Source organism: Ascaphus truei, chromosome 3, assembly GCF_040206685.1.
Source record: "Ascaphus truei isolate aAscTru1 chromosome 3, aAscTru1.hap1, whole genome shotgun sequence".
NCBI lineage: Eukaryota > Metazoa > Chordata > Amphibia > Anura > Ascaphidae > Ascaphus > Ascaphus truei.
Window position 1 is genome coordinate 316,640,335 of NC_134485.1, and position 144,179 is coordinate 316,784,513.

Below are 144,179 nucleotides of genomic sequence, written 5' to 3' on the forward strand. Positions count from 1 at the left end.
CAGGGGGCACCCCACTGGGACCCCATTGTAACTGCCAGACCTTGTGGGGCCTGCTCAGCGGGTGAAATATGAATTAGTTGGGGAAAGATGCTGGTCGTTGGCGCGTTTCCCATTGGCTAATTCAAATTCCTACCCCTCCAACCCCCCCTGGTTTTCCAAGCCGGCTTGACATGCCCCCTCCTCTGACATCAGCAGCCAGATGAGCCCCCATTCTGATTGGCTGGTGGGGAAAATTCCCATGCTCTAATTGGCCGCTAGTCCCCGTTCCATGTTAGACATAGGACACCTAGGTCTATGTAAGGGACTGCCCAATCAGAGAGCTCTCTCAGTCTCGCAGGCTTACAAGCAATCTTGGGACTTGGTCCAGTGAAGCGCCGGCAGCCTTTCCAAGGTGCTTTGCTCTCAATAGCAAAGCACTAGGCATTGAGATGCCAGGGAAGCCTAGCTGAGGACAAGTTCTGAGGAACAATGTTACTTGCTCCAGGCTTAGTCCAGTGACGTGGAGTGGAAAGGGTAAGCCTTCCTGAAGCAGGCGCCCTGCACCTGTTTGAGGCTAGTTTTCACCCCTTGTCCCCCAGTAAGTGTGTATTTCAACTGTATTTTGTATTTCTTTTGCGTGTACAGGGTTTACCCGAATAAACCACATTTTATTCCACAATCTTGTTTTGCCTAGTGATTGATCCAGAAAGGTATAAATGTGTTAAATGTGCTGGCGTCCCATGACAAAACCTGCTAAAATTATACATGGAATGTATGCAACAACAAAGCTTACAGTACATCTCCCATCCCTAATGTCTACATTTAATCTGTGTTTACAGTTTTTTTAGCCACAGCCTACCACTTTGACCAGATACTACAGTACCTCACAGAAGACTTACAACAATAATTGTATGTCCCTAGTTCTCTGATTTGAATGTTGGTAACCCTGTGTCTCATGTATTACAAATTTGGTTGCAATCTATATAGCTTAGTTCAGGAACTTCTATCTCAAAAACAAATTCTCATTTTAAATTACTATTATTAAAATGTGCGTTTAAATGATTCAATTTGTACTATGGAACTAAATGCTAAGTAATGTATAACAGACATTAAAAGTGAGTCCAGGAATATTTTTGACCTGCCAGACTTGTTTGTGCTAAGTGCATTCTAAGTCATTTCCTCGGATATAGTGGGCGAGGGAGCGCATGGCGTCGTGCGCACCCGTCGGCCGAGCGATCTGTGGCTTGAGATCCACAGTGACTGGGGAGGCGTGGCGGAGGTGTGGCCGTGACGTGATGAGGCAGTTTCACCCTCATTGGCTGAACTGCTCACATGACACGGCCGTTGCACGACAAAAACAAATTCTGTTGTCTGCTGGAAACACTGCCGCGTGGTCACGCTTCATTGCGCGCCCTATGAAGTGCCTCATCTGTCTCATTGAAGTGCGCAGTATGGACACCGCCTTAGGCCGAGGCCCCGCTGCCTCAGTCAGCGCCCGCACTGCATGCAGGCGGCACGTTGAGAGGCCATTGACCGCTACCTGCGGTCTGTAGGGAGCGGGAGCTGGAGCGGGGTGGGAGGCGTGGTTTGAGCGGAGGGCTGCAGCGGGGGTCTCCCGGGCTGCAAGAGGATGCAGCGAGCCCCCCACACATGCCCTCTGCTGCTCGCTCTCCGTGCTGTCCCCCCCTGGTCCGTCCCCTCGCCGTGCCCCCGTCAATCCCCGTCCCCCCGGTCCGTTCCCCCCCCCCCCACACACAGCACACAACACATATACACATATACACATGTAGCCATGCATAACAATGTCTACAGTCATCTCTCCTGCTGGCAGCAAAACCTGGTAAGTTACAGGAGTGCCAGCAGTAATTATGGAGGTTTGCCCTCACACCCTGGTGAGGTGCCCTAAGAATGGATGGGAGTGGCTACATGCTCTGAGTCCCTAGTTAGTGACATCAGAGATGTGCCTGCTCCCTGAGGTATATAAGGCACTGCACTGCCTAAGGTTAGTGTGGTTGCTGCGGGTTGATGTTACAAGGTAAAGGTGAAGCAGCAAGTTCAAAGGTGCCCACTAGTGCAGTAACTAGTGGTACCATTCTATATCCAGCCAGAGAAGGCCAACTGTGTCCAGGGACCTGGCACAGGGGTGATCTCCCTGCAAGGGAGAGGGGATCCCACTCCATTGGGAGGGTGTACCTTTTAAAGGGGAGCGCGGAGCAATGTGCGGCTGAAGCAATGACTGTGAGGGGCTGCTGGCCCTTTTCACCACGCACAATAAAGATGGCTTGTTCAACGAGAACCCCATGGTGTGAGTCTGCAATTACTCACCAGGGGCCCTCACCACCAAGAAGGAATTCCTCATCAGGACCATGTACACTGGCGACACACTTTATTCGAGCATGGCTAGTCCCACGAATTCGGGTATACCCGGGTGTATTGAGGTTTGTGACTGTTTTCTGCCCGAGTGTATTGAGGTATTTTCCAGGCAGGGATTTAAGCATTTTATTCCCGCTGGCTGCAATACTGCACAGTATATATATATATACTGCATTACAATTCATGAATTTATGCCATCTGGTAGACACGCGAAGCATGCAGCCTATTAAATCCTAATCATTATCATTTAACAGATCAGCCACCCGTCAGCCAGGCATGAACCCAGGCTGGGAAGGCAAACGCAACGGGGCTTGTCAGAGGTGAGGAGCGGCGCATTCCAGGTATCTGCCAGGTACATACTGGGTATTTGCTCGAATAAAGTGTGTCGGTGCAGTACCTGCGGACGCATAGATCCTGATGAGGTGGAGGCGCTGCACATGATATAGGTAGGACTTGCACACACTACCTCAGCTGCCTGTCTGGCTTGACATCCCCGAATACCATCATGCAGGAGACTCAGGAGTCCTGTTGCCTACAGGTGCACCACCAGACACGAACATGTATTGAGGGCTGGATAGACCACAGGGGCCAATGTGAGATTGGGTGGGTCAGACAGCGGGAACAACCGTTACAGTTGGAGGCGCTGCTGAGATACCTGTCAACAGGACAGGCTTTTGCTAGGCCCACTGGGAAACAGGGAGAGTGTCTGCTGCCACTTTGTGCTACGTGGAAGGGACCCAGGGGTAGTCAGGGGAGCTGCTGGAGACGCGGACCACACGGACGCCCTGGGATCCTGCAAGGAGTTAGCTGGGTCTGGAGCCGGGCTATAGCTGTCATCGAAACCTTGAGGTAGTGCTAGTGTTATGACGCCTAAAGGGATAAACTGGTAACTTAGAGCAGGAATCCTGGAGAGGGTCTGCGCTAGACTGAGGAAGTGCAAACACGAGTCAGATCTACATTAGGTACACAAGGTGGTGCACAAGGCATTTTTATTGTATCGGTGTGGCAGCTGCCCCACAGAGTGGAGCTCCATGTACAATAATTCAAGATACAGTAGCCGAATGGCGCCCGCCAGAATAGAGAATCCGCGCGGTGCGGAAGCTCAAATATGGCTGACGGAGGCCGAAGGAGAGAATGAATATGTTATGATGTGTGAGGAAGAGGAGCCAGCTACAGAGGAGACTTTTGTGAGCCTGTTGTGGAATGGCGTGAATACAGTGGTTGTGCCGTGTATGGCCTGCTTAGGACCTTGGGGTACTGACCCTGAGGATAGCGAAGGGGATATTATTGTGAGATGGGAGGAACGTAATGGACTTGCTTGTCATTCAACGTACAAACAATCGAACGCTACCTCAACGATGAATCCGATTGACAGTGCAATCCAAGATGGCGGTTCCCGCGTCCCTGGGAAACCGCGTGGGCCAGTTGCAGAGAATATTGCAAATGCTCAATTTGCAGAAAGTTGGCCAGGAGTGGCGCCAATGGAGAGACCCCGCCCTGTTGGGGGGTAGGGCGCGAAAGCTGGAGCTGCGCCCACATGGACTGTGACTAGTTCTGCCCCTGTGCTGGGCCAGCCTACAAGTCTACGGGACATCCCCCAAGATTCAACCAGGTGGAGTGGTTTCCTGTCTTGGCGGATGCGGATGGAGAAAGCTGGAGGAAGGGTTGGCGACCCAGCCCATGCCCTTCAGTTGCGAGGAACCAGCAAGCAGTACAGACCATTAGTGCGAACACCTCCATTAGTGACTATGGCTTGCAAACAAGAAGAAGGGCTTCTGATAACCACTCATCCCTACTCGGCTCCAGGAGGCTTTCTTATCCTCCGAGTAGAGGGCGTAGAGACGGTGGCATGCCTATGCCTGCAGTGCCGACTGCCAGGCGGGGCGGTGAGCTCTACTGCACGATGCGCTCAGTGTGGCCTACAATACTTATGGCCCATGCCAACATTCGTGCTGATTCAGGCGGTAGAGGCTGCGGAAGATGTCGCTATGCTAGCGGTGGAACTTCCCGGTGCGCTCTGGAGGGAGACTACGGGTCCCGGTGAACAGGGACCAGCTCCAGTCATCAAAACAGAGCCGGCCGAGAAAACCGGTCACCGACGCGGTGATAAGAGGGGGCCGCGCCGCAAATCACCAAGCGGAATGCCCCGGCCTAATGCAAAATTGTAGTCCTCGGACGAGGAGTCTCTCAGCATTATTGCAGTTACAACCCGACCGCCGGCGTACCACAGTAGTAGTACTATTAAAAGAGTGCCAATTACCTGTGTCGGCGAAGAACGGAGCCGAGTGTCGCCCATACCGCGCCGCAGTCCCACGGCCGTGGTGACCAGCGGATCCGATGGCGGCAGGTCCACTCCAACGCCCTGGAGTGGTAAGCAGAGTCCATGCTTGTCCCAGGCTCCCAAGGTGGCGGTGGCAAGGAAGGACAGAGCCAGGCCCAGGCGGCGCCACGACGGAAAAAGGCGTTGCCGGATATCGTGGTGGAGGAAGAGGTCCCTATTGGGGACCCAACCCAAGATGGTGGTGGGACACGTGCGTGTCCAGACATCGCTTCCGGTGGACCGAGCGGAGCAGAGTGGGGGGTGATCGCGCCCCTTCGCTCGAGCAGTGGAGGTCGGACGCCCAAGTCCAAGAGGAGCGGGCGATCGACGCAGCGTTCGAGGAGTCGTGAGACCGGAGAGACGGATACCGACTGTGCGGCCCTATCCCCAAACCCCAGTCCTAGCTAGACCCCAGGCCCTAGTTAAAGTCCCAGCCCCATTCACTTTCACTTTTGGGTCATCCTCCAGTTTAGGGATGTCAGGGGATTCACGGGTCACTTCCTATGAACGGACTGGGAGCCTGGACTATGGGACATCTGATGATGGGTCAGTGGGAGGAGGGAGGATTACACGGCAGGTGTCGGTATCCAGTGACTGTCCCAGTAATGTTAGTGTTACCATTGGGAGTCAGAAAAGGGGTTCGGACAATCAGGCATCGTCCGAGTGTACGTTGGGCATATCTTCCGGGGGTGTACCAGAAGAGGGAGAGTTAGAGGAGGTATCGCCAGAGGAGGTCAGGGAAACCCGATGGTGGGCCCCCTTGTTTGAGGGATATGTGCCCTGGATTGATAGGACCCGGTTCATCATAGATCGGGATGGGGTGGTAGATCATTGGTGGGCTAAAGGGGAGTTTACGGAGGAGGATCACCTAAGAGAAATCCAGGATAGGTGGTATAGAATTGGGCGAGGGTTAATAGAACTCCTGGGTCCGGATGGTTTGGATGATCCGGTGGATTCCGATGAACCCCTGTCATGGGTGTTGCCGGGGAGAGCGGGCAGTGCTAAACTGTCAAGGGCCTGCCGAGCAGAACGGGCCATTGTAGCCTAATATAAACATTCCCATGGCCTGGAATACCCATATGTTCCCGAACCCCTCATGCAGGAGATAGAGGACCGCCGGGATGGGTGGCTCAGGGAGGATATCGAGTACTATATGGTTACCAAGGGAGGTGCCATTAAGGGCCCCCAAGCAGAGGAACGAATATCCCAGTTAATGCGAGTCTGGAGTATTGGGTGCAGCATCTACTGTATATGCATAAGGTGGTGTATAGACATGAGCGTGGCTTGCCCCGGGAGTATAGCGTAACAGTGACCGACATGGCGGGCAGAAAAGTGAAGAAGCCAGATCCTCGTCACTATTATTAGGGAGGCAGCAAATGAGGTCTGTGAAAAGAAATCTTGAGCGCCCATGCTGGTCAGTGAGCGCTGTTATATAACTAATTATGAAAAGCATTGTTATGACTTTTGATGTGTTCTTTTTGCAGAGTTTCCTGAAGAAAGGTACACCAAATTTAGGTCCCAGCCGGGACGGTGGGGATTCACCAGGGGGAGTATGTAGCCATGCATAACAATGTCTACAGTCATCTCTCCTGCTGGCAGCAAAACCTGGAAAGTTACAGGAATGCCAGCAGTAATTATGGAGGTTTGCCCTCACACCCTGGTGAGGTGCCCTATGTATGGATGGGAGTGGCTACATGCTCTGAGTCCCTAGTTAGTGACATCAGAGATGTGCCTGCTCCCTGAGGTATATAAGGCTCTGCACTGCCTAAAGTTAGTGTGGTTGCTGCGGGTTGATGTTACAAGGTGAAGGTGAAGCAGCAAGTTCAAAGGTGCCCACTAGTGCAGTAACTAGTGGCACCATTCTATATCCAGCCAGAGAAGGCCAACTGTGTCCAGGGACCTGGCACAGGGGTGATCTCCCTGCGAGGGAGAGGGGATCCCACTCCATTGGGAGGGTGTACCTTTTAAAGGGGAGCGCAGAGCAATGTGCGGCTGAAGCAATGACTGTGAGGGGCAGCTGGCCCTTATCACCACGCACAATAAAAATGGCTTGTTCAACGAGAACCCCATGGTGTGAGTCTGCAATTACTCACCAGGGGCCCTCACCACCAAGAAGGAGTTCCTCATCAGGACCATCTACCTGCGGACGCATAGCTCCTGATGAGGTGGAGGCGCTGCACATGATATAGGTAGGACTCGCACACATTACCTCAGCTGCCTGTCTGGCTTGACATCCCCGAATACCATCATGCGGGAGACTTAGGAGTCCTGTTGCCTACAGGTGCACCACCAGACACGAACATGTAATGAGGGCTGGATAGACCAGGCCAATGTGAGATTGGGTGGGTTAGACCAGCGGGAACAACCGTTACACACATATACACACACTTCCCCCCACACACAACACACACACACATACACACATACATACAAACACACACTTCACCCCCCCCCCTACCTTTTGGAGGTGGGGGAAGCTCTGATACTCCAGCCCCCGCCGCTGATAGGCTCACCAGCGCACCACGTGACGCGTCACCGCTCGGGATCGCAATTCTCTTGCATCCCCTGGCGGCTGACGCGTCACAGCGTGTAGTGAGCCGTGCAGGGAGGAGGCAGCAGGAACAGACAGGCAGAAGGTAAGGGGCAGGTGGCACGCGGCCGCGCGCCCGGCCATTCGCAGCGGGTCCTCAGCCATAGTGACCAGTTCTCGCATCCAGCTAATTTAGTGACTATGGAAGTGTAATATTAAGGCTCAGTAAGTAAAGACACTGACTCTGAAAACAATGACACTGAGTGTGCAGCAGGAGAGCCTGGTTTATATCCCCGTGTCAGCTCCTTGTGACCTTGAGCAAGTCACTTTATCTCCCTGTGTCTCAAACACCAAGATTAGGTTGTAAGCTCCACGGGGCAGAGACCCATTGAGACGTCAAAATTCTTTGTACCGCACTGCGTACACTGTCAGCACCTTATAACAAAAATACATTGGGAGAAGGAGTGGCTCAGTGAGTAAAGACACTGACTGACACAGATTGTTGCAGGGTTCGGCTCCTTGTGACCTTGGGCAAGTCACTTTATCTCCCTGTGCCTCAGGCACCAAAAACATAGATTGTAAGCTCCACGGGGCAGGGACCTGTGCCTGCAAAATGTCTCTGTAATGCGCTATGTAAAACTAGCAGCGCTATACAAGAACATGCTATTATTATTATTGTTATTCATTTATTTGAAAGAAAACCGTACGTGTGGACTGTGCCGCCACGGCTTGCATTATTCGCCCCATATTTGCTCAATGTTTTCTCAATGTTATTGCCTGCAAGAGGTACTAGACACGTGGCAAAGCATGTTTCTGGTTCCTGTAATAGTGACGGGGTTAAAAAAAGGCGACTGACAGGGTTGTGAAGGATTGTGCATTTGGAGTAAAATGATTAAAGATTATATTCTTGGGCGCTACGTTGCCAGTAGATGGCGCATCCGAGTCATGTGAGAAGTGAAGTGGTGAAGATTGTTTGTATCAGCTTGATCTCTATAATGAAGAATGTAAAGCTATTGGCAAATGCAGTGGGAATGATTTATAGGTGATAATTAGGCTAAATGTGATTCCAAATGCCCAAAAATGTAAGTAGATAACAAATCTAAACACAAAGAAGGACACGGCATGTATACACGGATGTAGGAAGACCTTTAAAATAAACTATGAAGTGCTGTAACAGAGAATTGACAACTTAGGCCGCGCTTATAGTGCTGACGAGGGCGACAGCGACGTCACCCGCGAAAGTTGTCATTTGTTTTTTAGCGATGGTCGCCAGTGACGTCACTAAAGGGGGCGGGCCGCGCAATTTGATTGGTTTAGAGACAGTCACATGTGGTGACTGTCTCTAAGAAAATCAAATAGACCCGGCTACCAATTTTCCAGACGCTCCGTCGCGCTTACTATAATTGACAGAGTCAATTGTTTTGTTTTCGAGCAACGTCGCGTCGTCAGCACTATAAGCGCAGCCTAACAATGAAGATTGCTTTTATGATGATCTTCCATTAATGCAATAGGACTTTACACTTATTTACTTGTGGAAGTATCTTTTTTTTTTCTAGCAAAAAGTTCCATTGCCTTTCTTATTTTCCTCTGCTAGAAGCTCTGCCTCCTGCTAATTAGAGTATCTGCAGGATTGGACTGACTTTGAAGACACAATGAATGTGTACACCTGCTTCTAGTGCAACCAGCCTGAAAGTGTTCCATCTCATTAATAGCTCAGGAAACAATATCGAGATACTGCTACGTAATCAGTATATTGTACCGTGTAGCCGTCTTCAAATGAATGGAGCTGAAACTCTTCTCCAACACAAGAAGGACGGCTTCACAGCATATTGAATAGGGTGGGGGGGCGGCAATGTTTCAGGTACTTTAATCACCTGTCATTGCAAGAATATCAGTGTTGGGTTTCCATACGAAAAAGGGAAGCACAGCACGTGTTACAGTGCCATTGTACTATACAAAGGAGGAGATTTAACTAAACATAGTAATGAATGGAAACTGTTCAGCCTCATGCACTATTATCTTACTCTATTCTTCTTACATCTCTGAACAACGAGAGTTACCACCTTTTAAAAGTGTTGGACCCGATGCTACTTCCACTGCTAGGGGGACCACCCAAGGTGTTATTGATGTAGCCATGCCACCTTTGGCTACTAACCTGCCCTACTCTTCGCAGTAAGTCCTTGTACAACCACGCTGCCAGTAGTCAATATGGGGTTTCCCCACTCACTGGAGCTGCACTTGAGTGACAGTGGGAGGCGGTGACATCCAGCCTGAGCATGTCCAATCATGGAACAAACCTGTGCCCTCCTCCTAGCTGTACTTAAGGGCAGTGCCACCTTAAATTTAGCAGTGCTTCTACCTACTTGAGAGAGGCAGGTCACACAGCCAAGAGCCTGACTATTGGGCCTTCTCTGGTCCTCTTCCCCTCGGGGGAGAGTGTGTACCATACTTCTGCCCCTGCTAGAGGGGCAGGGAAGAGCTAAGACTGCTGCGGGTGCCCTTGTCCTGTAGTGAAGGTCCAGGGACCATCCTTCAGTGAGTAGCTGACAGTTGCTACATTGGGAAGAACCCTGCCATGTACTGTGCTGCACAGAGTGAGAGAATAAACCGTTCCTGTTGTTATACTCCCGCCTAGTGTGTGATCTTACTGGGGGGAGAGGTGATAGTTCTACTGTAGGAGATTATCTTCACCTACCTGGAGCCTACAGCAGATGGAGGCGCTGCACTGCTAGAGAACCATGTGGGTAATATACCCCAGACACTTGATCCTGTGTCCCCACTACCATCGGCGGACAGGTCAGCCCTCCTGTTTCCAGCAAGTATCATGCACCACACGACCAGTAATGACAGAATCTCCCAAAGGGTGGGGGAAACACCGTTACATTAACATGGCACTAAGCGAAGGTACAGAAGCCCATAATATTGACGCACTCTGGCAGGTAATAGTTTATTCATGTGCTACTAATATAATAGGGCAGGTAGCAGTATATAGTGATGCTACTGGCATTATATGGAGGGTAGCAGTATATAGGAATGCTACTGCGCAGGTAGCAATGTACATACTGTACAGTTTATAGATTACAGTATATAGTGTTCTCACCGATATTAGAGGGTTGGTAGCAGTATACAGAGAGATGACAGATACAATACACAGGATATAGATTCAAGTAGCAGTATACAGCATATAAATGTAGCAGTATATACAGATACAACAGCATTTACAGATTACATAGTATAAAGATTCATCAGCATATAAATGTATCATTACATATACAGATGTATCCGTATAACGATTTAGGTCACAGTATATAGATGTATCAGTACTGTATTTACAGATGCACGTAGCAGCACAGAGGGGTGACGCTGCTACAGTATACCACTGCAGGATACCGTATATACAATATAACTGTATTAATCAGAGTATACAGATGCCTGTTGCAGTACACAGGGCGACAGAGCGGTATACCCAAGGACGTTCGGGAATCGCACTCGAGCAGGTAGGTAGAGGAGAAGTAGCTCCACTTGTGCACAGTCTAGGACGGCACTCTGCTCTCCGCTGCCATCTGCTCAGCGCAAATACAGAGGGAGGGGGAGAACACACACCGGTGGCAAGAGGGGCACATTACACAACCTGACACACCACACACACCATAGGGGTCCACTGATCAACACACCAACATGTTTCATCCAACCTTGATAAATTCCTGTTGGATGAAACATGTTGGTGTGTTTCCTACACCTTCATTGCTAAAAAAAGAAAGTGATCTGCGCTCATAAATTGTAAACATTGTGCTCAATTGGTGCAAAAATAAGATAGTGCAAATAACAATTGAATAAACCTGTTATATTAAAAGAGGTGGTGCTGCTGTGCTCGTGGGATGGTTCCACAAACCGAAACTAGTACAAAAACAAAAAGAGAAACAGCGCAAAAAACCTCATGGTGTAGTATAATAAAATAATATTGTATTGGTGAAACAGGTGAGTATTGCACGTACATCAATTAACTGGTAAATTAGCATGACATGTTATGGACATGTTACCACTCTGCAACTGTGGATAAGATGGTATCAGTCACCGGATCAATCCCCCTCCTGTACTCCCATATGGCAGTCTTTATGTGTCCTCCGCTCGAATGAGACCTCTTGCCGCAAGATGTACAGTAGATACAGATCTGGAACCACCTCGCTGCTACTGCGGGGAAAGGAGCTCTTCTTGCCGGTTCCTCAGCATCAGAACAGCAAACACACGCCAGTGACGTCATCAGATGGCGTCGACGGAGCGTCTCAAGTCGCGCTTCTTGCAGGTCACCAACAGGGGCGGACGGAGAATGTCTCGTACAGAGTAATGTATTGGCAAAAATCAAAACCTCAATAGGTAATAGTAGGAAATCGCCCTCTTCTATCCAACGCCTTTCGTATATAATATACTTCGTCAGGGACAAGGCAATCACCCTGCACTCGTGCTTGAAATCAGGTAAGCTATGGACAATTTTTTTTTCTTTGGGGTGGGGGGTTGGGGCATGGGGACCATCTTGGGGAGATACATATGATATGGGGGGGGGGATAAGATGGGGCATGGGGGCCATCCTGGGGAGATACACATGATATGGGGGGGGGGGATAAGATGGGGCATGGGGGCCATCCTGGGGAGATACACATGATATGGGGGGGGGATAAGATGGGGCATGGGGGCCATCCTGGGGAGATACACATGATATGGGGGGGGGATAAGATGGGGCATGGGGGCCATACACATGATATGGGGGGGGAGGGAATAAGATGGGGCATGGGGGCCATCCTGGGGAGATACACATGATATGAGGGGGAATGCGATGGTGTGTGTGTGTGTGTGTGTGTGTGTGTGTGTGTGTGTGTGTGTGTGTGTGTGTGTGTGTGTGTGTGTGTGTGTGTGTGTGTGTGTGTGTGTGTGTGTGTGTGTGTGTGTCAATGATTGCACAAATAAAATAAAAAATATTTATTGATCCTTTTTTTCTCTTTAAAAAATCTTATTTAGGGCTTTCTTCACACACAAGCCATGCACATATATATATATATATGTGTGTGTATATATATATATATATATATATATATATATATATATATATATATACAGTGTTCGACAATCCTATACATTTACACGCCCGGGGCGGGTGGATTTAACCCCCGGGCGAGTAAATATTGGCCCAAGCAGAACACATGCTTGTTTTTTTTAATTTCCCTGCTCGCGCTGAAAAAAAAAAAACTCCACCTACCTGATTGCTGATTGGCGCGCGCTCCCAGGCTTTGTGGGCGCGCGGCCAGGCTCTATATGAGCCCGCCCCATCAAGCGGCCATTCTTTCTGGCCGGAGATCTATTGGAGGGTAAGTACTCTCCAATCTCTGCATGCTGTGGCCCCTCTGCTCCTTCCCTGCAAGCCCCCTTACTCCCCGCTTCCCACGCAGGGCAGGAGATGGTAGCGGGGTCCCCCCCCTTCTGTCCCTGTTCCCGGCTTCCCACCGATCCCTGCGCGGGGCAGGAGATGGTAGCGGGGTGTCCCCCCTTCTGTCCCTGTACCCAGCTTCCCGCCGATCCCCGCGCGGGGCAGGAGATGGTAGTGGGGTGTCCCCCCTTCTGTCCCCGCTTACCCCGGCTTCCCGCCGATCCCCGCACGGGGCAGGAGATGGTGGCGGGGTGTCCCCCCTTCTGTCCCTGTCCCCGGCTTCCCGCCGATCCCCGCGCGGGGCAGGAGATGGTAGCGGGGTGTCCCCCCTTCTGTCCCTGTCCCCACTTACCCCGATTTCCCTCCGATCCCCGCGCGGGGCAGGATTTGGTAGCGGGGTGTCCCCCCTTCTGTCCCTGTCCCCGCTCACCCCTGACTTCCCTCCGATCCCCGCGTGGGGCAGGAGATGGTAGCGGGGTGTCCCCCCTTCTGTCCCTGTCCCCGCTTACCCCGACTTCCCGCCGATCCCCGCGCGGGGTTGGAGATGGTCACGGGGGGGGGAGGGCGAGCGAGGCAGTGGTGGTGGTGCTCGGTCTGCCCGCCCGACCACCAGCTTCATGCCGTTGAGGGGAGCAGGGCAGTGGCAGCCACGGTGGGGCTGACTATCCCCTGGGGTGCCCGCTGGGGGACACCTCGCCACGTAAGCCACCTCCCCAAAGCTTCCACTACACCCGCGTGAGGTATGGGGGGGGGGGGCGTCGGCAGTCGCTGTGATAAAAAGCAAATACCGGGTGAAAATCAACGTGGAACAGGAAATGAGGGTGGCTGTATCCAGTTTGATTCCGAGATTTGAAAAGATGTGTAGTGAAAAACAGGCTCATCCGTCTCACTAATAATTTCCATCAATAAATAGTTTTTGTGGTTTTTACATTCGTGTTTAATTTGTATCACTGTGTATCAGTGGCTGTGTGTCTGAGAGTGGCTGTGTGTCTGAGAGTGGCTGTGTGTCTGAGAGTGGCTGTGTGCCTGAGAGTGAGAGAGAGTGTGTCTGAGAGTGAGAGAGAGAGAGAGTGTGTCTGAGAGTGAGAGAGAGTGTGTCAGAGAGTGAAAGAGAGAGAGAGTGTGTGTGTCAGAGAGTGAGAGAGAGTGTGTCAGAGAGAGTGTGAGAGAGAGAGAGAGTGTGAGAGAGAGAGAGTGTGAGAGAGAGAGTGAGAGAGAGAGTGAGAGAGAGTGTGAGAGAGAGAGTGTGAGAGAGAGAGTGTGAGAGAGCGAGAGTGTGTGAGAGAGAGAGAGTGTGTGAGAGAGAGAGAGAGTGTGAGAGAGAGAGTGTGAGAGAGAGAGAGTATGAGAGAGAGAGAGTGTGTGAGAGAGTGTGTGAGAGAGAGTGTGAGAAAGAGAGAGTGAGAGAGAGAGAGTGTGTGTGAGAGAGAGAGTGTGTGTGAGAGAGAGACACAGTGTGAGAGAGAGACAGAGTGTGAGAGAGAGACAGAATGGGAGAGAGAGACAGAGTGTGAGAGAGAGACAGAGTGTGAGAGTGCGCGAGTGCGCTCTGCAACTGTTAGGTATGTATATACAACTTTGTTTTTACTTTGGGGCGCCGCGGAAAAATCCTGATCGCCTTGGGGAGCCTTGAGCCGAAAAAGTTTGGGAACCACTCTACACCATGAGGTTTTTTGCGCTGTTTCTCTTTTTGTTTTTGTACTACCTTCATTGCTAAGCTGATTGTGCAATAAACACAATGTTACTACATCTGGAGTTGCCCTATCAGCTTAGCAATGAAGGTGTAGGAAACACGGTGCGTATCCTATACCTTCATTGCTAAGCTGATTGTGCAATAAACACAATGTTACTACATCTGGAGTTTCCCTATCTATTTTTGATCCACTGATGGGGATGCTGTGCTCCTTTCCTCCTACATATCCTGATCTCTAACATTGAGGATTGCCCGCTGCAGAGTTTTTCCTGTCTGGATTTCACTGTCAGGTAAAGGGCAAAGGCCCTCTGTATTTACCTTTTCAGTGCCTGCTGTTTTATTGATCTAAACCCTATGGGTATGTAATCACTTACCAGGTGACCAATCTCTGTGGTAGCCAGGTGGGCACCACTAGGTCCCTTAATCTCCCTTGGGTGATCTCTGTTATTATACAGTTATTATGGACATTGGGACTATACTCTGAATATATTGTTCTTATACAATAGAGCACTTACTGGTGAAGCACCATCTACCAAATCACCAATACTCCTAAATATCAGCCAGTTTGGTTCAATACCCCCTGTCGGTGGCTCTGCCCAGAGAAATCATAATGAAACCCGAAGCCTGGAGAAGGCATTCTTAAACAGAGAGACTTCGGGTCAAACCCAAAGAGGTGGTAACTCTAAAACTGCTCTGACTTTCAGCCGCTTGAGAGACCACTCATGCAAGTATGATAAAATCAATGAAAAAGTAGAGGGTGTAATAATGGAAGGCATGGAACACTGGTCCCCAGAAACACTGGCACCCAGAAACACGGGCACCCAGAAACACAGGTATCTAGAAACACAGGTACCCAGAAACATGGGCACCCAGGAACACAGGAACACGGGTAGCCAGAAACACGGGTAGCCAGAAACACGGGTAGCCAGAAACACGGGCACAAAGAAACACAGGTATCTAGAAACACAGGTACCCAGAAACATGGGCACCCCGGAACACAGGAACACGGGTAGCCAGAAACACGGGTAGCCAGAAACACGGGTAGCCAGAAACACGGGTAGCCAGAAACGCGGGTAGCCAGAAACACGGGTAGCCAGAAACACGGGTAGCCAGGAACACGGGTAGCCAGGAACACAGGCACCCAGGAACACGTACCCAGGAACATGGGCATGCAGGAACACGGGCACCCAGGAACACAGGAACATGGGTAGTCAAAGACACGGGTAGCCAGGAACACAGGTACCCAGGAACACAGGCACCCAGGAAAACAGGCACCCAGGAAAACAGGCAACCAGAAACAGACACCCAGGAACATGGGCACCCGGAACACAGACACCCAGGAACACGGGCACCCGGAACACAGACACCCAGGAACACAGGTACCCAAAAACACAGGTACCCAGGAACATGGGCACCCAGAAACACAGGCACCCGGAACACAGGCACCCAGAAACACAGACACCCAGGAACACGGACACCCGGAACACAGGCACCCAGAAACACAGACACCCAGGAACACGGGCAGCCGGAACACAGGCACCCAGAAACACAGGCACACAGGAACACGGGCACCCGGAACACAGTCACCCAGAAACCCAGGCAACCAGAAACACAGACACCCAGGAACACAGGCACCCGGAACACAGGCACCCGGAACACAGGCACCCGGAACACAGGCAACCAGAAACACAGACACCCAGGAACACAGACACCCGGAACACAGGCAACCAGAAACACAGACACCCAGGAACACGGGCAGCCGGAACACAGGCACCCAGAAACACAGGCACACAGGAACACAGACACCCAGGAACACAGGCACCCGGAACACAGGCACCCGGAACACAGGCACCCGGAAACCCAGGCAACCAGAAACACAGACACCCAGGAACACAGGCACCCGGAACACAGGCACCCAGAAACCCAGGCAACCAGAAACACAGACACCCAGGAACACAGGCACCCGGAACACAGGCACCCGGAACACAGGCAACCAGAAACCCAGGCAACCAGAAACACAGACACCCAGGAACACAGGCACCCGGAACACAGGCACCCAGAAACCCAGGCAACCAGAAACACAGACACCCAGGAACACAGGCACCCGGAACACAGGCACCCGGAACACAGGCAACCAGAAACACAGACACCCAGGAACACAGACACCCGGAACACAGGCACCCGGAACACCGACACCCAGGAACACAGGCACCCAGGAACACAAGCACCGAAAGACTCAATCACTGCTATGAATACACTGCGACGTAAATAAAAAAAAAAACAATATTGTTGAACGTGTACTTGGGGTAATAGTAGTTAATTCATGAATGTCTACTACACTTCTCACTTCTCTTTACACACATAGAGAAAATTGTTTAATGTAGAAGTAAAGAGAACCCGTTGGTTTTTATCATCATTGCAAATATAGTATATCTAATGCAACTACATGGTGTTGTTTGCATAAATAATTATACATTATATTATTAACGGGAAGGATTTTTGTTAGATGAGATGATACGAGGGACAGTAAATACAAGTATCTGCACTTGCATGTTTAGTATCTTACTTTCAAGCATTTATATCATCTTTTTGGTTCACTTTTACAGGATATTCACAGTGCTGTTGCTGAAGATAAGTATCAGTATCAGTATCAAAGTTGTTATAGGCCCATCTTCTACTTTATGTCACAGTTGTTTTTTTAAACCTAAAGGATGAAAGGCCAGTGATAAAAATAAAACACGGCGCCGCCTTTTTCTTGAACCACAGGAAACCCACTGCTGCAAAAAACATTTATAACCAAGCAATGTTCATACAGTGACTATCCTCCTACCCACTTGGGTAATATGCCCTCCCCACACCCATCCCTGGTTCATGCTACTTGTGAAAAAGCGTTGTTATGATGCGAAACGATCGTCGGTCGCGTGCTGACATCACGCGTCTTAGGTGTGCATACCGGGAATGAATACGGATTGCACTCATAGCGCCGGTTGGTGCCGCGGCCAGTGAATGTGCCTACTCTACCTCAGTATAATAATAATAATAGCATGTTCTTGTATAGCGCTGCCAGTTTTAGTTTTTCAGACAGTTTTTTTACAGAGACATTTTGCAGGCACAATTCCCTGCCCCGTGGAGCTTACAATCTATGTTTTTGGTGCCTGAGGCACAGGGAGATAAAGTGACTTGCCCAAGGTTGCAAGGAGCTGACACCGGGAATTGAACCAGGCTCCAAACTCTCAGTGCCAATCAGTGTCTTTACTCACTGAGCTGCTCCTTCTCATTAGATCAGTCAAGCAGGGACCTCTATTCCCCCTCCCATGATTTTATCCGGGCTTATTAATTACAGACGTATTACCATCTGAGGCTGTATTCTAAACAGTGTCCTAAAGGCTGCATTTTTAATACTCGTGGCAATATTTGCTTCAGTTTAAGTATAAATGTGACTACATTGTCCCAAATACTATTTGAAACAATTCTGAAGACTACTATTCAGCCACTATTTGCCACATTGAGTAGTCTGTTCAGACAACATTGCCGTCTATAATCGATCCCTCTCACACTGGCACAATAGGGAGATCCTCTCCCTCTCACTAGTTCCTATTATCTGACCTGGACTCTGTGCTGTTGTATAAAGTGCCTGATTAGATTTGTCACAACCTTTCTTATCCCAAACTATTATAACAGCTGGCTATATTCCATCTTAGGCCTGGGACCCACTGCGCCCGGTGGCGCGGGCGGCTGCACAAGCGTTCCCCACCAGCAGGGGAATCCTCCCGAGCCGGTCCCGGTCCCCCCTCACGGCACAGCTCACTACACGCTGTGACGCGTCAGCCGCTAGGGGATTCAAGAGAATTGTAATTAATAGTGTCGACGCGTCACGTGGTGTGGCTGTGAGCCAATGAGGATGGGAGGCTTCGGGGGGAGGAGAGGCTTCGGGGAGCGGGGAGGGAAAGCAGTGTGAGTGCCTGTCTGTGCCTGTGTGTGTGTGAGTGCATGAGTGTCAGCGTGTGAGTTAGGCTAAGGCCCCGCTCCCTCCGTCAGCGCTCCCGCACTGCAGACAGGCGGGGCGCTGACATACACAGACCGCGATATGTGGTCTGTAGGGAGCGGGAGCCGGAGCGGGAGGTGGGCGGGAGTGGGAGGCTTGAGCGGGAGGGGGGGCATGGCTTGAGCGGAGGGACCCGCTACTCTCCCCCCCCCCCCCTCCCTCCACGGCTCGGGCTGGAGCTGCTGATTGAAGTAATCACAAGCAACACACACACACACTCATACACACACGCACGCACTCTCTCACACACACACACACACAGGCACTCTCTCACTCACACACACACACATGCAGGCACTCTCTCACTCACACACACACACACACACACACACACACACACGCACACACGCACGCAGGCAGGCACTCATACACATACACACACACTCATACACACACGCAGGCACTCTCTCTCACACACACACACACACACACAGAGACAGAGGCAGGCACTTCACACTCCTCCCCGCTCCCCGAAGCCTCTCCTCCTCCCGAAGCCTCCCCTCCTCATTGGCTCACAGCCACACCACGTGACGCGTCGAAGCTAGGGATTACAATTCTCTTGTATCCCCTAGCGGCTGACGCGTCACAGCGTGTAGTGAGCTGTGCAGCCAGGGGGGACCGGGAACGGCTCGGGAGGATTCCCCTGCTAGTGGGGAAAGCACGTGCAGCCGCCCGCGCCGCCGGGCGCAGCGGGTCCCAGCCCTAAGTCTCCTGCTGCAGCCGGATACAGTGTCCCTCTCCCAGTGCTGTCTGTACAAGCCCAGCCGATCACACACCTAGGGCAGCCCGCAGCAGCTCCCTGCTGCAGCCCGAGCCCGTGGAGGGGGGGGGGTAGCGGGTCCCTCCGCTTAAACCACGCCCCCTGCTTAAACCACGCCCCCCTCCCTCCCACTCCAGCCCCGGCTCCCGCTCCCTACAGACCGCATATCGCGGTCTGTGTCTGTCAGCACCCCGCCTGTCTGCAGTGCGGGCGCGCTGACGGAGGGAGCGGGGCCTTAGCCTTAGCCTGCATTACATTGCAGCAGCAAACTGACACTAGTAATCAATACCAATTGGCTCATTCACTAGGGATAGGATTATTTCGTCCCCCATAGCTAAAGTTCCAGTTTCTGTCACACTTTTTTTTTATCCTTGCACTTATATTTAATTATTCTTTGAAAGATGTGTTAAATAAACACTTATTGGACATATATTTTCACCTTGGCATTTATTTTATACTTAAATATTAAAAGTCATTTTTTTATACCGCCTCCATTTAACCTACTATTGACTGAATGCAGTATACAGTGCTTTTTGCTTTCTTTGGTTGCTTACCACACACATAACCATGAATCACACTACTTCCTCCTACACAGTCACACATCCCTGGGCACGCTGCAATTCCCCCACATACAGTATCCACAGTGTAAGCTGCAGCCTCAAACACATCCACAGTGCACAGTGAAGCCCCCCTAACTACACGTTCATGGCTCCACGCTGCTGCCGTCCCGATTGTAGTGATTACATAACTCCAACGTGCCTCCTGAAAGCAGGAATACAGATGTGTGAACTTGCCGAGATTCCCTTCAGTGCTGTTTTGGTTGAACTTTAAAAAAAAAAAAAAAAAGGTACACTCAGACCCGGAAATAGGGCTCTCACTTGTCAAAAAAAAAAAAGCATATTTTCAGACTAATTAATTTCATTTGTCTTCTTCTACTGGGAAAACCGCTTGTGAACGCTTAAATCCAAGCTAATTTTTATTTGGTGAAAAAAGGTCACATTTCACGTGGTTTCCAAACTTGGAAAGAGGTTACTGGGTACAGAGAAAAGTAGCCACCTGTCGACATAATAAAGATAATTGAAGGGTCTCGTGGAACTCTAAATAGATATCTGAATATTAAAGAATGTATTTTACATCATCAAAAGATCTATGTTTCATCCTCAAAGTGTATTCATCAGGATGGGGATACTAATGGTATCCTGATGAGACCCTTTACATAGTTAAATAGTTACATAGTATATGAGGTTGAAAAAAGACATACATCCATCAAGTTCATCCTATGCTAAATTTAGACGACAAGATACTTTATCCTATATTTGTATTTACAGTATATTGATCCAAAGGAAGGCAAACAAAAACCTCAGTGACATATCATCCTATTATATCTCATAAGGGGAAAATACATTCCTTCCTGACTCCAAATATTGGCATTCACATTACTCCCTGGAAAACCAGTATACCTTTCCTTTCTTAAAGATGAACAACCTTTTTTTGAAGATATCTATTGTATCTGCCATCACAGTCTCCATGGGTAATTAATTCCACATTTTAACTGCCGTTACTATAAAGAACCCTTTCCATTGTTGCTGGTGAAATCTCCTTTCCTCCAACCTTAAGGCTAAGGTCCCGCTGGAGGCTGCTGCACACATGCCTGGCATTCTGGCGGCACATGCACAGCTGAAAACCGCGGTCTGCGTCTGTTAACAACGATTGGAGGCGCGGCCACTACACTTCTTGGGATTGTGTGAGCTGTCAGTTCTACTTTGCACAAATGCTTTGATGTAAAAAAAAAAAAAGTGGGGGGGGGGGGGGAGGAAGTGCTCTGTTCAGTGTTTGAGTTTGTGCTCTCTTTTGGTTCCTCTCTGCATTGTGATGACATCACTAATGTGTCAGTGGTCGCACACGAAGTTAAAAGCCTGCCTGATGACATATGAAGTATACAACAGTAGGGATTATGGGAGGTGTTTTGCAATTGGATAGAGAGACTTTAATACATAAGAAAGTAGAATCTGGACATATGAATAACAGGAGAGATAAATATATAAAAAATAATACAAATAAAAATTGCCTTTCTTATAAGAGCATTTTTTCTCACTTGTTAAACCAAAAAGCCCTCATTGAAATGTCCTTAGCATGATGGCTTTAGTGCCAGCATTCGCTCGCCTCTGGCTGATAGGATCCAATAGAAGCACACAGACCTTGTTATTCAAGCATTTGGAAGGGATTTGGCTCTGGCGATCTCCCCTCTTGATTGGCTCACAGTGCAACATGTGATGCATCGCCACACGGTAACACAATCTTGTTGTATCCCCTGCTGGATGATGCGCCACAGCGCGAAGAGGGACAACAAGCAAGGAGACACCGGGGCCTGCTAGAAAGGAGGTGAGGGACTGGTGAGAGGCGCGCACGCCTCTGCGCGTGCCGCCATCAGCATCAGAGACGTAGCCTAAGGGGTGACCTTGTGTCCTTAGTACTGCCCTTGGGATGAATAGTTCTTTTCAAAGCTCCTTATTGTAACCGAATATATTTGCATATCGTTATCATAGCCCCTCTTAGACGCCTCTTTTCTAATGAAAACAAATCTTGTTTAGCTAGCCTCTCCTCAAAAATCCGACTAGGCCAAAACGTTGGTCTATTCATTAAGTAAAATAAACGACTTAATATTCGGATTTCTATTTGGAGTGCCGGGAGATTCTTCAATTCTTTTTTAAACAAAGACACAGCAGTCATGTTCAAATGTTAAAAACTGGCACCGATCAAAAATAAATCCAACAAATTGCTGGAGACCTTGCTGCCGTTATCCCAGCGCCATTTTCTCCTAATTATTGAGACCAGATTTTGTGCTCTGTGTCAGAAACTTTTTAATTACACTCGAATAAATGGTAGTGAGGGAGTTCGAGCACATTTAGCGATCCTCCCTAACACAACAGTGAAGAGTTTACACTTTTTGCCACCAGATATTTGGGTGTCTGAAGCAGCACAAATGTCTCCAGTTTCTTCATTCACGAGCAGGACAGTGATTCCAATCTTCCTAAAAACCAGGGCAATCGTGAAAGAAAGTTTATTAAAACAAAAATGGGCATACTCCTTTGAAGGAGCAATCCAAGCAAGTAGTTTCATGTTTATATGATTAAATGAACACATTAATTAATTTTGCTTTAATATTGTCATTTCCTGGTAGACCTCATGAACCCAAAGCAATATCTTAGATGTGGTTTTTTTTAAAAAAAAATTTTTTTAATAAATCAGTTCTGTAGTATTAGATAATACTTACTACATTTTTAATTTTAAAATTCAACTCTTAATGCCATTTTAATGAGTTGTCATATAATGAGCATCCTATGATTTCTAAAGCTGGCTTTAGCCCACTTCCCAAGCAGTGCAAGATATTTGTAACACTTTCCTGTTTGTGATAATTTGTTGCCAATATTCCCAGCAGTTTTAGCTGCAAACTGTAACAATAGATACTGTTACCTTAGTAATATAAGGATACATTATCCTCAGCCCTAATTTCTCGCTATACACCATCCCGACTCTTGCGTTCTGCTCAAGGATGTCTTCTCTCTACCCCCCTTGTATCTAAAGCCCTCTCCCGCCTTAAACCTTTCTCACTGACTGCCCCACACCTCTGGAATTCCCTTCCCCTCAATACCGAACTAGCACCCTCTCTATCCACCTTTAAGACCCACTTTAAAACACACCTGCTTAACGAAGCATATGAGTAGCTCCGTGGCTAATACTATTCACCTTAGGCTGAGTCCATAGATGGACAGGCCGTGCTGAGCCGTGCGGACGCTCCGCGCTGAGCCCCTGCATTCTCAATGAGGATGCCTTGAGAGGGGGCTCACGCGAGCGTCCGCAGGCGTGCTGACGAGATGGAGTTTTCAGCCGAGCGCCAAGCTGTTTTACAGCGCGCTGTCGGCTGAAAACATCCAATCAGCGCAAAGCTGCGTCAACATCACGGCGCCATGACGTCGGCGCCGTGACGTTGACGTCAGTGCGTTGCAGGCGATTGGCCCAGCGACGTCACTGCCCCACCTCCCACCACCTCCCCCCGCATCCCTATCGCGCCCGCTGGCTCGCCTGTATGTGCATGGAATCGCACAGCTTCAGCAGGCAAGCCTCAGCGTCAGCGCTGTTCAGCACGGCTCCACCCCTCTATGGCCCGGGCCTTAGGCCTAGGACATAGTGGAATCAGCGTCGCTGAGGCGGGCTGAGCCACGCTGAACAGATGCACAAAGCCCCTGCATCTGTAATCAGCACGGCTATAGTTTCTCCCTCCGCATGCGTGCTGATGCGTGCAGAGGCTGGGAAAATCAGAAGAGACAGGCAAGTTTGAAATTTTGCCGCTTGGGGGAGCGGATGAGCGGTTACGTGACCGCTCCCATCCAATGGGGCTGCAGTCGGCATTTTACCTACTGTGTCGGTGAGATAGCAGAGCCACCAGACCAGACAGAGTAGAGGCAGCACAGAGGTGTGTGTGTGTCACTGTGTGTGTGTGTGTGTGTCACTGTGTGTGTGTGTGTCACTGTGTGTGTGTGTGTGTGTCACTGTGTGTGTGTGTCACTGTGTGTGTGTGTCACTGTTTGTGTGTGTGTCACTGTGTGTGTGTGTGTGTGTGTGTGTGTGTCACTGTGTGTGTGTGTGTGTGTGTGTGTGTGTGTGTGTGTGTGTGTGTGTGTGTGTGTGTGTGTGTGTGTCACGTGTGTGTGTGTGTGTGTCACTGTGTGTGTGTGTGTGTGTGTGTGTGTGTCACTGTGTGTGTGTGTGTGTGTGTGTGTGTGTCACGTGTGTGTGTGTGTGTGTGTGTGTGTGTGTGTGTGTGTGTGTCACTGTGTGTGTGTGTGTGTGTGTGTGTGTGTGTGTCACTGTGTGTGTGTGTGTGTGTGTGTGTGTGTGTGTGTGTGTGTGTGTGTGTGTGTGTGTGTGTGTGTGTGTGTGTGTGTGTGTGTGTGTGTGTGTGTGTGTGTCACTGTGTGTGTGTCACTGTGTGTGTGATTTGTGTGTGTGTGTGTGTCACTGTGTGTGTGTGTGTGTGTGTGTGTGTGTGTGTGTGTGTGTGTGTGTGTGTGTGTGTGTGTGTGTGTGTGTGTGTGTGTGTGTGTGTGTGTGTGTGTGTGTGTGTGTGTGTGTGTGTGTGTGTGTGTGAATATATTTATCAAAGTTGCACAATGTTAATAAATAATTTATTCTCACAACATGTCTTTTTTTATATTTTTAAAATATTATATAATATACACACACACACACACACACATATACACACACACAGGTTCCCCAGTGACACACAAACACACAGACCACTTCAAAGTGACACACACAGTTACCCAATGACACACACACACTGACAGCTACCAAGTGACACACACACACAGTGATACCCGCCTCTCAAGTGCGCTTGCTGTCTCCTCTGCCAGGACAGCAAAAAGCTCCTGGTAGAGCGAGCGGCAGCAAGCGAGAGCGAGCAGCAGCACCAAATTCTTTAATGTGTCCCAGGCCTAATACATAAAGTTTGGGCCCTTGCAGATGCAGTTAACAGAATGCCCTCCTACTGTCTCTGTACGTTCTTCCTACCAACCAATTAGATTGTAAGTTCTTCGGAGCAGGGACTCCTCTTCCTAAATGTTACTTATGTCTGAAACTCTTATCCCCATGATCTGTTATTTGTATTATTTGTTATTTATATGATTGTCTCGTGTATTACTACTGTGTAGCGCTATGTAGATTAATGGCGCTATATAAGTAAAGACATACTGTACATACATACTGTATATTGTAGCTACTGAGTTACACTGACAAAAGTATTGATTCAAAACTGAAAGACAGCCATTCACTGAATCCTGGGAAGCAGGATCTTTGCTGATCGATCACGAGAGAACCAATTAATCGGCAGCTTAGGTAATTACTTTTCAACAAATGTAACCAAAGACTGTGTATATATATATATACAGTGGTCGACAAATCACCAAAAAAATCTACTCGCCACCTAGTACCACACGTGTGCTGCTTGGGCCAATAGGAGCTCGCCACGATGTTAAATCCACTCGCCCGGGGCGTGCAAATGTATAGGTCTGTCGAACACTGTATATATATACATATTCACACAGATACACACACACATTTACATCACTTACTTTCAGGAACCATTTAACACCTCTAGCCATAAATCTCATCCACACAGGGGTAAGGACAAGCACAGATAACATTCCAAGAGACACTGTTTTTAAGTATACCCTTTGCTTGCTTCATTCATTGTAACATCGCCGGAAGAAGAGATCAGTGTATCTCGAAAGCTCGCACAAATAAAAGCATTTCTTTAGCCACAGAACGGTATCATCTATTTATTTTTTGAATATATATATATATATATATATATATACATATATATATATATATATATATATATATATATATATATATATATATATATAACATACACATAGATGAATACCGCATCAAACAACCAAAAAATAAATGCACTGTCTAAACCAAAACAGAAAATAACTGAAAATAACTGAAATAATATCTGCTAGGCGGTGCTAGAGGAATAAAAAAAATATGTAAACACAGAAAAAGAAAAAGAAATCTCTCAAAAAGCACTCAGACTAATATTGCAAAGAATAATAATAATACATTTATTGAATCAAAATGTAAAGGAAAACAAAAAACAGCTGACTGAAACCCTAACTACTGGACTCAAAAAATTATCACGGGACAGAAAAAATAAATAAACCAAAAGGACTAACTCACATAAGAAAAAAATATAATGAACAAAACCTCAATAAATGAAACCACTATGGGATGCCATACAGGAGCTGAGTATACCTTTTTCATATACTATCGTTATCATGCAGTAATCATACTGGTTTGAAGTATATGAGTCTCTCTCCTGTATATGTCCCTATTTTGGGTTTGTGCTTGGGTCACTGAAGTACCTTTATGTTTTCTGTTATGTGCTATATTTATAGTTCCATGTTATTAGGTCATTACATCACAGTGCCCCACACACTAGCATAGTATGCTTGGTATATTTATCCATGTTATGTTTATACTTTTCCTGGTGGTCTAAAACCACAATTATTATTTTTTCTTTAGAGTTTTCTGTCTCTAATGGGTTTTATTGTTCACTATCTCCTCTCTATGACCGGCCGGTTGTGGATCACTGTGGGTACTTGGTCCCCATAGTGGTTTCATTTATTGAGGTTTTGTTCATAATATTTTTTTCTTATATGAGTTAGTCCTTTTGGTTTATTTATTTTTTCTGTCCCGTGATAATTTTTTGAGTCCAGTAGTTAGGGTTTCAGTCAGCTGTTTTTTGTTTTCCTTTATATTTTGATTCAATAAATGTATTATTATTATTCTTTGCAATATTAGTCTGAGTGCTTTTTGAGAGATTTCTTTTTCTGTGTTTATATATATATATATAAATATTTTTTTTTTTTAAGCGGCTTGGATTGCCTCTTTAACTATAACGTTAGTACATGACTTCCGATCGAATCTCGCATCCCACACTCCATTCTTCTCCTCACTTTTAAAGCTTTACACTCTCCTGCCCCTCCTTACATCTCAGCCCTAATTTCTCGTTATGCACCATCCAAACTCTTGCGTTCTTCTCAAGGATGTCTTCTTTCTACCCCCTTTTTATCTAAAGCCCTCTCCCGCCTTAAACCTTTTTCACTGACTGCCCCGCACCTCTGGAATGCCCTTCCCCTCAGTACCCGACTGGCACCCTCTCTATCCACCTTTAAGACCCACCTTAAGACACACTTGCTTAAAGAAGCATACGAATAGCACTGTGGATATTCTGAACACATGATACATATAGCTTGGTCCCCTGCAGACGCACTTACCAGAACTCCCTCCTACTGTCTCTGTACGTTCTCCCTACCTACCAATTAGACTGTAAGCTCCTCGGGGCAGGGACTCCTCTTCCTTAATGTTACTTTTATGTCTAAAGCACTTATTCCCATGATCTGTTATTTATATTATCTGTTATTTATTTGATTACCACATGTATTACTACTGTGAAGCGCTATGTACATTAATGGCGCTATATAAATAAAGACATACAATACAATACAATGACCCCACAGGCTTTCTTATAGAATTGTAGCTGTATCTTTTCACTTCAACGTGACCATGAACACAATTACATCTCAAGGTAACAGGATCTGAGAGCATGGCCTGCTGTTCATAAATAGAGCTGTGGGTAATTTATGATCTACCAGACACAACAGCATATGACAAACTTCTTTGAAAAGAAACATGCCTTTCTCTCTTCCTCCCTGCCATTTTTTACAATCAAGCGCAGTAGTCAGTCGGCATAAAATGTATGTAGTGGGAAGTGTACTACAGGGCTATTGAGAGCTTGCATTTGATGATGACCAGCAAACATATATGACGGATTACTGTGTTGTTACTGTAGTGCTCGTTCAGTCTGTGTTCTAGAACGTAGTGTAATTGCTCCGTGATCTTAAAAGGGGCAGTCCCACTTAGCCAATGAATATTAATATAAACTGTTTTTATTGACAATTTTGCACATGTAAGAAGGGGAAGAGAGGTAAAGGGTACCGTATGTTATTAGCTTAGACAGCACACCCCAAAGCACTCGCGGTTACAGCATCACTGTTATCTTGGAAATAAAGTATACATCAAAATACAAAATGTCAGGCCCAGAAATGGCCTTTCACTAGGTAAGTTTACGTTGTGATGTATTGCCTTGTGGCAGGCAAATTAAACGTTAAATCGTCATGGCAAGAACACTTCCCTGGGAGAACAATATGGCCGCCGAGCTTTCTATTGGTGACCCCGGTGGACATGTTTTTTGAGGTTTTTTTTTATCAGAACCTGACAAAACTGTAAAGTTACATTTACTGGCAAAGGGGGATTCCAGAGCTAAGAGAAATTCAGTTCAGCATTGCAGGATCCCCTAACCCACACCCCCCTTGTTCTACGAAGATAAAAAAAAAAAAAGGGGGGGGTAATGGGAAATAATATAGTTTAAGCCATGAATCGCTTGTAACAAGTGAAAATTTGCTGAATGCTAATAATTGACAAGTTAGAACCGGATGTGATTTTTTTTTTTTAACTGTGTTGACTGTTCAGGTACAGGCCTAAGCAGTATTAATGTGTGGGGTCTGATACAAGTACAATGGTAGGAATGTGGTGTATAAGATGTATTACTGAATAAAAATGTCCAAAATATATTTGCAAAATTATAATTGTTTTTCCCACTCAAAATTAAATTCCTCGAGTGACATTTCGCCAAGTCTCATAGGGCTAATATAGTAATGAAATTAGTCTTAGATTTTGAGACCGATGGGGAGAGAGAGTCCCTCTCCTGATGCGCACTCTACACAATCCCAAAGAATTAACGAGTCTCTATGAAAATTTACTTTAATTACGTTCTTCTAAACCCAGAGAGAAGTAACCTAATTTGACAAAAAAATATTGGAAAGGGTGTGTGCTACCTATAATAAAACACCTCTATTATCTTATCCCCTTTCGCGGTGCAACATTTTCTAGTTATAATAATGAATACAGTAGATGGCGGGTTATCATTTGATCCGCTATCCGACGGCAGTTTGAGGGACGGATTTTTGTGGATAACCGTGGGCCGCCTGTACACAACTGTCCTACTCCCACGCAGCAGTGTTCTGCAATGCAGCAAACCTCTTACAGTTGCTGCCTAAAGCTAATACAGAAAATAACCACTCAAATCTATGCTGTGATGTTTTTTTAATCATGCTATCTGCAGTTTGAGTAATTGATTTTTCTTGGATTGTACCAAAGCCATGTATGCTCCCTGGTAATGTTTGATGCTATAAATCATGTCTTAAGACATCATTTGCTTCTTGCTTGTTAGTACAAAAAAGAGATACTTTGCAGGTTTAGTTTTTATGATGAAACAATACTAATGGTTCCAAATTCACTCTTTTTTTTTTCCCTTTTCAAAGCCTTAAATAGAATAATAAGACACCAATCGCTTCAAAAGCCATTTTGCTCTAATGAAGCTTATGACATCTTGTTTTCTTCAATTCTCTTTAAAGCAGCAAATCCCCCAGCCCCCAACAAAAATACATTTGTTTAAAGCGGGATATCCTTGAGCTGATTTGGGGACTCCCAGACCCAAATTTGTCTGTTAGCTCAAAAAATAAATACAAGAAAGATTGCAAGCAGCGCAGACTGCTGCTTTAAGAATCACATACTACACTTTTATTCCCAAGCTTCACATCTGTTACTTGTCAAGAAGTCATTTTCGGAATCTTAAAAAGTATTAGTATATAATATAGATGATTAAGAGTCGTCTAAGATTCCCTTAGGAAAGATTGATAACATATAAATATTTGAATTTGTGAGTCTCCTGGTTAAGGACTTATCTGGGGAAGAAATTAAATTTTTTAGGAATTTTTTCCAAGTAGTTTGACTAAAATGTGACTGATGATCAGGAAGAGGTAGGTAGCTGGGTATTAGGCTAAGGCCCCGCTCCCAGAGTCAGCGCACCTGCGCTGCTGACAGGCGGTGCGCTGAGATACACAGACCGCGATCTGCGGTCTGTAGGGAGCGGGAGCCGGAGCGGGAGGTGGGCGGGAGGTGGGAGGTTTGATCGGGAGGTGGGCGGGAGGTGGGAGGTTTGATCGGGAGGTGGGCGGGAGGTGGGAGGTTTGATCGGGAGGTGGGCGGTTTGACAGGGAGGGGGGGGCGTGGCTTGAGCGGAGGGACCCGCTACTCTCCCCCCCCTCCCTCCACGGACTCGGGCTGGAGCTGGAAAGTAAGTATTAAACACACACACGCAGGCACTCATTCATACACACACACACACACACACGTGCACACACACAGGCAGGCACTCACGCACTCATACACACACACACGCGCGCACACACAGGCAGGCACTCACGCACTCATACACACACACACGCGCGCACACACAGGCAGGCACTCATACACACACACACACACAGACAGAGGCAGGCACTCACGCACTCGGGCACACACATACACACACAGATAGGCATGCACGCACTCAGACACACACACAGAGAAAGGCACTCACCTGCTGTCCCTCCACACTCCTCCCCGCTCCCCGAAGCCTCTCCTCCTCCCGAAGCCTCCCCTCCCCATTGGCTCACAGCCACACACGTCACGCGTCAACGCTAGGAAACACCATTCTCTGGTGTCTCCAGCGGCTGACGCGCTACAGCGTGTAGTCAGCTGTGCAGCCAGGGGGGACCGGGACCGGCTCGCGAGGATTCCCCTGCTGGTGGGGAACTCGCGACCCGCCGCCCGCGCCAACGAGCGCAGCGGGACCGAGGCCTTAGTTTGCAGGGGAAACAGGGGGAAGAGGCAAGCTAGTTCTTAGCTGACCCATCCCATTAGATTTGCCAGAATGAATGAAGATTGAGTGATATTGGGGGTGTCAAGGCTGGAGGAGACTGATTCCTCTAGCAGCCAGAGGAATAGTCCCTACAGTACAGAGGGCACTCAGGATGCTCAGAGAATAAGAAAGTTTGTTGTGGGACTCTATTATTAGGGGGGTAGAGAAGGCAACCTGTTGCGGTGACAGCATGAACTGAGCAATTTGTTGTCTTCCAGGTACTTGGGTTTGACACATTGCAGATCGGGTAGATATTGTTGGGAGAAGCTCTAAAAAACATATTTCAGGGATCTAGGCAGCAAGCTTAAGGCAAGAACCTCCAGGAACAGCTGAAAAAAAGATACAGCACTACTTCCATCCAGGATAAGGAAAGATCAAAATGACAGCGTTCCCATAGTGAAAAAAATAAATTATTTATTTATTGGATCATAAAAAGTATACACGGACAGGAGGCCCACACCTACGCGTTTCAAGCCTAAGCTCTTTATCAAGGTAAAAAATAAGTGTATATATGTATACTGTGAGCGCCATCATCTCCAATGCCCTCTCCTTCCCGGGAGCGTCAAAATGACGCGGGAACTGTGACGTTAGCACGTCGCAGCAACAATGAAAACTTTATTTACACACGTTCAACAACAAGACCATCACTCCGGTAGCAAACTTAAAAGGGTTAAAAACAGTACCGAATTGTTCAGCATGATGAATGAAATAATATCCATAATGCATATTTTTTAAAAAGGAACAATAAACATTCAAAACAAACCTACCCTAATAATATACTGTTGAAATGATAGTATCTTGTTAAGATAATGCTGGTTAATCATATCGGACATTTCAGTCTTGTGTTAACAGAGACGATATAGATATAGACAAGTCCATATATAGGTGTAAGTAAAATAACTAACACAAAAAGAACCAAGGCTTGATGCAACTAGTTCTAAAGAGAAATTACAAAAATGTGTGCAAGTGTGAATGGACACTGAGTTTAGGGTATTATGTATATAGGAACAATTCAAAATATATTCTAATATTCTCAAGTACCAAGCTCAATAGCAATAAAAGTATCTAAACACACAGCCCCACATATCTTCGGACCACAAATCATTGCAAAAATGGACTCAGCTCCTAGTCCGAGTTCAAACCTAAGGGGATTCTTGTTCTTAACGTAAAAATCCAAAAAAGTTCACGTTTGTCTAGGATTTTAATTCTGTTACCGCCGCTATTTGGCATGGGAATATGCTCAATCCCCATATAAGAAAAAGTTTCTGTATTGCCCAAACTACAATTAGTGAAATGCTGTGACACTGGGTGGGTTATATCCTTTTTACAATAAGGCGCATATGTGTCAAGACGTGCTCACCACAAACGAGACGGGACCGCGTTGCTGAGGTGGGATAGGATATAACGCCACCCACAGCCACGAGGGCACGTCTTGAGAGTAGAGTGGTCTGGGAGTCCAGGTCGGGGCAGGAGAGGTACGGATGGTAGAGGGTGCTGTTTGCCAAGTCCGGGGTTAGAGAGAAGGACGTAATCGTTTACCGTTTGCCGGGTTCAGGATGCCAGAGGTGCGGGTAGTCGTAGAGGAAGCCGGTTCGGTACACGAGGAAGACTGCAAAACAAGACAGGACAAGACAGGACTAGGGAGGCAGAGAGTGATGAGAACAACTGGTTCTATGCTCAGCCGATGAGTTAATGAAGCTGTAGGGTATATATAGGCACGAGGGTCCAATGGCAGAGTAGCAAGTTGGGGGTGTGTGAATGGGCCAGGCTGAGGCAGGGATAGGTCCAGAGAAACCCCTGGAGGAGGGACTAGACGAACGAGTACATTTGATTAAGGCATTGTAAAGAGGAGATATGCCTTTAAGAGGCTGGTGCTCCTCCATGTGGACGCGCCCCCGTGTGGCCGTACTTGCGGGCGCGTGACCGAGTACACGCCCAGGCCCGACACTAGAAGGGGAGCGCTGACGTGCGTGCGCGCGCCTAGGCAATATGGCGATTGGCTTTCTGGAGGGAGGATCGCTACGAGACGCGGGAGAGCCCGGCAGCACCACGGGTAAGTGAGGAGCACGCCGAGGACAGCGTGACTCCCAGGACCTTACAATATGCTCCATAATACGGATTTTAAGGGCTCTGGTGGTTCGTCCCACATATTGTTTCCCAGATCCGCAATTTAATAAATAAATTACAAATGTGGTATTACAGTTGATAAAGGATTTAATGTCATATTGACAACCCGTAGAAACAGAACTACATTGTGATCTAGAGATCATATGCGTGCATGATTTGCAATTTAAACATTTGAAACTTCCTTTAGGTAACTTCCTATCCATTGGTTTATATGTTTGGAATAAACTTTTAGAAACATGATTACCTATGGTTTTAGCCTTCTTAAAGACATAGCGCGGACCATCCATATAGACCTTTTTTTTAGGGCTGGGTCTGCTGATAAGACGCCCCAATGTTTTCTAAAAATATTCTTAATTTGCTAGATTTGTAAATTATACTGTGTACTAAATATTGGCGTTTCTGAAAAGGAATTCCTATTTGGCTTCTTTTGTAATAGTGAAACCCTGTCCAGATTATTCACCTCCTCAAAGGATCTCTTGAGGTCAGTAGGTGAATAACCCCTTGCCTCAAACCTGGTTAGCAATTCTTTAGACTGAATAATAAAGTCATCATTACTAGAACAAATCCTTTTAAATCTAATCAGTGTCCCTTAGGAATTTCTCTCAAAAGGGGCTTGGGATGGCAGCTGTCTGCCCGCAAAAACGTGTTGTTTTAATTGATTTTACGGAAAACATCTGTGCTAATATTCATATTCATATCTATGAAGTGGAACAAATCTAAGTAATGTATATGATGAAAATCAGAATTGTGAGTGAAGATTAAGATTATTATTATTGAGATAATCTATAACAGTGTGTTCACATCACGTTCCCAAATAATAATCAGATCATCTATATACCTCTTGTAAAATGTGACAAATTGTCTGAAGGGGTTCCCATCTCCAAACACATGGACCGACTCCCACCAACCTAAGAATAGGTTGGCATAGGAGGGGGCAAAACTTGTGACAATAGCAGTTCTACGTGTTTGGAGATAGAAAACCGCAAACAAAAAATAATTGTGAGTTAACAAAAAGTGAATAGCATCTAAAATATAAGCGCTGTGTGCCCGTGATAAATTAGAGTGTTCCAAATAAAACCTGACAGCTGCCATCCCTTGATGGTCTATGATTGTATAGAGAGAGGTTACGTTGAGTGAAACCCAAACGTAACTTCTTTTCCACTGAACACATTCCAATTGTGCCAAGAGGTCACCACTATCTTTGATGTAAGAGGGCAGTGACTGGACAGAGGTTTGTAAATAATGATGCACATATCTCGACACACCATCTCCCAAAGATTCGATACTAGAGACTGTTGGCCTCCCAGGAGGGGGTACCAATGTCTTATGGATCTTTGGGAGATGGTGGAAGATCTGGATAATGGGATAGGCCTCAAAGAGGAACTCAAATTCCTTGTCATCCAATACTCCCAAAATAGATCCCTCTTCCAAAAGGGCTCTCAGTTCGTTAAGAAAGGGGGAGGTGGGGTCACCTTGTAATACCAAATATGAGGAGACATCATTAAGCAATAAAAATCAAGAGATAATGGACTAGACCGAATAGATAAGAATGGGGAATTATCAATGGGTCATGGGAGGTGGGGGGAAAAGAGGAGTTTAGCCAACTGGGAGACACCCATATTAAACACAGATAATACTAGTAAATGTAAAAAAAAAAAAACTAAAACCAAAAGGAGGGAGAAAGGCAGGAACAGATAAGCTACCAATAACACAGAAGGGTAGCAGCCTTAAGTGCATGCTTGCTAATGCAAGAAGCCTGACAAATAAAATGGGGTAGCTTGAAATAATAGCCAAAAATGAACAATATATCATAAGCATTACTAAGACATAGTGGGATGAAACTCATGACTGGGCAGTTCATTTAGAGGGTTATTCCCCTTTTCTAAGGGTTCAAGCAAATAGCACAGGTGGTGGAATATGTTAAACCAGATTTAAAACCTATTACATGGGAAGATGTTTATGAAGCAATTGATTAAAGAGAGACTATGTGGATAGAAATTTGCAGCGGAGGCAAACGTACAAAGAACATTTTGAAGGAATATGCCATAAAGCACCAAATATCTGTGAGCTTAGAGGCAAACAAAATACGTTTGCAAATGGAGAAGTTGTCAAAACTAGGTCATGTTTGCATAATGGGTATTTTCATTATCCTGGCACAGACTTGAGCAATAAAATTAGTATTACAACTAAAGGAAACAGGTTTTTGGTTGTACTGAAAGACCATTACATGTCCCAAGTTATTGAGGAACTAACCATGAGACACGGCAATACTGGGTTTGGTAATATCAAGTAGAGAAAGTGTGGGGAGCGCAGAGTCAGATAAAAGTAGATATAATAGGTGGAAATAAAAGGAGGGTATAAATATACACACTATCAACCAGTCTTTTCCAGTGTGTAATATTATCCACAAATATAGGTGGGGTAGAGCTGGTGGCAAAATACAATTGAGTTACTTAGGCCCATAATATAGTGGGCACGGGCCTGTGTGAACACTCGTGCACGTGATGCACACTTTTTGAGTGTACAGTCCGTGTGGCTGTGAGCGACAGGCTTGGAAGGGTACTGTGTGTGTGTCGCTGGGTAGCTGTCTCTGTGTGTGTGTGTGTGTGTGTGTGTGTGTGTGTGTGTCACTTGGAAGCTGTCTCTGTGTGTGTGTTTGTCACTGGGAAGCAGTCACTGTGTGTGTGTCACTTGGAAGCTGTCAGTGTGTGTGTCACTGGGTAACTGTGTGTGTCACTTTGAAGTAGTCTGTGTGTCACTGGGGAAGGTGTGTGTGTATTATATGATATTTTACAAATTTAAAAAAAAAACAATCGTGAGAGTAAATGATTTATTAACATTGTGTAACTTTGATAAATATATACACACACACACACACACACACACACTAGTCTCAGCAGTAGTGGCGCGAAAATATTGTTTTCACAATCTTCCCCCCGATCGTCCGGCTCCACGCTCACTGCTGTGCGCGCGGCCCTAGTATTTGACGGCTGGCTATCCACAGCCAACTATATCTGCCGCACGCACGGCGGACCAAGCGCACCCACTACATTACGGGCCTAACACGGCCATGTGTGAGCATGAAACTCTTTAGGTGCTGTCTCAGGGTTTCCCCTCTGGAAATCTTCACCTTTAACCGTCAGTGCGTAATTATGTAAGTTCTCCCAAGCTCGAAATGGATTCCCCAGTGTAGAGTGAAGTACACAGAGAGAATGTGTGTTTAAAAACAAGATAAATGCATTTAATGATATATAGTAACAGTGAACTCACATATAAAAAAAAACAACATCTTTCTCCGGTGGCGACAGTACGATCCCAGCTTGCTGTGGTGCAGATGGGTCCCTTGGTAATATCAAACAATAATAATATTCAATTATTATTATTAGCAGTGTTCGACAAACCTATACATTTGCTCGCCCCGGGCGAGTGGATTTAACCCCCGGGCGAGTATATATTGGCCCAAGCAGCACACGTTTGGTACTAGGTGGCGAGTAGATTTTTTTGTGTGGCGAGTAGATTTTTTGGTGATTTGTCAACCACTGATTATTAGCAATAACAAATATTCAAGTCAGGGAACATTTGGAAAACAGTGATTACAACATGGTCACATTTGAAATAAACAATCAAAAACCATATTATATAGGATCAACAGAGACTCAATTTTAGAAAGGCAGATTTTAGTAAAACACACAAGGAATACTTTGGAATTAAGTTCTTACAGGAGAAAAACGGAAGAAAAATGGGCGATCTTTAAAATATTGTTATGTGTACTTCTCTATCAGTGTATATCCTTGAGTAATACATATAAAAGAAACAAGTCTAAACCAATGTTGCTAAATAACAGGTAGGGGAGGAAATGGAAAGAGAGATCCAGGCATTTAGATTCTTAAAGTCTGTAGGGATGGAGGCATCGTATCAGAGTTATAAGGAATGCAACAAACGATGTAAAAACCAAATCGGATTAGCAAAAATTGAAAATGAAAAACAGAATTGCAATAGAAAGTAAGATCAACCCTAAAAAGTTGTTTAACTCCCTTAATAACAAAAAGATTAGAAAAGAGAATATGGGGCCCTTTTAATGCGAGATGGGCAGGCAAATTATTTGAGATAAGAAGGCAGAGGCATTAAATACATTAATGCCTCTATTTACGAAGGAAAAGTCAATCGCAAAAAAAATTCCAACAAAAAGAAATGATGTGCCCGTGGAGTGGCCAGCTGAGGTTTTCACCTGGGGCTGCGGCACCCTTGGCAGAGGGCCGTGGCACGCTATGGATCCGTGGGTGAGAAACACTGACCTAATGGATAACCAAATTATTAGTAATAGTCAGCATGGATTAATGAAGGATAGATCATGCCAAACTAGCCTTATTCGTTTGTTTGAGGCGACAAGAATTTAGACCAGGGTAACGCAGTCTGCTTAGATTTTGAAGAGGCTTTTGATATTTTGATATGGTGCCACACAAGGGGTTAGTGTACAAAATTAAGCATATTGGAGGGGGGGGGGTAGGATAACAGCAACCAATCAATAAGGGGGACAAACAATATCACGCTAATTGGCTCGGGTGCATTTTAGTCAAACATCTTGAAAAAGATTCCTAAAAAAATGTAAATTTCTTCCCCAGATAACTATTCTAGTCATCCACCAGGAGATCCACTAACTACTTCAAATATTTATATTTTATCAAACTTTCCCTAGGGAATCTTAAGACGACTGTCAACTTTATTATATACTAATATTTTTTAAGATTCTGAAAATGACTTCTTGACAAGTAACAGATGTGAAGCTTGGGAATAAAAGTGTAGGATGTGATTCTAAAAGCAGCAGTCTGCGCTGCTTGCAATCGTTCGTGTGTTTATTTTTTGAGCTTACTGAGCCAAATTTGGGTCTGGGGGTCCGCAAATCAGCTCAAGGATATCCCGCTTTAAGCAAATTAATTTTTATAAGGGGCTGGGGGAATTGCCGCTTTAAAGAGAATTGAAGAAAACAAGAAGTCATAAGCTTCATTAGCACAAAATGGCCTTTGAAGCGATTGGTGCCTTATTATTCTATTTAAGGCTTTGAAAAGGAAAAAAAAAAAAAGAGTGAATTTGGAACCATTAGAATTCTTTAATCATAAAAACTAAACCTGCAAAGTATCTATTTTTGTACTAAGAAGCAAGAAGCAAATGATGTCTTAAGACATGATTTATAGCATCAAACATTACCAGGGAGCATACAAGGCTTTGTTACAATCAAAGAAAAATCAATGCAATTACTCAAATAAACTGCAGATAGCATGATAAAAAAAAACCAACAACATAGATTTGAGTGCTTATTTTCTGTATTAGCTTTAGGGCTGTTATATACTGTGTGAGGCCGTGCGCGTGCCTGTGCGACGGTGCGTGCACGTGTCGCACACGTTTGTGTGTATACTGTGCGCGAGTGAAGTACTGTATGTGTGTGTGTTTAAATACGTCTTCAAATAAATAAATGAATCCTTTAATAATTTTTTAATAACATTGTGTACACACACATTTCAGCGGCAGTAGCGGCGCAAATTCTTTTTCTCCAATTTCCCTTGTCGGCCGGTTCCACTCTGCCTGCCGTGCGCACGGCACCATTATAGAATGGCTGACTAACCCCAGCCAATTAAAATTGCCGCGCGCGCAGTATAGAACCGGCCTTAGGCAGCAAATGTAAGCGGTTTGTTGCATTGCAGAACACTGCTGCGTTGGAGGACAAGTTTACAGGCGGTCCACAGCTATACACGAAAATCCGTCCCTCAAACTGCCGTCGAATAGCGGATCAAATGTTAACCTGTCGCGGTGAGCGTTGGATAATCCGTTTGACGGATAACGAAACGTCGGATAGCGAGGACCGCCTGTATTAACATCAAAATCTATTAGTTGGGAAACCTCTATGAAACCTTTAGGACATTAAACAGAATATAAATGAATAAAAAGTGACCAGACACAATGAGGATATACCGGATAAAGCACAAAATACAGTACTTTAAAAAAAAAAAATTTTATGATGTTCACATACATTACAATTTACATTTCTTAATGCTGCACAAATGTGTCCAAGAACAGGCATTGAAATAAAACACCCATAATCATTATGCTGTGAAATCACTTCCCTGTGCAGAGAGGATTTTAGTTATGTTCACTTAAATATATAGAGCCGAAATACTCTCTAGCATAATCAGCTTCACAATATATTCAAACTGTTTACTGATAACAAATGCTGAATGTCCAATTATATGGGGTTTTAACTAGAAATGGAAGGACAAAATTCACTGGAACCATTCATAGAAGACAAGAAACAAGAGAAACACAAGAGCGCACCAAGATAAGAGATATAAAGTGTATAACCAACAAGATAAGATAGCAACCACTTACATGAATAAAAACTTTAATATTCCCCGATCTCGACGATAACTTCTATGGTGTGGCATCACATGAGGTGTGCAGGGGCAGTATCAGTCCTCAGAAATCAGTCCGCCGCGCTGGGGCTGTCTCCGTAGCGTGGTCAGACCACCACGAATGTAAGCGTGGCTGAAAGTGTAGCGGGCATGCACAGGAAAAGAAGCCCTCTGCAGCTGTCCTTGGGATGCCTGTCCGTTTAAGTTATAGTAATCGTGATCGGAATCGATACACTTGTGTATATACTGGCTGTCACAAAGATATGGGCCAGCAACACAAGTCGCGACGCGTTTCGTATACCAAAGTATACTTCATCAGGTTGTATCTGGGGCACCTGTTTAGGGTCCTTTATAGGTCTATCCAGATTCGTCATTGGTTAATCCAAATGACTGTACAGCCAATCAGGCTGATAACTGAAAGGGGTGGACTACATTTAGAATACTCCCCTCTCATATATGTCCACAATATTATTTATAGGCTTGAGAGACATATAATAGTAGTCTAATGGCACTTATAAGTTCGTGAGTATACTCAATCTCAAAAGAAGAAATGTCACAAACTGAAAAAAGGGGGACATATAAAGTGACAAAAACAGGTGGCCCATATGGTCAAGTGTAATAAAAAAAATACACATATAATAATATGTATTATATATGTATTTTTTTATTACACTTGACCATATGGGATTAACCAATGACGAATCTGGATAGACCTATAAAGGACCCTAAACAGGTGCCCCAGATATCACCTGATGAAGTATACTTTGGTATACGAAACGCGTCGCGACTTGTGTTGCTGGCCCATATCTTTGTGACAGCCAGTATACACACGTGTATCGATTCCGATCACGATTACTATAACCTAAACAGACAGGCATCCCAAGGACAGCTGCAGAGGGCTTCTTTTCCTGCGCATGCACGCTGCGCTTTTAGCCACGCTTGCACTCGTGGAGGTCTGACAGCGCTAGGGAGACAGCCCCAGCGCGGCGGACTGATTTCTGAGGACTGATACTGCCCCTGCACACCTCATGTGATGCCACACCATAGAAGTTATCATTGAGATCGGGGAATATTAAAGTTTTTAGTCATGTAAGTGGTTGCTATCTTATCTTGTTGGTAATACACTTTATATCTCTTATCTTGGTGCGCTCGTGTTTCTCTTTTTTCTTGGTCATTTGGTATCACCGTTGGAGTTCTCCGTTGGGATCCACTTTGGAGGTGGGGGAAGACGCCTCGAATCGCAGGAGCAGCAAAAGAACAGAGAGGAATCAACATTCCACACCCTTAAAGAGCCAGAGCGCGGACTGAACTGTTTCATTCATAGAAGACAATTGACTTCCTCTAGGATTCATCAGTATGGTTTGATTCGTATCTAAGCACGGTGGTGCTCATAATACAGTAAACTGGATGTAACGGCACATTTCAAAATGGCCAATCATGAGTCAAAACGTCACAGCTCTGGCAGTACATGTGCACCCCTCAACAATGGCTCTTAAGATTGACATAGTAAAGACTGGAGAGAAATTAAGAACTACACTAAGCATTGCCGATAAAATTGAACTAGTTAAGAAATTAGAAAAAAGGTGTAAGCAGGAATTTTGGTTGCGTGAGTACAGTGTGGGTTCATCAAAATTGTACGATATTAAACATTCATAAACTTCACTTCTGCTTCTGAGACAGATCCATTAATCAATGTAAAAACACACACAAGCCTAAAGTTGGCCAACTTGATAAAGTATTGTACGAGTGGTTTTCATTAAAATGATCAGAAGGAATTGCTATTTCAGGACCTATGGTTATCGCCAAAGCAAAGGATTTTAAGGAGCAAATGAACATGACTGAAGAGTGTGCTTTTTCTGATGGGTGGCTGACTGCTTTTAAGCTTCGACATGGAATTAGGAAATTAGATATTTCTGGTGAGAAACAATCTGCTGACACAGAAGCGGATAATAAATACAAGGACGAGTTTGAGCAGCTGATTAGGGACAACAACCTTACTGACGATCACATTTACAATGCAGTAACCAATTGTTGACCAATTTAGACTTTGGCTGGTGCAAGTGAGGAAGCAGAAAGTAGTTTTAAGCGGAATAAGGACAGATTAACTGTGCTTACGTGTGCTAATGGTTCAGGCGAACATAAAGTTCAGCTTTTCGTCATTGGCAAATATGCTCGCCCTTGAGCATTCAAAGGAGTTGCAAATTTGCCTGTTGTGTATAAAGCATAGAAAAGGGCATGGATGGATCAAGACATTTTTATTGATTGGTTCACTACAGTTTTCATTCCATCAGTTAAAGAAAACCTTCAAGATTGGCAAGTCTTAAGACTGTTCTACTTTTAGACAATTGTAGAGCCCACCCGCATGAATCAAAATTAGGTCTCAGATTAGGGGGAATATCTTTTGTTATGTGCTCGCAAATGTCACTTCTCAGACACAGCTGATGAATCGGGCATCATACAAAATCGTAAGAGCCACAACAAAAACAATTTCATGGGAAAATTGATTAATTGTGAAGCCTCATTGGAAATCAAAAATAGAGCAGTCGGCATTAAAGATGCTGTTTTTTCTGCCACGCTTACACGGAATACAGTGAAGCCTCTCTCTATGAAGAGAGCTTGGAGAAAATTATGGCGAAGTGTGATGTTTGCTGAATCATCTCCTGGCGACAAAGAATTTGAAGGTTTTAATGTAAGCCGAAGGCAACAAGATGTTCAACAAATGATTCAAAAAGTGCAAGCAGCACCTAAAAATAACCCAGTTAACCTAAATTCAGCAGACATTGAAGAACAGATCGCCGTTGATGAAGAACCTGAAGTTTCACAATCCTTTGCAGAGCAACAAAATCATTGATAGGGCTGTTAATCCAGAGAAGTCAAAAGAAGTTAGCGGTGATTCTTAAGATGTACAAAAAGAAAGAAATATCTTGGAATGCTGTGGAACAAGTGTGCAAACTGTTCTGTCATTTGTAGAGCAAAATACAAAACTTTAGTGTACAAGACGTTGCATGTGCTTATATTTTGCATAACACTGATCACAAAAAAAAATCAAGCATGGTTTAAACAGGGTGACACAGGGACATTTTTCAAGAAAGCACTTATGAGATCACAAGAAAGTGTTCCATCAACTTCCTCACTCGATACAACATCCAACACCAGAAGAGCAGCCGCTAACAGAAGAGACGTAAACAGTGTTGTGAATATGTTTTATGAAGTGCAGTTTTACATTACAGGTAATTACATTTTATTTATGTTTCACATGCAAGTTGTTGATTTTTTTTTTTCCAATATTTTTTTTTTATTAACCTGGCAGCACTGACTTGTCCATTTTTTATTTATATCCCCTTATAAAATGAACTTTATATGAAAACAGAATATTTGATCTAACGGCATCCACAATTCCCGAGGGTGCCATTATATCCTGTGCTTACTGTAGATGGCAATGTGAGCAAAACCATCCACAGTAAAGGCCTCAGGTCAAATCATAAACAGGCATCTGTACACAGGACAACTTGCTGCAGGAATTGGAACCACCTGGGAAACGTCTCACACCCCCTAGCCTAGAAGCACCTTGCCGTATTATGGGGAGACTTACAGTGCGATAGCCAAAATCATGCGATAACTGCTATCTATGTCTTTGGCAGGTAACGCTCAATCGTACATTAAAGCTGCAGTTCAGTCTTTTTTTTATTTTATTTATTTTTTTACTTCAATTGTTTCATGTGTGCAATCTCTAATTACCTAAAGAATTGTATAGCTGCAGGTCAATTCGTTCTCCATGTATTGATCGGCGAAATTTGGTGACATAATTAGTGAAGGGATCTGTTTTTCTTCTGCTTCTGTCTCTCAGTGGAAGCTCATGAATATTTATGAGCACTCCTGCACTGACATGTGCTAGAGGGAGGGCTGGGCTGACAAAGGGGTGTGCCAGGGCTTGTGACAGGACATGAAGGGGCTGTGCCTTAGTAAATGGTTGTTAAAATAGAATACAAGAAAATTGGTCTTTCAAAGTAGTTTTTTTAAAAACAGAAAATGCTAAAAGTATTTTTTCTTACTACAGAACTGATTTATTAAAAAAAAACACACATGCAGGATATTGCCTGAACTGCAGCTTTAATGAATCTCCCCTAGGAGTGTAATCCATAACAAAAATCCAGTGATAAAAAGATTTATTCAAAAATGACTAATTGCATAGATTTTGTTTACCAATAACCTCAGAATTGTTTTTAATGGGGATGGTAATAATGCCATTTCTTCCACAGGAAATAATGGTTTGACAAATAGTTCAATACGTAGAATACTACTTATTTTGAGAAATCAATAGGCAACAGACAGCACTGGGTGTTTTATGATAACGATATTGTTCTGTCTTTTCCCCCGCAAAACAAGTGTATTATAACTGTTATGATTTATTGAAAAACATATTTTTGATGTTTTAAGCATAATGGAAAATCATTTAGCAAGTACCTTTATATATTGGTCGTAGAGCAGCAATGCTCACCCCCGCTAGCCCAGGTGCTGGATGAAGGGGATTTAATGAAGTTCCTTATACTAGCACAAAGTATTCAGATGCGACAGTCACAAAATACAATAGAATATGTGGAATCCAACAGTCCTATAGAAAAATAAATTGCCCAAGTATAACAGAGGGAGAGAGAACAAATGAGAACAGATGAGCGAGAACACTAAAATACATAATCTTTTGTTGATGAAGCATTTCAAACGCCCTTTTAATTATTTTCAGTGTATTCTTCCGTTATTTGCTGCATTCATCCAAATACCGGCTTCTAAACTCATACATTTTGGCCACTTTTAAAATGGCTGCTATTTTTGTCTTGTACGAATAAGGATTAAAGGCTGTGATTTATTTTCCAGTTTCTTAGAAGCGAGACAATATATATTCTTACATAGCTTGGCAAAGTTTTACATATTGCTCTGGCTCACCTCACTTACTAGATTGTGTAACGTCAAGCGAGATTGTTGGTAAACAATGACTCCTTTAAAAAACAGGGGAGACCAGATTCAAATAATATAAATATTGACTGCATTATTTTCAACTATGCTTGGATAAAACCATCTCGCACTGAAACCGGAGCTCCCCATTGAGAACTATGCGTTTCATGTTCCTTTTCCCCTTGACAAAATGGAGAAAGCAAGTAACTAAACATTTAATATAAACCTTTAATAAAGAACAGGTTCATATAATACGAACAAAACTTGCATTCTCTGAAACAGTCAAAATATCAGGATTAAGATTGTTTCTTTGGGTTGAAAAAACAAATAATAATAGCACTTTTACTGATGCAAGGCACGTTGGCAGTGAAATAGTTAAATAGCCAGCATACAAAAGACGCTGATTCAATATTCTGTATCCCACACACTGGAACATACATACATACATAATCCTTTAATATGCTTTGAAAATGAAATGGAAAATTATTAAACACTGGAGGTTTCTTCAATGTTAGCCGAGGTCTCCCAAATCTCATCATCTACCAGGTCCAATTGCTGTGAGGCCTGAACAGCTGCCGCCTCTTCTCCAAGTAATCTATCATTCCGCTCCCTCTCCGGCGCAGGCGGCAGGTAAGGTTCACCTTCCGTATTAGAACCTCCACTTTTCTCCGGCAAACCATCAGTTGTAACGTTAATGGCATTCTCATGTGGAGTCTCACTTACAGGCTTATCCTTCAGCGGGATATCAAAGAAGTTAGTTTGAAGGATATGCCGGACACACTGCAAAATCACATTCCTCTCGTGTCGTATGTCGTGAGCCAACAACTAGAAAAAAAAAAATATATATCAGCCCTTAATAAAAACAAACAAATGTTAATGAACATTGATGTAATTATTATATAAATCAATAAAAATACAATATAAAAAAAATGTAAACAAATATTGCTTGTTGAAATACAAAATACCATTTGAAGAACAAGGCAGCTGTGGACTGCAAAATGGCAGGTTTCCACATTATTATGAAGATATTACCACAGTTTATTTTCCCAATGTTTAATAACATGGCTCTATATAGATATGGGGTTTTCAACCTTGGAAACTGTGGTTATATTATTAAAAAAACAAAAAAACAAACACATGAACAACCTTCCCCCCCTCCCATTTTGGCCAAGTGAGAGGTAGGATGCTGCCTTAAAGCAGCAATATCGCCTACTTTCCAGATTGCTTTTTTTCTTTACAGAATTCAAAACAGCGAGGTCCTTTGCAACTGAACCATGACCGATTTAGATCTGGCTCACAAGATAATTAGTGGTTTAGTTGCAGGTGTTCCTTCTTCGATTTTCAAAAGATTGAGTCTGCCTCCATTCAATAGAAAGCCGCTGTGTCATCACTACAATGATGCTGCGGCTTCCTATGGACTCGCCGCCACACCCGCTAGATTTGGTGGCAGTTTTGATTTTCCCTAGTGGGAGAAGAAACAGCCACTAAATCGGGGGTCACTGGGAGATAAAAATAGCACGGTTCAGCTCTGGAAGACCCCACAGATATAGTAGAATTATATAGTAGGCGGGATTTCTGCAAAATCAAATATTTAGGTACCTCCACTGAAGTATCCACCATTGTCTTTGTATTTTGCATTAGGTTACTGTATTCTAGCAGTTACACCAAAATGGCTTGAATTGTATTTTCTTAACTGGATCCGAGTAGAAGCCATGCAAGCTGTTAATTTCCTGTTAATTTCCATGCCACAATTTAGATAACGGGTAAGCATACAATTTGTACACAGGGATTCATTAACAGTAAACAGAAATTGTACTCTATACATGTGCACCATCAGGATAAAAAGCTATGCAACATGCTATTTTTTGTTTTGTGCTTTTGCTAGCTCTCTAATTTTTAAGTGATGTTTTGACCAAGGACACCACTGCATTGATTCATACAACATGAATAGAGCTCGAAAATGGGGAAAAGGGGGCCAGGAATGCTTATAATAAAGTTGATGCTCTGTGCAATCAAGGACTTCTTTTATAACGGAGCCTACAAAGAGGGAACCAAACTCAGGGCTGATGAGACTTGTCTGTACCAACTGGTAGATAATTCACACAGCCAGATGCTACAGAAAAAAAACATCAGAAGCTATTTCTGCTGATCAGAGTAAACTCTTCAGTGGTCATAGAATGGTGGAGAAAAAGAAATTGCACTGGTGAAAACACCTGGAGTGCAAGATGGGTGCGCTAATAATACACAGACTACTTCAAACCGTAGATACCAGGGGGGGGGGTGTAGCAAAGGAGGGATCCTCCAGAGTGCATGAATCACAATTGTATAATGATGATGAGAGTATTAGACAATACAGTTGCTTACAATCCTAATGTGCAAAATGCTAAATATAAAAAAACATAAATAAACAACCACTGATACTTGATGCAGTCCCTAAAAACGGCTCAGCACTAGTTTACCTCATGTGACATGCATGATACTATTGAAATGTCCAATATATAAAGTCCAATTGAAAGATGAATATATGGAAAATCCTCCAACAATTGGTGAAAGAGAATCCTTGTAGGTGTATACTACTGCCTGCCCACACAAGAGGATACCACTCCTCTTATAGATAAACCTCAAGAGAAAAGAAATTAAGTGAGGCGCAGTAACAAGTAGATTCAACTTTATATTAACCTATGAAGACCATATAAACATGAAAATTGCACATAAATTACACTAGTGCATAGACACAAACTAAACAACCACATAGAATAAATGTAGTTCTGATATAAATAGAATTGCTATAATGGTCAGTTCAAGAAATGAACTGATAGTGGTGTGTAAAAGGACAGAGATATTGCCTGTTTGGGTGGATGCTGTCTGGATTGCAGCTGTTGGCTGTCAGTTCCTGCAAAGTCCTTCCTCTCTGGGGTTAATACCAGATAATTCCTGCTTAAAGAGCTGGATCGGGCGTATACACTGTTGGGACTCACTTCCTCCATGAGTAAGCGGGGGTTGTGGCTCTCCTTGGCATGCGCCGTCGGATGTACAGTCCTGGGTGTCTACAGGTTACCCCCTCCAGTTAGACTTCCACAGTCACTAGATTCCGGTAAGGACAGGCAGCAGGCTGGTCAGCCTAATCAGCAGCAGGCAGCAGGATTTTCACCTCACGGCATCCTCTGTCACTCTGTACATTGGACTCAATGCTGGAGGAGCCAGCATTGAGTCCAGTGTACAGAGTGACAGAGGAAGCCGTGAGGTGAATATCGTGCTGCCTATTAGGCTGACCAGCCTGCTGCCTGTCCTTACCGGAATCTAGTGACTGTGGAAGTCTAACCGGAGGGGGTAACCTGTAGACACCCAGGACTGTACATCTGACGGCGCATGCCAAGGAGAGCCACAACCCCCGCTTACTCATGGAGGAAGTGAGTCCCAACAGTGTATACGCCCGATCCAGCTCTTTAAGCAGGAACTATCTGGTGTTAACCCCAGAGAGAAAGGACTTCGCAGGAAGACAGCCAACAGCTGCAATCCAGACAGCACCCACCCAAACAGGCAAGATCTCTGTCCTTTTACACACCACTATCAGTTCATTTCTTGAACTGATCATTATAGCAATTCTATTTATATCAGAACTACATTTATTCTATGTGGTTGTTTAGTTTGTGTCTATGCACAAGTGTAATTTATGTGCAATTTTCATGTTTATATGGTCTTCATAGGTTAATATAAAGTTGAATTTACTCGTTACTGCGCCTCACTTAATTTCTTTTCTTTACCCTTGAGGTCATAGAATGGTAGCATGTTAACCCTTTGAGTGCCAAAGGGGCTTCTGGGCCAGGGTCACGGCCCCTCGAGCCCGCTCAATCCCTCCATCACGGATCGGGAGGAATTATCTTCCAATCCGCCAGGACAAAATCTCCCCTAAGAGAACAAGCATTTGTTTTACTTAGTTACCACGTCACGGAGCACCCAGGGTGCCAGGAGCCATGATGTAGTAGCTACGTCGTAGGCCCCTCAAAAGATTAAAGCAGCATGACCACCGCCTTGGACCATTTCAGATAAGTGCCAGCTCTAATGCAGTCAACGGTGATGGAGATGTGCAAACTTCCCAAAATTTTCGTCACCTATATTTTCCCTTGAAAACACCTTAAAGAAAGTTCAAAAAATTCCCCAGCACATTGTAGCCAAATAATGGACAGCTTGAAGATGAGATACCTGGGAAATAATCATATTGGCTTTTTCGAATGAGCTCATTTACATCAATTATCTTATTGCCCAGGTATCTCTCCACATTGTATAAATCAGTGTTTTGGGAGACATGCAAGTAAATGGGTATTCTACTGAATAGGTAACTGTCCCTCCCAAAGCCTGTGTTTCAGGCAGTATGAATTGTTACTTGGCGAAATCCTTGCAAACGTTATAAAAAAATTCAACAAAAAGGCAACATTTTGCCAGGCACATAAACGCAGTCCTCTTAAAGGGTTCTGTAAAAAGCCACTCAAACATGGACATCCAGCCAGACATAATCCACCAATGTATCAGCCCTAAAAACAGAACTCCTGTAGGAAGTCTAGAATGGCAACTTTCTCTGGCTATATACCCAACCTACATTAAGTATACCAGTACAGAGTGATATTGATGTATTGGCTTCAGTAGAGATGATTTAACTATTTTTCATCCTCTGGTATAGCCATAGCAAATAGTGGGACCTCCATAACCAGTAAGAATTGGTTTCTTAGTGGTGGTGATGTCATTGCACACAAAAAAAAACTACTCAAGCTTAAAAACAAAAAATAGCCAATATTGACACACAAAGAGGCATATGTATTATGGCAACTCTGAGGCACAACATCTGCACCCTATTTATCAAATTACAAAATCCCATTGAAATGGATAGGATGATTTCCCTTGATACATCCGATTGTTTGTTTTACCCCAGACTGCACCACTTTTGCCTAGATACAGAGCCCCCAAAGGGTCTATGATAAATTATACAAGTGTCTGACCCTCCATCCTCCTGAGACGGCAGTTTTCCATGTTGAAAATAAATAAATCTCCCCAAACCATTGTTTGTTTAAGAAAATCAGAAGCAGGAAAATCAGAAGCAGGACAAGAAAAGAATAACTAAAAAAATGATATATAGTATACACACACAAAAATAAAGGTCAATTATGATTCCCTCAGCCCAGACTATAAGTGATCAGTACAGTTATAGTACACAGTAATCTTCTTTATTTTCCCCCAGTGACTACACATAGCAAATAATATTTACCATTTCCAGAAGAGTTGGTCGACATTTAGTTGGAGCATTAAATGGCTTCTTTTGCCTCTTGTGATGGCCTTTGTTGGGGCTGATATTATTCTGAGGCCCATTGTTCTGCCGCATTCTCGCCTGTGTATCGGAGTTCTGTATACTTGCAGGTTTTCCAGTGTTTTCTGCTAGTGACTTGTCGGGGTGGCTCTCCAGTTGACTCTGCAGAATTCTTTTATTTTCTTCTAAAACCTTAGCCACATTCCTCAGAGGAAGCTCTAAAACAAAAAGGACGCCAATTTGTAAAACTAGAAATCATCTAGGGGCATTATGATCCAGAAACAGGATTGTTGTTATGGATAAGTGACTATAGAAACAAGTTTATAATAATAGTTTGGTTAATGAATGGGTATATAATAGTTTGTGGTGATTGCTGCGCGCGTCTCTGCTTTTCTTGGGGAAGTGCAAACTAATAACATTTATATATTTAAAAATATCAATTGGAAATGACAAAAGTAAAGTCCTCGTGTTTTAACCACATTTCAAGTAAATTCCCCAAGACAACAAGAAACAAACATAAAGGTTCCCTTTGCTGGAAGAAAAATATGAAACAAAGACCATTGGAGGTAGAGTAGGGAAGATAACCTTGCACAATTAGCATCATGGAATCAATTGTGCCATCAGAAGGCTTGAACTAGGAACCTAGGCTAGTAACTTCACTGGCAAGTATCCTTGGACCCAGGAGGTCCCCAGAGATGAAAATAGCACTGTCTAACTCTTGAGGACCCACTGGTTCAAATGATGTAAAACAAGAGAAGTGCGTGTGTGCATACTTTCACTTATTGTTTGCACTAATTTCATTCCTTCCACAATTACATTTTTTTTTTTTTTTTTTTAAGAATCCGTTGGGCGATGTCAGTCCCACAGGGAAAGGATGAGTGTAAAATGGAAGTCAAACATTGACATATACCAATACATGCCCCGTTCTTTTCATCCTGCGTGTCTGTATGTGCAGTCAGAGTTATGGTTTTGGTGAAGCAACTTTTGAAGACTCACCCTCCGGCTCACTGTCACTCCCAGAGGTACTTCCATAGCTGGTAATTAGTTTGCTCAGGCCTGATGTTACCTGCTTTGGAATCACGGAAATGCCTACACTTTTATGCACTCGTGCTTCGTCCTTGTCAGATTCTATAGGTAAGGCAGAGAAAACAGAAAGCACCATTAGAAAGTTAAAAAAAAAGACAATCTGCAGATTTCCCCCAACATTAGATAAGGATTCCCTTTATTTTCCCCAAATTGTCATGTAAACAAAAAACATCCCAAAATAGCTTGTTCATCTAGTGGTCTATATACACAGTGGCGAGAAAAACCCCAATGATAATTACGGAAATGCAATCATTTTTCCATGATAACCTTCTTGAATCAAAACCAGTCTTCTCTTAAATATCCAATAGGGTTTATATTAAATACGTGAGTGAGACCGCAATCACCATATGTTTTTTATATATGCAAAGGTGAATGACAGGTGCTAGAAAGGGTATTAATACAGTAATGCCAGTGTTAATCAAGAGATTGATCAAAAAGAATCCCCTTATATATAGCACTCAGATGTCATACATATTATACTAATGGACATAATTGGTACCGCAGTGATATACTGCAAGTCTGACAAGTGTTCCAGAATCACCGAGGATATCAAAAATAATAAAATTTTATTAATTCTACGTAGATAGTTAAAAACACAGATAGATTGTTAAAAATCCCCATACTATTGTGGCTGATATGTATAAGTCAAATTGGGTAAGTATAATTGACTATTAGATGTATTAACATATCATGACTTCCAAAAATCCTAGCTGGTTAAGATTTCTCTTATAATCAGGTTAAATGTCTTACTTGTATCTAGAAGACTTGGTTAAAATACAAGTTATTTGTGTACCAACTGTTACAACTGTGATAGGTTGTGTTACATTACAGTATTAACCATTGTTAGTGACAATTCGGCATAAGTGGCGGCTGTGATCTTTATCTAGGAGACTTGGCTACAATATAGGTTAAGTATGCACTATACTGTTACAACTGCGACATACTGTGTTACACTGCAGTGCTGGTAGTGACAACTTGGCTACAATATAGGGTCTTTATGCACCATATGTTGCAGATGTGATATACTGTGATACACCGCACTGTTAGCCGTTGTGTAGGCAAACTTGGCACAAGCGGCGAATGTATGAATAAGGGTATTCCACTGTTTTGTCTCACAGGACATGCAGAGAGATAAATTTAGCTGCTGACTCTTGATTTGTCTATTTACCGATTCTACATAGGAGTGATTTATACCACACTCCTTATCACTAGATATATAATTAAAGTACGATTAGAGATACCGGGACAATATTCAGATATAGTATTATCTCATCAAGTCTGCTCTTTGATTGAATGTATACAATATATGTATTTAAGCTGTATACAATATATGTATTTAAGCTGATTAAAAGAGAAATCTTAACCAGCTAGGATTTTTGGAAGTCATATGTTAATACATCTAATAGTCAATTATACTTACCCAATTTGACTTATACATATCAGCCACAATAGTATGGGGATTTTTAACAATGTATCTGTGTTTTTAACTATCTATGTAGAATTAATAACATTTTATTATTTTTGATATCCTCGGTGATTCTGGAACACTTGTCAGACTTGCAGTATATCACTGCGGGACCAATTATATCCATTAGTATAATATGTATGAAATCTGAGTGCTATATATAAGGGGATTCTTTTTGATCAATCTCTTGATATACACTGGCATTAGGGTTTATATTAACCAATTTCAACAAACTGATGTACGAATTAGACAAACCATGAGTAATTAAGAGTCAGGGTATATGAAAAAGTAAGTGAACCCCTGGTTTTATCAGCTAACTTAAAGGGGAGAATTCGAACCAGGTGTTTCAATAATTAGTTTTATCTTCAGGTGTGAGTTTGAGAGGATCAACCCTATAAAAATATCAGAAACATTGCGAGTTTGGTCTTCACCTCAGAAAAGCAGTTACCGACGTTCATCAGTCAAGAATGGGTTACAAAACCATTTCTAAGGAGTTGGGTCTCCATCAATCCACTGTCAGACAGTCTACAAATAGAGAAAGTTCAAGACCACAGTCACTCATCCCAGGAGCAGTCGTCCTACCAAAATCTCTTCAAGAACAAATTGGTAAATCATCCAGGAAGTCACAAAGAACCCCAGAGAAACATTCAAGGATATACAAGTCACCCTCGCCTTGGCTAATGTTAGCGATCATGACAACTATGAGAAAAAGACTGAACAAGAATGGTGTTCGTGGAAGGATAGGCAGGAGAAAACCACTGCTCTGTAAGAACAACATTGCTGCCCATCTGAAGTTCACCAAAGAGAACATATATGATAGAAAGACTTCTGGAACAATGTTCTCTAAACAGACGAGTTAAAGGTAGAACTTTTGGACGCAATGAGAAACGTTATGTTTGGCAAAAAACAAACACTGCGTTCGAATAGCAGAACCTCATTCCAACCATCAAGAATGGTGGTGGGAGTGTGATGGTGTGGGGCTGCTTTGGTGCCTCAGGACCTGGATGGGTTGCCATCATTGACACAATCATGAATTCTGCATTGGATAAGAAGATTCTAAGGGAGAATGTCAGGCCATCTGTCCATGTGCTGAACCAAAAGTGGGTCATGCAGAAAGACAATGCTCCTAAACATACAAGCAGATGTACAAAAGAATGGCTGCAGAAGAAATTTTGCGTTTTACAATGGCCTAGTTAAAGTCCTGACCTAAACCCCATCGAAACGTTGAGGCAGGACCTGAAGAGAGCTGTCCATGCAAGAAAGCCCCCAAATGTCACTCAGCTGAAGCAGTTCTGTAAGGAGGAATGGGCCAAAATTCCTCAAAACCGATGTGAGAGACAGACAAGAAGTTAAAGGAAATGCTTAGTTGAAGTCATTGCTACTCAAGGGAGTGCCACCAGGTACTGAATCTAAAGGTTCTAATACTTTTTCACACATGGATGATGAATGTTGAATTACTTGTTGATAAATGTTGAAAACTTGTGTCATTTGTTTGATCAGATTATCTTCATCCATTAGGATTTACAATAAGATCCAACAGCATTTTAGGCATGAAATATGTGAAAATCCTAACGGGTTAACAAACTTCCTCACAACAAAGAAACTAGCAGAGGGGTAGGTGGTGCAAGGTAAAGGTAAATAACAGAAGCAATTAATGATCACAAAGTGGGTCAAAATAACAGCACAGCACATGGAGTAGAGAAAAAGGGTGTGTATTCAGTCCGTCATGCACACATATCCCAACATTTCGTTTCCCAGAGGTAACCCTGAAGAAGGTCCCTCTCGGAAAAAAGAAACGCTAGGATATGTCTGCATAATGGACTGAATAAATACCCTTTTCTTCTACTCCCTATGCTGTACTGGTATTTTGAGAATATATACATACTCTTTATTTAACCCTATGGCTATTATTGTGCTATTTTATATTACATTATAATCAAGAAATGCTAGGAGTCTACCACAAACATGACAAAGCTCTTGTTGGGTTTATTACGCACTGTCAAGTCATAACAAATGGATTCATCCATAGTTTAATACCAATAATAATATTTCAGACAAGTGTCATATGATTTGTAATTTAAATGGTAAACTCAAGATGGGCAGGGTCCAATTCTAAATTTTCAAATGTTTGCCAAACTCAAGGGAGACCCACCTTCCCATAAAATACTTTTCAATATACAGCTGCACCAATATACAGCTATAACCCTCTTTTGCACAGTGTGGCCTGGCAGCAAAAAGGGTTAAGGGAGTATTGAAAACCATTGTTACCAGCATCACTACCAGCCAATAAGTTAAGGGGGTCCACATCCTTGCCAGCCGCTGCTGCCCTCTGGCTGGTTAGGTTTCTTTCCAGTTCAGCGGATCCACCTTCTTGCTTTGCGGCTTCATCTTTCTTGAACTTTTTTCTGAAGCGTCCTTTCTGCCACTGACGACGTTTCCCTTGTCGCTCATCACTCCCACGGTCCCCGCCTGCCGGCCCTTTCCTCATACCCCGCATCTTCCTGCAGAAAGACACAGCTCAGTCTGAACAAGCGCAGCAGTATTCAGGAATAACAGCCAAGTCAAACAAACATCTTTTAAACTTTTTTATTTTAATATAAAGAAATACAGTGAAGTAAATGCTACATTCTTTTTATAACCTTTCAATGTAGGTATAACGTGAAATTAACTAGAGAGGTACACTAAAGAATCCCAAATAGTGGCGCACTGCAGACCTATTATGTAATATTGTTGTCAGAAACAGCTGAAAATTTAAATTAAAAGCATTTTATTACATTTTGATTAAAATAGATATACATCCAAAGTATGGCATATATCTAAAAACAAAGTCCCTCTCTATAATGTTCCATGTAAGTAAGTCCTGCTTATAGTAATGAGGACACAAGATAAATGGCGGATTGGTAGCCTATTAAGATACCATGTAGGTTCACAAATCTAAGTGAGATGTCCCTGTTCGTACCAAGTGATCTAATAAGTGTATGAGGTGCTAAATAGTACCTCTACATATAATGATAAAGTAACGTGACAGTGCCTAGAGATTAATGCTAAAGTGCTCTCAGTGTGTTCAAACAAAAGTTGTACATGCATTGAAAGTAGTGTATCAGATTGCGCATGCCTTAAAAATCGTATGGCAAAACACCACTATTAGATTTTTAAATATTTGAGGTGCTGAATAATACCTCCACAAATAAGTATAGAGTGGTGGTGGTACTTAGCAGCTTAGAGCAAGGTGCTCTCGATGTATTGAGCATATATTGTGCACATATGGAAAAACATATGATTGTACCTTGTATATGTGCACAATATATGCTCAATACATCGAGAGCACCTTGCTCTAAGCTGCTAAGTACCACCACCACTCTATACTTATTTGTGGAGGCATTATTCAGCACCTCAAATACTTAAAAATTTAATAGTGGTGTTTTTCCATACGATTTTTAAGGCATGCGCAATCTGATACACTGTACTTTCAATGCATGTACAACTTTTGTTTGAACACACAGAGCACTTTTGCTTTAGTCTCTAGGCACTGTCACGTTACTTTATCATTATATGTAGAGGTACTATTTAGCACCTCATACACTTATTAGATCACTTGGTACGAACAGGGACATCTCACTTAGATTTGAGAACCTACATGGTATCTTAATAGGCTACCAATCCGCCATTTATCTTGTGTCCTCATTACTATAAGCAGGACTTACTTACATGGAACATTATATAGAGGGACTTTGTTTTTAGATATATGCCATACTTTGGATGTATATCCATTTTAATCAAAATGTAATAAAATGCTTTTAATTTAAATTTTCAGCTGTTTCTGACCACAATATTACATAATAGGTCTGCAGTGCGCCACTATTTGGGATTCTTTCGTGTACCTCTCTTTAGGTACACCACTAGTTAATATTGCATTTTCTCCCAGGCGGCACGCCTTTACCTTCCAAGGGGTTTTGAGTGAGGTTTCTCTATATATATAACGTGAAATTAACTGCATTGCAGCAAAGTATGATACAACACACTAATGGAGTATCATCACAATAAAATACCTAAATAAAGAAAAGAACACTTTCCTTTGTTGATCTAGTCGTAATGCATGCACATAATCACATTCTGATTACTACATTGTATTTAAAATTAAATAGTGTGTGTGAATACTGTATATGAAGTTTTTCCCCATTTGCTACCATGGCTACAGTACATTTGACTATGAGACTTGTTTGATCTACAACTATACCCAAGAAGAAATATCAAATGTTCGGCATTAAAACCCGCAAGGAGCCTAAACTTCTCCAGCATAATCATTATGTACTTTTTTTTTTAAATTAGAATTTCAAAGTAGCTCTTCTATAAAGTAGCTAAATTAAATATTTTTCCAGTTTTCAGATGTTTCTTTGTTAAAGCATTCTCCAGTAGAGAAAGATTTTTTTTCCCTCTCTAAATTATTAATGTAAAATACTTTTAGACGCTTGAAAATTCAATTTTAATGCAAAATGTACAACAACTAATTTAAAAATGCCCCCTCCCCCCCCTAACCTTGGTAAATGTTAGATTCCCTGCAGTAGGGGCCCTTACTGAAAACATCACACGCTCTGTATTACCTGCTGGCACGCTGTATAAAAGCAGGTAGTGACTTGAAAAGCAATTACATATATACCCGAATTATGAAACAACTGGGAAACTCGTTTGTAGGGTCAGGTTTTCAAGTGGCTTTTAAAGAATGTAAACACTACTACGGCCCCTCACATGCCTCTTCCACCTAAAAAGTAACGAGGGTAAAATAATACAGACCCAAACTGAGGTGTGGTTAACACTTCACCACGTTGCTCCCGCTCTTTAAGCAGCTGGCGGTTCCTCTCAATGTTTGCAAACGTTGGAAAGTGCCTGAAACAGAAAAGAAGCTGCATTTGAACAAGGCTTGCATTAAATTCGGTGCTCAATGGCTTCATAAAATAGCTCTATTCTTATAACATGGGTAGCATCAACTCCCTTCCTTGGGTTATAGAGACTGCAAGAAGTATACTGAACTGGTAATGCAATGCAGGATTCAGAAGCCTGGCTTCAAACCATGTAGAGTGATATTTTCAGATACAGTCAAAGGTCTTTCCCCAAATCTGATACAAATAGGCTGGTGAGAAATATCCGCACTGTTTTAATAATCCGGTTTGTGAGCTTGCTAGAAACTTCCGTTTCATTTCTTCCTCTTAGCGTCATGAGTTGAGAAAAGCACAATCAGAAATAAACACAGCACGTTAAAAATCGCATACCACCTGATAAAACAAACAGTAGAAGCAAAGCAGAAAACTAGGTGGACAAAAACGAAAACCATAAACCTTCTGGTCTTTTTTTGTTGTTGCTAGTTTATATGGGCTTCACCTGGCTGTTTTTGGGGGGTCCATTTTTCATTTTATACTCAGAGCTCTTGTGCCCTGAAAATTCCAAGTGCAAACCTGTTGTCGAATGGATTTGCACTCGAGTATTTTGCATGACAAGTTGCAGGGAGTGGGGGAAATAGTACCCGGTCGCCCACAAGAGCTTGTTTCTATACATTTTTGTCATTGCGGTTCAGGAGAGCAAATAGACGAAATGGGAGATTACACAATAAAAACACTTCACATCCATGTTAGGAAGTTCAAACACTTGAATAGAGGACACAATGTAATTGACCATTATTCTTCTAATGACCTGAGGCAGTCCACTAAACCAGTCTAAGCACCCAGCACATGGTTGTTCAAAGCCTTAATTGCGCATTCCACCCAGCTACCAGGACAACAGAAGTTCCAGTCTCCAAACTGGTTGCTTAAAGGCTGGTTTTTTTTTGCCTTCGGTTGGCATTAGGGATTACAGTTTCAGCCACTGTTTGTTTAATATGGCAGTGGCCATTTTAAAGTCCCAAAGTGAAAAAAAAAAAAAGTCTATGTTTTTATTACTGTGAAACATTTTAAACGCTGAAGTAAAACAATGTGTGTTTGTTTGTGGTAAGTAGGGGAGATTGCTGCCATCATAATGCTGTAAAGTGAAAGCTGCTGAACTTGTAAACAGTTTTGTATTGCCCTAAAATAAATAGGAGGCAGTAATGGCAGAGGTTTTGGACAAGCAGAAGTTTGTAAATCTTGCATAGCATTGAGCAAGGACAAAAACACTTCTGTTAGGTAAAGTCTCGCAAGTTATACAGTTTAACGGGATTTTAACCTATAACCATTTTGTTACTATCCAACATGAAAAGAAAAGCGTCCGGGTAAATTCATAACAAAGCTTCAAAAACATGAGGAACAAGTCCTTTAATACTCGGTTTACAAAGAAAGATTTGAAACAAATCATTGACAGAGCAACTCATGCACGAGGCGCCAGTGAAATCACAGACAAGGAGATTACAGCAAATGAAACGGCCCCTTCAGAACCAAGAATTATTGACAGACTGTCTATAGATCTCCCTTTCGGTCGTCCTCACAGTGGACAAGTGGGCACAGAGCTGAACAGGAAAACAACTTTGGCCTGGAAATGAAATACACTTTGGACAATTATAGAAATTACAATCGGTTCCACCACATACTGGGTTTGAACCACCTGAACCAGCGCCGCTAACTGAGAGGGGAATTAACTCTAAACCTGGGCCCCGGGAAATCTGTCTGCGGCCCTGACCTGAACAACAGCAACATGTGATTTGAATCCCTTTCCCGGGAAACTAGTCAGCAGCACATTGCAGAGGGAAAGTTGAATAGAAAGTAAGGTGCCGGATTAACCGTAGGAAAAGTGCAGCCTTTATAGTCTGTTACAGAAAGCATGATATTTGGGAACAGACTGGAATAAAGTTTAGAATTATTCGTATGACTAAACTAGCACTGCTGAAGGAGTGAGGAACACTTACTTTTTTCGCTCCTCTCTCCATTTGGCAATGTCTTCTGGCGTATCCAGTTTTATTCTCTTTGCACCAGGACCATGCATCTTGAACATAAATTAAAGTTTCAATGAATCCCAAACACAAAACAATGCAATATTTAACACCAGAATGGTGTAATATTACAGCTAGAATTACAGATACCCAGATGTGGTCAACGTTATTGCAACCCGTGGTGCACAGCTGTAGGACACACCACACTCCAGTGGGAGAAGCACCGGTCACACACGGGACCATCATGCTATTTCACCGGTAGGAGCATTATAGTGTTGGCTACATCTGGGTCTCTACATACACCAAAATACACCACCCAAACCACCAAAATACACCACCCAAACCACCAAAATACACCACCCAAACCACGAGTCAAAGGGACTAAGACCAGCACACAAATGCAAGTGTCAAGAAGTGTATTAAAGTCCACATGCAGCCAACGCAGCTGTCCATAACAGTCTTACGCAGATTAAACGTTGGCTGGATTTGGACTACAATACACTTTTTCACACTTGCATTGACACGCTGGTCTTATTACCTCCGACTTCTCGTCTGGGTGATGTATTTTGGTTTATTCCAGACTCGTGAATACGCTTATATCATGCATAAAGTAGTGGGCCACTGCTTTACTAATATTTTTTTTAGATAGTTATTTGTTCTTGTACATTGCTGCTAGTTTTACATAGCACTTTACAGAAACATTTTTGCAGACAGTCCCTTCCCCGTAGAGCTTAAAATCTATGTTTTTGGTGCCTGAGGGACAAAGGAGATAAAGTGACTTGGCCGAGGTCACAAGGAGCCGACATCGGGAAGGGAACCAGGCTTCCCTGCTCCAAACTCGGTGGCAGTTAGTGTCTTTACTCACTGACACACACACACACACACACTTTTCTGTACTTTCTTACTATACTATAAGTCAATATAGAGTTGTGTACACAGAAAGCAAATGCACTACATTTACAAGGCAAGGGATTAGCTTCTATGAAATGACAGTGAATAATAGTGTAGGGTGTTGTGAGGAAGATAAGATTGCATGGCATGCTTCAGCACTGCAGAGGTTTTGAGCTTTCACAGATTGTACAGGACAACTGCTTTACATTTCCATAAACCACAATCTTCAGATTGTAATCATCTCCTGGGAGGAAATCTTATCCTGCATAACAGTAATTGACGTGTATGCATGCATACTACATGCTTTGCACATCTACGAACAACCCATGTAATGTGCTATGGAATATCATGACCTTTTACAGATAAAGAATACCAACAAAAGCCATCTTTAGGTTGTAGTCGTTTACAAAGCGTACGTATTGGTTTGAAAACTGAAGCCATTGACTACTCCACCACCTGCATTTGCCTATTTCCTCGATATTTGTTCACACAACAGTCCTCAAAATTATCCCTTGATATATGAATCCTCAAAAGTTCTTTTTTTTTATTTTTAATAAAATCAGTCAACATCTGATGCCATGTAAACATTAAGATGACATGGTACAAATCCTTAGCAGGACTTAACCTAAAATGTTTCACAAACACCACTGTGAGAAGCCTTCAAATCCACACTCATGGATGGGGTCTCACATTTTAGCATTGTTCCTTTCGGCAGTGATTTTCCTTAAATGTGGTCTATCTTTCTGCTGCTAGAAGCCTCTCTTTTACAGGATAACCCTGAAGCTTTTCCTTGTCGCATGACACAGACTGTAAATCCCAGCCAGCATTCTGCACAGTGACTGGCATCATTTTAGATTATTATCTGTGATGTTTGAAAACCTTACATGCAAAAAAATAAATAAATAAATAAAAAAAAAGACCACCGCTCAAAGTAACCCTTTCAGTGCCGGCGGGTCGCATCACTTCCGTGGCCACAGACCACCCGGCACTTAGGTAGCACGTGACTGCTCTTCGGTGTGAACCCTTCACTGTTCCAGCGGTTGAGCTGGATGTTACAGGGAGAGGGCCTTCAGTGTAGTACGCGATCGGCGCGCTGCTCACGTGCAGCCCAAAGGCCAATGACGGGTGGTGTATGTCATAAAGGCAACAATGGTGACACTTTTCTTGCCGTATGTCATTAGGGCACTCAAGGGGTTACAGTAGAGAGAAACCACTCTCTCCCACCGTTAGGCTGTGAAGATAGTGACAGGTCTCCTGTCAGCAGAGCAAAAATAAAAAAGTAAACTACCCTAGGAGTGGCTCAGTGAGTCAAGGCACTGACCTAGAAAGCGATGTCACCGACAGGCAAGGCTGTTCTATATCCCGGTGCAAGTCCTCTCTGTGCTGTGTGCACCAAAATTAGATTGTAAGCTCTATGGGTCAGGGAATCATTTTGCCTGTAAAATTGTATGTACTGCCTACACTGTCACTGCTATATAAGAAAATATCATCATTCACTGTTACCAGAGGCAACTTACATTTTTCCAGTGAATTTGTACCAGTTTCTCGTGGGAACTGAAATTGCAGTCTTCTGCGGTACACTGTAAACAAACAAATAACATGTCACCATCGTGGAAAAGAGTCCTGTAGAAGAATCGGAGTGCACAAGGGCACGGATCTTCATTAGAAACCAGGCTGCACGAAGGATGTTGAGCAGCACTTTAACTTTCCACACTCCTCTGCCAGAGGGGTGAAAAGGGTCATCTTCTGCTTTTAAAAGGATATGTATTTATTTATAAAATACGTTACCAGGAAAAAATACACATTGAGAGTTACCACTTGCTTTCAAGTATGTACTGGGCACAAAGTAATGTTGACAACATCACAATTTAGTTACAAACAGGTTTTATACAGGAAACAGTCAAAGTCTTGAAGGAACTTAGACAGGAAGTGGATTTGAAGGACTCTGGTAAATTGCCCCAGCAGTGGGGTGATCGGTAGGAGAAGGAAGAGCGACCGGACTCTATTGAACAGTGGCCCTATAAGCACGTTTGTGGAGGTGGATCTAAGGGGATAAGTGCTGTGTACAGTAGGTATGAGAAGCCTGCTCAGATAATTGGTAACTAGTCCAGAAAGTATTTGAATGTTAGGCTGCGCTTATAGTACTGGCGACAGCGAAGTCGCGTCAAAACAAATGTATTGCCGCCGGTCGCGATCGCTGGAAGTCATCTCAATTTGATTTTTCCAGCCACCGCAGCCGGACGTCGCCGTCACTATAAGCGTAGCCTAAGACAGGAAAGATGTGGTGTCTGGACTGATGATACACCCAATCAAGTTCAGATAACGTATCACAATGGTGGGTGTTGAAGTTACATAGCATGACAAAACCGCATACTGAGTGCCAATGTTGAAATGTGAATGTTGTTCAGCTAGTGATCTCCTTATCCTTAACATTGGCTATGTTGCTAAATTAGTTTGAAATATATCAAAAAGGCACAAAACTAGCTTTAATGTACATTTCTTAACAGGTACCATAGAAGCGCAAACGTTTTTACAAATTATGTCATCAGATATTCAAGATAATAATAATTGCCACAAAATCAGGGAAAATTTTAATTAAAAAGCAAGCCTTTTAACCCTTTCAAAATTGCAAAGTAAATAATACCGATGGGGAAGGACATCTCTGTGGGTTAATATGGCCGTAGATATAAGTCCCTTGTTTACAGGCAGAAGCCGAATGTAATTCAGGTAACAGTAACACTTTATTTCAGACTAGACTGTGCTTGACACAAAAAAAAACAGTTATTACAAGGTGGCAAAAAAGTCTCGGTTGCTGCATGCTAAGCCTTACCTTTGTATGCTGCGATACATGCTCATCATACTTCTCCTGGTTCTTAAACCCACGATCACACGTGTCACAATAGTGTGTGCAAACCGGTTCTTTTTTCGTTTTTTTCTAATTAACAAAAATGTACGCATATATTAATCAAGAAGTCAAGATGGAAACTGATGCAACCTGCCTATCCTTTTACCACTGAAAACCCCAGGAGAATAAATCGGCAACATTATAATATAGCAGGGAATAAACATGTTATACATGGGACCATTGGTGTATAATGCCCCAAAAGCAACACACACTCTTATTCTATTGGTGGGCAAAAGACAGCCCTTGGCTTCATCTAGAGCAGGGGGGCGCAAACTTTTTTCCCTGCGCCCCCCTGCCGGCTGTCCCCTCACTCCCGCGCCCCCCCCCAACCCCAACTTACCCTCGCACCGGCGTAATGACGTCACGTTGCCATAGCAACGTGACGTCACATGACCTCGCAGCGTCATTTTGACGCCGCGTTGCCATGGCGACGCCGGGAGGAAGCCGCCGGAGCCACGGGTAAGTATGGTTTACAGAGGCCCTGCAGCTCCCCGGCACTTAATTTAAGTGCCTTCGGGAAGCGCGCGGGGCCTCTGTAAACCCCGCGCCCCCCGTCGGCAGTCTCGCGCCCCCCCTGGGGGTCGCGCCCCACAGATTGCGCACCGCTGATCTAGAGCATTCAACCACCCCAACAGTCTGCTCGCCGTCTCTCCCCAGTGCAGAGTGAGTGGAGATGTTGCTGGTGTGGTTAATACCTTCTTCCTACTCCCTGAGCTGCATAATGGCCGTGCTAATCCCAGTGTAATGAGTGGGACAGTATACAGCAGTGCGCCGGCATTAAGAAGCTGACTGGAGGGGAGGAAGCTCAGACCCACGGCCGCAATGTCCCTTCTGCCGCCTGTGCACCACATATAATGTGCGGCCCCAAGAGGGATCAAGGGCAGAGGAATACCCCTTTGACTACCGCTGCATGATGTATTATGCTGTGAAGAGACGTCTCAGTGGTGGTGATGGGATCAGCTCTATTCAGACGAATGGGACCAAAATATTCTGCATTGGTATTTTTTTTTTATTTTGCTCTTAATGAGCATGATGCTCCCATACTAAATGTTGACATGAATATGTATTGAGTGAACTTGCTACACTGTATTCATGCTTGGAAGACATCTTCAAGTTAGTTTAATGCAGTGATTCCACCTCCCCCCCTGATTTTAGTTTTTGTAAAGGATTGGAACCTTTCCCAGGGGGGGGGGGGGGGGTCTTCAAGAGCTCAACCATGCCATTATTAGCTCTGGTGACCCCCCGGTTTTCCCAGATACTTACCAGTGAAGTTACAGGCAGTTTTTGAAGGGGGATTTAAACAACTGCCCTACAGGAAGCCACAACCACTGATGTGCCTTCCTACTGACTGAAGATTTGGTGACCATTTTGATTCCCCTGGAGGGAGATTTGAACCCAGTAACTTCACCTGTAAGTATCTCGGGAACCTGTGGATTCCACCTAAAAAGTGTGTGTTAAAACTTCCCAGTTAGCATACCAGCTACCACTGATCCAAAGTGGTACAGTAAGGAAATGATGCAATTGTATGTTCACAATCAATAACACCATTCCTTTACTGAAGTGTGTAGGATTCCTCTCTTTGGTCCATCATCCACTGAGACATTGCATAATACCTTCTGCTCTTTCCTTCCACGCTGACTGTTTGAGAATCCGCTTCTAGTCCCATCCTGCGACTGACCTTCCTGACTAAAATGCCACGGTCCACCTAAAACATAACAAGTACAACTGAGAAACTGCAATTATGTCATGATATTAAAGGTATCACTGTCTGCACCTACATGAATTTAGTTAGCAACATTGGACTTGTTTCCATGGAAACCCAGCCCTTTCAATATTAGAAAAGGAATGCCAGTATAGAAATGCCATGAACTGCATGACATTTCTCATTAAAAACTCTATTCAAGAAAGCCGACGGTAATTTGGATGACATTTTAATCCACCATTTACTTGGGTTTTATATTTATTTTACTGAAATAACCGCACGTATTTTAGATACAAAATGCATGTAATGTTCATATGAAAGATAGAGAGAGCTTGGAAAAAACGAATCCCACTGACAATGAAGAGCGCCCATGTAAACCCAGTTAATGAGAAAGCATGTACGCGAACCAGCAAACATGAATGACAGAGAGCCTGTGCACACTCATTCAATTAACTATTTCATTGCAAGACCATTTTGGCAACAAAAGCGTGAACATTTTACATACTTTAAAGATGTGTTTCTTTTTGCCTGTTACTGTAAATGGCATACATATTGTCCAATATTCATTGTGCCATGCTTGTGCTGGTTGTTTTCTCAGTAATTATGTCTCCATTAGCTGAAGGCCAAAGGAAGAAGTGTTGGCGGAGGGGATATAACTACATACAAATATATTCGGGGACAGTACAAGGAGCTTTCAAATGAACTATTCATCCCACGGCCAGTACAGAGGACCCGGGGACATCCCTTTAGGTTGAAGGAAAGGAGATTTCACCAGCAACAAAGGAAAGGGTTCTTTACAGTAAGGGCAGTTAAAATGTGGAATTCATTACCATGGAGACTGTGATGGCAGATACAATAGATTTGTTCAAAAAAAGCTTGGACATCTTTTTAGAATGGAAAGGTATACAGGGATATACCAATTAAGTATACATGTGAAGAATGTTGATCCAGGGATTTATCCGATTGCCAATTCTTGGAGTCAGGAAGGAATTTATTTTTCCCCTTATGAGATATAACTGGATGATATAGCACTGGGTTTTTTTTGTTTGCCTTCCTCTGGATCAATAAGCAAGTATAGATATAGGATAAAGTATCAGTTGTCTAAATTTAGCATACTGTAGGTTGAACTTGGACGTACGTCTTTTTTCAACCTCATCTACCATGTAACTATATGGCTGATAAGTCACCTGTAGATTCCAGCATGACTGTAAAAAATGTTAGTGTTTTTTTTTACTAGTTACATCAACATCTAAAAACACTTAAGACATCCGATTATTTTTTTTATAGGCACCACTTACCTACATTTTACCCATTACATACAACTGACATTATTTCATTTTGTCGTAGGAGGGCTTGCTCCATTAAAGATTCACAATTACACCTGCATTGTGTTCTCGAAAAGTTGTATATTATGTGTGTGTACATTGTGTAAAAGGTTTTGTACGTGTGTGAATGTGTTTTTGTCAACAGCACTCTTCAAGTGCATACATTAACAGGACAGAGAGATTCTTTTTTTTAAAAGTGTATATTACACGTGTTTTTGTGTGGTCAATCAAAGATGTCACAACATACAATTACACTTTTGCAAGACCAATATGGCTACTGGTGGCTAGCACGTACATTTTCACTTTAGTTTAGAACAGTATCCCTGCTCCTCCAATCATTGGTCCAAGAAACCTATTTAATATGATGCCAAGATGTCCAACTGTGCTGGAGAAGACTTCACCTCTATTCAAATGAATGTGTCAAAAAATGTCTAGCACGGTGAAGACTGCATCACAGCATACTGAATATCTGACTAAGTGCCATGGTAAAAAAAGAACACCAACACTTTGATCTTTAAAGATTCACTTTCCTCTTCCTTCCTAAAGAAAAATGGATTTGCTGAAAACTTTTTTCTTTTGTTTCAAAATGCATACACTTTTTTACATTTAAAATTATGTCAAAGACTTAACTGATTGTGATTGAATTTCTCAAGTACAGAACCACCTATTTTAACCTCATTTCAATTATAGCCCTCATGGAATGAAAAATCTAACGACCCCAGACGCAAGTAAACGCATTGCCAGCACAGGAAAACTGAAAAGTGGTACCTTTTATGACGAGACCCTATTGTAGCCTGCGTCTAAAAACCAATGGAACTCACAGCAATTTGACACGTCAGTCCTGCTCATCCTCCTCATATCACCATAACATCCACCTGAACCTCATGTCACCCTCTCTGGATCATAACACCCCCCTGTGGCCCCCCTCCCTGTGCATTTTCCATATCACCATGTCCCTCGCCCTGTGACCCTACTCTCTGTGCTTTTCCCATATCACTGTGACCCCCCTCCCTGTGCCTCTCCAATATCAGCATGTCCCCCTCACTGTGTCTCATCACCACCAGGTTCCCCTCCTCGTGTCTCTCCCATCACCATGTCCCCCTCCAGGTGCTGTGCCTCCTATCAGCATGACCCCCTCCTATCACCCTGTGCATCTCCAATATCTGCATGTCGCCCACCCTGTGCCTCTCCTATAAGCATGCCCCCTCCCTGTGCCTCTCCTTTCACCATGTCCCCTTCCCTGTGCCGCTCCAATATCAGCATGAACCCCTCCCTATGGCTCTCCTATCGCTATGCCCTCCCCCCCCCCCGCCCCCCCAATATCAGCATGTCCCCCTCCCTGTGCCTCATCACCACCAGGTTCCCCTCCTCGTGTCTCTCCCATCACCATGTCCCCCTCCCTGTGCCTCCTATCAGCATGACCCCCTCCTATCACCCTGTGCATCTCCAAAATCAGCATGTCGCCCACCCTGTGCCTCTCCTATAAGCATGCCACCTCTCTATGTCTCTCCTATCACCAGGTCCCCCTCCCTGTGCCTCTTGTCACCTCTGTGCTGGCCGGAGAATTGCGGCCGGTGCTGGGGCCTCCACTGGTTCCAGCCGTCGCGGGGGTCGCTCCAGCCCTGGTACCAGGGACCCGGGGGAGGTCCGGAGAACCAGTTCCCAGGAGGAGGCTGGCAAGGCGGGCCCGGGAACATCGGCGGCCGGAGCACCGGGGGCGGGAATCGTGCTGACGGGTTCATGGCAAGAGCCGGTCTCACAGGCACCAAAGAAACGTGCTCCAGTGGGCGGGGCGTCGCGGAGCGTCATTTCCGGATCAACAGAGCAGCCATTTTTGATACGGTAAAGATAAATAAACACAGCGAAAGAGCAGCAACGATTCAGACAAACTATTATCATTAAACAATATCCATACACCGGTTTAACGCGCACTATGTGTAACACAAGCATGTGCGACCCTTTACAGGCGACATTATAATAGCATTCTAGGGAGCCGTCAAACAAGCTAGGGGGAGCTGCCCGATTTAAAGATGGCCGCCGGGGACCCCGAGACTCGTCACGTGGAGGGCTGCGTTCTTGTGGGTCAGGTTGCGGGAACGCATGGCCTACACGTCACTTCCTTAGCAACCGCTTCACGTGGCAACCCCAAGTGCCGTGTCCCTGGCGGGATTACACGTGCTATCGAGCGCACTCCGGTCACTTTAGAGTCGCCCCCTTCACCCAACAATATCACCACTCAGGGCAGCCTGTCACATGACGCCGGTGCTTGCGCCGGAAGCAGGTTGTCGCTGTTTGGTGACGTCAGTGGAGTGCGTGAAGGCTCAGGATGTCCCGGGAGATAATTGGTCCCGCGTTGCCCCCCGGTTACCGGAGCCGCGAGAAGGAGGAAGAGGAGGAGAAGGATGATGATGGTGAGAGGAGGAGGGAGCAATGTAAACATAGTAGTATTATTAGAATCTGTTTATAACGAGCCAACATATTGTGCAGAGCGCGGTATAAAGGGAGGGTGACCTGCTATAATAATCAGAATTAATCTTTCATTATCCTTTGAGTTAATGAAAACAAGGTTACTATATGAAAACATGACGTTTTTAAGGTTTACATTTTAAATGTGCAGTTCTGATCTATCAGACATTTTTGTTATGAATGACACAACACATTTTCTGGCTTCGTCTTCCCATCTTGGTCTTTTGACATCCCTTAGGCTGTGGCCATAGCGCAAACAAAATACAGTAGCTCTATCAGGCTGGCCATGGCGCGCGCAGCAGGATTTAGAGGAGACAAATTATTTCGGGGTTTTTATTCGCTTTATTTGAGCGGTTCAGCCAATGAGTGCGAACCAGCCTGGTGACATCGCAAGCGTATCTGAGTCCACACGCTCAGGCTACAGGTGTGCACAACTCCTTGCGCTCTGCACTATATCCAATGCCTTAGCATGGCCAACAATTGTCATTTCTTTATGTAATATGTCTGGCCCACTGCCATTTTAATTTCTTCACCCCAGTGATAATCCAGACTTTTGTTTGCTCTCGAAGCCATTCATACTTTTTCCTGTCTTTTTTCGGGTATTACCCAGCATACATCTCACAACACGTCTTTGCACTGTCTGCAGCTTCTGAATTATCTTCGTATTTAGGGTTGAGGTTTCACATCCATAAGTGAGCACGGGCAGAATACACTTGTTGAAAACTTTCCTCTTCTGGCAGTGGAAGTTTCTGTTTGAAAGATTCTCTTGTTTCTTCCAAATGCCCTCCTTCCCAACTCCATTCTCCTATTGATTTCATTCATAAGGTTCCCATCCATTGTTATCTGCCGGCCAAGGTAAACATCTCATCGTCTTCTTCTAGGGCCGTGCTTATAGTAACGGCGACGCAACCGATGACATCACCCGTTGCCATTTGCAAAAGTTGTGTTTAGGTTTTGGGCGACATCTACGTCATAAAAGGGGAGGGTAGAGAGACAGAGAAGCTCCCGATTGGCCGCAAGGGGAGAAAGTAAGCGAAAAAAATCAAATAACAGTGACTACCAGATTTCTGGTAGCACTGTAGCTCCGTCGCTGTCGCATACACTATAAGCACACGCGACGGCGACAATGCATTTGTTTTGCCGTGCCGTCGCCAGCACTATAAGCGCAGCCTAGGTCTATACCACTTATTTTGATCTTTGCATGTTGACACATTTGTTGAGCATTACTTTGAACTTACTGGGATTTATATGGAGACCCACATTCTTACTTGTTTCAGCATGCTCTCTAATTTCTTGCTGCATGGCTTCTTGACTTGTGGCAAAAATAACAATGTTGTGTGCAAATTGTAGGTGGTAGAGATGGAAACGGGTTTAGCCACCAGAGATGGGTCCAAGCCTGGGAACCCAATAACGTGCGCTCGCCTATTATCAATGGTAAGGTAGTTTGGTGTAAGACAGTACAGGGGACACCTATCAATGTTAAACCAAATTTAAAACAAAAAACTTCCCCTTACATGAATAACAGTGAGTATGGAATAGCTTAAAATACTTTTAATATCAATTTAATAAAATATATGGGTGTAAACGGAATGAGATGCAACTATACAAACACTTAAATGGTCTCCATGGTGGACCTGTGGACCTAATTAAATAGAGTATTGAAACTCCTTGAGTTTTAATAACACTAGGTAAGGTACATGTGTACCTGCTCAGAAATCTATGCGATAGCTAGAGTGAGACCCTACATCTGGGTTGTAAGGTATACACTGGTGTTATTATCAGTATCAGTGAATACACTGAATTCAGTGTAGCCGCTTCATAGTTGTACTATTTGTTATTGCAGCAATCCGGCTGATAGTGAATTACTACTTTAGGCAGTTTTAGTGCCTTGGTATCAGATCAATGGAGCTTGCACTAATAAATATATGGCTGATATAAGTCCTGTTATGGACTAAATATAGGTTTGTTAGTTAAACCTGTCCTTGTATTAGAATTATACGTTCCCAGTCGTGACGTCATTCTGTGGGCGGTCCCATTTCTTACCAGCGCAATCAGAGTAGATGCAGACACAACGAGTGCCGCTTAGTGTGTAGTGCAGGGACGGAGGGAGTGGGATAGGGTGCCGAACAGCGGGCAGCAGAGGCGTGCAACGACAGGGGGAGTGATTGAGGCGGAGAGCTCCAGCACTGGGCCTGCCCCTGCTCTCCATGAGGTAAGTGTCAGGGGGAGGACTGTGTGTGTTTCTGTCACAGATACAGATTGACAAATACAAGGGTGAGGTGACGATTTTTTTATTTATTTTTTGAGCCAAATTTGAAAGAGGGGGTGTGACAGGGTGAATGAACGTCACCAGCCATATGCCTGGAAAACCTATGTTTAGGCTTGCAGTGCAGCAGTGACGAGGTTAAGTTGTGAAGGGCTGCTTAATTAGTCTGACCCCAGCTGCATAATAAAACCCCAGGCTGTACACACATGCAAGAGAGCTGGTGAGGAGACAGGACTGAAAATGCTGAAGAGATTACTGCTGTAAGGTCTGTGATGCAAAGTACATGTGTGATGAATTATCTGTCTCCTGCATACATGAGAAGCTGTCTTATTTTTGTTTTGTCTGCTAAAGAGAAGCTATTTTGTTCTGTCTGCTAAAAAAAGCTATTTTGTTTTGTCTGCTGAAGAAGAAGCTGTTTTCTTTTGTTTGCTGATGAGAAGCTATTTGTTTTTGGTGTGATGTATGTTTTAAGGCTCAAATAAGCCTTATCCAAAGAAGCCGCGTGTGTGGTTGCATGTACCCTGCAACATATGGTGTCAAGAAGTGCCGGGATTTTGAAAGGCCCCTGCAGTTAAAGGGCCACACACAAGAATGAGAAAAATGGAAGAATTTTTTTAGGAGTTTCTGTGCGAGCAGACCAGACAGCAGGGACAGTTAATGCAAGAGCAGGCCCGGCTAAAAGCAGAGAGAGATGAAAGACTATTGCTGCAGCAAACCCAGCTCCTAACCCAGCAGCATGCAGTACAGGAGGAGCTGATGGCCAAGCTGCTGACCCAATTCCACGAGTCTGCCATTCCAGAACTTGCGAACAAACACCCTGTACTCCTGGGGAAAATGGCTCAGAACGAGGACCCAGAGGCTTTTTTACTGACATTTGAAAGGGTTGCCGAAGCTCAGGGCTGGGCTGCAGATAGCTGGGCAACTGCTTTGGCCCCACTCCTCATAGGAGAAGCCCAGGCCTCATATCGGGGCCCCCCAGCAGATCAGGCAATGGACTACCGACAAGTAAAAGCCGCCATACTGGATCGCTTAGGTCTGACTCCAGAGACCTACCGGCAGCAGTTCCGGAACATGAAGTACACCGCTAAGATGAGACCTCGGGTCCTTGCTCAGCGGTTATTGGACTTGTGTACGAGCTGGATACAACCCGAGGAGTGCACTAAGGAGGCAATTCTTGAGCAGGTGGTTTTGGAACAATTCCTACAAATAATACCCCCTTCCGCACGCTCGTGGGTAAAACGCCACGCTGCTGAAACCCTAGCTTTGGCGGTCCGACTCGTGGAGAACTTCCTTGGTGCTGAGGAGCAGGCGAGTGTACTGGACCCGACGGATCCGACTCCACCGGCACCTGCGGACGCTCAAAGAGAGAGGTCGGATCAACGGGGAACCTACGGCCTGTCCACGCGCAACCGCCAAGTCCAACGGAAGTAGCAGTCTTTCCAGCAAGGGCGGAGTCCAAATGCTGGTCCTATCCGAGACCCTCATCTACTTCCTGATGTCGGCTCATCACAAAATGAGAGGAGCTTCCGAGGACGTCGCCCACAGGACCCACCAGATGCCTGGTCTCCAGTGTCGGTCCAGCAGAGCGCTATCCACGGCCCCCTCCTACGAGGGAACCCCCTCCACGTTCCACCTGCGGAGAACAAGGCCACCGGCATGTGGACTGTCCACTTATGGATTGTTCATTCGGCAGGACCGTCGCATCGGCCTCAACTGGAGAAAACTACATGCCCTGGCTACTTCCAGCCCAGGTTGGGGGAAAAAACGTCCAGGCCCTTGTAGATTCGGGCTCTGGGAAAACTCTGGTCTTACAGGAACTGTTACCACCTAACGTGTGTTCTTTTGACTCTCCATGGAGCATAGAATGTATACATGGCGATGTAAGACGGTATCCGACGGCCAAAATCCGGCTACAGGTAAAGGGTCAGGAGGCCTACCTCGAAGTAGGAGTCGCTCCCTGCCCCCGTTGTGCTCGGCCGGGACTGGCCTTTCTTTTCGGACCTAATGGCCCCAGTCTCTCACGAGGAGCCTTATTCTGTGGCTCAGGAGAACCCTGGCAAACTGTTCCCCTTCTCGGCAGACCTTTTCCCCAGCCGACACCGGGTTCCAAAGACTCTGAAGCAAAGACGCTCCGACAAACAGGACTGGTTGCAGAAATCTGGGTCTCAAGGTGACCATTCTAATAGCCAGAGGTCACAAGTGATGGCAGGGAATGGCCAGAGGGAGGGGGATATGGGCCCTGGAGATTTATCAGACCTATACCTCCCTGACGTTCGCCAGAGGCAAAAGGAAGACCCAGTCCTTGCTAGACAGTATGACAAGGTGGTAAAAATTGATGAGCAGATTTTAAATGTACAGGGGGTGATAGTATTCCCCCATTTTGAATTATCACATGATATCCTGTATAGGGTGAATAGGCAGACACAAACAGGGGAGGTCACCAAACAGATATTGGTTCCCAAGGCGTTTGTTAAATCTGTGTTCACTCTAGCCCATACTGTTCCTTGGGGTGGTCACCTGGGCAGGGATAAAACATTGGACTATATTTCGTCCCGATTTTCTATTGGCCAGGAATGCATAGTGATATTGCTAAGTTATGTGCGGCATGTCCGGAGTGCCAGCTATGTAGTCCGAATGGACAAAAACCAGCCCCTTTGGTTCCTCTACCCTTGGTGTCAGTTCCCTTTGAAAGGATTGGGGTAGACTTGGTAGGACCTCTAGAACCTTCTGCGAAAGGACACAGGTTTATTCTTGTAATAGTTGATTTATGCAACAAGGTATCCTGAGGCGTTCCCCCTGAGAACAGCAACGGCGAAGCAAGTAGCCAACAAGTTGTTGGAGCTGTTCTCACGGGTTGGACTTCCCCAGGTTATGTTTACAGACCAAGGTACAAATTTTATGGCAAAACTGATGCAGAATGTCTTAAAATTACTAGAGGTCAAGTCGGTTCGGACATAGGTCTACCATCCACAGACTGACGGATTGGTGGAAAGATTTAACCGAACTCTAAAAGGGATGCTGAGGAAATTTGTAGATTCAGAGAAGAGAGCCTGGGATGAACTTCTCCCTTTTCTGCTGTTTGCAGTGTGGGAAGTTCCCCAGGCCTCCACGGGATTCTCTCCATTTGAACTGCTGTATGGCCGCCAACCCCGGGGTATCCTAGGCCTCCTAAAGGAGTCCTGGGAGGAACAGGGGTCCCCTTCTAAGAATACCCTGCAATATGTACTAGACCTTAGGAAGCGCCTAGATGTGGTCGGCCATTTTGCTAGGGAGAATCTTAGATCAGCTCAGGACAGCCAGGAGAGACATTACAATCAGAATGCTCGAATGAGAGTGTTTCACACGGGAGACCAGGTAATGTTGTTGTTACCCAGTTGTGAGAGCAAACTCCTAGCCAAATGTCAGGGCCCATTCGAAGTACTCCGCCGCACGGTGATGTGGATTACGAGATCGCTCAACCAGGGTCCAGGAAGGGTAAACAAATTTACCATGTGAACTTGCTGAAACCCTGGAAGATGCAGCGCTCTCTATTCATCCACCCGGTGGAGGAGGAAACGGATTTGGGTCCTCAGCCCCCACGGGAGAACTTTGTGGGTGACTATAAAATCCCAATGGGTAGACAGTTGTCCTCTGAACAAAAAGGGGACTTGTTAGAAATAATTACACACTTCCATGATGTTTTTTCTGATTTGCCAGGGCAAACTAATTTAATTTCACATGTGATCGAGGGTAAAAGTACGTTCCCGTCCTAATAGGTTGCCTGAAAGTCGTAGGGCCCTGGTAGAGAAGGAGGTACAAGAAATGTTACATTTAGGAGGGATTGAAGAATCATGCAGTGAGTGGTGTAGTCCACTAATTATGGTCCCTAAACCCGATGGGAAGGTAAGATTTTGTGTGGACTGGCAAATACCCTTAGAGGAAAAGTCCAAGTGCAAAACAGCCTTTGCCACTCCCATGGGTTTATACCAGTTTGTGACAATGCCATTTGGACTGCATGGAGCCCCAGCCACATGTCAGAGACTCATGGATAAGGTACTGAGGCCCCATAGGACTTATGCCGCAGCCTACCTAGATGACATTGTCATTTATAGTAAACACTGGCGGGCCCATCTAAATAGGCTGAAAGCGGTCCTCAAATCTCTGAGAGGCAGGGCTCACAGCCAACCCTAAGAAATGTGAATTAGGTAAGGCGGAAACCAAATACTTGGGGTATGCAGTGGGAGGTGGAAAAGTAAGGCCACTAGCCGACAAGGTAGTTGCCCTGAAAGAAGTTCCGACCCCCCAAACAAAAACGCAGGTACGCTCTCTGCTGGGTTTAGCAGGGTACTACCGGCGGTTCATCCCCAACTATTCGGAAGTGGCAGCCCCTTTAACGGACCTCACAAAAAAGTGTGCCCCTACACAAGTGGTATGGTCATGGGAGTGTCAGAGAGCCTTCGAGGACATAAAAAGGCGTCTATCAGAGGGTCCCATCTTTAGAAGCCCAGACTTCAACAGGCCTTTTGTAGTGCAAACCGATGCTAGGGGCAGTGTTGTCACAACAGTTTGAGGGAGTGGAACATCCAATCCTTTTTCTGAGTAGGAAACTGTTCCCGAGGGAAATAAACTACTCTGTGATTGGGAAGGAGTGCCTCGCCGTAAAGTGGGCAATCGAGGCGTTGAGGCATTACCTGGCAGGAGTCCATTTTACTCTGGTGACGGGCCATGCTCCATTAAAGGGGTTAAATAGCATGAGGGACTCCAATGCTATATTGACCAGGTGGTATATGGCCCTCCAACCCTTCTCATTTGAGATTAAGCACAGGCCTGGAAAAGAAAATGCAAATGCTGACTTCTTTTCTAGAGAAAGGGTGGAGGATCGGGCTTCAGCCGTGCGTGGCCCCAGCCACACACACTAACGGGAGGAATGTGACAGGGTGAATGAACGTCACCAGCCATATGCCTGGAAAACCTATGTTTTGGCTTGCAGTGCAGCAGTGACGAGGTTAAGTTGAGAAGGGCTGCTTAATTAGTCTGACCACAGCTGCATTATCAAGGTGTTAAAACCTCAAGCTGTACACACATGCAAGAGAGCTGGTGAGGAGACAGGACTGAAAATGCTGAAGAGATTACTGCTGTAAGGTCTGTGTTGCAAAGTACATGTGTGATGAACTGTCTGTCTCCTGCATACAAAAGAGAAGCTGCCTTATTTTTGTTTTGTCTGCTGAAGAAGCTATTTTCTTTTGTTTGCTGATGAGAAGCTATTTGTTTTTGCTGTGCTGTATGTTTTAAGGCTCAAATAAATAAGCCTTATCCAAAGAACCCGCGTGTGTGGTTGCATGTACCCTGCAACAGGGGGGTTAAGAGACTGGAACATCTATGCGAATCCCCTGCCTCCTGCCGTCCAACAAAACGTTGGCTCCTAAAAATTCTTGCTAGGCCTAAGTTTTTTTTTTTTTACCATTTTTGTCCACCCCTCATAGGCCGCGCTTATAGTGACGGCGACCGATGATGTCACTCATCGCCATTGCGAAAGTTGCATTTAAAGTTTAGGCGACGTAGCTGGCTACAACTGGGGGGCACAAACTTTTTTCCCTGCGCCCCCCTGCCGACAGTCTCCTTACTTCCGCGCTCATCCCCATTTACCTCCGCTCTGGCGTCATGACGTCACGTTGCCATAACAATGTGACGTTGCATGACCTCGCGGCGTCATTTGACGCCGTGTTGCCATGGTGACGCAGGAAGGAAGCTGCCTGAGCCAAGGTAAGTAAAGGCTTACAGAGGCCCTGCAGCTCCCCCCACCCTGCCTGCAGAGAGTTCCGCACAGAAGAGTGAGGGGAAAGGTTTGTGTGTCTGTTGTGTGTTTTGTGGGTGTAAAGGGGCCAGCAGTGTGTGTTTATTGGTGTGTATGTCTTCTGTTGGTGGGTGTTTTGTGTGTCTGCTGTGCGTGGAGGAGGGGGGTGCTGCAGTGTGTGTTTTGTGGATGGAGAAGGGGTGCAGTGTGTGTCTGCAGTGTGTGGGTTTACAGGGGGCTTGCAGTGGGTGTATGGAGGGGACTGCTGGTGTGTGTTTTTGTGGATGTAGAGGTGGCACAGTCTGTTTTTTTGGTTTGTGTGTCAGTGCAGAGGTGGGTTGCAGTGTGTGTTTTGTGGGTGGAGGAGGGGTGCAGAGTGTGTTTTGGTGTGTGTGTCTGCAGTTTTGTGGGTTTACAGGGGCTGCAGTGTGTGTTTGTGGGTGTAGGGGGGGGGGGACCGCTGTGTGTGTTGTATGTTTTGTGAGGGTCAAGGAGGGCTGCAGTGTGTTGTGGGTGTAGAGGAGGGAGGGCTGCAGTGTAGGGGGGACTGCAGAGTGTGTTTGTGTGTATAGAGGGGGGTGGCTGCAGAGTGTGTATGTGTATGGAGGGGGCTGTGTGTATGTAGAATTTCCTTTTTAATAAACTTGCAGTATAAGCATAAGAATGTAGACAATCATGCTGATAAAAATCAAAATGACTACAACGTGTATCCTTTTTTATGAAGAAATATTAATAAGCCTACATTTAGTCTTTAATAGTAATAATCCCCGAAGAACAGGGCATTACTGGCCAATTATGCCCGGCTGGGTTAAAGTGCCTTGGCTTCGCCCGGGCCGTCAACTCTTCCAGCCAGGGCATTATTGGCCAGTAATGCCCTGTTCTGCAGGGATTATTACTTAATTGCCAATTGATGCTGTGTGTTTCTGCTGGCCACCAATCTTCGCATTGAAATCTCCCGTAACGACCTTAGTGACTGTTGCAGGGTACATGCAACTACACATGTGGGTTTCTTGACAAGGCTTATTTATTTAGCCTTAAAAGATATACAGCACACAAAACAAAAATAGCTTTTCATCAGCAACAAACGAAAATGGCTTTTTCTTCGGCAAACCAAACAAAACAGTTTCTCTTTAGCAGACAGTCTATATATAAGGTAGCTAACCTTCTTCTATGCAGGGGACAGACAGTTCACAATTCAACTACCTTGCTACTCAGACTTTCTTTCAGTAATCTCTTTACCAGCTTACTCCTCTCTCCTCAACAGCAATGATCCATGTGTCTACAGCCTGGGTTTTAACACACCTTGATTAGGCAGCTGGGATCCAACTAATTGTCCTGAGTTTCCCAGCTGAAGTTAACCTGGTCAGTGCTGCACTGCAGACTAGACATAGGTTTTCCAGGCATATAACTGGTGGCTTTTACTTACCATGTCACAGTAACCATTTCCTTTAAGTTGGTTGATTTCATGGTAGCGGTCTTCCCCTTCATTATCTGTGACCTGATGTTGAAGCACACACTTGGATTATGTGAAACCTGTATCTCTTTGTCAATTGATGATTCTGGCTGCTCTTTGCGATTTTAGTTTTCATATTCCACTATGTTATTTCTCAATTTCTTGTTAACCATGAAGCCTATTCCACTGGTTCGTCCAATTTCTGTACCTTCTGTAATGTAATAGATAGGCGAGAGAGAGAACCCAATTTAGCACTCAGGTTCACGCTCTGAAGATAAGTGAATGATTTAAAACATAATCTTTATTAATAACAATATTAAAAAATGGTTGATAGAACGACGTACTGAAGGTAGGTAGATCCTGAATACAATAGCCGTGTTGGCTCCGGATCAAGCTTATAAATGTACCAGAAGTTTTAATAAACGGCTGGTATCATGTTAACACAGAATTCCTGATGTGGACCTGTGTGGAGAGTGAGTACTCCAGGTGTGTCCGGTTATGTACTGAGTCTACAAGTCACAAAGTTGGTATCTCAATCCTAATAGGTGATAGTAGATGTGACTTATAGCAACTAACATACATAAAGAGCAAATAAACTATGTACATCAGTTGTAATTTATTCATACAGTTATGCTCCCCTGTGTAGGTCTGTATATCCACTTTAGCGTCAGAATGACCCCAGGTGACCCACTGAGAATGATATCCAGGGGTGTAGTGACCTATATAACCTGCGTAGTCCTAGTCATAGGTAAGTATAATGAAGATTATCCAAGGATAGCAGCGGAGCACAGCTGAAGGATGGGGTCAACACCAGCAATGAAAGGGTTAAAATTCTTCTTTATTGAAACATGGTGCAGGGGGGGAGACAGCAAAAACTCTAACGCGTTTCAGGCTATGCAGCCCTTTCAAAGGGCTGCATAGCCTGAAACGCGTTAGAGTTTTTGCTGTCTCCCCCCCTGCACCATGTTTCAATAAAGAAGAATTTTAACCCTTTCATTGCTGGTGTTGACCCCATCCTTCAGCTGTGCTCCGCTGCTATCCTTGGATAATCTTCATTATACTTACCTATTCAGCGTGATGCACGCACAAAATGGATCAAGGTTTCAAAAAGAGTTTTGATTCTCCCCACTCATGGATTCAGGGGGAGTTGCTGACCAGCAACAGTGCCGCAGGTAAGAGAGATTTTTTCTAGTCTGGTGAGGTGCTTTTCTAGCATTATAAATGTGTCCTCACTAAAGACAGATTACTCTTTTATACCACTCCCTGCTTTATGATGCACTGGGTCCAATACTCTTTATTACTCAATTAACCTTGTCCTAACCTGTTTATCTACATTTTTGAGCAACCATTGTCATTGATCAGTTACTGCCTCCGCATGAAACCAACACCGCGAGTTGATGCGGCAGTCTGCTCGTGCAGATATATATAGGATATAATTGCCCCGATGGTCACCCTCATCCTCGTTTATCAGTGTTTACAGGGACAGTGTTCCGATATGATTATGCCCTGAGAAACCTCACTTGTAGCAACACTGTAGCTGCCTTGCTGTGCTTGTCACTTTACACAGCATCAAGGAGGTTTACCATTCAGTCTCTGCTACTATCTCACCCTCTGATATAAGTATATGGTACTAGTCTGTCTCCCACAAATAGTGTCTCCTGTATTGGAACCCCATCGTACCCCCCAGGATATTAGTCAAGCTACTTACCTATGACTAGGACTACGCAGGTTATATAGGTCACTACACCCCTGGATATCATTCTCAGTGGGTCACCTGGGGTCATTCTGACGCTAAAGTGGATATACAGACCTACACAGGGGAGCATAACTGTATGAATAAATTACAACTGATGTACATAGTTTATTTGCTCTTTATGTATGTTAGTTGCTATAAGTCACATCTACTATCACCTATTAGGATTGAGATACCAACTTTGTGACTTGTAGACTCAGTACATAACCGGACACACCTGGAGTACTCACTCTCCACACAGGTCCACATCAGGAATTCTGTGTTAACATGATACCAGCCGTTTATTAAAACTTCTGATACATTTATAAGCTTGATCCGGAGCCAACACGGCTATTGTATTCAGGATCTACCTACCTTCAGTACGTCGTTCTATCAACTATTTTTTAATATTGTTATTAATAAAGATTATGTTTTAAACCATTCACTTATCTTCAGAGTGTGAACCTGAGTGCTAAATTGGGTTCTCTCTCTCACCTATCTACTACTGTATACACCCAAAGCACCGTTCACAACATCATCCAATTGTGGCTGCAGCAGGGGCTCCCCTTTTATCCCAAACCTTCTGTAATGTAATACACTTTTGAGCTCAGTGAGTCCTTCATCTTTTCTTATTACTTTTACTTCACCAGCAAATCCAGCAACATCCCATTAAACATTTCAAGCTCGTCTTCTAGTTCTTGCCGTGCTGCTTCACTGGATAAAGATATTTGTATTTGAAATGTATAACTGCTTAGATAAGGGGTGGCCCACAGGAACTTTATGCTTGTCCCGCGTCCATCCGCAATCCACTCCCCCTCCGTCAGTGCTGAAAGTTGGGTCCAACTTCCACATCCACCCGCTGCGCCCCAGGTCTCTCCCACCACGGGTTCGGAGGCCTCCCTGCAGGATTGAGGGACGGGGGTGGTAGGACAGTAGCCCGCCAACAAAATGTGTTCCCATTTATTGGCACACCTGGAAAAAAAAGGTTGGTCCCCACCCCAAATTGGCGTGTAACACATTGTTACGTGTCCCTATCAAATGTGTTGTTGAAGTGCTGTGTTCTGGGTCTGTAGCTCATAAATATTCCCCATTCAGGATTTCCCTCACTTACCCCATGAACACTCTCCTGTTAAAGAATGACACTACATGACCACACAGCTCCCTCCCTTTTCACCACAAAGAGATCAAAGTTAAATTGCTGTTTTTAGCGTCAAGTTAATGGCAACAACCTTTTAAGTTGAGTGATACGCAGCCCCAGTGGTGTAGTGGCAGAAAGTTGTGTTAAAGTTGCTGCCCCACATCATTAGCATTAGACAACAATGAACTCGAGATTCCAATATTTAATAGGAAGAGTTATGAATGAGGCCTAAAAAAATAATGGAGGAGGAAACTTTGTAAAGAATATAAAGTTCGGAAACACTGTGGGGTTTTAGTATGTACACCAGCCTTGCAAATACGATTCCAATTCTTAGGAGCCCACTGGGGGGGGGGGGGAGGATATTTATATATATATATATATATATATATATATATATATATATATATATATATATATATTTAGAAATCCTAAAATGCTTAAAGCAGCAGCTCCCCAGAATTGTTATTATTTATTTTTAACATTTCAATGTGCAACTTCCAGCCCAAGAAAATACCCTTCTCCTGGGTTTCCCAGATAATAGATGTTGTAATTTGCTGGTTGGTTAATAAAAAATATATATGTAAGACAGCTGCAGGGGTTATCAAAAGAAAGCTGTGACGTCATGTCTCAAGTGGGTTTCTGTTGGTCACCCGGGCAGTGTATAGTTTCCCCTGGACAAGCATGTGTTGATATTGTACATTTCCTGGAGCTGTGGGTAGTACAGATTACCCCCAGAGTGCCCTATAATTCAGATTGTAAAAATGCACAGTTACTGGTGCATCCAATTATACTTGGTTGAGCTCAGCCATTAGGGATTCGTCAATTAGCCAAACGTACATAGTGTGTAAAGTGGTGGGACTGGAATTGAACATAAAGGGTGTCAATGTACCTCCTGCTTGCTGCTTAGTTAGAGAAACACTTACAGGCATACCCCGCATTAACGTACGCAATGGGACCGGAGCATTTATGTAAAGTGAAAATGTACTTAAAGTGAAGCACTACCTTTTCCCACTTATCGATGCATGTACTGTACTGCAATCGTCATATACGTGCATAACTGATGTAAATAACACATGTGTAACAGGCTCTATAGTCTCCCCGCTTGTGCACAGCTTCGGTGCAGGTAGGGAGTTCAACTTTGCTGTTCAGGACGTGCTGACAGGCGCATGCGCGAGCTGCCGTTTCAATATTGGGCGACATGTCCTTACTCGCGAGTGTACTTAAAGTGAGTGTCCTTAAAGCGGGGTATGCCTGTATATTGCTAAAGTCTTTGAAAAGGAACTTTGATGCCAATACACTCCCTGGCCAGTAGTTCCCTTTTAAATCGACTGCAAACATAAGAGCAACACGTGTTGTAACACTGCCAAAAGACAGGCTGCTCATAACATTGGAAAACCGATCAAACCTGTTTAAATAAGTAATCAAACACACAAAACGATTGTACAGTCATTGTCATTTTGTGTTTGTGAGCAATATATTTTTTCTTATTTTTCAAAAGAGGCTGTCATAAAACCCTTACAATTGTTTATTTAAGCGCATCATCCCCATCACTAGTAATACTTTTCCTAATATTACTGCTGTTTTCAGACCTCTACCAGGGGATCATTCGCAACACTAATCAGGTTCTGTATTAAAATCTGCCAGCTGCAAAACTGGAGGAAATGTGTCCACTGCTTTCAATTGGTTATTTATATTCATACATTTGCCACCACTTTTTTGACCTTATTTTTGCAGTCTTGGGTAGATTACTCGTCACGCATAAGGAATAACCCATGCAATTAGTTTTTATATGAATTGGATACTCCTCTGTACCTAGTAGATTCTAGCTAATGGAGTGACTTCATCCTGGTGACATTTTGATTGGGGTGGAGAACATAAAAATGACATTCATCCACACTGAGAATCCATGTTGTAAATGGCAACAAAGGAACATTTTCAGATGTCAAAAAAATAAAATATATATATAACATTACTAAAAATGAAAATCCATTTTAACGGCAACTGGGGGTAAAACTGTTACACCCCCACTGGACACCCCGTATTTTTTTATGTAATAAAAAAACAAGTTTGGGGGAGATTGCTGCTTTAATATAGTCTGCCTAAGGCCTCGGCTATAGTACAGGGGCGTGCGACGCAGCGGATGACATCACGTGCGCCTGTAGTAGAAGAGATCCGTGGCCTGTAGGATTGGGGGGCGTGCCCGTGCCGTCGCACGACAAAATTCAAACAAGTATTGGTTGCGCTCGAGCACGCGCGCTCTAGGGCTGTGCGCGTTGCCTTCCTGTATTTGGGTTTTGGCGCTCGCGGTCGCTGTTACAAAGGGTGCGGCATAAGTACATTACTGCACTAAATTTGATTTCTGAATACAAGTTACTGAGTCAATAAAGCCAGATAATTAAAGTTGGAAACAATGTTATTTTTTCGCACCAGGCGATGACATAGAAATGCACAGGAAACTCTTGCATACAAAGTGCAGTAACAGGATATAATTAGCACACATTGAGTGTGTGAATGTGTCGCTGTGAATGTGTATTTAAAGCAGCAGTCCAAGCTGCTGTTTAAAAAAAATATAAAATATATTTAATCACTTTAATATGTGCATCAATACAATCCACACAATAAGTAATTAGCTAAGTTGCCGAACGATCCGTTCTCCGGTGATAGATCAGTGAAGATTCGGCTCAGGGGTTCACTAAATGGCAGTCAGTGCAGCAGCAGAGGACCAAAGATGCTAAATTCTGTGGGGAAGATCATGTGTCCAGACAGTCTCTAGCAGTGCACCAATTGTAGCTAGTGAGAGGGCAGTGCTCAAAGGGTGTGCCAGAGCCTGTTTCAGGAGTGGAAGGGGATGTGACTTTGTAAATAGTTGCAATAGAAACAAAAAATGCATGTTACATTATACATAAAAAAATGTCCTTCAGACATGTTTAAAAAAACAAAAAATGTTACAAGTATTTTCTCATAGTACAGAACTGATTTATTAAAAAAATAAAACGCATATGTATGATATTTCTTTGTCTGCAGCTTTAAAAGCACTGCCACTAATGGACGAAGGCAGCAAAATGGGTTTAAATGAGTTGGGTCCATATTTCCTAAACAGTGACCTTTCCTAGGCTAGAAGGCTCCTCATGGCTATATAGGTGTCTTCTTTCCCTGCAAGACATCTTGCGGAATAGCACCACTTGGTGCATATGGATTTAGGTGACAAACTTACATCACTGGATGCTCAGATCATAAATGTCCGGGCTATGCCCAACCATAAATGGTGTCCGGTGCACCATCTCATATATATATATATATATATATATATATATATATATATATATATATATATATATATATATATATATATATATATATATATATATATATATATATATATATATATATATATATATATATATATATATATATATATATATATATATATATATATATATATATATATATATATATATATATATATATATATATATATATATATATATATATATATATATATATTATATATATATATATATATATTATATATATAAAAAAAATTATTTTATTTTTTTTTGAAGTGTGGGCACTCAACCTCCCCTTTAATTAATAAATTCCAACCCTTTGAAGGCAACAACAACAGTTAAATATTTATATATCATTTATTAATCTAAAATAAAAAACAATACTCAAATCTTCACAAATCAAATATAATCATCGAACACATTGCATAACACGAGACATAGATGAAATAATCCCGGATGCCTAAAATGACCCCCTGGTGCCTGTGCTGTGCGCAGTGATGAGTGACGTGGATGTGACGTGCTGGCAGGGCAGTGATTGACCGGTCAAGACACCGCCGCACAGATCAGTTATGGTGGAGGGAGGGATCGGGTACAGCGGCTGCGTGAGGGTTGAGAAAAGGAGGTGGCGCTAGTTGAGGCCTCATGCTGGGGGGGGGGGGGGGAGAGAGTGTGTGTGTGTGTGTGTGTGTGTGTGTGTGTGTGTGTGTGTGTGTGTGTGTGTGTGTGTGTGTGTGTGTGTGTGTGTGTGTGTGTGTGTGTGTGTGTGTGTGTGTGTGTGTGTGTGTGTAGCTGCCGGCTGGAGTGGGGGGATAGCCATAACTCCCACCCTACTGCACCTAATAACGCTGGTTCCTAAACAGTCTGCCTGGTCCCTAATTATTTTTGTCCACACCTGTAAATTTATGACACACATAGTATGGAAAAAGTATTGCAATATTTCTGTATCTTCTCTTTGGCTACGAAGAGTGAAGAAGTAGCGGCACTCTGGTGGTCTTCAAAAAAGTAGAGATTTATTATAACAAGATCGTGTTATAATCCCTACTTTTTTGAAGACCGCCGGCGTGCCACTACGTTTTCACTCTTCGTACTATCGGTGGTACCGCGACCACGCAGTGCTACTGTTGCTGAGCACCTGTGGCATCTAAACGTGTTACACTGCGAGTGCACCATCACTCGGACTCCACTCTTTGGATATACAAATGCAAAATGTTTCACAATATTTGACATCTGATGGGACCGAACGTGGGTATCGTCCTATATTAATCTAAGCAGAGACAGAACACTGAAGTCTTCTATGTGGAAATATTTCCATTTAAGTTAACATCTGATCAGATTACATAGTGCTGTCTGGTGGTTTGAGTGTACCTGTCTCGGTCATATCTGATATCAAATATTGTGGAGCATTTTGCATCTGTGTATCCAAGTCCTGGAGTACGTACAGAGATACTGAATAACCTTTTCCATATTGTATGTGCAATACATATCATGTTACTCAATGTGTTGATGGAGGATTATATTTGTTGTTGGGATTTGGGTATTAATTAGGATAGGTTTTAAAGCTGCATGATGCCACTTTGCCAGTTCTTCATGTTTATGGATACATTTAAGTAGAGACAATGACTCTTGAGACCTCTATTAGTCTTTTTATGAGAGTTATTTTTGTATTGAATGTAGATGTAGGCTTTTCCTGTGTATGTTATGAATTTTTTACACACCACACACACACACACACACACACACACACACACACACACACACACACACACACACCATCATCATATGTCTCTGCAGGAAAATGACTTGATGTCAACAAAAGCAACACATGGTAGGGCACACAGTCTGCTCACTGTCTGTCAGGAAATTACTGACATCAGACATACGCCATGTAATTCCCACAATGTGTTCTGTGACTTGGAAATCACTTACACATTAAGGTTTTAGGGGCCTTTTCTCTAATCGGAGATGTTATTTCTATATTAGTAAAACCGCTTAAAATATAATTAATAAGATTTCCCTCCAGGAATAAAATACTTTGTGTTTTACCTGTTGCACCATGTATGTGTTTCCTTGGTTTTACCCAACTTTAGTAAATTGTACTGATCTATATGTTCTCAGTATTATTTTCCCTGAGAGGTCTTCAAACTGTGTTTCCTAACGGATTCCCTTCACTCCCCCATAATTATACGATATTATGTGATGTGAGTGTATTCTTCATTTTTGTTAGGTTACACTTTCACGGTAGGCAAATCCAGGGGTTTCTAACCAATGAAACACATTGCAGAGTTTCTGTAGAAATCCCAACAGTCTTTGCTGTTTGTTCAGTCACGTCCTGGAATTTCTTTATTAGAACCATACATAGCGCCATATTTACTAAGCAGCCTTCTGCCATAAGGAACCTTCAGGCACTGTGAGACTCCTTACAGCCCATGCAAGACAGGCTGTGACTTCAGAAGGCTGCTGAGTAAATCTTGGGTATAATAACTTGCCTACATCTTTTCAACTGGATCTGACAAGATTTTTTATTATTTTAAAGAATTTGGATTTTTGCAACAAAATCAAAGCTTCTTTATTTTTTTTTTTATTTTTTTTTTATAATGCAAGTCGAATCAAATTATGTCAAATTTTCACTATTACGAATGGAAGGCTGTTTTTGCCTTAGGTTGATTAGTGTATGTAAGATAACATTATGACTGTTTTCATTTTTACTCTTATTTCCTTTTTAGTGGGTGGACTAAAACAACACAATGTTTTAATGCATGTCCTCGCACGTCAGAGACTACGGGACATATTTACTAAGCAGTGCTGTGCCATAAGATGCCTTACGGCCCAGTCAATAGGCTGCAATAGGGGGCTCTTTAACTGGTGCCCCGTGAAGGACCTTGATGTAGCTTTGGACAGTCCCTGCTTAGGCCTCGTCCCCACTGCTCGTGGCTGCGCGTGCTACAGCGTGTGTGGCGTAAACAAGATACAGCCATCTATGGGGCCGGCCCCAGTCACTGCCTGTGCGCGCCTGCAGAAAGCGCGATGCGCGACCACCTTTCCCAAAAGACAAAATTTGTCTTTTTTAGCGCAGCGGCCGAGCGATGGTCACGGCAGCGGTTCAGTAAATGAGGGCGAACCAGCCACGTGACATCATACAGAAAGTATATGTGCATACAGGATCCAAGTTGCTGTGAGACAGACTTTTATGAATCGTTTTCTTATCTATCAGTCTTGGGCCTCGGCCAGGGTGGTGCTGAGCATGTGCGCGCGCTCACGCTGGCCACTATAAAACACATTGAGGCACTGTGTGTGGCCAGCATGAGCAAGCGCCTGCTCGATGCTTAGCTGCGTTGCAAATTTGAATTTATCGTCCGCAAGCGCGTCATGTGAGCGGTTCGGCCAACCAACGAGGGGGGGGGGCCCTGCACGTAGCCGGCCACAAATCTCCCAGCCGAGCAGGAAGCGTGATGTCACCACGCATGTGCGCCAGCGCGCTCGCTCCCTTCCTGGCCGCAGCCTTAGGCCGAGTCCATAGCAGGGGAGGCCGCGCTGAGCCGTGCTGACGCTCCGCGCTGAGCCCCTGCATCCTCCATAAGGATGTCTTTAGAGGGGCTCACGCGAGCGTCCGCAGGCGTGCTGAGGCGCTGGATGAAAACATCCAATCAGTGCGGAGCAGCGTCAACGTCACGGCGCCCTGACGTTGACGTCGGTGCGTCGCGGGCGATTGGCCCAGCGACGTCACTGCCCCGCCTCCCTCAGTCTCCCCCTGCCTCCCGATCGCACCCGCTGGCTCGCCTGCATGGGCATGAAATCGCGCAGATTTCAGCAGGCGAGCCTCAGCGTCAGCGCGCCTTAGCCCTGTTACCCCCTCTATGGGCTCAGCCTTAGAAGCCCCCAATCACTTTGTAGCCTGCTATATAATGCAATGACACGCATGCGCTTATTTTCAATTCAATGTACTACTGTATATGTAGTCGGCTACACAGGAATGATTAACCTACTTTCCTACTTTTTAAAGACTAGAATAAGACCATAAACCACTGTATACTTTAGTTTGGGAGTGATGAAGGCTGGCATTATGCAAGTAAGTATACATAAATCTGTTAAACGTAATAAAAAATGATTGATATCATTACTCTGCGTTGGGGACCGTCTAGTAGCACAGGGAAAAATGTGCACTGTATTAGACAACACAAATGCAGCATTACTGCACTATGCAAGGTGTTTACAACAGCTGTGCCACCAGCCAGGTGTGGCCAACTCCAGCCTTCCAAGGACCACCAAAAAGGGCTACCCATAGAAGACTGAGCCACCTGTGCTGAAGCAGGGATATCCTGAAAACCTGACCCATAAGGACTGGAGTTAGCCACCCCTGGTTTAGGCACATTGATGTTTAGGGGAGTGTTGGTATGGCAACATTATGGTTTCCATGGCATTCTGCTTGGATAGCCAAGGTAACACAACGCTCATATTTACTTCTGAACAAGAATACCTAACAAGTGTTCGTTTTTTATCAAATGTGCCTCCGCTGTCGTGTATACTACTCTACATACATTTTTATATCTTGTGTTGGCTGGATCTTTGTATGTGTTTGCTAGCATATCCGTGTGGATAATAAGTAACCTGGCTGTTCTTGTTTAGTTGCAGGCCCAGTGCTGCCTCCTGGTTACAAGTGCGTCCACAGCTCCGAATCTTCTGATGACAGTGAGCAGGACTCCTCACCACCTCCTTGGCACCATAAGGGACGTCCCAGTACCCAAGAGAGAACTGAAGCAAAACGCAGGTTGATTTGTGTACCAGTTGGGGATGCTCAGAGAGGGAAATACTAATCTTAATGGCCTATGCATTAAACTGTGATGAATCACAGTTGCATAGTTACATAGTACATGAGATTGGAAAAAATGTATGTCCATCAAGTTCAACCTATATTAAATTTAGACTCCTTTTTGCTGTATTTAGCACACCATTTTCATAAGGAAATCGGCTATTAAAAACTATATTTTTGTCTTGCTAAGTTTACTGTTATTATGTGTAATATGTACATTTTAGTGCTTTTTCGTTGTCAGTTATTCACTTGCTGTACCTGTGCTGACCGGTCATATTGGAATGCATAGATAAAATCTTGCAGGTTTTATCAGCTGTCCCTGGGATATAATCTCTTATAGCAGGAGGCTATCCTAAAGTAGATGATATATTCTATTGCGCCTTTAGCAGCCACAGTAGCCGCCAGGACTGGGCAAACCATCCGTTGTTGGCTTCTGTAGCATACAATGGTTTAAATCGGCAGTCACACGTAACCAGTCAAACAAATGTAAGCCGCTCATCAATGAAATTGGCTTAGAAAGATTTTCACTCTTAAAGTAATAATTGTACTAATTTGTACACAATACATGTTTTCCCTTTGTGTCTGCCAAATTCATGAATATCAGCTACTTATGTCATATAACTTGGTAGGAGTCAGCACTCCCTAACAAAAATGAATATATACGTAGCGGTGCAGGGCAACTAGAGGGACCCCTATAACGCTCAAGGTAAGTGGCAAACAAACAATGGTGGGCGCCCGCACTCAATGAAAACTAGACCGAATATTATTGAGCTCCTTTACTGTCTGTCCTGGTGTTTAATATGTTTTGTATTGTGTGCACCTTCTGAATAAACATTTGCTTACTCGGCTCCTATTTGGGCTCCCACCATTTTTTGTTTGATAATCAGCTACTTATGTCTTCTGTTTGCAAAATAATATTATTAGTCAAGTAACAAGTGAAACTATTTACAGATGCATTTAAGTATTGACCAACTAGTTTATTATTGTTTAAAGACATTGGGTATGGTTGTTAAAATCCTCCAAAATCATTTGTTCATAAATGTATTACAATTTTCTTTTCTTTTTTTTGAAGACACTGCCAATGAGTTCCCTTTAACATATTAAACATTTTGTCCTAGAAGGGGACTGCCTTTTCAAACCCGTTTTAGTGTTAACTAACGTAAGGCGGCAGCCAAAGGGGAATATAAGGGAGGCACCTATAGGAAGCCCTCTCTTTCTTGTGTTGCTGGGGGGGCATGAGATATTGTTCGGGCTCTGAGGGAGCTTGTTACCGCTCAAATTTAACTTTTAAAAAAACTGTACCAGATTATTTTTCCCGGAGAGCAATAGGACCTCTATGGACCAGCCTTGGTCTGGCAGCCAATAGGAAGCTGCAACATCATTGGGAGATGACATTGCGTTTATCTATCGGATGAGCACACGGCCGTTCTGAGTCGTCGACTCCGTTTAAGATTTAAAAAAGAAAAAGAGAGAATAATCTGCGTTTCCAAATAGGCACCATGGTCTGTCGATGAATCTTTGTAGTAAACAAATCTCTGGACCGACAAGCCACTGACTATAAACTTTCATCTCTTAACTGAGGTTTTACTCCCAGTATACATGAAAATGCTTGATGACCGCCAACTACTGTATGTCTGATTGGATGTGCCAATATTCAGCTAGAGTTGTGGTAAATGAAAAAGTAATCCTTGTTGTGCACGTTAAACCACAATATTCATGGTGATAGATTTATGGTGTGTGGATATTTGAAAGGGGTGACAATAAATGCACTTATCTTAATGGGTCAGGCCTGTGTAATTACTTGCAAACTTACTCGGAATATAAGATTTACTCACTAAGTGGCAGTAATGCACTGAGCATGACCATTTAAGTGACTGGACTTGCCAAACAGGGTACGGATGCTGTAAAGTGGATTATCTCATTTGTGGCATGTGGTGTAAAATGTTAAAACCATTAAAAAATATATTTTCTGAGTTCCGACATATGCAGTGAAAGTGAAGGTAATGTCCTGGATACATTACTCTATTTGCAGGAAACAGAGTCCATCTCCAGCAGCCTCGGAAGATGAGGATGATGGCTTTTTTGGGCCAGCTCTTCCTCCAGGATTTATGAAGCAGACAGACTCGCCAGACAGGTATGCGTCAAATCCCCTCCTGTTTTAACTCAATCAAGCAATGCATTACAAACACCTTGTGCATTTAATACACGTTCCAAAATAAATACCTCTTAGATTGTGTACTCTGGGGAAGGCATAATTTGTGGTTTTCTTTCTCTGTATTTTAATGTCTGTTCTGTGAAGCTTTTTGGCACTATATAATAAAAAAATATATATATAAATGCATACATATAAACTCTAACGATCAAAAGATAGAGAACTAAATGAAAGATGCACATCCCTACTTTTATGCATATATTTAAAACGGCTTTTTATTTATCTTTTACTTTTAAGAGAGCTCTTATTGACCTTTCCAAAACTGGTTTTAAAAAAAAAAATATGATGCTCCATTCAGGAGATATAAGCATTAGAATTTTGAAGTGTCCCTAGAGTCCAGTGCAGTGTAACGCAGGGCTCTTCGACTGTTTTTCCAATGGGGCCAGATCAGAAATAATTTTAAATTAGGAGGGGCCAAAGAGTCTCGCTCTCTCAAAGAGTAACAGTAAAAATGTTTAACATTTGTAGTATATATATGCATTATCTTAGCTGAAAATTGTGTTTTCCGTGTTAAAGAATAAAATTACATTGAACGGCTTGAGCAATGAACTATTGCAATCCTGTTACATGAGCAGATGGCCTGAGAGCCTCTTGCAAACCCTTCAAGGACTGTATTTGGCCCACAGGCGTCAAGTTAAAGAGCCCCGGTCTAATGGTTACCATGGTAACCTTAGGTACTCAAGATTAACAAAAACACAAATTATTTATTTATTTTTAACTAAAATGTATTTTTGTTTTTAAAGAGCAGGACATGCTCGGGGGGGGGGGGCAAAATGAGTTAACTTTACATTGGCATCTGGGGAAATTGCTGCTTTATATTTAAATTACTCTTGTTAGAAGTCAAAATGTTCACTCTTCTGCCTTGCGTGAAATAAATAAATAAGCATTGTGAATTAATAGTTGTCAGATAACATCGTAAGAGATGAGCGATGATTGCCTGGCCAAGGTCAAACGGGATTTCTACGACATCTCTTCAACCTCTCGGCACATATTCTAATAATACAATCGGAATGTTTTGAGGTTGTGTTTTTATTCCTAAATAGGAAAACAAGCATACAAGTAGCGCTACACACTAAACAATGCCCTCTTAAATGATGGTGATACCAAATAATTGATTAATGCCCGTGGTGTGTTAAGGTGAAGACAATGGTTACAGCCTAAAAAACTTAGGGCTTTCTCAGAACCACAAAAATTGTCACTTTGTGTAGATGGTTCGCATGGGTGCAGTTTGTCAGTCCAGAGGTTATATGTAAAAGAAGAAACACAAATAGTGTAATAAATTCACACAATTGGAATTCTTCTTGTACTTCTATAATTATTGAACTCACACTTTGCTCCTCTTGAGTTTTATGCTCCTCTCGTGGCTCTTTATATCCTGTCCGCTGTCTATCAGGTCATTCCTTTAACCTCTCCAGGTCTGGGTTTCATTGTAAAAGAAACATAGAACACATCACACAGTATGCCTGGTCCACAGCTTATTGATGTAATGAATATAAGTTTATACTCACATTTAAGTGGTTATTAATAAGCATTTAGAGAATGTCGATGTTCCCTCTGCAGAGAGTATTTCTCAGGTGAGCCCACAGTTGAGGATTAAAAATGATGACTTTATTGATAATACATAGAACAAAAAAGATAAAACTGGAGCAAAAATAGAGAAAAACACAAAAATTACGTGGTTGGTAATAGGTTAAGGACTTAAGATAAACCACTATCAGCCTTAGCCCACGTCCATAGTCAGCGCTATGGTGCGCACCGCACTCAAAAGGCCTCGAGTCAATGAGGACGACCATTGAGTGCGCCCATGAAAGACATTTTTAATGTATTATAATGTAACAAGCCTTTTTTGATCCTATAGCAACCATTTACAAAGTCACATCCCTTTCCTCTTCTGAAACAGGCTCTGGCACACCCCCTTTTTGAGCCCTGCCCTCTCTCTAGCAGTGGACCAATTGTATCTAGTGACTGGTCACATGATCTTCCACACAGAAAGTTGTATCTTGGCTCCTCTTCTGCTGCTATGACATTTGGTGAACCCCCGAGCTGAATCTTCATGATCGATCACAGGAAAACGGATCGATCGCCAACTTCGCTAATTACTTGTCAGTGTGTAGTTTTTATTGATGCACATTTTAAATGGATTTTTTATTTTTTTTTAACAGCAGCTTGAACTGCTACTTTAATAATCATTTTGATTTTAGAGGGCATTTTATTATAATTCGTAATGAATGGAATAAATTCTTAAGATGTCACGTTTTTTTATTTTTATTATTATTATTTTAAGATTTTCTATCATATTGAATCTGTTGTTCTCTATCGACAACAAATACTTTAGATAATGCTCTTTCAATTTCTTCCCTCTAGACTGTTTCTATAAAAAAAAAATATATTTATATATATTTCGCTTGCACCAAAAAAGTTTGTTGAGAAGCATTCATTTTTAATCTTCGGAATTGCCCTTGGGTATATTTCTGATCCACCTGGAATCACGGTGGCTGGATGCTTATAGATAATTGTTGGCATCTACAGTTTTATAATAAGTTTTAGTATAAATGACATTGTTTTCAATGAATAACACTAAATCTAAAAATTCTATACAGTGATGGTGAGTGTTGAAGGTAATATTAATGATCCAAGTCTTGCCCACTGCCATTCCAAATGAATAGAATATCATCAATGTATCTGCTACAGAGCACCAAGCTCGCACCAAATTGGTTATTGGACCAGATATGATTATTCTCCCAAATACCCATAAAGATGTTTGTATAGCTTTGTGCGAACCTGGTTCCCATGGCTGTATCACAGATTTGAAGATAAAAATCACCATCGAAACACAAGAAATGATGGGTTAAAATAAATCTAATCCCTAATAGAATAAAATTCCTAAAGTTTTCTGGAGTGGCCAGGTCACTGATCAGCATTTGTCGTATGACTTTCGAACCTAATTCTTGGTTGATGACTGTATATAAGGGCGTCACATGTTATATATATATATATATATATACACAGTGGTCGACAAATCACCAAAAAATCTACTCGCCACCCTGTACCACACGTGTGCTGCTTGGGCCAATAGGAGCTCGCCACGATGTTAAATCCACTCGCCCGGGGCGTGCAAATGTATAGGTGTGTCGAACACTGTGTATATATATATATATATATATGTATCAATCACTCTTGTCAAGTAATGTTCCTGATGGTGTCTAATACATGCGTTGTATCTCAGATATTATTATTTAAAATTCCCTACATGTTTTTGAAGAAAAAAGTCTAGATATTGTGAAAGGTTGGAGGTGAAAGATTTTATTCCGGATATTATCGGTCTCCCAGGAAGACGGGTTAGGTCCTTGTGTATTTTGGGGATGAATTGGAATATAGGAATTCTTGGTTCGTCTATATCAAGGGAGTCGAATTCGCCAATACTTAGAACCACATTCTTGAATGCCCTTTGTATCATGTTTGTTAATTCTATTTTGAAGGAGTTGGTGGGGTTCACATCTAAAGCTCGATACGTATTACTGTCACCAAGAATTCTCTTTGCTTCCGCCTTATAGCACGTGGTTTCCATGATAACGATGCCTCCTCCTTTGTCAGCTGCTTTAATAGCTATCTCTTCATAAGTTTCTAATTGTTTAAATGCCTCTGTTTCTGCTTTATTCAGATAACCAAAAGTAATTTTAAAGCCCTCTACTGCTTTTTTTATATCATCTATCACCATCTTCGTAAAAGTTTCAATAAAATTTCCCTTGATAAAAAGGCGACGTTTTTTTTTTTGAATGATGTAAAAGTATTAGTCTTGTTAGTATCTAAACTCGTCTGATTTTGGGTGGATCTCGTTACCACATTTTTTAAGTGTAATCTTGCGTGTAAACTTAGGAACATCTATATAAAGATTGAATCTGTTTGGACCACATGTTAGTGCAAATGATAATCCTCTTTTAAGTACACTCTTCTCTGTTATTGTTAACGGATACTTGCTATATTAAAAAATATTCTTTGACGTACTTCGTGATTCGTGTTTTGTAGATGTTTTTCGGAATGTTTGAGGTTGTGTTTTTATTCATGTTTAATGTCTGTAGAGACTTTTTTTTATTTATTTTTTTAATCTATGCCTTTATTTTTGTCTATGTATGTCTTGGAATATTGAACACAACATAAAATGCTGATCAATTAAAAAGCTTGGTGTTCCATGAAGCTCTAGTGCATGGTTTACAGTGGTGATGGACAGGGCTGGAAAACTCATCTCCTCCAGGACGAATGGAAAAAGTCAGGGCAGATGAATGTAATGCAGCCTTCTTTTTGCTGAACAGTGCGGCTTAAAGGCACAGAACTGCAGGCTTTGTGAGGGCAACATGCCTGGCACTCGCCGCTGGAACCTCGATACTTGCGCCTCACAATGCCTAGAGTCTGCCGCTGTGGTCTGTCTCCTTTTAAGTGCAAGTCATTGTGCGGTTAAAGTATTTCTGCTCCAGCGGCAAGTGACAGATACGCTGCTTTCCCGCAGTTTCTGCTAAAGAGAACGTTCACATATCTAGTAGGAAACCCAGCTGGGGTACAAATGAGTCACACTGTATCTGCTTGCTAGCCCTGACACATTTGAAGGCGGAAGCACCGTGCTAAAAGTTTGATAATTATGTATTCATTCACCATTCATTTCAGTAACTGAGTTTCTTCTTTGTTTCAGGCTCATTACAGGCCCTGCCTTACCACCTAGTTTTAGAAACATAGATTTAAAGAGTGAAGACGATGGTGGCAATAGTGGATCTTCTAATCCTCCAGGCTTCAAGGAGAAGGTACTTATCCATGTAACCCCTCTTTATTTCCCTTTATGTATTATGTATATACTAGAGCGGGGGCCTGAGTCCATCTCCCCTGTACCTGAGAGAGAATCTTCAGTCTGCAAAGAACCAGGTTAGGGTCAGACATAGACATAGCAAGATATCCTGTTCCTGTGACCACGATACGGTGTGAGATTACAGCTGCATGAACACTTTGTTCATGGCGTCTTGGTTACAGTCAGCCGGCAGAATTATTTGTGGTGTTCTTATAGAATGTACCCATTTTTGTCCTCCCCGTGCATCTGTTTCAGTTTTTTTTTCTTTTTTTAGATTGTATGTGAGTAAAGTTTATTCAAGAGTTTTTTTTTTTTTAATTCAATTGTAGTTTGTAACCTTACACACTGACACGACTGTGATAGATACGGTGCGTCACGTGACACGGTCCCTGGTTACTTCCGGGTTCACGAGGTATTTACATTTACACGTGGGGAGGTTTATTCAAGGAGCCTTGATAAAGTGCACATGCACGAAACATGTCGGCTCCGTTTTGTTGCCGGTCATTTGATCAGATGAGTTATTAAAAGCAAATTTTGTAGTTGCCCCCTCTCCAGTTCATTTCTTATTTTTTCGTTCTGGTGGTGCGTCTTGCATTTTTCACTTGTTAAGTTATGTGTTGGTATATGATGAAAAACAAATTGGTGGCGCTTTATCCTAATGTGTAGGCAGCCTGTGATATATCCCTGAACCCCAGTCAGGTGTTAAACAGTGCAAAAATATATATCAATGGCGCTCTACACTAATAAATTATAGACATATATTAATAGTAATGAAAATATACAACCAGTGGTGTGGATGTTTCTCCTGGGAATAGATGTTCCACATGTGATGGGAAAACATGTAAGGGAAAAAAATCACAACATAGTGTAATACTGTTAGGCATACATACAAACATATAACATAAGACGGACGCTGAGAACAACAGGTGACCAATTACAAACACATTTAATAAAGCATATCATTAAAAATACATAAAATACATAAAATAGAAACTGTTAGGACTCTCCAACTCAGGTGGGGGTACCTGCTTACCAGAAGTAAGAAGGTTACAGGCAATGGATAATTAAGAGTATCCCCTCTATGGATGGCTGCTGCTGCACCGGACTGCTGGGCTCACACGTGTGTTGTATGCCGTGGTGCTTGCTCCCTCTGTTTGTGGCATCCGCCTCTGTGCGCCGTGGACACGGAAGATTCTCGTGTTAGCCGGGGAATGGCAGTTCCCTTCTGCTCGGCTGCTGGAAGCGCGCCAAACGGAGCTACTGCAAGCGCGGATGGATATCCGCCCGAATTCGGCAGTCAACGAGCATCTGCTAGCAGGTTCCAAGGGGGACAGGATACACCACCGAGTCTGGAGGACCTCTCAGAGACACCCTACGCGTTTCGAAAGTCTAGCTTTCTTCCTCAGGGGTAAACGTAGTATAAAAAAACTACGTTTACCCCTGAGGAAGAAAGCTAGACTTTCGAAACGCGTAGGGTGTCTCTGAGAGGTCCTCCAGACTCAGTGGTGTATCCTGTCCCCCTTGGAACCTGCTAGCAGATGCTCGTTGACTGCCGAATTCGGGCGGATATCCATCCGCGCTTGCAGTAGCTCCGTTTGGCGCGCTTCCAGCAGCCGAGCAGAAGGGAACTGCCATTCCCCGGCTAACACGAGAATCTTCCGTGTCCACGGCGCACAGAGGCGGATGTCACAAACAGAGGGAGCAAGCACCACGGCATACAACACACGTGTGAGCCCAGCAGTCCGGTGAGCAGCAGCCATCCATAGAGGGGATACTCTTAATTATCCACTGCCTGTAACCTTCTTACTTCTGGTAAGCAGGTACCCCCACCTGAGTTGGAGAGTCCTAACAGTTTCTATTTTATGTATTTTATGTATTTTTAATGATATGCTTTATTAAATGTGTTTGTAATTGGTCACCTGTTGTTCTCAGCGTCCGTCTTATGTTATATGTTTGTATGTATGCCTAACAGTATTACACTATGTTGTGATTTTTTTCCCTTACATGTTTTCCCATCACATGTGGAACATCTATTCCCAGGAGAAACATCCACACCACTGGTTGTATATTTTCATTACTATTAATATATGTCTATAATTTATTAGTGTAGAGCGCCATTGATATATATTTTTGCACTATGTGTTGGTATATGCTTGAAGATAAAGCATTTTGAAAATAAACATTGCTCACAGATCGTAATGAATCTATTTTTTAGATTTTAAACAGACTTGCAATTTGGGCCCGTAAATCTAATGCAAAAGCACAGTGACAGATGTCACAGAAAATACAATACAAATCGCTTTTATTTGAAGTTTATATCTAATTGAGAAATGTAAAGGTTGCCGTTAAGAGACTGATTTATTTGCACCTTAAAGTATAAATCTGAGTCTGTCCTGACTTTTTAGTGTTTCTTAGGCCTCGGCGCTGACCCGTGCTGAGGCGCGCTGCTGCTCGGCAGTGAGCCCCTGCAGCCGCAATGAGAGCGGCTTTAGCAGGGGCTCGGGCGTGCGGAAGCATGTGTCTTAAGAAAATTTTAGTTTCTGCGCTCGCTGGAGTGCAGGGCCGGTCACGTGCGAACCAGCTCCGTGACGTCACAGGTCCCCCCCCCGACACACCCCCGGATGGCGCGCGGTCTAAGGCCAGGGAAAGCACCCGCTTTCCCTCAGCGCGCCTCCGCACGGCTAAATTCACTATGGACTTAGCCTTATTCGGATCTTTCCTATTTGCTTATCTGCCTTTCTCTCAGTAATCTTGAATTGCTGAGCTTTGTTCTTGATTTCCCATGTATCAATGCACTCTTTATATGTACATTTACATACAAACCTCTAGTACAGGGGTGTGCAAACTGGGGGGCACGCCTCTGGGGAGAAAGGAGATTATTGCAGAGGCCCTGCGCCCTTTCACAAAGCATTTAAATTAAATGCCGGGGGATCGCATGAGACCTCTGCAACTCTCAACTTACTATGATTCTTCCGGCTTCAGGACTCTGCGTCATGTGATGGCACACGCGTCAAATTATGCCGCGGGTCACGTGACATCACATGACCACAGCATCATTTGACACCGCATCAAGGTAAGGGGGGGGTGTGAGCACCACCGGAGGCAAGGCGGGGGGTGGCGCGCGCGCAGTTGGGGGAGCGCAGCAACAAAAGTTAGTGCTCCTCTGCTCTAGTACAGACGAAGATAGAGCGCACTTTATTGTTATCCAAATCTGCTTCATTTGGGAAGTTATTTTCAATATGGCCTAAAAAAAAGTAAAAATAAAAATGCTGCCTATTCTGGGAATACAAATGACAGTTTTGATTTGCAACAAAGGTTAAACCTATCCCCTCTTGAAACTGCACATTAACTCGGAGCACTCAGGAAGCTGCAATTCCTCTATCCAAGTGGCCAGTATCTGTTAATAAATGGATGGATCCTCTCCAAGGCAGAACCAGATGCTCTGTCTGGCAACTGTAAGAAATAGAACAGTGTTCCATGGTTAATAAAATCAGCATCATCTGGACAAGGTGTGAAACTATAAAGAAGATACGTCAATTTTTTTTTTACATTTAAATACTAGAAGATGCTTTGTATATTTGCACTTAATAAATGACCTAGCAGAAGTCTTACATCTGTATCTAGAGTCTATGATTTGGGAGTGATTTATAAAAAAAAAGGCATTCAATCCATAAATTCGAATAGGTATAAGATGAACAATTTTCTTTTATGGATATATTGGTTTAATAATTATGGGACAAAAAAGTCCAGAGCACATTTCAATAAATACTCAAATGCATAGAGCATCCATGAATTCTAGATCTCATTCTATAAGACGAATATTGTAAGGTTGATACTTATATACTCTGTGGCATTGTTAAAATATTATAATGCAACTGTACATTCAATAAATTTAACTCATCCCAAAAAATCAAAGTATAAAATACATAACCGAAACTTTGGCACCTGGGTAATTGGATTTTGACCAATTGAGTTTGTGAGCCAAATAGTCTTTTACTGTCCGCTTGTTTCCAAGTTTGCTCGGCTCTTGTACTTAAATCAGAGTTTGTCCTAACAAAAAAGGATCTTCTCCCAGAAATGTTTGACAGGTTAACTTTTTAGTTTAGTCTGATGTGTGAACTTTCCAATATAAGCTTATTTGGAGAATGCACACAGACCGTTTCTTTCTACATTCATTCTGCATGACTTTGATATTCCCAGTCCTCTTATTACAACTGTATCACAAGGCACAGCTTGACATTGGCTGTTTGGGCCAATCACAGTGCAATTGGCCGCCTCGAACCATATTGAATAGGACCCATAGTTTGGAATCCCCGTGTTCATAGAAATTAGCTGGTTAAAAAGGGCAGAGGGAGTGGCTCAGTGAGTAAAGACACTGATTGGCACTGAGAGTTTGGAGCAGGGGAGCCTGGTTCAATTCCCGGTGTCTCCTTCTTGTGACCTTGGGCAAGTCACTTTATCTCCCTGTGCCTCAAGCACCAAAAACATAGATTGTAAGCTCAACGGGGCAGGGACTTGTGCCTGCAAAAATGTCTCTGTAAAGCACTACGTAAAACTAGCAGCGCTATACAAGAACATGCTATTATTATGATTATTATTATTATAAACCACAAGGAGGAAGGGGAAAAGGAGAAGGACAATGGAGAGCGAAGTCCAAGAAAGTGCTGGAGAGGCCTGAGAAGGAAGGATGTCTGTTATAGTATCAGTAGATGCAGACCGGGCATCTTATTATGAAATGCTTTCTTCAGTGTACCCTTTACATGGATGCGGGTTTGGTATATCAGTTTGCCACCAATTCACAATAACTAATGTTTCTTTCAAATATGTTTTTCACACCAGGATATCTCAGTCTGAAGATGAGACAGAGCAATGTGCAGTATTACTTATATTTTACATTATCGAATAATTTCATATGTGAAAATTGCCAATCGCAAGAAATTACCTAAAAGTAATAACAGTGGAGTTGTAAAAAAAAATGTGGTCTGGATCATACAGCTAGCTTCTTTACTTTCAGTAAGTCAGAGTGTCCTTGAATCGAAAATTAGATTTGAAAAGGTGTGTGGAATTGTGGCCCAGCTTTCATGGAACACACATACACAACAATCTTCTCTTTTTGTTTTCCATCTTAGAAACACATCTGGCCAGAAGCCACAATTTTGTAAGCTCATACAATACTTGGTAATCTTAAGCCCGGGCCATTGTGCCTACGTCCGTGCAGAGACTGTGACATCACCCGCGTGAAGCGGGTGCATTTTCTGTCCAAGGTAGATGCGCCATGGGAGGCGTGCCTAGGGGCGTCACAGAGCTGGTTCGCCCTCATTGGGTGGACCGTTCACGTGACAGCGCTCACTCCTGCCTCCGCCCGTGTGTGCCCGTGCGTTCTATGGGCGCGATCAATGCCTTAAGGCAATCTGATCGCGCCCCGCACATACGCCTCCGCGCGGTCTCCGATACCATGGACTCAGACTAAAACTAAATTTTCTACGGGAGTAAAATCACACCCCAACAAAACTTTAAAGTTTGGTAATATTCCATATTCGATCTAGCCCACCTACCTACTGGTGATCCACAAATTGGTAGAGACCAAGTGCTTTCCCAGAAATATGAAGGAACCAGGCAGAGGAAGTTCAGCTTGAGACCAGGTAAAAAAAGACACAGCGCAAACCGCTCATAGTGAAGTAAATTGTAGTTAAGTAAAAATATTAATAACCGGAGAGTAATCTGTGTACATCAGATAAGATGATTAGAGGCATATCATGTGACGAGACATGGGTTACCGGACACCGACTGTATAGCTGGTCAGGAACGAAGTCGCCGTCTAAGTGCCCTCTGATGGTCTTCAAAGGCTTAGGCTAAGGCCCCGCTCCCTCAGTCAGCGCGCCCGCACTGCAGACAGGCGGTGCACTGCAGAAATGGAAACAAAAAACAGCGCACAACGCAAATAGTGAAGTAGGTAATACAAGTGTATATTGAATAAAATTATATATAAACTGCGTACATCAAGTATGATTAAGTAAGCATTGAGTGTGTGTTCACACTGGTTACCACTCGATGTTGCTGGTGTGGAATTGGTGTAGTATGTCCTCTCAGCGGGCACTCTCAGCAGCAGCTGTATACCAGGACTCTGCTAGGATCTCCCTCTCATGCTGACGTCATCTCCATAGGGATTCGCCCTTCAAGACAGCTAGGCTCCGTTCCTGATGGTAGCCCCCGGAGGTACCCCTAGGGGTTTGGTAGTGTCCACAAGTGGCTGTTGGGGCTCCCTATTCGAAACCGCCACACAATTAGGGAAGTCTGTTTGTTGCAGGCTTCACCGCGGCTCGACACAGTGCTGCTTCGTTCCGGGACGCCACGTGATGACGTCACTGTGTCCGCGACCCTTCGATCCGTCGGCAAGAATGTAAACAGTCTTTCTCAGGATAAAAGTTCCACACAGTGATGCAGATAATAAAATCAATGCTCTAAAGCACATAGATCATAGATAAGGTTCTTCCAACGATTTCGTAGTAAAGACTGCCGACGGATCGAAGGGTCGCAGACACAGTGACGTCATCACGTGGCGTCCCGGAACGAAGCAGCACTGTGTCGAGCTGCGGTGAAGCCTGCAACAAACAGACTTCCTATAATTTTATTCAATACACACTTGTAATACCTACTTCACTATTTGCGTTGTGCGCTGTTTTTTGTTTCCATTTCTGTAGTGTGTTAGGGGGTGCTGAGCCACCCCCTATTATTATAGCAGCAGACGCCATCTTCACTGAACACACGGTTGTGTAATTTATTTTATTTTGAATTTCACTGTGGTTTTTTGTGGCCTTGATTTTGGGCTTCACAAATTAAAAGGGTATAGGTATTGCACTTCAATACTGACGTTTCTAGAGGTTTAGTAGTTGCGCACGGTTTATTTCCATTTATCATAGGCGGTGCACTGACAGGCACCGACCGCGATATGCGGTCTGTAGGGAGCCGGAGTGGGGGGGGGCGTGGTTTGAACGGAGGGACCCGCTACTCCCCTCCCTCCTCGGGCTCGGGCTGCAGGTGGGAGCTGCTGCAGGCTGCTGGAAGGTAAGCAGCTCCCTCCCCCTTCTCCCACAAATGCCCTCCCCACACACACACACACACACACACCACCCCTTACCGTGTGTAGGAAGCTGTCTGACAGCTCCCGCTCCCGCTGCTGATAGGCTCATCAGCGCACCATGTGACGCGTCACCGTTCGGGATCACAATTTTCTTGCATCCCCTGGTGGCTGACGCGTCACAGCGCGTAGTGAGCCGTGCAGCGAGGGGGGACTGGGACCAGCTCAGAAGGATTCCCCTGCTGGTGGGAAACGCTCACGCGGCCGCCCGCGCCGCCGGGCGCAGTGGTTCCCAGCCCTAAGATCTCCTACAGGCAGGTGGCCCCTCTCACAATGGCACTATAAGTTCTCCTAGGCATCAGCATCTCGTCAAATGGATACTCCCAGAGTGGATACCGGGTGCGGAGTGCGGTAACACCGTAGATAAATGTCTCAGATGTGTGGTATAGAAAATGTCTCAAATATTTTCAAATGCCCTAATTTCTCGTTATGCACCATCCCGACTCTTGCGTTCTTCTCAAAGATGTCTTCTTTGTATCCCCTTTTTATCTAAAGCCCTCTCCCGCCTTAAACCTTTTTCACTGACTGCCCGCGTCTCTGGAATGCCCTTCCCCTCAATACCCGACTAGCACCCTCTCTATCCACCTTAAGACACACTTGCTTAAACAAGCATATGAATAGCACTGTGGATAATACTGGACACATGATATAAAGCTTAGCCCCCTGCAGACGCACTTACCAGAACTCCCTCCTACTGTCTCTGTACGTTCTCCCTACCTACCAATTAGACTGTAAGCTCCTCGGAGCAGGGGCTCCTCTTCCTAAATGTTACTTTTATGTCTGAAGCACTTATTCCCATGATCTGTTATTTATATTATCTGTTTTTTATTTGATTACCACATGTATTACTACTGTGAAGCGCTATGTACATTAATGGCGCTATATAAATAAAGACATACACTACAATACAAATAGAAAAGCTAAATCTCCTAAGATATTCTGTTTCATTTTAGTGCAAGGAGAATACAAAGGGACTGGTTCTGCATTGTGCACTTTCATTCCAGGTATCTGAAATCAGGGGGGAAGACAACGAAGTGTTTGCTTTTTATTTTTGTAACTTTCACAAATTAGATTGCCTGTTTTTTGGAGCTGGTGCTCATGCTGTGTGCAGTATTGTACTATATCTGTTACACACTGGATAGGCTATTGACCTTGTGCAAGAATTTATTATGCAGGAATTTAATTCTTATTGTAAGTTCTATATTATTTAACATTGAGTGTTTGGACATGCATAACCCCTTGATAACAAATACAGTTTGAAACATTTGGGTCTATCTCTAATTCCCAGAATAGGCATATGAAGGAAAATGTTTAATTCACCTGTCACTTTTGATTGGGGAGCTGTGTTCCGCTCCATTCCCCTTCTGGCAGCTGTAGAAAGCAGCAGGGAACAGAGAAGCTACTATGCTTATGACTTGAAACAGTTTGTGGTGATCAAAAGAGAGCGAGATACAAAACCTAGATCTTAAGTGGCAAGGAAATCTGCGTATTTTTTTTTTTTTTTACATTTATTTTTTTCATCTTTATTTTAAAAGTGTTATTTTTTTTTTTATATGGACTTTCAAAGATTCTCAGAATCAGAGGCAACATTGATTTAAATTTTTTTTGTTTTTTTTTAAATCTTGTCCTACTTTTGAGTGTACAATCAAAATATACAATTTCTGTATAATATACTGTAAATAACAATGCAGTGTATGGTAGTATGTATCTCTTCTCCAAAGTGCTTAAAATCTATCCCAATGTATTTTTAAGTGACGTTACTGTCAACCAAGTCAAATAGGTTTTACAGTGCATTATAAAAATGACATGGCTTCATATATCTTGGGTGCCAGGTTACTATGTCGGGTACATACCCGAAGAGCGAACTGAAGGACGACTGCTTTCGTGGTACAACTTTCTATCATTACCCTGCTTCCCAGTGTCGCTCCCCACAGTACGTTGTGTTGCACGGTGCATTGTGGAGCACAAGTTTGAGCAGCAGCACAGTGATGGACATGCGCTCTAAACGGAGAGGGTTGCCAGTCCTCAGAGTATGAGAGTAGGGGTCTGTATTATTCATGTGGGTTTGTTTTGGTTGTTGGTGGGATCTGTATTGGTCATTGGTGGTGAAGTAGGGGGACTGTATGTTTAAGGGTTCTATATTGGTTGTTGGGGGTCTCTATATTGGTTGTTGGGGGGATTTCTGTGTTAGTCATTGTCTCTGTAGTGCATAATGGGAGGTTTGTATTGGTCGAGTAGGGGGGGATCTCTATGGTCAAATACAAAGGTGGCTTCTTGATCTAAACTAAATTGTTCAACACCTGATTTTATTTATTTTTATATTGGTTATTTTTTAATATTGGTTGTATATTTTTTTATATTACAACGCTTTGTAACAGGTTAAACTCTATCAAATACCAGTAGTATACTTGTGCACTAGTGCAACAACCCAGAAGGAAATATAAAGTAAAATGCTTGGTCCCTGATTTGTAATGTAATGGATGACCATGCAAGAAGTGCACTAGAACTCATTACTAATGCCTCTGGCTTCTGCCAATAACTGTCCTTTCCTCCTATAGTAATCGGGCATTTAAGACAACAGTGAGGAAAGGGCAGATTTGTCCTCTCTCCGACAAATTAAACCCCAGGGGGATTTTTAATGAATATCAATGCACTTGAGCCTTTCAGTACCATAACCGACATCAGAATTCCCTCCAGACAGCTGAGTAGAAAATACAAATGTGTGCCACTTTCTGACTTGTAGTTTAGTTTAGCTCATGTCGTGTGAATATACATTTATTAATGTGTTACAGCTACATTTTTCAAAGCGATATACAATGGTATGTACCCAGAGCAGAAACCCACTTACTAGAACAGCAGAAATGTCACATTGTGTATGTCTCCGTGCCACATTGAACGCAATCAGGAGCCTTGCTATGTGATGTTGCTCAAATAATCTTACTTTTACCACCTGCTGCAGACCAAATAAATCAAACTACACGAAATTCAAAGCATTTCTAAAAAGTGCCCTTTTGTGTTAATTGACTATGCAATTGCAGCTCCACCATTAATCACTTCTCTGTGACCCAGTATGATCTACTTGTGATTTATCTGCATTTCCAGCTGTGCAGGTAACGTGAAGTCACTAGGAAGTAGGGAAAATAAATAGTTTATCCAACGCTGTCATACATTCCTTATTTCTACTTTTCATTCTGATGGCGGGGATTATGTATCCGCACATACTTCACTCGTGTGTCTTGCTGTTTAGAAGCGTCCCGTTTTAAATTATTATGGTTTCGCTGAATAAGTCTCCTTGTTGCATTATAAAATCTGGGCACAGTTTCAAACTGTCCACTTTTAGAATTTGTATTGTATCCTGTTTCATGCTTCTATGAAGTGAGTTATCAAAACAACCGCATTTGTACTCTGGTGTTATCTCATACCCAACGCAATTAGTTAAATTTTGTCACATTAATATAAACCGGTAGTATAAACTTAGTGCGTGTAATGTTTGGGAAGTGTGACTTCTTGAATAATATTTCCAACTGCCTAGAGTTCCTGTGTATATAAACCTATTTTACATAGTGTTCCAGTCACAAATCCTAAATATAGTAGTAAAATTTTTTTTTTTGATTTAATGGTATTGTTGTTTTAGCTTTCAAAAGTTATTTATGACTAAATAGAAAATGTATATATATTTATATATACTGTATATATTAATCAATAGCAGTCAGTATGTGCCCTGTTTTGTATGGATATATAGTAGAGAAGGAACGAAAGTTAACACTAGGTTAAGACTGGAACCCAGATGACTGCACTCAGAGTGTAAGTGAATTAACTGTCGTAGTCGGGGCATACAGTATCCCACTAAGGAGTTCGTTAACTCCCTTCAATTGTCACATTAAAGTGAGTATAAATCTCATAGACACAGAAAATAAAACAGTTTTATTTATAATTATTCATAGCGACGACGAATAAAATATAACACAACAATGTTAAAATCCCCAGATAAGGTGGCTCAAAATGGGTGATAACTGACTGAGTTGTTGTTATCAGTCAGAGCTATTATATAGGATCCCAAAAGTAGGTTCTAAATAGAACCTGCTAACAACTAAATCAGTGTACTCCTGTAGAACTATTAACCCTTAAGATACACTCTGAGTGCAGTCATCTGGGTTCTAGTGTTAACCTAGTGTTAACTTTAGTTTCTTACATATGCCCATATCCCAGTGCACCTGAGTTTACCTATTTGATGTACTAGGAGAGCGTTGATTCATTTTCTTAGTTGGATATATAGTAGAAACTTTTAATTTGTCGAAATACATCTAATCTTGTGTGTTCTCGTGGCAAAGTGTGGAACGTTACATAATGTAAACTATTCCAATCTGGTCTCAAGTGTTGTTGTAATATACATAACCCATTGGACCGCGCTGCAGAATATTTATTTTATCAAATGTTTTACCAGGAAGTAATGCAATGAGAGAGTTACCTCTCGTTTTCAAGTATGTCCTGGGCACAGAGTTATAGTGACAAATATATGGTTACAAATATATAGTTGCATTAAGGGAAAAGGGTTATACAGTACTGTACATTATATACAAGACATTGCATGCACAGTTAAAGATAATATGTATTATAGGCGTATATAACAGTTACAGACCGGATTAAAATGTGAGACGGCTTTACATTTGAAAGAACTTAGACTGGTGGTGGCTATGAGAGTCTCCAGTAAATTGTTCCAGTTTTGGGGTGCACGGTAAGAGGAGGAGGAGCGTCCGGATGCTTTGCTGAACCGTGGGACCATGAACAGTCTTTTGGAGTCAGATCTCAGATAATAAGTGCTGCATCTGGTAAGGGTGAGGAGCTTGTGCAGATAGGCGGGTAGCTTGCCCAGAAAGTATTTGAAGGCAAGACAGGAAAGATGAACTTTGCGCCTAGACTCTAGTGATGACCAATCTAGTTCTTTGAGCATTTCGCAGTGATTTGTGTTGTAGTTGCATTGGAGAACAAAACGGCATATTGAGTTGTAGAGGGTATCAAGTTTGCAAAGGTGAGTTTGGGGTGCCGTGCCATATACTATGTCCCCATAGTCTATAATTGTCATCAGCATCTGCTGTGCAATGCGCTTTCTGACCAGCACATTATATATATATATATATATATATATATATATATATATATATATATATATATATATATATATATATATATATATATATATATATATATATATATATATATATAATTTGTTCCTATATAGTACACCTAGTTTGGCATACGTTTTGGATATCAGGGTATCTATGTGCAACCCAAATGTTAAATGGTAGTCAAGCCATAAGCCCAAATATTTTAAACTAGTAACAGGGGATAGGGTAGTATTAGAGTTGGTTCTGATCTGTATCTCCTTCATTGGAAGCAGAGCAAAAGGAAAACAAGCGCACACACCATGAGTGCCCTATGTACACACTGGTGATACATTAAGTATTTAATTATATTGTTTATATAAGAGGAGGGTAGTGCAGCTCAAGAAGAGGGGACTCAATCCGAAGTCCCAACAACAGAAGGATAGAACAGAGGATCAGGAGCGCAAATACATCCAAGTAATATATAAAAGAAGAAAAAATACAAATAGTGCACACTGTATATAATATACAATAATAGTGTAGTGATATGGATTTTTCACTCACAATAGTACAGAGGCAAGAAGGCAGTGTGGTTATTCCAAGTGACCAACTCTGGGTGTAGATCCCTCAGAGTCAGGAGGAGGACTCCATGCATAGAGAATAGAGAAGGCACAAATAGTGAAGTATTGTTGATTTAATTAAATAAACATAAATAGTTACACTTACAGAAGTGCTGCAGAGACAGGCAATTAGACCACCCTGGGTCAGATGTAATGGAAGGCTGCTGGGATCCTGGTTGGTATAGATGCCTGTGGTGGCCACCCACAGTCAGCAGTCCAAATCCAGGTAGGAACAGATGGTATACGTCCACAGTCCTCAAAACAGTCCACCAAAACAACCTCTAAGTCTCCAGGCATCTCTGCTGTATCCCCAAACGCGTTTCACTCATAGGCGCTTCTTCAGTGGTTCGTGTGAGCTTCTTTGTGCCTTATTTCTTCTTTTAAACTCTCCTCCGATGTCGCTGACGTCATGCCCCGTGATTGGTTAGGAACCAGGTAAACAAGAAAAATGCTTCAAAGTCCCTACCAACATGGTTCCTCATAAAGCAAGAGAAAACTTTCTGTATGAGCATACAAAGCTCCTATTGGGGAGTGAAAAAACTCTTAATGAAACAAGGGAAACTTTAATCGTTTCTCAAATTGTGTGCAAATATGCTAATTAACCAAATACAGTCATACATCTAAACATCTAAAATACTAAACACAAATATATTTAATTTACACAATAAAAGACATATAAACACTATTTGCAATTACAATGAAAAAATTGGAAGTGTGGTAATTCTAAAAACAAAGGAAAATATCATTAGTCATTAATTTCATAGGGATATCAAAAATAACATCCTACTCCTATATAAAAATACAGAAAATAAATAATACACACTCTTTAAAATTAAGTATATAATAGACATAAAAAGGAAGAGGGTAACATTTTTCAAAAATAACAGATGAAAAGGGAAATACCCAATAATAATCATACTAAAAAGGCATTAAAATCAAAATCCACATTTAAACCGTAAGGATGTAATGGGTTTAATCTGTGTATCCAGAATGATTCACGCTGTGACAAGTGTAACAGCCTGTTGCCTCCTCTCCAGTTTAGATCTACCTGTTCTATCCCAAGATAGACAAGACCATTGGGGTTCGAATTGTGCACTTTTTAAAAAATGTAATGGTACATTGTGATTCCAAACCCAATGTGATGTCTGAGGTGCCCCAATATTCTTACCCTCAAAGGGCGTGTGGTTCTACCTACATAATATGTGTCCATGGTCAGAGGATAGGGCTGTGGGCAAATAAGATTGTCATTCACATACATGTGTATCGAAGCTCCCTTACAAGCTGTAGGAAGATCATTAATGAACACTGAGAAGCGTAGGGGGCCTCAGAACAGAGGCTTGCGGGACAGCACAGGTGATATCCAGGGGGTTGGAGTTAGAGCCTGAGGTGGACACATGTTGGGATCTATCTGATAGGTAGGAATGAAACCAGTTTAAAGCATGTGTCCCTATTTCAGAGCACTGGAGTTTGTTTAGCAAGATAACTTGATCAACAGTATCAAAAGCCTTCGCAAAATCTAGGAATATTGCAACAGTATATGTTGGCGCTTCACACAAAAAACGATGATAATAATAAAGTGTTGCTAGTTAATGTATGTAACAGAATCATATAGTGATCCACCTTGCTCTGTTTATCACCTAGACATTTCTATTTTGTGTCATAAAACCATTCGTAATTAAGAAATAGTCAAACACACACATGATTAGACTTTTTAGAATGAATGTATTTGTATTTTAGACTCCTAATACAATGTGTATATTGGACATGAGGAAGCAATAATGGTTAGCAATTGGTGAATCACAGTTTGTTAAAATTTGTGCTATTATGTTGTTACCTCAATTTCCATGTTGTTACTTTATTTAAAGGCTGGAGATAGCAGCGAGGATGAAGATGTCATTGGCCCACTTCCTGCAAAAGGTCCTGTCCAATCCAGTGTTGCTGAAGATTTTGAGCGCAGGGCTAGGAAAATGAAGCAAAAACTTACTGTAGGAGATGATGTAAGATTATGTTTTTTGTATATAAAAAAAAATTCCGTTCCACAGTATATTTACATAATATTTTTAACGCTTGTGTCCTTGGTAACAAAATATTTGGAATGTTTTTAAAATCTCTATATAATCACTTTTGGTGATTTGAACTAATTTAGCACAAAAGCAGTGCTTCAAGGCAATATTGCATTTCCACAACCACTTATTATGACTCCATTGGCTCATGACATGAGTATCATTAGAAGTAGTCCCAACTTCATTTTGCATACACATCTAGGATAACATGCTGCTTTAATTGGATGCTTTATTATTGGAAGCATTATATTGAGCTCATTACAACAGTAGTTGCTAGACACATCTGAACACGCGCATACATACATATGCATGTTCAGCTTCCTTTTTTGATTGTCTTATTAAAGGATGGGTCCAAGCAGCCTGCAAGAGAGTCGTGGATGACAGAGCTTCCCCCTGAGCTGACAGGCTTTGTACTGGGCCCAAGAACCTTCAAGAGAAGAGCTGGCGAAAAGTCTGGAGACAGAACTGCTTGGACAGATACCCCTGCTGACAAGGAAAGAAAAGCTGAGGTGAGGATTACTTATTTATTCTCTGCCTGCTCTTTAGTGCATCAATCTGTCTGCCCATGACTTTATCCACTCTCCAAATAATTAATGTCTGTTGAGAATCCAACTGTTTTCGGCTAGCAAGATTGACAGCCCTACATTCTAGTATTAAAATAAAATCTGAAAATGATTAGCGCCATTGCTTTTCCCAAGAGGAGCCGAGACTAATTATAATCTGTGTTCTTGAGTTTTCTTTTCAACAGGCCAAAATCAAGGTGGCAGGTGTTTTGAGTTTTTTTGATGTGGATGTAATTGAAATAAGTACATAAACAAACCAAGCTGTAAAAGAGGATAATACAATAAACAACACATTGCAGGAATTCATTATTTCACTTTTATTGTTACACAAAGCATATGTATGGTCCTCCTGAGGGGCCATTCAGTAATATACCATAATAAACTAATTTTTATTTTTCCGATTTATATTTATGGTTAAGCATCAAGATTCACTTTCATCCTTCTGTTGTACAAGAACTAGCATATGTAATCAGAGGTATCTTCGACCCTGTTATTTTAGTCCTGGAAGCGCTGCTAATAAATAGAAATTTGTATCATTTCATACTAAAGAAGCCTAGATCTTAAATGTTGGTCATGAAGAAACGCTGATTCTTTTGTTTGCCCTGAACCCCTTTAACACCATCACTGCCAGAGGCAGCAGTAATACGTTGCAAAGCAATGCATTGCTGTTCCATTTGGCAGCAGAGGAGTTAATGCACCAACATGAAAGAAACATACAATCGGGTATATAAGAACCACTAGGCCCACCTAGTCAGCCCATTGCCTATCTGCTGTAAAACCTTGACCCTATTTGATGCGTGACTTTTTTTGGTGTTTTAGGATAGCCTTGTGTTTATCCAAAGCAATTTTAATAACCTTACTGTATTAGCCCCTACCACCTGTGTTGGGAGAGTACTCCATGAATCGATCACCCTTTCCGGAAATACTTCCTCACATTTCCCCCTAGCCTGCCACCCTCCAGCTTCAGAGAGGGAAATGTTGGTCTAGTACTTCTCTTTCATTGAAATATACTTGCCTCCAATACTTTGAAACCATTTATGAATTTCAACGTTTCTATCATGTCCCTGTCTCCCATCTATCCTCTAAGCCAGGGGTGCGCAAACTTTTCAGTCTGTGCCCACTTGCCTGCGCTTCGCCCCACCCCTGCTCGCGCTCCCCTGCTTACCTTATCTCCGGTGTCAAATTACGCTGTGGGGTCACGTTGCCATGGCAAGGTGTTACCCGAAGCCATTGGAGACAAGGTAAGGAAACTTAGAGTCCTTGCGCGGTCCCAGGAATTTAATTTAAATGTTTTGGAGAAGAGCACGGGGGCCTCTGTAAGCGCCGCGCCCCTCCGTTTGCACACCCCTGCTCTAAGCTGTACATATTACGGCCCTTTAGTCTTTCGTGTTAAGTCTTGTGCTGTAGATCCTGCACCATTTTAGTAGCCCTTCTTTGCACAGTCTCCAATTTATTTGTCCTTCTGGAGATATATTATCCAGAACTGAACACGGTCCTCTGGGTGAGGTCTTACCAATACTCTATGAAGTGGCAACACTAGCACACTCTGCTGTTAATATTTCTCCCTACTCCGCCTAACGTGCTGCCTGCTTGCTTTCCTCATTGCTTGTGACATTGCTTGCCTATTTTTACGTTAACTGAAATAATGACTCCCAGTGTCTCCTCTATAGTATTTGACATTATAGTGCCATTAATCCTGTAGTCTGCTTTTGTATTTTTGTGACCCGAGTACAGTAGAGTCTCGGTTATCCGACTATCCGTTTTATCCAACATCTACGGCCCCACTCTTCTCACTTATCAGGCTTACTGGCAGCGGCAGACGAGGAGGACCGAGGACCACCATGTCAGCAGAGCAGTGGAGGTGTTACACGGCAGGCGGTGGCGGAAGCGGCAAGAGGAGAAGAGCATTGGCACCATGAGAGCAGCACAGGAGAAAAGCCGGGCAGGAGCTGTGCTGTAGCAGCAGCAGACACCGCAAGTCGGTAAAGACTTCTTGGTCGGACCGCTGGGGAACGCTCCTTCCCGTCCATTCTCCTGTGCTGCTCACGTGGTGCCAATGCTCTGCCGCTGCCGCCGCCCGCCATGTAACGCCCCTGCTGACATGGTGGTCCTCGGTCCTCCTCTTCTGCCACCGGTAAGCCTGGTAAGTGAGAAGGGGGGGGCTGCAGATGTCGGATAATACTTTTCGTATTTTCCGTCATTTTTGGTTATCCAACACGGTATCGGCCCCGTTTAGGTCTGATAACCGAGACTACTGTACATGATTGTGCGCTTTTTGGCCTTAAAGTGTAGTTGCCTAAATTATTCATTTTGTTTACCCCCTTCCCCTGGAGAGTCAACCCTGTTGCAGATCTTTGTGTCCTCTTTAAAAGGGCAAACTTTCCCTTCCAGGCCATGTGCAATGTAACCAATAAAGATATTAATGAACACCGGTCCTAGTATACAACGCTGAGAGACTCCACTGGTCACCTCTTCCTCCTGTGAATGTAATCCGTTTACTGTGCAAGACGTTGCTAGTCCAACTTGTAGCAAAGGGTTGAATAAGCACAAGTGGTGGTCAGCCACTGAATAAGGATCTTGAGCATCATAACTGTTACATTTATGCACTGGCGCGTCTGCAGCGTACGAACACTATGGAAAAATATAATAAGTGGGCTAAGGGTCAATCACTCCTTGAGAAGTCCCAATAATTACAAATAACGGACAGAGGATATTGCTGCTTTAATACAGAGTAACTTTTGTATTTTTTAACACTGTTCTAAAAAAAAAATATACGTATGCAATACATTGCATGTGCCCCACAGAGCCTTGCATAGCTATATACCATATATTGTGTGTACATATATATTATTAATTGTTTTTGTTTTTCTACTTTTAATACACATTTATTTATTCTCTTGACATCAAAGGAGAAACAAGAGGCAAAAGTGTCAACCAGTAAAAGTGATGAAAAAGCCCCGTTATCGGAAAGAGACAAAAGATTGGCAGACCAAGTATCCACCTACAATGTAAGTGTTATAGTGAAAGTCCTGTCTCCCTTTGCTTTCACATTAAAGATTAAAGTGTACCATAAGAGAGGGCTACCTATTTGCTCTCCGGGTAAAGTGCCACTGTTCACATTGCAATGGTTCTTTAGCTAGAGCAAAGAGGATTCTTCTAACAAAGGAATTACTGAAAAAGGTACTGTATAATAATAAGCAACAATATGGACTGTGTAAATGTTACGACCATACTGTAGGTGTTTCAGTGAACAATCTGAATGTGATCTTGTCTGTTGAATATACCATAATTTAAAACCAGAGACATAACATAAAACACAGACAAAGCTCAGTGCACATCCAGTAAAACTTATACACGGTACAGTGCCTAAATATACATGTATAGATAACTAATAAATAAAATGGTCTTTTAGTTTAACATTTTGGCCAAATTGTTGTAAGCCCCTGAGCCAACTGCACGGCATACCACATCTCAAGGGTCCCTAACACTAATATAGATTCTTAATAACCTGTGCATTGCCAGGAAGATGATTTATAGTAAATCTGCTTTTCCTGGTAATGTACAGGTTAATAAAAGCTTCTATCAGACTTAGAACTTTGCAACTAATTTTGACAGATTTACTATAAATCATTCTTCCTGCCAATGCACAGGTTATTAAGAATCTATATTGGTGTTAGGGACCCTTGAGATGTGGTCTGCCGTGCAGTTGGCTCAGGGGCTTACAACAATTTGGCCAAAATGTTAAACTAAAAGACCATTTTATTTATTAGTTATCTATACATGTATATTTAGGCACTGTACCGTGTATAAGTTTTACTGGATGTGCACTGAGCTTTGTCTGTGTTTTATGTTATGTCTCTGGTTTTAAATATATATAATATATTGCCATGCTCAGTAGCACTCCTCTGTGAAACTTACATGCTTATATATATGTTGTGGGTATTTTGGGGGTTCAATATGAGCTTGTAGGTGTTCTGTATGTTTTAGAATATACCATAATAACACATTTTCACTATCATTATGTGCAATAGGAGTCATGTTACACTTTCTTTTATATATATATATATATATATATATATATATACACGCACATATGCTCATATACACACATATGCTCATATATGCACATATGCTCATATACGCACATATGCTCATATACGCACATATGCTCATATACACACATACACACATACACACACACATATGCATATCTACATATACACACACACACATACATATATACATATACATATACACAGTGTTCGACAAACCTATACATTTGCTCGCCCCGGGCGAGTGGATTTAACCCCCGGGCGAGTAAATATTGGCCCAAGCAGCACACGTTTGGTACTAGGTGGCGAGTAGATTTTTTTGTGTGGCGAGTAGATTTTTTGGTGATTTGTCAACCACTGCATATACATATATACATACACACATTTATACATATACGCACTCGCACTCATTAGTCCCCAATCCACTGCAATTAAGTAATGGATCTGAGCTTTAACTAATCAGGAAAGCTGCAGAACACATTCCATTTTTATACTACAAAAAAGGCCAGTACAAAGATTATGAATCCCCATATAAAATTGGAAATCAAAAACATTTGTCAATATTTGATATGTCACTTTGTACTCTGCTTGTGTTTGCCACACTTTGCTGTCAGGATTCCAAAAGATCACAATCTCTCATGGATCTTCACCATAAAAAACTAAAAAGGAAAGCAGAGGAAGAGAAAAATAAGCAGCAGGAGAGGAGGCCGTTTGACAGAGACCAAGACCTTAAAGTGAATCGCTTTGACGACGCTCAGAAGAAAGCCTTGATACGGAAGTCGAAAGATTTGAATACCAAATTCTCACATGGAAATAGCAGTATGTTTCTGTAAGGAAGCAGGAAGCATGGGGAGGAATGCAGGAAAGGATTTTGTATGAATGCTTTGCTGCTGCATGCATATATAGGGAAATAATACTGCAGTAATGCCAATGATTCTGCTATGCATTCAAGGCAATGGACATTCGCAATTGGGCTCCCTTCTGTTTTTGATGCAAGTAAAACTGGGCACAGTGCAAGTGGGACTGATACGATCAGTTGGCAAAGCCTGTAACTCAGGCACTGCTCTTGACCTTGTTAGTGCTGAAGGGTGTAAGTGTTTAATTCAAGTAAGAAATGCCCTTGCTACACACTGCCCTCTCACATATATTTCCAGATGTTTTACAGACAAGGATGTGTGTTTAGATTTAGTAGTATGTGTCTGTTTTAAATGTCCTTCTCTTTAACGCTGTGTTATCCTCCAGCTGAAAAGAATCATCCTTCCCAAAGATAGAAATTGTTTTTTTTTTTTTTATACCAGTATCTTCTGCTGTAATCTCATGGTATCCTGTGGGGTTTGCTATGCAGCCTTGTAAATGGCAGTGTTGAGGGAATGAGAATCTGCTTATGTACAAGACCTAACTAAAGCTTTACTTTTCAATAGGATCTGCTTCTCATAAGCTGACATCATTTCTTTATCATATGCATGTCTGGTCATCTCTAGAAACTCTCAGGAAACCAAGCGGTGTTTTAGAGGTGGAATGAGCTATTCAGTCCATCTCTTTAACATGTTTTTGGTAGAGGCATTGCAGAACCAAGTAATGAAAGCGCCTCTGTAGTGATGGGTTTAAAACATTTAAAAGCATTATAACAAGCTACGTAGGAAGGGCGTTTCAGAAACATTGTACACCCTTTTTTTTGTTTGTTTTTTTATTATAGAAGAATGTCTTCTAGTTTTCACTCTTTTCATTGAATGTCTTTATATTGTGAACTGTAAATGGTCCTGGATTTGAATCCGGTTGGCCTGCCTAGTACAGTAGTTTGAGGTGAATAACAGGCCGATTGGGAAAGATGATGCAGGAGAGATTGAGTGAGAAGCACAAGACACAGAAGGGAGGGCCAAGTCACATTTTCATCTCTGTAAAGAGGTTGGAGAGAGCTGGCAACACGGGTGTTGGCCACTAGCCATTACCATGCCCGATGCTGATCCAAAGGGGACGTAATCAATAATCTCAATTGTCCATTTTTTGCTTATTTTCCTAATCCAGGCATGATTTTAGCATCCTAATTTTTTGTTTATTTTTTGCTGGGCACAACGCTCTTGTGGACCTCATTATGTGAAGACGTTTGATTAGACAGAAATGTTCTTATACTTGGGACAAAAGGGCAGATTCATTAATCTGCAGTGCGGTGTATCACACCCCGATTAAGCATTAACAGCCATTGATTTTAAATCCCAGCAAATGTGTCGGTAAAGGAGATGTTGCATGTTTAATATCTGCCCACAGGCATTACTTTTAAGAAATAATGTATAACAATGTCTAAGCCATTATTGGTATGGGGTTTGTACAGCATATGATTAAAACTGCAACATAGCCAACATTTTTCTGATTTGATTTTTTTGTTCTGTACATGCATTTAATAAAATGTGTTTTTGAAGGTACTGATTTAATTCCTGTTGTCTTTTTGACCATGACATAAGAAAGTGCTAAAAGTAGAACAGTTCAAACTGAACTGCAGCCTTTGTTGGTCCTGGAGAAATGCAGATTTGTTGTATTTTGTGGTACCTTTTAGGGGACCAACATTAGGGTTCTTGATAGATGACCATACACTTGAAGAGTGGTTTAAGGTTTAGAAAGCTCTGAATACTATCATTTCATCTATGAAGAACATGAATGTTCGTCTCCCTACAAGATATCACAACCTAAAACTAATGTAAAGGCATACCCCGGTTTAAGTACACTCACTTTAAGTACACTCGCGAGTAAGTACATCTCGCTCAATAGGCAAACAGCAGCTCACGCATGCGCCAGTCAACACGTCCTGAACAGCAATACCGGCTCCCTACCTGTACCAAAGGTGTGCGCAAGCGGGGAGACTATAGAGCCTGTTACACATGCGTTATTTACATCAGTTATGCATGTATATGACGTTTGCAGTACAGTACATGCATCGATAAGTGGGGAAAAGGTAGTGCTTCACTTTAAGTACATTTTCGCTTTACATACATGCTCCGGTCCCATTGCGTACGCTAATGTGGGGTATGCCTGTACACAAAAATAGATATTGGGTACATTTTTGTTTTTGAACAAACATTAAATGTTTAGTAATAGTATTATTTATATAGAACATGTAACCCCCCTATTGGGATTACTAATTTGTATGTAAAGGGTTAACTATTGTAGGTTGTTGCAAAGTAATCGAAGGAAAAACAGGTGCGCAAATCACATCAGGACATGGAAAAGAGTGAAAACACAAAAATAGTGCAATATTGTTTACTCCAACAGATAATTTCCATGCTGGAAGTTCTATAAAATTTGCACTCACGTGTTTAACGTGAAATGAAAGCGTTGTGGTTATTAGAAGTTACCAACTTATATCTCCAGACAGGTACTCCAGATCCATATAGAGGGGGGAAATCCATATACAAAAAAGGGGGAAAGCAAAAATAGTATAGTACTGGTTTTAATGTTAAAAACACAAAGTATTCCACTTACATAAGTGCCTTTGTTTGAGAGCATTCAGACCACCCTGGGTCATATGGTTAGACAAGGATATTCACAGCAACAGCATCCGCTCCACGGCCGTCACAGCAGGTACTGGGCTGATTAAAGTTGTCCTCCACTCTGGATGTCATCAACAAGGGCTTCTTAGTAATCTCTGATTTACCCATGCGCGTTTCCACTGCAAAGTCTTCATCAGGGGCTTAATCTAACTTCCCTCTATGTTTCCCTCCCTTAAATAACCCCCTGCATTAATTTTCAAATTTGCGGAATGTCACTCATGACGTCATCACGTCGCGCAACGCGTCACGTGACGCATCGTCATGCAGCTATTTGCATATTTCGTGTGTCAAAACCTTATTAAGCTCTGAAGTGTATTGGCCAATCTTTGCCCTATATTTAACATGTGAGTCCACCATCTTGTGGTTGGACTCGAAGATGTCCCGCGTGACGTCATCACGTCACGTTTCTCCTGCGATCGCGTGACGCGTCATCATGTGATCATCAATGCTTCAAAACTTTATACAGTCGTGACACAGGCATAGCTAGCAACTACCAGGTACAAACTAGTATGGGAACAACAACACCACACTATAGGTTAAAATAACGAAACGTCATTAGTGACGTCATTGCGCTTGACATGGCATAGCGCATTACATTATAAATTCATGCAATTAGCATAAATAATAAGTAAGTGGCTTATTACCTTTAGAAAGCACAAACATTCTATAATGCATAGAAAATGGCTGTCAATGTTGCAAACATGATGCCATATAAACCAATGAACACAGTATTATACAATGAAAAACATATAGTAAATGAACATCATTATGGGCATATTCATAAAATATTGATCATTACATATCTCAGCTTCAGTGCAAATCAAGTATTAGATTTGCACAAATGCTGAAAGAGAATGATCACAAATAATAACCATTAACCCTTTCTACATAACATAATAAAAAATGCACAAATGCGCACCAGGGATTAGTGGAAGGTAATTTATTAAAAATACACACAAACTCTGAGGGGATCCAACCCCACCTCAGAACAGCTGTGCAGCTGGACGGCTAAGTACTACCCAGGAGAACACCTGATGGTGACTAAACCCTAAGCTGCACAGTAAACAAATACAGTAAAATTTATATAAAAACACATGAAAGAAAAAAACAAACATGAAAACAACCTATCAACAGATTTGTATAGAAACCGCCATAAGGTTGGGCACTGGCAAGGGGAAACGGACACTCACACAGACAGTCAGCAGACTCGCGGTGACTGCACAGGATCCGGATCTCAGCACCGCGGAGATGGAAAAAAACGCTGCTGTCTCCTGCAGGCTCCGTCTCAGCTTACCAGCATACACGCGCAGGATGACGTGTCGTGACCTCTACGCGTTTCGTACCAAGTACTTCGTCAGGAGGTCACGTACAGCGTTATCCGCGCATATATATAGGCGGCAACTGATTGAATAAACCAGCCCCCTCAGAGAAACACCCTTACTTTGCCTAATTGCTACACTGATTAAAACACCTTGAAATAAGGTTACTAGGCAACAGGGTGTATGACAACTCATGTGGGGGATGTGTGCAAGTATAAATTAATCATTGCACTCACTCCTATGAAAAAATACAGGAAAAAGACCTCTAACAACATAAATGATATACTATGTAAACAAATCATGCTGAAACCTGTATATAAATAAAAGAAAAAAAGAACAAATGATTAAATAAAAACAAATAAATATAAAAACATACATAAATGTTAATGCAAATAAATGTTAATAAATTCATTTTATTAAAAACGGAATACCTTATCTTAAAAAAGGAGTCAATTCAATTAGTTCATTGAAACCATAGGGATGTCTAGTATGCATCTCATAAATCCAAAATTGCTCCCGTTTCAATAAATGATTATCTCTATTTCCCTGTCTACTACCCAGTGATACACTTTCAAGTCCCTTAAATTTAATACAACCAGGTTCACTATTATGCACTTCTTTAAAGTGTTTCAAAAGCGGAGTTAATGGCATACCCTTTGCTATTATTTTTGGTATGTTTTTAACATTTCTCAGGTGCTCTAACATGCGCATTTTAAACGGTCTTTTTGTCTTACCAATCTACATAACATTAGCTGTTAGTGGGTCCAAGGCAAAATATATCTAAAAATAGAAAATATAATGATTAGATACAAAGGCAAACATAAAAAGCAAACATAAAAAAGGTCAACAGTCATTGGCACATAATCCCAGGAATTTAGAGAGTATAGGTACACCCTAAAATATTAGGTCAAGAACGCATTTATGTCGAAATCAACATTTAAACCTCTTGGCTGTAACGTTCTCAACCTATGAATCCAAAAGGATTCTCTCCTTGATAGAGATTGAATTCTATTTTCACCCCTCCAGTGGGCTGTTGTTTGCTCAATCCCCATGTATTTAAGTCCGGAGGGGTCTGAATGATGGTAGCGTTTAAAATGCAGAGACACATTGTGTGTTTCTAGCCCAATGCTAATGTTACGTCTGTGCTCTAATATTCTCAACCGTAGTGGGCGGATAGTTCTTCCTACATACTGATAGTTGCAGGGACAAGTCAAAATATACACTACATATGTGCTTTTGCAGTTAATAAATCCCTTCATCTTTATAATTTCGTTTGTATTGGTAGAAATTAAAGTATCCGTTTTATCAACCCCAAATTTACAGGCCTTGCATCTATCACACTTAAAGAACCCTTTGGGTTTTCCAGGTAACCATGTCTTGTTATTATTACATAAGTCTTTTCTTAAGGCACTCGGAGCTATATTATCTTTCAAGTTCCTTGCTTTTGTAAAGACCACATGCGGATGCTCTGGAAGGTGCATCTTGTTTTAAAACATGCCAATGCTTACGGATTATATTCTGGATTTTACCTGATTCTCTATTGAATTGTGTAATAAATGGTAAAAAATTATTACTTGTTTCTTATTTGAAGTGCCTAATAGATTTACTCTATCCTGATTTAAGGCTCTATTTTTTGCTTCCTGTATTACAGTTGGATCATAGTTTTTTTCTTTGATTCTTTCTTCCAAAATTTTTGCTTGATCCTGAAAGGTGGCAACCTCTGTACAGTTTCATCTTATTCTTTGAAACTGTCCAAAGGGGACACCTCTCAGCCAGTTTTTATGATGGCAACTTGAATCCAGAATAAAGCTATTACAGTCAATAATGTTGAAATGGGTCTTTGTTTTGATACTTTGATCCTCTATATATACCAATAGATCCAAAAAAGGAATGGACAATGAACTGTGTGTCTCTGTGAATACTAAATTATAGTTATTCGTATTAAGATGAGCTAAGAATTCAAGCAAAAGAGATTCTGCTCCATCCCAGATAAAAATAATATCATCTATGTAGCGCCGTCATAGGACAAGGTTTGCGCCATAGGGGTTATGATTATAAATAACCTCCTCCTCCCAGTTTCCTAGGAAGAGGTTAGCATAACTTGGCACAAACCTCGTACCCATGGCGGTGCCACATATCTGCAAATAGAATTTGTCTTCAAACAAAAAGAAATTGAGTAAGGATGTATTTTATACTCTATAATAAAATCTACTTGAACTTGATCCAATTTTTTACCGTCCATCAAAATAGTTTTGATTGCATTACAACCTTGGGAGTGATTGATCACTGTATATAATGAACATACATCTACAGTACATAATATAAATCCCTCCTTCCACTCAATATTTTGTAAAAGATTAATGATATGTGTCGTATTTTTTAAATATGATTTCAATTCGATCACATGATCCCGGAGGAATTGATCAATATGCAAGGATAGATTGGATGTAGCCGACCCTATTCCCGATATTATCGGTCTCCCCGGTGGTTTTATTGGATTTTTTTGTAGTTTCGGTAGAAAATAAAAGATAGGAATTTTAGGAAACAAAATATTTAAAAATTTAAATTCCTGATCGTTTAATATTCCCTCATTCAAACCTTTATTAAGTAATATCCCCAGTTCTTGTGCGAATATTTAAGAGGGGTCTGTCATAAGATGTTTATACGTAATTTGATCACCCAATAAACGAAGAGATTCATCTAAGTAGTAAGACCTATCCATAATGACAGTACCTCCGCCTTTGTCGGCTGGTTTGATCACTATGTCAGTTCTCTCAGATAATTGTTTGAGTGTCATTTTCTTTCTGAGTAAGATTTTTCTTTCTAGACTGATTATTTTCAATTTTTTCAAGGTCATTTACAATTAGATGATAAAAAGTGTCCACAAAGTTACCTCTATCCTGGTAGGGGTTAACGGTTGATTTGGGTTTCAATCCTGTGTGGACATATTTTTCACCCGATCCAGATACCCTTTCATTCCTTAAATCAGGGGAATCAAATTTTCTCTTCAAAAAGTGTCTTTTAACCGTTGACTTTCTTAAAAATTTGTTTGCATCTATAAATGCATTAAAAGAGCTAAAATGAGCGGTTGGGGCAAATTTTAGACCTTTTGCCAGAACCGATTGCTCATCCTTAGATAGAGCAATTTTACTCAAATTAAAAATGCGGCGCGTTGCGCGACGTGATGACGTCATGAGTGACCCTCCGCAAATTTGAAAATTAATGCGGGGGGTTATTTAAGGGAGGGAAACATAGGGAGAAGTTAGATTAATCCCCTGACGAAGACTTTGCATCCAGAGTGGAGGACAACTTTAATCAGCCCAGTACCTGCTGTGACGGCGGTGGAGCGGATGCTGTTGCTGTGAATATCCTTGTCTAACCATATGACCCAATGTGGTCTGAATGCTCACAAACAAAGGCACTTATGTAAGTGGAATACTTTGTGTTTTTAACATTAAAAACAGTACTATACTATTTTTGCTTTCCCCCTTTTTTTGTATATGGATTTCCCCCCTCTATATGGATCTAGAGTACCTGTCTGGAGATATTAGTTGGTAACTTCTAATAACCACAACGCTTTCATTTCACGTTAAACACGTGAGTGCGAATTTTATAGAACTTCCAGCATTGAAATTATCTGTTGGAGTAAACAATATTGCACTATTTGTGTGTTTTCACTCTCTTTTCCATGTCCTGATGTGATTTGCGCACCTGTTTTTCCTTTGTTTGCTGATTGAATTTGGTTTGAATTCTACGTCGGGAGCTGCACTCATTAAGGACAGTATATTATTTGATTTATTAGTAATATTATTTGCGCTTGTTTTTTCTATTTCACTGTTGCAAAGTAATGGCATTTCAATATTTGTTGCTAAATAGTGTAACAGAAGTTTTAGCCCCGCCCACCTTCTAGAAGGTGTCAGCTGAGGTGGAAAGTATGCTAAGGAACCCAACCCTGCCCCCTGTAGCTATGGTGATCTATTATGTCACTATTGAGTATAACTATGGGAATAGAGGATTCTTGTCCCTGGACCCAGGAGGACCCTAAGAAGATCAGAAGGGTTCCAGGACGAATAAGAGGAGGGGGTCTGCAACTGTTATGTTGGTCTTCTAAGTGTGCAACTTTGTTTAAAAGTATGGTCACCTTTCTTATTTTCATAATGAGGGAAAAGTGTCCCTTATTTTAGAAGGGCCAGTGCTGTGTGGAAGAAACATTTCTCACCCTTACCCATAGGAGGAAAGTGATGTGGTGGTATCATGGCCTGGGGGACCTAGTACAGGGACTCACTGGGGGGAGCACCACATTGGGCCACGTCTAAACACACCAGACCCCCATTATTGGGTTTGGAATTAAATCCAAGCATTGAGAATAATGGGGGCCATATTCCTAACACTATTGGGAACAAGAAGATGTGACAAAAGCAATGTGTGCCTCTCTGTGGAGCTGCCTGGATCCCAGGGAAGAATCCGGTATGTTTGATAATAAGAATAAAACCTGTACTGTTTGAACAAAGTTCCTGGCGCCCTTTTATTATCACCCTGCAAAGCTTACACAACCAGCCAGCCCGGATGCCAGCACCCTGCGAACAGGTGTATCGGAGTCTGTGCACCAACATCTGCTCCTTCCACACTACCTCACTGCAACAACTCCTTTATGAGCCGGGCAAAGTGGGGTTACATATGGAAAACTTTCATCATTGTTTTTGTTTGGGTTTAACTTGACTATTAATGTTAACCACTGCTTCAGGCAAATGTCCTACTCGTATATAGGGTTCTGCAATATACTGTATAGAAGAACAGATTATTAGAAGAGCCTCTGGCATGGCAGATGTTAAGAGGCCATGCGTTTGAATGCATTCACAATATATCAACCTCGACTTACTTGTACACAGCCAAAAGCAAGAGCAAGAAAAACAACTTGCTTTATGGATGTTTATGCTATTTTACTGAGCATCACACTCCTCTTTGTAAAAGTGTTATCTTGGGTCATTTAGAATGCCAAAGACCATTCTAACTAACAAGTGCCTACAAAAATGTGAAAACTAATCCTTGCAGAAAATGTTTCCGTTGATGCATTTATCATGATGTTAAAGGATCCCTAAGCAAAATGTTGTCCGTTTTATTTTTTTATATTAAAATAGTAGTGTGACTATTCACATACTTTGTGCTAAAAAGATGCTGCCACTTCATTTAGTTAAAGAATTGTCTTTACAAATTAAGAATTATTGGTCACGAAAAACTTTTGCACACCTCACTTAATTATGACCTAAACCAGTGATTTTCCAAACTTTTTTGTTTGGAGGAACCCTTGAAGTATTTAGAAAAATCTCGGGGAACCCCTATCTTGCTGACACATATTAGGTACGACAGGGGTCAGTCACAAAATTTCACACCTCACGAGCCACCTCTATTTCCCACAATCGACCCATGTATTTCTCTCCCATCCGTCTCACTAACTCTTCCCCCCTCCCGCCTCGCATGTATTTATCCCTTGCATCTCACTCTTACTCCCTCTTTTCCTCACTCAGTCCCTCCCGCCTTTCTCTCACTCGACCCTACCTTCTGTCAATTACCCCAGTCTCACTCAATTCACCCTACAAAATACATACCAAAAAAAAACACCCCCGGGGTGGGTCTGTGGTCCGTAGGAGGAACCCCTGAGACTGCTTCAAGGAGCCCCAGGATTCCACGGAACCCTGGTTGGGAATCACTGACCTAAACAACAGAAGAATCCCAGGAGCTGCTAAGTGTACATCTTGCATCCTTACAATCAACTTGGAGCTGACCACTGGATGTGAATATGTCAACAATAAGCAACACAGCTGTGCATGTTTAAATATCAAGAGGGTACTTTTGTACTTCCTCTGCACAGATGACGTTGCTATATTTAGCAGAATCCGCAATACAACTTTTAATATATTAATTAAAGACTTTAGCATTGATCAGACTCCATTATAGTACAGAGACTCACACTTGAGGTTGCTTGCTCCTGTGTCTCATTTCTCTAATTCTTCACTATATGGGGAATGTGTTTCTTTTATATAATGTTTGTCAAATCAAAAGGCACAGAGGTCTGAGCAGTGGTAGTGAATGACAAAGTGGCAGTCACTGATCCATAGTTAACTACCCCTGAGTGATGATGAGACATAATATATTCCCACTTTATCCACAACTATCATATGCAGCAATAAAGTAGTTTATTGGGAATATCCTGTGAATTTTATAGCAAAGCATTTAGAAAAAATATCCAAGGAAACTTACAAGCTATTTTAATCAAACCATGTCACATCTGATGAACTTGTTAAGCACTTTTCTTTTCCCCCTAAAAAATGCATTTTATTATACGTTATAAAAAATAAAAGTGGGGTGAGTATTTGCTAAAGCAAGTTTTGTTTATATTTGGGGTTGACATGAAGTTGGCAATCAGAGCTATGTGAATGAATGCACAAATACAATAAATAAGTAAATCATGCTGTACTTTGTACAGTATGTTCCTGTTTAAACTTAATGCAGAGGAAATGTGTCATTCAATATTTAAACATAAAGTCTGATAGAAAACGATGGTTGTAAAATGTTTTAATTTTAAACTTCCTTGTAAATAATTAAAAAGCCAGAAAAAGAGGGCATTGCTGACCAATAATGTCCTGGCTGGAAGAGTTGTATGCGTTTTTTAATTTTTCATAAATACACATTTTGTATAGTCATATATTTATTTATTTAAAAAAAAAATTTAAACCATGATATTACAAATTTCTTCTGCGTTCTCTATGGCAGTCATAATAATAATGAGTTTACTCCTCCAACCAGCTAAGTTGGACGAGCACTTCCTAAAACCGCCCTATATAAGGGGGAGTCTCCCATCACAGGTCAGTTATTCTTGTCCTATTTAAGCTGAGGGAAGGACATCGGCGGGTTCTCTGACGGTCTGTGTTCGTTTTGGATAATTTTATCTTTCTCTTGGGCTGTTTACATACCTGTTGGGAGCAGGATGTGCTTTCCCTGCCTTCCCATTACCTTACCTGAAGAATGTCTGCTTTCTAGAAGCCATGGTAAGCAGCATTGCCGATCACAGCTGAGGCGTCAGCCTGCTGGATTTTCTTTCTCTGGCTTGCACTGAGCTGTAACAATATTGGAGCATTTGCACTGTACTCTATTATCAGCCGTCAAGCTGTGAGTAAGGGATGCTACCTGTGAACTCTGCCTTACTCGCACACTGCTGCTAGCCTGCAGCACTTGTGAATATTGGTGCCTCAATTTCTCCTATGATCCTCACAGGTGACCAAACTTGGTTCAGAAAACCTATGGGAACGGGGTGACCATCCCACTGGTGCAGCGCGGGCACTGTGTTTTATCTAAAACTTCCAGCCGAGTGTGCGCAGCAATTTGTGGAGAGAAGAAACCAGCTAGCGAGAGACGAGGCACCTACCTTTCGTACCAGGAAGTTCAGATGAATTTGGATGTTAAGGAGACCACTGACATATGCTAAAAGGGTTTCTACATCTAACATACCACTTTTGAATTTGGCGCCAGAATCCTTACTCTAGACTAAGGCCGAGTCCATGCTCCCTGCTTGCTCGCTGAGGCTCAGGGAAAGCGGGTGCTTTCCCTGGCCTTGCGGTTGCTTACCGTACGCGCTCTCAGCAGGCCGTCGGGGCGGTCCGGGGGCGGGCCAGTGACGTCACGGAGCTGGTTCGCCCTCATTGGGCGAACCGCTCACGTGACCGGTCTGTCTCGCCGGCAAGCGGGGGAATTTTAAATTCCCCTAAGACCTGCGCTTCCGGAAGCGTAGGTGAGCCCCTACTAAAGCCGCTCTAATTGCGGCTGTAGGGGCTCAGTGCTGAGCGGGAGCGCGGGTCAGCACGCTTCCACCAGCAAGCAGCAAACATGGCCGAGGCCTAAGGAGTCCACTGGTACCTCTCTCTCTCTTCAGTGCTTAGTTCATAGGAGCAATAAGGAATCCTCTGCCTACAATGTTCAGCTGACTTATCCAGGTAGTGTGGCTTGATCACCCACACTGTGTATTCATATTCATTTCATTGTTCTGGATTTTTAGGCATGCATGCTTTTTTCTAGTATTTATTTCACCTATAAAGCAGAATTTTCTGAGGTCCAGCATTTGCGAACATCTGCAACAAAAAGTTTCACTCTAGTGGACCCTGTTCACTTTCATCCATTACCAACTGGAAACCAAATGGTTAAAAACATATATACAGGCATACCCCGCATTAACGTACGTAATGGAACGGAGCATGTATGTAAAGTGAAAAGCACTACCTTTAGTGAAAATGTACTTAAGTGAAGCACTACCTTTTCCCCACTTATCGATGCATGTACTGTACTGCAATCGTCATATACGTGCATAACTGATGTAAATAACGCATGTGTAACAGGCTCTATAGTCTCCCCGCTTGCGCACAGCTTCGGTACAGGTAGGGAGCCGGTATTGCTGTTCAGGACGTGCTGCAGGCGCATGCTTGAGCTGCCGTTTGCCTATTGGGCGATATGTACTTACTCGCGAGTGTACTTAAAGTGAGTGTCCTTAAACCGGGGTATGCCTGTACTGTTCTGTTTTGTGTTTTATTGTGTTTTTTTTTTTTTTTTTACCTGTTATCAGTAAATTGATTGCATTTTGCTCATTGGATTCTGGGCACTTCTTTTTGTTTCGTTCTGTTAAATAAGGCAATGTAGGGAAATCGGTCAGCAGAAAACTAGTCTTTGATGTGGGAATTTAGGCTTAGAAATGCGTACTTCAGAATCAGCGAGAGGTAAACTCTGCACAGAAATCAGAGATAAGTAAAGCTGTCCTGAAAATGGTAACCTTAGAATTAATAGAGATTATAGGTACTGCAGAGGGATCACAGGGAAATGCGCTTGTCTATGAAATGGGAGATTGAGAATCAGTAACAGATATACCACAGGAGATTTGCACATTTTTAATAACACAGTATTAAAGCAGTTGGTCTCTGGGGCTGAACTGCATTAATTTCAGCCTCTGGGACTCCCTGCTTCCTGAATTACAGGCCCTGGTATTGGAGTGCTGGTATCTTCACAAAGTTTTAAATGTCCTGGTCATGTGATGCGAGAGATTTAAACAATGCAGGGAGATACTGGCGCCCCATACAGGGGCTTGTAACTCGGGAAGCAGGGGGTCCTTGGAGCTGAAATGAATGCAGTTCAGCCCCAGAGACCAACTGCTTTAATACTGTGTTATTAAAATTAAAATGGCTTCATTACCTTAGCGGTTAGCCGTTGTGGGGTGGTTAACCCCTTCATTACCATTAACCCCTTCTGCTACCCACCTGCGAGACCTAACCACCCACCCCGGGGCAACTACCCACTCCACCCACCCCCTCTACCCGCAATAAACATTAAGATACAATATAACAACCAATACTATCCCATGCACCCATTGATTTCCAGTGTGGTTACCTATGCTCTCAATGGGAGCAAAGATAGCCCCAATAGCAAAAAATGGGTGCCCTACTACCCATTCCCTCTATCCGCAAACAACCCCCCCCCCCCCCCAAACACATACAGTACAGTAATGGGCAAAATCCCTATTATCCAGATCTGGATAATAATGTATTTGTCCATTCAAAATAAAACATTACCCAGCAAACATATAGTAAATTAAAGTTGTACTTACGCCTACCAGGATGAAGGCCGTCCTCATCTTCATTCTCCTCCTCCGTGGGCAGCAATATTACAATTAAAAAAACTTCTGACCACTAACCCCTTCCCTTAATCACCTTTGCGGTTAGTAACTGCTATAGCAATAAAGGGTTAAATCCATCCGCTACCCACCGAGGAGGCCTGACCAACCACCCCAGGGTAACTACCCCCACCCTCTGTACCCCTATCACCACACGTCCAGGATGGCCCTCCGCCAACTTAAAACAACATGGCAAAAACAGAGCTCCCCATACTTCCTCCCAAACCTGGCCCTACTACCCCCTTCCATATTACTGTTGGAAGCTACTACTGTGAAGCATTATGTGCATTAATGACGCTATATAAATAAAGACATACATACATATATACATACATACACACCACACATACAAATGGGCAAAAGCACTAATAGCCAAAAATGACTAATAGCACGTTTGCTCATTTGTTTTCAAAACAAAATAAATACACAATAAAATAACATTTACATAACAGTACAATACATCACACAGTAGCCAATAAACCTATTGATTGTCTCCATGGTAAACCATGCCCACAATATGGGCATGGATTTCCACAATGGCAATAAATGGGCAACCCAAGCTAAAAAAAAAAAATAGCCAACCTTCACCCACCACCTCTTCCCCCAACAAACCAGGTAGTGGTATTCAACTTCGTCATTACTTTAGGGGTTAGCGGCTAAGGTAATGAATCTGCCTGTAAATGTATTTTTATTACATAGGATTGAAGCAGGGTGTCTCCAGAGCTAAATAGCTTGATTTCTCAAAAAATGCAAGTTTCAGCATTTTTTGAGCTAGCGCTCCGTTTGTCTGAGCGGGATAGCTATTGAAGGGGAAGAAGCAGGTTTCGAGCAAGTTTGCCATGTTATCTGAGCTTTCTGAATAGCTATACATGCAAACACGCTCAAGTGCTCAAAACTGTTGATAACTCACTTATTGAAGCTACTAGAATAGGCCCCTTAGAATTAGTAATAGGCAGGGCTCGAAAAACTGGGCAAAAATTCACTCGTGCCCCCCCCCCCCCAAAGTCTCGCCCTCCCAAAACACTACCTCCCCCCCTCCCCCTCAAGATACTTACCTGCAACAGGGTCCGACGGCATGGTGCGGCCTTCTGTCATCTCCTCTGCAAATTCATCTTTTTCCCCTGCAACTCCAGTTAAAATGGCCTCACTGCGTCATGTAGCGTGGTTCCGTGTGATGTCACATAGCATCTCATTGCCATGGCAACGCGGCGTCATTTGACACCGCACAGCCATTTTAACTGGAGCTGCGGGGGGAAAAGATGAATTTGCAGAAGAAGACCAAGGGACGCCGCCGCAGGTAAGCAGTCGACAGCAGCCGAAATGCAGTTGCCCATGGCGACCGGGCAAGTGCATTTGTCGACCCCTGATAATAGGGATGCACTGCAGGAGAGTTGGGAGAAAGGGGGACATGCCTTTAAATCTACAGATGCAGCGGCCGTTATTGAAACAAATCACAGCGCCATTTTCATGTGCACTGCTGCACTCCGGGCGCCATGAACGCGGCCTATCGCCCCAGGCACATGTTTATCGTGGTTGCTTTGGTTGCATTTAATTGCACACAATCCATTAAATTCAATTAAATGAATGAATTGTAATGTGTATAGTACAGTGCTACTGTGTCAATTTCAGGTGTTTAAAAGCCAGAACACTAAAATGCCATTTTATGCACTCGCCTGCACTCGCGTCTTAAGGCGGTACGGTTGGAAGAAATCCCGTGCCATGACATGGGTATTCCGAGGTATACACAGCGTGATTTGTTAAAATAATGGCCGCTGCATCAGTAGGCCTTTAGAACTAGCAAATATTACAGCAGGTACTGCAGAAGAAACTGTGAAAGGGGGACTTGACTTTGAAACAGGAACCTTAGAATCAGTAATAGGGACATAAAACACAGCAGGGAAACCTGTGACAGAGGAACTTAACTTTGAAGCAAGACTCTTGAAAAAATTGTTTTTTGGCTCCTGGAAGGCAACGTTAGCCTGGGGGCCCCAAGAAAAAGAAGGGCATCCCAAGGGGGTTAGGATCATTTAAGGGAGTGAAGGAGTTAACTCCCTCTACAAGGATCAGAAAGCTACACGTTGGTATCAGGTTGCCTACCAGAGCTGCCTGAGGTGTGTGAAATGAACTGATTAAACAGGGTTTAAAAGGCAGGAAGTGAACACCTTTCAGAGTCCCTTTTAGAGTCTCTGTTAGAGTTCATGTTCCTGCTGTGACCCGCTGGGATTCATACCCAGCAGCAATGGAGTTCCAGACCGCAGGGATCCAGGCTTCTTGTTCACCAGAGGAATTTGCCTGGGAACAGTGGGGAACCCAAAGCATCACACTGCAGAGAATCCTGCACAGAAATAGGGCAGCAGACATCCTGGGAGCAGCAGGACTGCAATTCCTGCATCTGATGTTCACCTGGAGAAACTGGAGACGCCTGACCAGCACACTCAGATAAGGACTTTATATATTGTTCCCTGGTATTGTTTTATATGATTTGGACTGGTAACTGGCCTATCCAGCCAGTCAGATAGTTAGGGCCTGTACTGTTTATTTAGTCTTTCAGCGTAGAGTAGGCTTTCTTTTGATGCTTTGTGTTTTGCCTTAAAGGGACAGTGTGCCTTTAACAGGGACTTATCCATGTTTAAATAAAAGCCTCTTGTGGTCTGAGAAATCCAGCAGAGAGCTGGTTAATTGCAGCTAGTCAATTAACCAGCTCCACCTGGGTTATCAGACAATGGTAAAACCCTCCTGCTGGAAATAGAGCCAGAGTCTCCTTAGCACAGTCACAACTGTGCTGACAGAGGAGAGAGTCTTGAACACATAGAAGGGCTGTATACTGACAGAAACCAGAGAGCCAGACCTATATTCCTGGATACAGAGAACCCAGGAACCTGCCAGAAGCTGGGCCCTCAAGGGAACAGCAGGACTGCAAAGCCTACATCTGAAGTTATCCTGGAGAAACCAGAGACGCCGGACAACATACTAAGATAAGACTTTTATATACATTATGCCCTGATAGTATGTAATGTGTTTTGGACGGGAACTAGCCTATCCAGCCGGTCAGATAGCTAGGGCCTATAATGTTTATTTAGTCTCCAAAGTGTAGTAGGTTTTCTATTGTATGCTTTGCCTTGTTTAAAGTGACAGGTGGATTAAAGCCATGTTTAATTTCCCCCAAATCGGTCTCCCTGAGTACCTCTGCACAGGTCTCTTACCTATGGTGTCAGAAGTTGGGATGAGAGGTGGCCCTTGAATTTAAAAGGGGCCCCAGGGACTGTCTGGGACATTTTTGGTGCTTTTGCCTGCTTACAGTTCCTGCAACAAAACAGAGAATCACGTGCAGAAGTGACCAGAATTAAAGGCTACACATCCAGACAGGAAAGCTACACAGCGCTGACGAAAGCCACAAAGCCACAGTTTGGGGGGACCCACACAAGGTACTGATGTTGTGACCAGAGTCTACACACCACTTGTGAAAAAAAATAATGTGGGTTTTCAAAATGGCTGCCCAGCAGAAGTTAAGTGCAGACTCTGTAAGAATGGAGAAGAAAATGTGTTCCTGGTGTAAAGAGCCCAGCCACATGGAGCAGTGCCCCTTCAGGCCTTATTCAGATGATGAGGATGATGCCTATTTGGTCCTTAGAAAAGGGCAGCAGCCAGAGGAATATTTTTTTCAACGCGCTGTGGTCACAAGGAAATTGCAGAAGTTTTTCTTGGAAAGTGCACATCCAGTTTCACTGATGAGAAAGATTGTGTGCCCAGCACTGCTGATGTATCAGAATCTACAAAAGTAAAGAAAACAAAAAAGGTCTATAGAGACGCCTGTGAGAGCTACGAACTCTGCAAGTGAAGTCTGCCCACCTGTAGGACTACCAGCTTGGGTTCTAGCATATACAGAGAAAATCGCTGCAATAGCGCCTCCCAAGGCAAGGGGGAAAAATACACCTGATACCGCCAAAATGGAGGACAAGATGTGGTGTTCCTGTAATGAACCCGACCCACGGAAGAGTGGCCCTTCCGGTCCTATGAGGATACGGATGAGGATGAAGATATCTCTTATGTGGGCCCAAAACGAGTCTCGCCCACAAAACACGCCTAGGATGGTGGTGTTGCCTAAACTCAGTACACACCAAAAAACAGGTCTCTATGACCCCAAATATTGCTGCCAGCTACTGCAATTGCAAAAGAAGCATGGTGGATGCTGTGAAACGTCTGAAGTTGCAAACAAAGGAGACCCCAGTATCCCTGATGGGATCGAGTCATCCAAAGCAAAAAGGCAGAAAAGGAAAAGAGGTTTTCCACTTACCATGGAAGGATCAGACATGTCCACAGATCCCACAGAGTAAGGGGGGGGGAAATGCCCTGCAGCCTAGAGCAAATGGAGAATTCATCCCACAGATGACAGAATATGCAGAAGGCCCAAGGCAGAAGTCGTGTAACCCAAAGAAGTGTCTGTCTGGTGCTGACAGTGAGAAACCCTTAAACTATACCAGGGAAGCGGAGCCTGAAGTAATAAGTGACGATCCCTTGACCAGCCCTGAAGGTGCCCTGCAAACTGTCAGGCAGGACTGTGATTTCCTCTGTAAACGATTGAAACTGGAGATAGAAGATAAAGCAGAGCTACAGAAGGATAAAGCTAAGCTACAGGAGACTCTGCTTGCAATTTACTCTGGGTCCAGAACCGAATTGGAAGATCTAAGGACTGATCTAGATACTGCGAACGCTACTATTACCACAATGGTGGAAAAGCAGAGCAAGTCTGACAGAATGATTGCTAATCTGAAACAGAAGTATGAGGAGGCACTGAAATTGATCAGCAGTCGCAGCACCGAACTGGAAATCGCCAAAAAAAAGAATTTCACAGTCTCGCGAGGTGCTAAACATCTCTCAAAAAGCTGTCTACATCTTAGTATGGATCTTAAAGTCTCTCAGAAGGAGCATCAGACACTCAACCTACAGCTAGAAGGCTCACGCCAGGAGACCGAGAGTCTCAACTCAGAACAGCATAAATGGAAGGTGACTACGAAGAGGCCCTGAATATTATGGAGACTGTAAAAAGAGAAAATAAAAGCCTGAAAGAGGAGAACTGTGAAAGGAATGAAAAGCTGCAGGAGATAGCAGAAATGAAGAAAGTATTTGAACATGAAAAGTTAGAAGCATTGGAGCAACGCACACAAGCAGAGCACTGCTGCAGAGCCAACTGCAAGGTCTGTGTACGCACCTCCAGAATGCCGAAGAGAAGCAGCGATCTCTGCAGGAAGAAAATCTGCAGGCTGCTAACGATGTATATGTGCTGTAGGAATGTCTTGAGTATCCAGGATGTCCTTGCAGAGCAGCATGAGGAACTGAAGGCTACCTTGAGCATCACCAGAGCAACGCTGGATGTCAAGCTTAGAGGCTTGGTGACTCAGTATGAGAGAGAGCACGAGAAGGTCCAGAAACTGAAGCAAGAGCAAAACTTGTTGAAAAGGGAGAAAAGCAGAAGAGTAATTCAGAAATACTACAAAGCTCTTGTCCAAGCAAGGTTGGAGAGAGAAAGGTATCTGTGCAAACGCTCTGCAGCGCTCTCCATACAGGCTGCCTACAGAGGAACAAAAACTCAATCAAAATGGAGAATGTGACAATAAAGAGAGAACTATGAAGATTTGAAGCAATGTTTCTTCACAATCCAGGGTGAGAATGGGAGGGAATTAACGAAAAAAAGAGGCAATATTTAAGTTCAGGTGTTATGAAGGTTCTGAATCTTAAGAGTCTTGGCTCTTGTGAAGTGCCTACTGGAAATATAAGCGCGTCTCCAAAACTGTGGCAAAATCTTGATTATGTGGGTGATTCAGGAGAAATGTACCTCAATACAGGAGAAAGATGCAACCCATAGCGCAGATCAGTAATTCAAGGTTTTTATAGTAAAAAAAGGTAAGAATTGTACTTACAATATACACGATAATTAAAAGCATATCACAATCATTCCAACACCGTGAGTGGTGAACAGCTCACTGCCTCTGTCTCCTACATGACAACAGTGGTCTGGGGAAACCTCCCCAGCTGGCTGCCTCATCACATCTGGTGGATACCGCGTCGGTTTCGGTTTTAAGCTTGGCACCGCGTCTGTGAGTGCTCTGAGGATCTGGGAACACCCACTCCACGCATTTCGCCCATCCCTGGGCTTCGTCAGGAGTGTACCTCCCCCCTCATATGTTGTACATCAGTGGTTCCCAAACTTTTTCGGTTCAAGGCTCCCAAAGGCGATCAGGATTTTTCCATGGCGCCCAAAGTGAAAACAAAGTTGTGTATACATACCTAACAGCTGCAGTGCGCAGTTGGTAGCTTGACACAGGCAGCACCGCGCTCACCTCATTCTTTCACTGCAGTGGTGCGGAGCGCCTCATAAAACAAATTAACCGCCCCCCCAGGAGACAGCGCCGGGAACTTCGCTTGCTGTCGCTGCCCGCATCCGGTGAGAGGGCGAGAGGTGGCTCCAAAACCTTACATGGAACGCGCAAACGGCCCGGTTCAGTTGCAGCCCTTCGCCATTTTGGTTTCCCGCGGAGCACGCGTTGCATTGTGGGGACTGGGGAGGGATCATCGCGGTGCACGGATTGGGAACCACTGTTGTACATGATATAGTATTGGCAATTATAAAACAACATTCTAATTAATAACATTAATCTGTTCTGCGCATTTGGTTATATAATTCAGAGTATCCATAGATAAATTACAGGCATTACAGAGGCTACAACATCTGAATATGACACATATTCAACATCTGATAGGTAAACAAAGGGGGGTTATTTAATTGGGACGAGGGTGATATCTTGTTTGCAATTGTTATTAAGTTCGAACTGCAAACTATAAATCTTGCTTAATGCAAGTGTTCACTATTTCCTATGAATAATTCATGGGCTGCACTCACGGGGTTAAAAGTCATTGAAACTTTGAATGTATTCTCAAAGAGACTGTTGGGAAATATAAATTGTAATTTTGTTCCCACTGAGGAGGTGGCAATAAATGTAGATATTAATCACACGGCAGCAGCCCGAAATCTCAATTTGGGTTGTGGCAGCAAAATGTAGCAGCGTCGACACGTGCAGCGCCGAGGGCACTTGAGGAAATACTATAAGCAATCAGGTAAGAGTCCTGGAAGTGCGCGCGGACGCAAGCGTGCGAAGCGACGCCACCACCATGAGCTCGGCCTAAGAAGTGGTGGCATCTGACTTTTTTCGAGAAATACAAAAGTTGTGCTAGGATCCCTAGGGGCCTTAGAATTCTAAAAAAAATCATTGTCTGATCTAGAGGATGAAGAGTTTATAAATAATTGAAACAAAACATTAGACGAATGTTCACAAGAACTAATAGATCTCATTATACAGAAATAAAAAGTAAATTTAAAAAAAATTTGATGAAGAGATTGATGTCATCAAAGAGAAACTAATCCCTTTAGAGAATATGGTGGAATTGAAAGAAAAAGATAAACAACTTCAGACAAAATTAGATACTTCAGAAAAGATAATTTCCTGTTCACCATGGCAGTGGGCACCGTAGAGTTAACTCTATCCCAGCTGAGTAGGACAGGAAATTGAATTCTTGCAGGTAGGCCATAAAAGGCCCCTCCCACTACCTGCAGATAGTCTTTTTCTTGCCCTTCAGCTAGGAGTAGAGTTTGTTATTTTTTTATAGGATTCACCGGACTGTACCGATTGCAGTCAAGCCAGGGGTTCTCAGCCTCTCTTCACCTGAAGCTCTGTTCGACGTACCGTGGGTGGTAGCAAGACGGAGGCCTGTGCGACCAGGCAGAACCACGGGTGTGTCATTGAATGCAGCGAGCAGACAACAGCAGACAACAGGGCTGTAGAGCAGATCGGAGGCTCAGATAATATTTATAGCAGAGGCGTCTGAGAACGCAGCAGAGTGGGGGGGAGACAGTCCGGCAAGGCGTCCCATGTAAGTGCATAGCATGTGCAAGTTCGAACATGTGTGCGCGCTACGATCCAAAGGCGGGCACATGCACGTATGTGTGAGAGCCAAGCGCTCCGATTGGACGCATTGACGTTGATGTCAGATCGACAGAGCGACGGCACACAGAGCTGTGTGAAGGTATCTTGGAAGCAGCCACAGCATGGAACGCTCGACAGACAGGAGAAATCAGCTGCAAGAAGTTTAGAAGCCAGCATAGAAGCAGGAGGAAGTAAAAGGTTGTTTACAAAAACTAGGTGAGTCCTTAGCTTAGCTTAGTTTAGTATAAAAGAGAGTTGATATCAAGGAACTGAAAGAAATATTTTTCACCTTAGTGCTATGGTTATACAACCAGAAGAAGGAACTTCTAAGGGGGTGTTCAAGTCCCTGCATCAAAAGAAGAAAGCTGCTTAAAAAAAAACTAAGTGGTGTGCAGCATGTGAAAAACCAGCGTTAGAAGCCAAGAAGCTTTGTGCACACTGCCTTAAAGCAGCAGCAGCAGAAGCAGCAGGAGAGTCAAATGAACAAATGAATACTTTCCTATCATGGATGAAAGATACAGTAAAGCAGAATGTAGAGTCTGCAGTGCCACAAACAGTGAAACCAGCGCAAAAGAGAGCAAGGTCTCAGACCCCATGGAACCCACATTCTATTTGGGTAACCATGGACGTCACGTCCCTCTATTCAGTCATCAGACACGACCAGGGGGTGGCAGCTGTTAATCATTTCATCGGGGGTCCAGATAGCAATCAATTTCACACAGCATTTATTTTGGATGCCATAAAATTTCTACTGACGCACAATTATTTTTTATTTGACCACACTTTTTATTTACAGCAACGAGGTACGGCAATGGGCACGAGTTTTGCACCGGTGTACGCTAATTTGTTTATGGGGTGGTGGGAGTCACTTTTTATTTTTATTTTTACAAGCACAAATCCTTTTTTATTTTTACAAGCACAAATCCTTTTCGGAAACATATCACTTTTTATAGAAGGTTTATCGATGACCTGATTATGATTTGGGATGGGGATTTAGACACACTGCACAATTTTTTTAAATATATTAATACTAATGATTTAAATCTAGCCTTCACTCACAATTTCAACACACATCACATTGACTATCTGGACCTTCGTTTGTTTATCGATATTGAAGGTCAAATTCAAACCAAGACATTTAGAAAACCTAATTCAAGGAACATGCTATTAAGAGCTGACAGCTGTCACCCACCTGCTGTGATTAGGGGTATCCCCAAGGGCCAATTCCTCAGACTGAGGAGAAACTGCTCCACAGAGGAGGGTTTTTCTCGTCAGTCTGAGGAATTGTGCCATCGCTTCCAGCAGAGAGGCTACAGTATAATATGAAGCACCTATTCAATACTCGCCAAGAAGTGGCGTTAACTAACAGGGAGGATCTCTTTAAAATTAGACAGGATGATCCATACAGGGATGCAGTAGTGCCCATTAACAATAGCAAGGGTACCGACATCTCAAAAGAGGATGTTCCCCTTATGATTACGCAATACAATAAATGTAGTCAGGGCGTCCAAAACATAATTTGTAAACATTGGAACATCCTCCTGATGGATGGGAGTTTAAAAGACTGTGTTAAGAAGGGCCCCCGTTTCGTCTATCGTAAAGCGAAAACCATCGCAACTTATATATCACCTAGTTATGTTGCCTCTTCTCCTCCATCTACTAGAAAATTTGTAACTAAGGGCACATACAGATGTGGGGGCTGCAAAATTTGTCAGTTTATGACTCCTTCACAACATTTCAGGGGTTGTATGTCCAATCAGGAATTCCCGATAAAATCTTTTAGAAATTGTAACACACAATATGTGATTTACCTTCTAACCTGTGGGTGTGGAATCAAGTACGTAGGAAGGACAATCAGACCCCTTAAGAATAGGATACTTGAACATGTCAGATTAATTAAAAAGGGGGACACATCTCATCCCGTCCCCAAACATTTTTCAACTTGCCCTAAAGGTGATATCAGGGGGTTAAAAGTTCAGGGAATTGAAAAAATCTTCATGAGAGAAAGAGGAGGGGATTTACTCAACCTTTTGGACCGCAGGGAGGCATACTGGATCTTTATGCTCCAGACCAGAGCACCCTGTGGTCTAAATATAGAATGGAACTTAGGCCATTTCTTGAAATCTTAGGACATAATTATCAGTTCATTAGGATACTGTTCTCTAATGGGATGTACTAGAAGCCACTATTAGCGTCAGAATTGCATTACGTCCTGGTATATTGCTGAGTCTTTATGACTTATATGGTAGACAACACTGACCATTCCCAACAACCATAGTTGCCTTAAATTATATTAACAATATGACTGTTATCTATTTTGGCAGTACTTGATATCTATCACTACAATTAAAATTTAGCCGAGGTGGATGGTTATTGTTAAATACATGTAATAAACACAGTTGATTCTTCCTCCCCTTGGAGGCAATTGAAGAGATAAAAAAGACATAGTATACAAAGTCTTTTTATTGTACCATTTTGTTTTTAATATTTTTCTATGTATAATTTTTAAGTGAGACGTGATATGTTGTGGTTAGAACGTCTAATATTGATGTGGACTAATTTTGTGGTCCGTTTTTATATACACTGTATGTTTTTTTGTATCTGTGGGATTTGCAGTGAGGAGATGTATTATTCACAATGTGAGCTTTTAGGAAAATGACTTTTGATTTAGTTTGCTCACACTGTGTATTTAACTTGATCTTTTCTATGTTTTCTTACACTTTGCTCTCTGTAAAGCCCATTTGTAGATGCCTGCAGGAGCCTTTGTGATTGGGGCTACATCGTCTGCTCATCGTGTCCATTGGTGGTGCAGCTATGTGCCTCAGCCTATCACGGGTCCGCAGTGACGTCACTATGGGCGGATATGGAGGCAGAGATCAATCTGGACTTCCCTGAGCCTCAGGTCTTATGTGGGCATGCGCGGATGGCAGCAGGGGGCGGTCCATACCCATAATCCTTAGGGATGGTGGATCGGCGCCCCGTGTGACATCATGCGCATGCACACTAGGCGTATGGCGCGATTTTACACAGTTTTCTGTCATTAACCTCATTAAGAGCTAGGTATATAATGCACCTCATCTCTGCACACCCCAGACTCCTTGATAAAGGACCTGTTGGTCCGAAACTCGTAGGAGGTTCCTGCTTTTGTCCCCCAAGGGGTGTATTTGTCTCCAACCATGCACTGATTAAAGGTAACTTTTTTGCTTCACACCTGGCTCCCTGGCTGTGCGCCATTCGTTTTTTCTACTTGCTGCATAAGGTCTCAGACCAGCCTGGATATAGTTAGAAACTCCTCATCAGATGAATCAGAGATGATATATCACCAAGTGTCAGAAGGGGAGTATGATTTGTCAGAGCAAGAAATGCAGGCTAAAGAATCAGAATTTAATTTAGAAATGGTGGATCCTCTTATAATGGCAATGAGAGAAACATTGTAATTAGAGGATACAGAAGAAGTTACTCAGAAATCAGATACATAATTTGGGACAAGACACCCTGCCTGTGACCCCGACGATCCTGCTTTCTGCCTGTCACCGAACCCTGCTTGTGACCACAGCATTCCTTGCCTGCTCCCCGCTGTTCCGGCCACCAAGGTCCTATCCGCTCGAGGAGTCTCCCCTTGACATACAGATCCTTTCTTTCCAGTACCACATAGAGTTCAAGAAAATTCCAAGAAAGGATATATTCTTAAATACAAAATATACACAGACAAAACAGAAAATAAAACAAATTAGTTTTATCCTGAAAGAGTTATTACAGGCCAACATAATAACAATGGTTCCTCAAAGACAGAGGAGAACAGGGATCTATTCCAAGATCTTTTTGGTGGAAAAAGCATCAGGAAGTTGCAGAGCAGTATTGGATCTAAGAACCGTAAATACCTACTTACAGGTAAGAAAGTTCAAAATGATATCACTAAACATCATCATCCAAGAAGTAAAATCAAATGATTGGATGATATCAATAGATCTAAAAGATGCCTATTTACACATCCCTATAGCAAAGCGACATCAAAAATTCCTTTGCAATAAATCAGGAACACTACCAATATACGTCGCTGCCGTTTGGACTAGCAACATCACCCAGAACTTTTACAAAGGTACTGGCTCCATTGATAGCAGAATTAAGAAAAAGGGGCGTAGAAATGTATCCATATCTAGACGATATTCTGATAAAGTAACAAAAACAAGAAAAACTGCTACAAAACAGAAACATAGTGGTGTCCATTCTAGAACATCATGGCTGGATCATAAACAAAAGACAACTAGTACCAACACAGTCTTTAAAATTCTTGGGCCTCCTACAGCATATCTCGCGGACCAGCGAATGCCAGCGTTCATTCTAGGGGCACACGCAGACCGTACTCGGCACTAAATGCCGTTCCCGCGGGTCCTGCCTCCGTGCTTCGCTCGCGCTGTAATGTCATCACAGCACGCATCCGCTATGCGCGGCACGTGCAAAGAAGCGTCCTTGCTCCTCTGTCTAAGGGATACACCTGTGCTGTCTCCCTCAGTCAACCACAGCCATATGCTCCCAGCTCATTGGACTCTTCTGCCTTATATGCTCAGCCTGCCCTCTAGAACATTGGCTGAGCATAACCTTGTTTATGTGCGCTGTGTTCACTGCAGTCCTGGCTCCTGTCTGAGCCTTGCCTGTCTTGTCCTGCGTTGCCTGACCTTGCTTGTTTTTTGGATTCCACACTTCTCCGCTCCTGACTCGGCTTACCAAAGACGATCCGTACCTCTCCGCTCCTGACCCCGGCTTACCCACGACGGTCCGCACCTCTCCAATCCAGACCTCGGCAAGTATCACTGACTATCCTGACCTCTCCTACCCCGACCCAGCTACCTCAACCTATCTGCACTCCAGACGCGCTCTCGCGGCTGTGGGTTGGCCTTTATCAAATCCCCACCTCGGCCTCACGGTCATGCCTTGTTCGTGGTGAGCGCATTGTTACAAATGCTCAGAACAGCAAACATCTCTTCAGCAGCAGACTGTATGAGACTCCTGGGAAAATTCACATCAACACTCAATGTAGTAAAATGGGCAGGTCTGCACATGAAACCATTACAACAACAAAAATTTACAGCAGTGAAACGGAGATCCCAAGGATGTAAAACAAGAAATATACATATACCCACACACAAAGACAGAACTAGGATGGTTGGAAAATGCCCAAAACCTATTAAAAGGACATACGTTACACCAGGTACAATGGGTAACGATCACCACAGACGCAAGCAGCTTAGGTAAAGGAGGCCCGATGGGAGACCTACTGGTACAAGGTACTTGGACAACCAAAGAACAGCAGTTAACATCAAACATGCTGGAACTCAAGGCAGTGCAGAAAGCACTAGAAGCATTCCAAAGCTAGGTAATGGATGGAAAGATACAAATAAAATCTGACAACAGGGCCGTGGTAAACTATATAGCCAAGCAAGGAGGAACAAGGAGCAAAAAAACTGATTCAACTAACATCAGAGATTCTATCATGGGCAGAAGGCTATGTTACAGATATAACAGCCATACATATATCAGGGCCAGAAAATATTACAGCAGATTTTCTCAGTCGCAACCTAATTCACCCGGGAGAATGGTCATTAGACAACCAAGTATTCCACAAATTGGTAAAACGTTGGGAGCAACCAGAAATAGATCTGATGGCTACTCGCCAAAACAGGTGGATAATTATTGTGCAAGGCACTTTCATCCCAGTGCAAGGCACACAGATGCCCTCAGTTTCAAGTGGCAGTTTAAACTGGCATATCTTTTCCCTCCAATTCCTCTCATTTCAAAGACAATGAGGAAGATCAAGACCGATCAAGCAGAGGTGATACTGGTGGTACCATATTGGCCAAGGAGACCATGGTTTGTCCATCTCATAAACATGGCAATAGACATACCATGGCATCTACCAAATATCTGGGGATTGATACAAGGACCAGTATATCACCTAGAGCCCAAACAATTGGCCTTGGCGGCTTGGAGATTGAGTGGAAGGTATTAAGAGAAAGGGGATGTTCAGATAGAACAATAAAGACTCTGTTGGAAGCAAAAAAAAAATACAAATCAACGGTATACTATCAAATTTGGTTATGCTTCAGAAACTGGTGACAGGTGTTTTAAGCAAAAACAGAAGTTTTGTGTCTCCAAATACTGTGACACTAGTAGAATTCTTACAAGAAGGGTTTGATAGAGCACTGTTAGAGAAGAATCTAGCAACTGAAAAACTCGTTATTCGTTTTTTGCAAGAGGTTAAGACCGCAAATCAAGAATGGAGTGCCAGCATGGGACCTATCACTAGTACTGGATGGTCTCGCAATGCAGCCATTCGAACCTATGTATCAAATACCCTTGACGTTGTTATCATGGAAGGTTCCATTTTATCCTTTCCTTAAAGTGAGAAATTTCAGGAGAGATGAGGAGGATTGCCAGAAAGGAGAACAAAGAAGCTGGAACCAAACTAGGAATAAAAAGAGAATTCAAGAGCCAAACAGAGTAGCTTATATGAGTAATGATAACTACCATAAAAAAGTTATTATAAAAGATCTAATGAATTTATTCCATGTAGAACCCCTTCTA

General features: G+C 43.0%; 2 protein-coding genes across 2 annotated transcripts; one reads left to right on the top strand and one right to left on the bottom strand.

Moving 5' to 3' along the window:
* Positions 1–42,216: 42,216 nt before the first annotated feature.
* NUFIP1 (nuclear FMR1 interacting protein 1) lies at positions 42,217–67,792 on the bottom strand. Its single transcript, XM_075591108.1, has 10 exons — positions 67,089–67,792; positions 64,129–64,220; positions 62,441–62,545; positions 61,128–61,190; positions 58,696–58,772; positions 56,619–56,711; positions 54,096–54,328; positions 50,273–50,404; positions 49,238–49,494; positions 42,217–44,802 (listed from the first exon to the last, which is right to left on the bottom strand). The coding sequence occupies exons 1-10, from the start codon at positions 67,282–67,284 to the stop codon at positions 44,464–44,466; spliced, it is 1,587 nt and encodes a 528-aa protein (XP_075447223.1). The 5' UTR covers positions 67,285–67,792; the 3' UTR covers positions 42,217–44,463.
* On the top strand, positions 67,673–117,468 carry GPALPP1 (GPALPP motifs containing 1). The gene is made up of 8 exons (XM_075591109.1): positions 67,673–67,953; positions 88,281–88,422; positions 90,497–90,598; positions 95,361–95,469; positions 110,236–110,367; positions 110,778–110,942; positions 113,906–114,004; positions 115,663–117,468. Exons 1-8 carry the CDS (start codon positions 67,869–67,871, stop codon positions 115,879–115,881), a joined length of 1,053 nt encoding a protein of 350 aa, XP_075447224.1. The 5' UTR covers positions 67,673–67,868; the 3' UTR covers positions 115,882–117,468.
* The last annotated feature ends 26,711 nt before the right edge of the window (positions 117,469–144,179 follow it).

Excerpts from the sequence above, each read along its gene's own strand:
- NUFIP1 (XM_075591108.1), bottom strand. The coding sequence starts at position 67,284 with ATGAACCCGTCAGCACGATTCCCGCCCCCGGTGCTCCGGCCGCCGATG. Across the intron at positions 58,773-61,127 it reads TACAAATTCACTGGAAAAAT|ATGCATGGTCCTGGTGCAAA; the intron begins GTAAGTTGCCTC and ends TTTATGTTCAAG. Across the intron at positions 44,803-49,237 it reads GACCAACTCTTCTGGAAATG|TTGTTGGCTCACGACATACG; the intron begins GTAAATATTATT and ends TTTTTTTTCTAG.
- GPALPP1 (XM_075591109.1), top strand. The coding sequence starts at position 67,869 with ATGTCCCGGGAGATAATTGGTCCCGCGTTGCCCCCCGGTTACCGGAGC. Across the intron at positions 95,470-110,235 it reads CTCCAGGCTTCAAGGAGAAG|GCTGGAGATAGCAGCGAGGA; the intron begins GTACTTATCCAT and ends CTTTATTTAAAG. Across the intron at positions 114,005-115,662 it reads ACCAAGTATCCACCTACAAT|GATTCCAAAAGATCACAATC; the intron begins GTAAGTGTTATA and ends CTTTGCTGTCAG.